The sequence below is a fragment of the Neospora caninum genome, chromosome VIII (assembly GCF_000208865.1).
Source record: "Neospora caninum Liverpool complete genome, chromosome VIII".
Classification (NCBI taxonomy): Eukaryota; Apicomplexa; class Conoidasida; order Eucoccidiorida; family Sarcocystidae; genus Neospora; species Neospora caninum.
In genome coordinates, this window is record NC_018395.1 from 4710042 (window position 1) to 4847618 (window position 137577).

The 137577-nt window shown below is 54.7% G+C and overlaps 16 protein-coding genes across 16 annotated transcripts; 6 read left to right on the forward strand and 10 right to left on the reverse strand.

The window, feature by feature from the left end:
• Nucleotides 1–145: 145 nt before the first annotated feature.
• NCLIV_035920 (Adenylate/guanylate cyclase with GAF sensor and FHA domain, related) lies at nt 146–16460 on the reverse strand (the record flags this gene model as incomplete). The annotated part of the gene is made up of 26 exons (XM_003883794.1): nt 146–555; nt 1105–1328; nt 1590–1645; nt 2150–3947; nt 4207–4615; nt 4891–4998; nt 5349–5425; nt 5912–6038; nt 6590–6722; nt 7305–7424; nt 7531–7589; nt 7909–8077; nt 8392–8509; nt 9246–9352; nt 9780–9898; nt 10456–10571; nt 11072–11247; nt 11703–11841; nt 12096–12202; nt 12630–12721; nt 12889–12988; nt 13216–13393; nt 13920–14305; nt 14601–14791; nt 15381–15600; nt 16005–16460. The coding sequence occupies 26 exons, from the start codon at nt 16458–16460 to the stop codon at nt 146–148; spliced, it is 6195 nt and encodes a 2064-aa protein (XP_003883843.1).
• Nucleotides 16461–19073: 2613 nt separating this feature from the next.
• On the reverse strand, nt 19074–20564 carry NCLIV_035930 (hypothetical protein; the record flags this gene model as incomplete). Its single annotated transcript, XM_003883795.1, has 1 exon — nt 19074–20564. One exon carries the CDS (start codon nt 20562–20564, stop codon nt 19074–19076), a length of 1491 nt encoding a protein of 496 aa, XP_003883844.1.
• Nucleotides 20565–24284: 3720 nt separating this feature from the next.
• Nucleotides 24285–38840, forward strand: NCLIV_035940 (hypothetical protein; the record flags this gene model as incomplete). Its single annotated transcript, XM_003883796.1, has 28 exons — nt 24285–24371; nt 24658–24796; nt 25416–25488; nt 25681–25816; nt 26186–26275; nt 26708–26872; nt 27324–27408; nt 28090–28105; nt 28428–28529; nt 28934–28978; nt 29286–29400; nt 29963–30085; nt 30613–30771; nt 31232–31328; nt 31882–32028; nt 32432–32510; nt 32719–32916; nt 33061–33122; nt 33452–33558; nt 34012–34067; nt 34266–34317; nt 34769–34852; nt 35103–35201; nt 36480–36581; nt 37532–37670; nt 37894–38030; nt 38125–38193; nt 38766–38840. 28 exons carry the CDS (start codon nt 24285–24287, stop codon nt 38838–38840), a joined length of 2838 nt encoding a protein of 945 aa, XP_003883845.1.
• A 1892-nt stretch (nt 38841–40732) lies between these two features.
• On the reverse strand, nt 40733–41597 carry NCLIV_035950 (hypothetical protein; the record flags this gene model as incomplete). The annotated part of the gene is made up of 2 exons (XM_003883797.1): nt 40733–40999; nt 41550–41597. The coding sequence occupies 2 exons, from the start codon at nt 41595–41597 to the stop codon at nt 40733–40735; spliced, it is 315 nt and encodes a 104-aa protein (XP_003883846.1).
• Nucleotides 41598–45474: 3877 nt separating this feature from the next.
• NCLIV_035960 (conserved hypothetical protein) lies at nt 45475–49877 on the forward strand (the record flags this gene model as incomplete). Its single annotated transcript, XM_003883798.1, has 8 exons — nt 45475–45553; nt 46309–46427; nt 46959–47126; nt 47641–47681; nt 48282–48350; nt 48619–48717; nt 49342–49482; nt 49718–49877. 8 exons carry the CDS (start codon nt 45475–45477, stop codon nt 49875–49877), a joined length of 876 nt encoding a protein of 291 aa, XP_003883847.1.
• Nucleotides 49878–51905: 2028 nt separating this feature from the next.
• Nucleotides 51906–54487, reverse strand: NCLIV_035970 (hypothetical protein; the record flags this gene model as incomplete). The annotated part of the gene is made up of 3 exons (XM_003883799.1): nt 51906–52031; nt 52418–52561; nt 53183–54487. The coding sequence occupies 3 exons, from the start codon at nt 54485–54487 to the stop codon at nt 51906–51908; spliced, it is 1575 nt and encodes a 524-aa protein (XP_003883848.1).
• A 5865-nt stretch (nt 54488–60352) lies between these two features.
• Nucleotides 60353–61783, forward strand: NCLIV_035980 (putative GAF domain-containing protein; the record flags this gene model as incomplete). Its single annotated transcript, XM_003883800.1, has 1 exon — nt 60353–61783. The coding sequence occupies one exon, from the start codon at nt 60353–60355 to the stop codon at nt 61781–61783; it is 1431 nt and encodes a 476-aa protein (XP_003883849.1).
• Nucleotides 61784–65739: 3956 nt separating this feature from the next.
• NCLIV_035990 (conserved hypothetical protein) lies at nt 65740–67833 on the reverse strand (the record flags this gene model as incomplete). Its single annotated transcript, XM_003883801.1, has 4 exons — nt 65740–65815; nt 65987–66611; nt 67171–67428; nt 67821–67833. 4 exons carry the CDS (start codon nt 67831–67833, stop codon nt 65740–65742), a joined length of 972 nt encoding a protein of 323 aa, XP_003883850.1.
• A 1052-nt stretch (nt 67834–68885) lies between these two features.
• On the forward strand, nt 68886–69759 carry NCLIV_036000 (Polymerase (RNA) II (DNA directed) polypeptide F,related; the record flags this gene model as incomplete). The annotated part of the gene is made up of 2 exons (XM_003883802.1): nt 68886–69065; nt 69499–69759. The coding sequence occupies 2 exons, from the start codon at nt 68886–68888 to the stop codon at nt 69757–69759; spliced, it is 441 nt and encodes a 146-aa protein (XP_003883851.1).
• Nucleotides 69760–71455: 1696 nt separating this feature from the next.
• On the reverse strand, nt 71456–80354 carry NCLIV_036010 (hypothetical protein; the record flags this gene model as incomplete). The annotated part of the gene is made up of 16 exons (XM_003883803.1): nt 71456–71704; nt 72208–72268; nt 72796–72992; nt 73303–73599; nt 73949–74085; nt 74517–74587; nt 75142–75207; nt 75895–75978; nt 76414–76695; nt 77166–77293; nt 77698–77805; nt 78198–78272; nt 78481–78633; nt 78940–79211; nt 79765–79819; nt 80247–80354. The coding sequence occupies 16 exons, from the start codon at nt 80352–80354 to the stop codon at nt 71456–71458; spliced, it is 2343 nt and encodes a 780-aa protein (XP_003883852.1).
• A 2944-nt stretch (nt 80355–83298) lies between these two features.
• On the reverse strand, nt 83299–89586 carry NCLIV_036020 (conserved hypothetical protein; the record flags this gene model as incomplete). The annotated part of the gene is made up of 4 exons (XM_003883804.1): nt 83299–83911; nt 84582–84723; nt 85064–85787; nt 86140–89586. The coding sequence occupies 4 exons, from the start codon at nt 89584–89586 to the stop codon at nt 83299–83301; spliced, it is 4926 nt and encodes a 1641-aa protein (XP_003883853.1).
• A 3964-nt stretch (nt 89587–93550) lies between these two features.
• NCLIV_036030 (conserved hypothetical protein) lies at nt 93551–97029 on the forward strand (the record flags this gene model as incomplete). The annotated part of the gene is made up of 2 exons (XM_003883805.1): nt 93551–94849; nt 95134–97029. The coding sequence occupies 2 exons, from the start codon at nt 93551–93553 to the stop codon at nt 97027–97029; spliced, it is 3195 nt and encodes a 1064-aa protein (XP_003883854.1).
• Nucleotides 97030–100646: 3617 nt separating this feature from the next.
• NCLIV_036040 (conserved hypothetical protein) lies at nt 100647–103660 on the reverse strand (the record flags this gene model as incomplete). The annotated part of the gene is made up of 6 exons (XM_003883806.1): nt 100647–100710; nt 101147–101307; nt 101854–102017; nt 102212–102231; nt 102810–102955; nt 103577–103660. The coding sequence occupies 6 exons, from the start codon at nt 103658–103660 to the stop codon at nt 100647–100649; spliced, it is 639 nt and encodes a 212-aa protein (XP_003883855.1).
• Nucleotides 103661–108577: 4917 nt separating this feature from the next.
• Nucleotides 108578–125147, forward strand: NCLIV_036050 (conserved hypothetical protein; the record flags this gene model as incomplete). Its single annotated transcript, XM_003883807.1, has 8 exons — nt 108578–110987; nt 111381–111817; nt 112331–113143; nt 113765–115950; nt 116559–120551; nt 120939–121407; nt 121969–124317; nt 125106–125147. 8 exons carry the CDS (start codon nt 108578–108580, stop codon nt 125145–125147), a joined length of 12699 nt encoding a protein of 4232 aa, XP_003883856.1.
• A 943-nt stretch (nt 125148–126090) lies between these two features.
• Nucleotides 126091–131232, reverse strand: NCLIV_036060 (hypothetical protein; the record flags this gene model as incomplete). The annotated part of the gene is made up of 8 exons (XM_003883808.1): nt 126091–126129; nt 126648–126921; nt 127568–127887; nt 128506–128701; nt 129046–129268; nt 129454–129522; nt 130078–130422; nt 131046–131232. 8 exons carry the CDS (start codon nt 131230–131232, stop codon nt 126091–126093), a joined length of 1653 nt encoding a protein of 550 aa, XP_003883857.1.
• A 3185-nt stretch (nt 131233–134417) lies between these two features.
• On the reverse strand, nt 134418–135982 carry NCLIV_036070 (conserved hypothetical protein; the record flags this gene model as incomplete). Its single annotated transcript, XM_003883809.1, has 3 exons — nt 134418–134458; nt 134718–134824; nt 135318–135982. 3 exons carry the CDS (start codon nt 135980–135982, stop codon nt 134418–134420), a joined length of 813 nt encoding a protein of 270 aa, XP_003883858.1.
• Between the last annotated feature and the right edge of the window lie 1595 nt (nt 135983–137577).

Consider the following 137577-nt stretch of genomic DNA (forward strand, 5'->3'; position numbering starts at 1 on the left):
GAGATGTGAAGAAAAGTAAGTTCTGCATGCAATCAATGACTGTAAAGCAGTCTGTGTTTGACTTGTGAAAACACCGTCCCTTTCAACACTCCGCAGTTCGGACGTCAACTTTGAAATATATGTGTATGTGCAGGTGTATATGTGCTCAAGCGTCTGCGGCTGGCTCACTCGTGTGGCCGTTCGTCGCTGTTTCCACGTGCTTTTCAGCCGACGCGGCTGCCCAGAGGTCGTGTCCTTCCATTTCCTCGTCACCCGCTACACGAAAAACGGGCTCAGGTTCGTCTGAGTTGATTGCCCCTCCGGAGGACGCGCTGGAGCGTCGGGCAAGCGAGGAGCCGAACGCGGCCGTCCCTTTCAGCGACAACTTCCGCCCCATATTGTGCCCGCTCCCGCCTCGAGACAGAACCGCCTTGGAGACAAGCCGCTCAATTTCTTCTTCGTGCTCTTTGGCTGCAATTTCTTTCTCCGCTTTTGCTGCCTGCTCGAGCGTCTCTCTCTCGGCCGCCAACGCCGTCTCCAGCAGAGACTGTGGAGGCGGCTGCTCCTTAGCCAGCTCTGTAGGCGCAGATCCCACGCACGAAACCCGTTTCCAGCTAGCGAAGCCGCCACGAGACGCGACGTTTGAACCAAATGGAAGGGATCGGCTCGGATCCAAGAGGGGCACGGGACAGAGAAACACGGACGCGCGCGCTTCGTGGAAAAACTTGGCATGACAACCGAGGTGCGACCCCGACGCGCATGCAGCCACAACTCCACCTTAGCACCGGCGTAGCTCACGGTGACACAGCCACGCAGTGGGAATCTTTGCGTAAAACGGCTGCCATCGTCCCTGACGGACAGGCGTTGACACCAACTGCCTCACCCCACGCGAATCAACACTTATGCATACGTACGAAAACCGCGGCCAGTAAAGGCCCTCCCGGGGTATGGCTCTACGGCGCACTTTTCATGTCGGGACGATCGCAGGCATGGTAGGCGTGACGATGAGTACGCCTATTGCTATGAATTGGCACGGAGGCGTAGTTGCCTCGACTCGGCTTCCGAGCACGGTACATGATTTCCGTAGACGCATCGAACCTGAAAAAACTGACCGATTACACTCACCAGCCTCAATGGCTTCGTCACGCTCCTCTGCTGCTTCGCCGGCTCCATCTTGAATGGGTTTTCCTTCGGCGACGAGCCGGGCTGAGCGCACGAGGTTCGAGAGATCTGAGACGTCTTGGGCCGGGGTTGAACCCGCCGCAGGTGCCGTGGTGCTTGCGGGAGGGCGCGGCTCTGAATCATTTGACGCGGCGGCGGACTCCGTGAATCTCAGGGCAATGATCCGTCTGAAGGTTTGAGCAGGCACCTCAACCACATCCAAAACCGCGTGCCTCGAAGCGAAAGGATCTACGTTCCACTCGAGTTTTTCCTCAGAACCGACACAAGGACACACACACCTACGGCAATAATGTGTCATTTCCCAAGGACTCTCGCCGAAGCTCCCGGATTATATACTACGATAGAGTGTAGGACGCTTTGAAGAGCGATCGTGACTCAGGAGTCTCAAACGTCGGAAAGGAAGAACAGAAAATTTGTTTTCTCCGCACCTGCACACCAGCGTCAGCCACTTTCGCTCGTCCGTCAAAAGGAGATCAGCGACGACCTGCGAGAAGCGACAGAAAATCCGGAACAGGAAAAGCTCTTCTTTGCCGAATGGCTACCACACATGTGGCGCAGCGTGACAAACTCTGGAACCTTTCCTGTTCACAGTTTGCTTCCACGCTGCTTCGCGACAGTCGTTGTAGGACTCACACGTGCGCCTCGAATCGGAGATATCTCCTGCGAAAAACTCGACCTTTGGCTGGACACCCATTTGGACACAACCAGATGAACGAGAGCGTACACGTTTATATACACATCTCGCTCTAAATATATGTATATATATATATATATATATATATGTATATGTATACATTTGTGAATACTTGTACATCCACGCATGACTCTACAGGAGGGAGACGACTCGACATGTGCACCTGTTTCAACTATGGGCTGTTGCAGGCGTCTCGGTCTTTCCACCTGTATGGCCGCATGGGGTTACACCTCGCAAGAACCCTGGCACGGCGCTGTGTCGAGCTTTGCACGCAGTTGCCAGCTTCGGCCCTACCCTTTGAAGCGCAATGCTGTTGAATCTGAGGAAGACGTCGGTTCCGTCTTCGTTCATGAGCACGGTTTCCCAGACCTCCCGAGTGACCACCGTTCCAGCTTTCGCCGTGGTGAGGCGGCCAGACCTCTCGGGATCTCTCGATTCGCCTGCGACACCCCGCGCGTTGCCCTCCACCGGCTGGGCGCGTTCGCCTCCGAGCGAGCCCTCGACGATGCGCTGGGGCGTCACGAGGCCTCCAGCCCTCATCACGGACGGGCGGCGTTCGTGGCCAGGGGCGAGCCCCGGGAACGGGACGTCTTCGAGGCTGGCGCTGTGCGCCCCGATGCCGCTGCCTCGTTTTCCATCGGGGCTTGAGTTCTGCTCGCCGCTCGCTCCCGTCGAAGCCCCGTCCTTGTCCGAGGGCGGAAGCAGAGAGGAGGCACTGGAGAATGCGCTGCCTCTTCTGTTTTGCGTCGCTGACGGAGCCCCTGGGGGAAACGGAGCGAGGTTGTTGGCCTTCCCGCTTTCTCCGTGGGCGCCTGCCGCGCCGCCTCCAGGAGCTGACGCCGCGTTGAGGAGGCACGAGAGCCGTTTGGAGGGGTTGTGGAGGCAGCCCTGGGAGAGGCGCATGGCCCGTTTGCTTGCCCCAGTCGCCCCCGAGGTCTTGGCACTGTCGGGCGCCGTCTCGCCATCAGCGCCTTCGCCCCCCTCGGGGGTCTGTGAGCCGTCTGGCCCGCCGAGACCGATGGACGCCGCGAGCGAGGTGAGGTCTTCGAGCGAAGGTGGCTCGCACACCTCCAGCACGTCTCGGATAATCAGCTGGTAGATGATTGCGCAGAATTCCTCCAAGGGTTTCCGCCTCGGATACGCCCGGCACAGCTCGACGGGGTTGAACGGACAGGGGAAGACTGACGCGACTTTCGCCACCATCTGCTCCTCAGGCTGGAGGCGCTCGACTGTGAACATGCAGTTCGCAATCAGTTCCGGGACGAAGGGTATCGACAGCAGGTCTTCTTTCACAACCATGCCTGTGTACAGCGTCCGGCGTCGCCGTTCGCCGTTCTGGCCTTCTGGAAGAAGAAAGGCAGGATGCCCTTCCAACGCCGCTCCCTCGTCGGCGGCTTCAACCGCACATTCTGCGTCGGAGTCCCAGTCGAGGTTCCGCGCTGCCGCCCACCGACGCTTCTTGTAGAGACTCAAACCCTTGAGGTCGGTGGCGTCCAAGTGGACCCACGGCGGGGCATTTTGCAGAAAAGCAAATTCCGCTCGGGTCAGTTTCCCCCTGCTGATTCGCGCGTCGTCTTCAATTCGCTGACGCTCCGCCACCCCCATTTTCCTTCGGCCCCCCCCGCCTTGTCCTCCATGCGCAGCTTTGGCGCTCTCAAAATGCACGTGGTGAGGCCAACTGCCCCGCTGCGCCGGCGGGCTGTCTCCACCTTCGTCCCTGTCGCCGGGCGCGGCGCCCGGAGCCCGCCCGACGCTATCGCAGCCTCGACCGCGCGATCCCCTGTGGGCGCCGTCGTCCCCCTCAGCTTGACCGACCGACGGCGAAGTCGCGGGAACGTCCACAGACAGACCGGCGTGGAGACGCTCGCGGTACTTGGACGCCAGATAGAGCTGCGAAGGACACACGTCGGAGCCTGCGCCTGATGCCATGTCGACTCCAGGGCCGTCGTAGCGGTGGGCGTGCTGCATCAGCTGCTCCTCCATCGCACCCAAATCGAAAGCAGAGAGCGGCGGAGCGTCCAGAGCCAGCGCAGCTGCGTCGGGCGCACGCACGTTTAGCGGGAGCCGGTCATAAATCGCAGAATGCGTCCACCTGATGCACAAAATCAGCGAGACGAAAAGGCAGAGGAACGGCGCAGAGATATCCAAGGCCCCTGTGCGAAGACGTGAGGGGGAGGAAAGAGGACGGCGTTCAAGAAGAAAAGAGAGAAATCACGCGAAAGACAGGGTACAGGAACAATGGAGAAGGGATGACAGACAAAGAACAAAGAAGATGCCTAAGGAACACAGAAGCGGAAGGAACGCGTGAGTGCAAAGCTGCCGGACATGAGAGACAGTTCGAAGGGACGCACCGGTCATTGGGCGCGGGGACAAGCTTTCCTTTGTCGCCTCGCCCTTGTTCTGTCTTTCCCTGAGACGTTGCCTGGGCCTTCGCCAACTCATCTCTCTGGAGCCGAACCTTCTCAATTAGTTCGCAAACGCATCTGGCGACTTCGTCATCCTCACGCCGTTCATCTTCTTCGTCCTGACTTTCCTCGTCCTCGTCGGCTCGATCCGCATCCTCCCTTCCCTCGCGACGGCTACCCGGCGGCACAGCCCCGTCATCCAGCCCTGGACCACTGTCTCCGCGCCGGCGTCCCGAATCCCGACGCCCTCGAGGAGACAGTCGAGGCTGTTTCTTCACGCCGCCCTCGGGGGTCAAAACGACTGCCTGCTCCGTCACCAACTTCTTCGCCGTCAGATACGCGTACTTCGGAACACCTACACAGACAGGAGAACGCGGCAAAAACGCCGGGTACCAAAAATTCACCTCTCGGCTTCTATACCGACGTCATTATAAACACATAAGAAGATATGCACTTCCACACACTTTCATTCATATATATATATATATATATACATATATATTTGTACAGGTGTCCACATCGGTGCGTAGACATCGATTTATGCCGGTGTCGAAATACACTTGCGCATCTGCAGTAGAGTGTTTTATATGTAATAATAAATAGGAGGAAGGTGTTCCTACAATCGCTCACCTGCTGAGGCGCGCTGGACATATTCGACAAAGCCTGGATCGAGCCCGCTCTTCCGGATGCTGAGGCAGTGGCTGAGATACTCGGCAGTCTCTTGAAGGCCGAGCTTCTCTGAAAGCAGCGGTGTCCCAAAACAGGAGAACGGACATGCAAGCGACTCTGTCAAAGAGTGAAACTACAGGCGGAAAGTTCTGGGTCCTTGCATGCATCGCCGCTGTGTTCGCTGTCTCGCCTCCCAAGACACTCCCCCACAGCACCCAACATCCGGGTTCGACTCGTCCACAAATCACATCAGTCTCCACACCTCCCCGTATCCCCAGATAAAAACGCATATATATATATATATATATATATATATATATATAAATATATATATATATAAATATATATATATATATAAATATATATATATATATGTTTTGGATGGCAAACGCTTTTGCTTCGGGGATATGTAGCCTCACTCAGTTCGATTAGGGCATTGTTGTCGCGGGCCATCTGGACGAGTTGCTGCTGTTCGGGGACATTGTCCGTCGTCTCGCTGAACAGAGAAAAAGGCGACAGGGCGACGCGAGGCGTTCCCGCACGAGAGACGCTACGGCAAGGAGTTTGAGAATACCGGAAGGTTTTTGCAGCCTTCGGTCCTCACTGGACCAGCCCACAAACACACGCTGGCGATCTGAGGCGGTCGCCTCGAGGGATCCCGTAACAAAGTGTGGATGTTCGTGCCGCAAAACGCCAGGACGCTCGGCAACACGAACAAGCACACACGGACAGGAGCGCAGCGAAGCTGGAGACGAAACAACTCGAGGCAAAGCGCGAGAAAACGTGGCAGAGGAAATGAGCCTGGCTCAGCGGCGAGATTTCGTGTGAAGAACGGTTTGGGTCTGTTTGCCTCTCCCAAGGCGCGCACGCCGCGTTCGTTCCCGCCACAGGCCGTCTCGTTTTTCGACAGGTTTCGCCGGTTCCTCCCTCCACCTGTCGCGCAGAAGGTTGTCTCCATTTTTTGCGAAATGAGGCAACCGACCTGCAGATGAGAACAAAGAGAAGAGGCTGGTAGAATTGAGAAGGGAGCGGTCGGCACAGCGACGTCGGCTGAACGAGGTGCTCCTTCCCCGAGCTGTCGACGACCGTGCGCGTGCGGTAGCCTTTGCCTAGGAAGAAAAACACATTTTGCGTTTCCGCGCGCACTTGAAGAGCGCCCGAGAAGAACGCAGGCCGGAAGCGGCGCGGCGTTGAAGGGTGCGTCTGGGTCTGAGACCCAAAGCGACGAGCGGGCGGGACGATTTCGAGGCCACACCAGAAAGCAACACAACAGCAAAACGCAGCGCGGGACACCGACCCAACACAGCCTTTTCCTTTTCTGGGGGCGCAAAGCAAAGACTCCGAGAAACGAGAGCTAGCCGACACGAGAGACGCGCACAACAGGCATAGACAGGCGCACCCGCGCCCTTCGACCTTTCTGTCTTTTGCACGGTTTGCCGTCTTTGCGAAAGAGATGACAGATCTCGGGAAGAGCGGAAAACCGGGAATAGGTCGGGTCGAAAGCGAGACAGCACGCGCGAAGGCACAAAGGAGAGAGACGAGGCGCGCCGGTGCTTCACCCAGAGTGAGGCCGCGGAAGGCTCCGCCGGGGTCTCTGCGGCGGAGAAGAGACAGACACTGGAGGGAGAAGGCGCAAGGACAGGAACAAGGAGAGACTCACACCACCAGCATTTTCGGGAGTGGAGACGCCGCCATTCTTTCAGATCTTTCATGTCGTTTTCGAGACGATGAGAGCGGCGGACGAGGGAGACGCGCGCAACCATGCGGGCGACCTTCCAGCTGTCGCGATCCATCTGGAGCCGAAACAGAGGCGAAGACACGAAGCGACAAAGAAGAGATAACAGACAATGGGGACACAGCCCACCTCACGGCGGTTGCCGAAAGCCGAGGCGCCAACAGATCGGCACCACAGGGACAACAGAATGCCTGCGGGGAGGCTTGGGGACACAGCGCGGCCAGGACGCGAGGTCGACATGCGCACATCGCAAACGTGTCAGACAAATCTGAGTTAGCTGTGAGACGCGTGTCTGCTGTGGAGCTCGCTGGATCTCGCAGACTGTGTACTGAGGCGCACTGGTCTCCGTAAAAAGGTAGGTTTTTGTATTATTCAGCAGCGGCGAGAAGGAAGGCCGGCGCAAACGGAGAGGGGGGTGGACATAGCGGAGAACAGAGAAACGGAAGGAAGGGAAGAAAGTCAGACGGCGGAGTGGGACAAGGCATAAAGTAGGAAAGCAGCCAGGAGACTTGGCCGCAGAAAAAGGACGGGGAGAAGGCACGGGCGGACGACGAGGCGGGGAAGAGCCACATCGAGGCAAGCGGTCGACATCGAGAGAGGAAGGGTGACCACGCGATATGGACATGATCTTCGCATTTACCTCGGCAAACACTGATGTCCCTGTGCGGACATGCAGGATGATAATTGAACTCTCGTACAGGGTGAAGCCGTTGACTAACGAGGCAATGATTGGCGCGATGGACTCGCCGCTGCCTCGGGCCTGGAGTTGGAAGGACGGGGAGCAAAGACGCACGAATCACAACAATTCACGAATCGCGTCTGCCGGGAAGAGAACAGAAAAAAGAAGGAAAACGATGAACACCTACCACATTGGCCAGGCCCAGTCGAGGGGGCCCCGCGCTGCTGTCATCGGAGTCGTCGGAATCTGAAAGCGAGGAAACACGAGGCGCAAAAGCGCGAAAAAAAATGAATAGCGAGAAGCAAGGCGCTCAGAAGACAGGACGGAGATGATGATCAGTAAGACCATCAGACACCCTCCTTTTATACATTCCGTTGAGACATGTCTCTTTTTCTCTCAGCCAACGGCGAACGCATACTAACTGTGTACACGAACAGATAGAGACACACTGAAGTTGCGTCGGAGACGGAGATATTTGCTGGTGTGTGCTCCCGTGGCTGGGTCCGATGATGACGCCTGCACAGAGACCCGCGTGTTTCGGGGACATCTGCGCGATTTGCTTTACCTGAGGTGTCGTCGTCTGCGGGCGTGGGGATTTTCGTCATCCAGTTGTTCACGGGAGTGATAACGCGAGCAGCAGAAGCCGCTGCCGCCGCTGCGTCCCCAACCCACTCTGCGGGTTTCAGGAGGAGATTGAAAGCTGGCGACATGATCAGGGGGTGACGCATGCCGCCCTGGAAATCAAGCACATCCGCGCGCAAACGCGAGAAACTCGTGAAACCCTACGGCCAAGCACCTTGGCTAAGTGCGCGGGCGAAGGTTCAAAGCCGGAGAGAGAGAGCGGCTCCACAGGATCAAACGAAAGAAAGAGAAAAGAGGTGAGAGGCAGAGATGGAAAGTGGAGACACGAGCCGGAAAGGGAGGACTTCCGTCGTTGGCTGTTCAGATTGCTCACACAGCGGGAAAGGCTGTTTGCACCCTGGCCTTTGGCATCTGAGACCGTGCAGTGCAAATGACGGTCTCTCGAGGCTCTCTGCTCGACACTTACGTGTCTTCGTTGATAGCTTTTCAGGTTTTTGAGGCGTTGCTTCAGCATCACCTGGTTCTCTGGCAGCTCGTAGGGCAGCACGAGGCCGTGAATCACGGGCTTCATGTCCTCCAGGCGCCTGCCACGAGAAGCAAACAGGAAGTTGCGGAACAGAAGGCAGAGAGCAGCGCAAGCAGAAAGGAAAAACGTGGATGCCGTGTACGCTTTCCAAGGCACCCCAACACATACAGAAATACAGAAACCCTTGAATTGTTGTGCACACACACGCTCTGTCTGTGTCTCCACAGCACACCTCTGTCTTTATCGCAGTGGGGTTTAGGTCAGGACACTGTCGGATATGAAGAAGGACGTGCCCAGAACGAGGACGGGTGAGCCAAGACCCAAGACAGAGGACACAGAACAGGCACTGGGGAGGGGGGAACCGATCCCTTCCTGGACACGCATGCGCATGTGCGAACGCGTGATTCGCAAGCACCGACGCAACGAAACCCACAAAGTTCCCGTAAATATCTACCAATATATGTGTATACATATATATACGAATAGATATGTATACGCACAGGCGTTTACAGCCATATATGTATGCAAATGCATTATATAGATATATATGGAAAATCGGTATGACGGCTGAGTGTCCGTGACAGTTCACAAATCCAAACCGGACGGGAGTGAACCGATACGGTACAGCGCGCATTGGGAGGTACCCAGGTGACACGAACAAGCTTCCGTGATGTAGAGAACCCCATGCAAAGCTGAAGAAACCACGCACAAGCGTCTCGGTTGTCGTCTCTCCTGTTGTCGTCTCCCCCTTGTCTGTTTCTGGATTACTGGGCCTCAAATCTGTTTTCGATTACCAGTGAAAGGAGGGGTGAATCAGCTCTTTGGTGAGGCCGTAGACAGAGTTATCGCGGTCAATCTTCGAGTAGCCTTTCTTCTCTCGGTTATCGCTGACACGCCATCGCTGGGCAGAGACACACGACGGGGCATGCAAAACGCGATACTTTTCGTTCTTCACAGCAACAACAGCGTGAAGAACGAGAACGACAAAACCAAGCGGGGAGTGAGGTGTTTTCCCTGTCTCCCTTCTTGTCACCGAATCATATCTTTTCTGAGAACTCTCCACAGCCTATAAAGGTCAACTCAATCCTTATAGTTGAAGGGATGTAAAGGTTCCAGGCGGAACAAAAAAAAACAGACTAAGATCCTTTGTCTCCTATGGGTCTCTGGTGTCTCTGTTCTTAAGCCGCTTCGCTGGCTGCCTCTTCAGAGACGCCACGCTCTTTCCCCTTTCCTCGCCCATGGGGTGTTCGTTCTCGCCTGCGGCGTCTGTTGCTGTTCTCGCCTCTCTTTTCCCGTTTCGTGCCTAGGGACTGGAGGCGGCTCCTCACCTCAACCATCTCTGTGCACAGTTTCCTCCACGCCAGCAAAGGCACGTTTCCGATGTTCATCTGAACGGAGTCCGGCATGTTGCTGATGAAAAACGTTTGCCGCTTTAGGTCTTTTCGCCCTAACAAGAGAAACCACAGGAGGCAACACAAGCACTTGACCTAAAGCCGCCCCAACACGACGGAACAGTCGACACACAAACCGGCGACTCAGCGTCGCCTCATACCCCTTGTGTACATGAAGAAATATGCATATATATATATATATATATGTACGCATGCATTTTTGTTCACACATATCCATATTTAGACAGGTACGTACACACGCATGTTCGCAGGCTTCCTGACTGAGGTGCCCATACACTACGACGCCGTCGCGATATCCCCATTCTCTCTGTGCCCATGTGAAGACGTCTACAAACCAGGGCATCCAATATATATATATATATATATATTGTGGCTGCATGTGGCGCAGAGCCCGGTTTTCGCCTTTCGCATCTTATTGTCTCATGGAGGCGATTGGAACGATCCCGTTGTTCAGTACGGAATTTCCTAGGAAGCCTGACGCGTCAGAGCCGAAACCAAAAGAGGCAGTGACTGCAGCAATCGTCTCCGGAAGGTCCGGGTCCGCGAGCCGAGCGATGAAGGAAGAGAGAAGAAGGAAGGAAAGAATCCTCACCAATCTGACCGAGGAGTTTCGCGAGTTCGTGGGTCCCCAAGCCCTCTTTCCCCTTGATCACCATGACGCCGCCTACAGCCGCAAAAGGCTGCAGCTCTGGCAAAAACGGCTCGTACCTAATCAAGGTACAGCGCACACACAAAATGGAAAACAAAATGAACAGGTGGAAATGCATGTATGGAAACTGCAGCGCGCCTGCGTACTTCCACATGCATATGCGTGTTGTGCGTAAGGACCGGCATTCGCGCCTGCCTGTGTCGAGCTGTCAACGGCACGGTCTTGCTTTTCGCCGTCCAGAGATATTCCATCTGCATGCGTCTCCATACACGGAAGTATGTATATATGTAGAGAAGAACATCCCCAATCGCGGCACCACACTCGATCCTACGCACGCGTTTGACAGCCTGCCTGGGGAAAGAGAGAAAAAGATAAGAGTCCAGAAGCAGTCTGCGCAGATCCCTCAAAAGAGCATGTCACCAAATGGCATTCACTTGCAGCTAGGCCCTCGCTCCTCTCTACACTTGCGGATCGATTTCAGAAACGTCGTTTGTCGAGAAGACCACAAAATCTGCCAACGTTTCTTGCATTCAAACGCGTTTTCAACTTCAGTTCCTACCATTCGTGAGCAAAGAGAGGTCCGGTCGGCACAGGGTAGTCGAGAGGAGGTCGGAACGCGTTGTACTTGCTGGCTTTGCCGAGAAGCGAACTCTGCTCCAAATACGGAGCAGGCGGCAGCATCACTTCTCTCAGCTGCTTCTTGCCACTCCACTGAGGCCACGAGAGCAAGGGATGCTGCAGACGCAAAGCACCACACTCACACGCATCCATCTGCATGCATATATGCACATACATACCTTACATATACCTATATATGTATATACATACAAATATTCATATATATATATACATATGGGTATATGCATATATATCTCTACATATGCATATACGTCTATTCATATATATATATATATATATATATATATATATATATGTGCATGTATAGGTGCTGGGATAGAAGTGAGATGTGTGGTAAGTCTGCCACGAAGTGTGTAAGAGTCTGCAGGTGCTGAGACTCATGGGAGGCAGGTTGCGAGGAGCCGCTACCTCACACTTTCTCTCAGCGTCTCGCGCCTGGCGGTCCTGATTGCGCGAGAGGCGACACCGTGTGGAGGCTAAAGGCGAGCGCGTTCACATCTCGTGTTTCAACGTGATTTTTGTGAATACCCGACAGCAAGGGGTGCTCTTACGTCTTCCATCACGTCTTTCCTCTGGTTGATCATTACCCCTGTCGGCATGAAAACCTGGACCGGATGCTCTTTGCCCTTTACAAGCATACTCGGAAGCTGCTTGAACTCGAGGGCGTGACGCGCCGCTTCAAACGTGTTGCTGAACGCGAAAGAAACGGGAAACGCGAAGCGAAAACGTGTAAACAGCAGGCCGCAAGGCTGCCGGCCGCTCGACGCAAAAGGCAGGACTGACGCTTGAGTTGGGAGCAACGGCAGGCCACACCTCCCACGGGGGAACTCCGCAGTAGCGCAGAAAAGACCAGGCGCGACTCCCAGGTGCGGAAAAGGTGGCGTTCTCATGGCATCAAAAAAAGTGGAAGGACAGGAAACCGATCCCGTGCCCGGACACCTTACACATCGACAAAGATCTCTCGAGGGCCCGCCTTCGCCATGAGCCGTGCAGCGAGGTTCACGTAGTCGCCCAGAGCCGTGTATTCCTTTCGAATTTCGTTTCCAACGGTCTGTTCACACGCGACACAATTTCGACAAAAAAGACCGCCGACACGTCAAAAAAGTCGCTGAGGTCAAGCTGTGGAGGCGCACGGCGATTGACGACAGATGCGCACCACCTACGCCCCGACGCCCCGACCACACACACTGCGACAAATCGTTTGATGCTGACATGCATTCCTCTCTCTACACGCACATAGGCATCACATATAGGCATATAGCCCCATGCATGCACCATGTATGCGTTTACCTCATCGGCAAAACACATAAGTCATTCAGTAAACAAATTGATGGCATGCGTCTACACAGAGTTTGGTACACATGGATATATTCGCATACGCACTATAGATGCGCCTTCTTAGCGCTTCTTCTCTGGGATGCACTAATGCATGTATGTACGAATATATAAGAGATGAAGCTTCAACTGGGAAAACCTACCCCACACCAGACTCGTCCACTGGTGATGCCGATACCGGCGTCAAGGCCAAAGACCTTCATTCCGTCGATAACGCGCAGCGCAGCCATGATCGCTGGAAAAAGAGAAAAAGGGAGGGGAGAAAGCAGGCCACCGGTCGCGAGAGGCGCGTCGTTTGCGAAGGAACGCCCTATCTCAGAAACGACCGCGCAGAGGCGCGAAACCATCGGATGACGAAGGAGACAAAGAATCGAAAAGATGCAGAACATCGCGTGCCCGTACCTCGTATCGGATCGTCCAAATGGTAGACAGGAGGCAGGCCGAACATGACGAGGAGGAGAACGCCTTTGTCATCGACGAGAAATTTGTTGACAGATCCTTCCTGTGAGATGCAAACAGGGAAGCCAAAGGAGGCAAACGATGAAGCCAATGAAAACGACGCACTTTGAAGCCGCGCAGAGAGCTCAGTCTCGTCGCCCTCCGCTTCGGGTCTCCTATCTGTCTTCGTTAGCTTTTTGTTTCTCTCCCTCTGTCCCTCTTTTTTCTCCCTTGTCTCTTTCTGCTTTGCCGCCTCGCGTCTTCCCCCTCTTCTCGTTTTTGCTGTCTCACCATCGTGTATGCGGCTTTTTGCGTCATTTTCATCAATTTGTGGGCGATAAGACTTCCGGTCCGGGTTGAGACGTCCAGGCCACGGACGCATATGAACACAACGGAGACGACGCGTAGCTCGTTCAAGAAAACGTTGCATCCCGTTGTGAGGCGTCGAAACACAGAAGGCGGAATGTAGCTGGAAAAACGAGGAAAGAAGACACTCGTCGCCACTTCAGGGCGACACGCGCAAAGCCTGCGGATCCCAAGTTCCAGTGCTCAATGTTTTTCCCAGGCCTGGCACACACCACGCGCCTTGCATCGACAAAGATACACACCTATCGTGAGTCGACACACACTTGGATATACACGCCTGTAAATACATAAATGTAAACGCACAGGCGGATAAGAAAGGAAAACTGGTGTATGTGCAAGGTCAGTCAACACACACGAAGACGCGGAAGCATTTTGATTAAGAACTTGCGACGAAATCGGCTGTCGCCCGTGCATGTAAGTATGTGGACTGGGCCATCCGTATGACACGCATACCACCACCGGTTCAGACGGAGGAGCAGACACGTACATATCGATACACAATCTCTTCTGGTCCCCGGTGTTCTTCTCTGTGAATACGTGTGTAGGTATTGGAACGTGGGATAGAAGGAACGAAGTCTCCTGCAGGCATTTTGGCCAGGAAGAGAACATGGAATGTGACTTGGGTTTACCGTCTGAGCAAGTCGATGTCGTCAGGCTCCACGTCGATGGGAGCAAGAGGCGGAGGCGGTTGGACGGGCAGCGTTTCCACGTCGTCTTCGGTTTGTCCTTTTCGCTTTTCACTTCCCCAGAGCGCACGCGTCGAAGACCTCGACAGACCCACGGCGATACTCTTGGCCTTCTCCGGCTCGGCTGCATGCAGCCCTTTCACTTTATAGAAGGTGCGCCCTGGAGGGGAGTTGGGCACTTCCTCCAAGTCCGCGGCGCCGGCTAAAGCCAGCGCCACCGAAGGCGAAACGACTGTCTCGCCCGACCCCGCAAGCGGCTCCGCGATGGAAATCTCCTCAAGAGGCGCGCCGGCAACGACGTATTCCCATCGATCCATGATGCCTCCGACCTACACAGGCGCACAGAACGTGACCCGACGCAGAGACGAAGAAAGCCTTTGACGAAATCAAACAGAGCGCACATCCACGGATCCTAGCAAAAGCACACACACCACTCCATATATATATATATATATATATATATTGAGTGGTGCACGTGCATACATAGGCATATATATATATATATATATATCGGTCTATGTATGACTATACGTTGGCGTCCCTGTTGTGGATTAGACAGAACTGGATGTACAGCAATACATTTCTTTGCGGCCGTCGTTTCGCTCCCGCGTTCCAAGCCGGTACCTGCAAAATGTGAACCTGACCGAATCCGACACCAATGTGGAGCGTCAAGACCTTGTCGTCGCAACCTGTCACGTAGCCATGCAAAGTCTGGTGGAGCGTCAGGCAGCACTGCACAGCCAGCCGGCACGCCACTTGGCTGTCGATTCTGTAGAAGTCGTCTCCTGCCTCATCGTCCCTCGCAGCTGTTCCATCTGGAAGCCAAACAAAGTGAAGAGCATCAATCGCGTATCCGCCAAACAAAAATCGCTTCGTTGCACCACTCCTCTGTTCCTGCAGTTGCGCAGTGCATATACGGGTATATGTGTATATGTCTAGATACGCATGCAGGTTTACAGGCACACGTTTTTTAACGACGCGCTCGCGTACAAACATGGGTGGCGAGGTGGACATATGAATAATAGGGGCAGTGGTTTACAGTCGTAGAGCCTCCATAGGTTTGCCCCTCGTCCTTTTCAGCCATCCACTGAAGGCGAAACCAAACTTGGAACCGTATAGTCACCTGCTCTCGGGGGACTACTCCACCGGAAGAACAACCCCGTTCCGCAGCTATGCGCACGCATTCACTTTTCAGCTACGCAAGTATTTAACGTATCTATAGGTGTACACAGATACGAACCCAAAGAGGCATAGATGAACAACATCCCGCGTGTCCGTTTCGTCACTTCCCTACGCACGCCCAAGCGGCTGCCAGTGGTCCACCCCGGAGAGGAGAACAAGGCGTTCACCCCTCTCGACACTTTCGCTTTGCTGACTCGAGAGCTGGTTTCGGCTTTTTCTTACTCTCAGAGTCGTCTCCGTCCGGCGGCGATTCGTCGTCAACTGGCCAGACGATTGTCATGGCGTCTCCGCTGAATTTGATCACGTCGCCGCCCCAGTAGTGGACAATTTTGATGATTTTGTCGAAAAACTGGTTGATGATATTCCCCAAACGTTCGGCTCCATTCGGCTTCGTATCCAGAGCTTCTGTCAGGGCTGTGAAGCCACTGGCGTCGCAAAATACCTGATGAAAAGGATAAAAAAGTGCGAGTGACAGCCCCGCGAAAACGCTGACTCATGCAGAATGAAACCTAGTGTACACACCTGCTGTTTCGCATCGAATACGTACACTACAATCGCTCTTCATCTGCACACGATTTACATGAAAAACTGGAGCTACATACACTCACAGATGAATAGGGAGAGGCGTGCATATTTATATGTATTTATATGTGAATATATAGATTGATATATGTAGATATAGGTGGACATAGGAGTAGATAGATATAAGTATGTACAAATATACTGATACATGAATAGGAATTCCAAGTCCGGCAGAGCGCGACACGTTGGGGAAAAAAGGCATTGATCTGGACCAGTTCAACGGACGAACGGGAGGAGTCGGTAATAGGTCGCTCAAGCACTCACGACGGCGGCGGTGAATTGCTCGATTTGGATGTCGAAATCGTCGGAGTGTCGAATGCGTCGATCTGCGATCGCCTCCAGAACTGTGCGAGGCATGAAGCAGGCGAACTGCCGGATGTCGAACGACGGGCCGAGTGTATCTGTCAGTTTCGCCGTCTTGGTCGTCCGCTGTTGCAGAACCGCATTGAGCCGTTGTTCGCAGCGCAGCGCTAGCCAGCGCCAGTCCTGTGAAACTGCGTCGCCGTGGTTCGCGAGAGTTTCCGGGGCCTCTTCGATCGGCGGCGGACGCTCGGGTGTCAGGTGGAGGCGCGCCTGAGCTGCTTTTCGGCTGCATCCTTCTTCGTCAGATCCACTGTTTGCGTTGATCGCATGCTGGACGCCGTGCCATCCAGCGTGGACGAGACCGCCCGCGCCGCTAACGACGTTGTGGAGAATGTTTCCGAAACGGCTATCCCCCATTCTGTCTGTATCGTCTGCCTTGAAGCGCACGGAACGAAAAACGAGAACAAAGTCCCCGCGCGTCACTCTCGCCCTGAGACTTAACAGAGCGGTGGATAGAAGCCGGCGCTTTTCAACGGCTCCAGACTACCCACGACGCGGTGTACCTACACCGGGCCGTACGGGTGGCGACCATACTCTCTCGGTCCATGCGCCTCGTCAGTTGGGAGCAAAGAGAAACTGGCTAAACTAGCTGACGGTCTGGCTGCGTTCGGCTAAAAGGTCTTTCTCGACGACGGAACGATTTGAACAAAACCTGCTAGGACAACGTGCTGTCCGGATGGGCAAGGTCGACAGCCGGAAACGGATGCTGGAGCAAGACATTCGACGGGTTCCGGGGAAAAAACAACGAGGTGAGAAAGAAAGCTTCAAGGATGGAAACTTGACGACGGGAAGAGGAGATCGAAGAGACGATACATAACCAAGCGTGTGCAACGGAATGTAAAAGACTAACATGGCAGTCCTCACGGCCCACGCCCTGTCGGATGGGTGTGACGGGCAAAACTCTGAAGATGTGCCTGGGATCCTGGCTTTCTACCCCCGTGCAGGAAGAAAAAAACCGGAGTGCAGAGAAAGGCAAAGGGTAAAGCGAACAAAAAGAGGGCCCACGTTTCTGTGACAATTATAACCGAATGCTAGATCAGTTCGTGTCTCCAGGTCGGCAACTAGGTGCCGGGCAAGAGATTCCACAAGGTCGGGCCCTGCGCAACGCAACTTTGTGTGGTACCCGGAAGGCAGATAAAGTGGAAGGAATGAAGTTTAACGGAAGATTGAAGGAAAAAGGACTCAAAAAAACGAAAAAGGACGCGAGACACCAAAGAGTTACGTGGCAACGGCAACCTTCTCTTGAAGAGACGAGGACGCGTTGGCGAGGAACGCCAGCCGCTGAACAAAAAATCGGAAGAGATGGCTGTGTCAAGTGACGCGTAAGAGGGGGACAAAAGGAAAAGGCTAACGCACAAGATGGATTCGTATCTATGAAAAAACCTAGCGGAGGAAAGAAACGGGCAGCGCAGAAGGAAAAGGATAGCCGCAAGTGTCGCCCGCGAAACAGCTCGAGGAGCTGCGACTCGATTCTCTCTTTTTCTCGTGCTCTCTGTAGGGCCTTCTCCTGGGTTCGCGTGTCAACTCGAGCACTGCAAAGATATTCGCATTTCCAAACACATGATGTATTGATTGGTTATAGTTGCTACACGCTCATTCGTCCAAACTTAGGCAGTTCTATTCACACTTTTCCGTACGCAATTCTGGTAAAAAACTCAGATCCTTTAAACAGCACTGGCGCATCTACGTTTCCTGCGAAAAAAGAGACCGAGCACATGTACTCTTCTGAGCTTCTACCTCCTTCTACTTTCTCATTCATCGGCTTCTTGAGTATCGTGCTCCTCTTTCTCCTTGTCTGCTCAGCGAATAACAGCTACGAGAGAATTTCTGGAACAAATGGATCGAGCTACCTGTAATGGGGCACCCGCCAGTGCGGGTTTTGTTTCCTCGCCTGCGTGTTTCTCTCGGGACTTCTCCATGCTTCCATCACGAGGGCGTCCTTCAAAACGAAAGGCGTAGGTTGCTCTTTTCGCAGTTCTAAAAAGAGTGAGGGTTCACGGCATCTCCATTTTTCGTCTTGTATTCAGAACCTTTTCTGTTTGTGCTGGTCTAGCTTGAGCACGGCGCTCCCGGTTACCGATTCACCGATACCAGGAAACAGCGCAGCCCGAGCCAAGTCTTTAAATAACGGGGCAGAGAGCTGTGTTCCTTTCTTGGGAGCAGCTTGGAAAAGATACGGATTTCCAATCTCCTTGTGCTTACACGGTGCCATCGCTGAAACTGGTTAACATGGTGATGCAGCCAAGCATTTGAGTTCAAGTTCTCTCACTTTAGACACGGTATTCAGGTGAAAAAAATTCAGTTTACCCAGTACTGAAGCCAGCGCGCTCAGTGACACAGACTTTTTGTAACGCACCCGTATGCGGCTTTTCGTGAGGTACGTATTAATGAGTCTGGCAGCGTAGAGAGCGCCAAAGGTTCATGGTGCCCCGTGCGCGTCATGCTGGTGTGATTTAAAGAAAGGGTCGTCGCAAACGTGGCGATGGATTAATTGCCTTTTTGGTCTGTTCTGAAAAAGGTGAGCGGGTCGGAAACATCGGCTGGGATGATGATAGGCTTGGTCAACACAGGGGTGACTGGGCCCCAGGAAACTGGCCCCCACCGACACTCAATATCTCTGCTGACCGTCGGGATAGGCACGCATATTCGATTGCATGCTTATTTTCACGGTACATCGATCGAGAGGAAAAGAGAGAGACTCACAAATCCCCCCACTCTGTGCCCATCGCCTCCAGGCTGTTGGATATAATGGTCTAGCTGGACTGCAAACAGATATTCACTCATCTTTCCCTGCCTTCCTACACGTTCGTCTCTCTCCAAAATTATCTGTGTAAAATTGAGTATGGAACGGAAGAAGGAGGGCGGAAGGCGGGCAACGCCCTCGGCAAGAAAAGGTCAAGACAAGCAGGTTCGAGATGGGAATGAACACCCACGGGACACCGTGGACGACAGAAAGTGAGGCGGTTTTGTTCAGAAGTCGTCGTCAAGTCTGCGAGCAGAGACGAGAGGCTGTCCATTGTCATCCTCGCTCTCGGTTTCTGTAGCATTTCCTGCGCCTCTCGGGAGAGGGATGTCGAGGAGGCCCGTGGGTGTGCCCCACTTGGGCAATCCATTCTCGTAGAAAAGACCAAAGTTGTTTTCGAACTTGTTTCCATGTTCAATTTCGAACTTGAACATTTCATCAAAAGCTTCAAAAAGGAAAATCGGGTAAGCGAGCCCTCGAGTGCGTATCGTATCTGCGGTCGCATTGTGCAGAGTCATGCCCTGCGCCCGCATAACGACATGCTTGAAGTAGTAATACGCATTCGTGAGAGTCGCTCGCGGACTCTCTGCCGAAGGCCACCCCGTTTCGCCGATCCACAGGTCTATATGCGTCACATTGTTCTTACACATGGCGACGCGCTGCATCTCCACTTGCATGTCAAAGTTGAAATAGTAGTGGTACGCGCCATCGAACGGGACGTGGCCGGAAGCAGGCGGGACACCGACGGAGATGTCTGGTGTGATGTGCCCTGCCATGGCGGCGAACCAGGAGTAAATGTTGACCATAAACGGCGCCCGAGGCGTTTGCTCCTCCAAGAATGTCCACACGCTCCGAAGAATGGGTTTCACGACATCGCGAAAGTCTGCCACACACGGCGTCCAGGGGTTCCTCGACATTTCCAAAATCCCTCCGTTGAAGGCTGTAGTCACAGGAATGTGCTCCAGCCCGACCTGAATGAGAGCCTTCTTGACATGCTTCATCGCCGGCAGCAGCTTGGCGGGGATGTTGAGGGAACCGCATTCTTGCTTGGCTGCCCATTCCGCGGTCTTGATGCAAATCAGGGGCTCGTTGCCGACGATCAGCAGACGGATCAGGTGAGCAAACGGCTGAATTTGTCTCTGGATGACACGCACGGCATACGCCGCGTTGCTGGCGAGATGGGTGACCATGCGATTCGGTAGAGCGACGTACACATGGACGTCGGAACCGTAGACGCGTTGCAGGGACGCGAGGCCGTCCGGTGAGAAGAGCTTTATGTGGGAGAAGCCATTGCGCTTCAGAATGCCAAACATTCGCTCGCGACTCATCTTCAGTTTCGAATATTTGTCGGACCAGTTGATCCCTATGAATGCGTTCTTCCTCGCCTCCTTTTTGTCGCACACCGGCGCACAGCAGCACGGGTGCGGCTCGCCGCATTCATAGGGGTCTTCAGCACCCCATGGATTTGGGCACACAAAGCCACATTTACGCTCCTTTGTTTCGTGCGGCGTTAGTGACAAGTCGTACGTGCACCACGGCTGAGCTTGCGAAGGCGACAGCACCCGAATGTGGAGAAGCGTGAAAACACCGAAGCCGACAGTCGCCACCAGCCAGGCGGCGAAGCGGCCTGCGGTCCGCCAGTGCGCTAAACAGCATTGCCCTCTGCGGCGGGACACAGGGAGCACCCCAGACGGAGACGGAGAATTCTTCCTGGACATCTCGGGAATCGGAAGACAAGTGACAGGCGGGGCCTGCATGCAAACTTCTCCCAGGGGCCTTTGGACAGTGCCTCTCCGCTGCTTCGCCAAGGAAGAACATGAAGCTTCCGACGTGTTCTCAAGAGAGGACACTGACGGCGATGAATCGCACCCCGATTGGCATTCCCATTCTCGAAGGAACGCATGCCCCGGGACGTGAGTGGCGGATGCCAGCTGCCCTGGACCGTCAGACTGCTGCAACCAAGGCAGAGCCTGCATTATGGGAATCGCCTCACACAGTTGTGTAACACGGCGCAAAACGGGTGCTGGCGTGTGGATCTACGCACGACCTTCGAGTGTGTGTTTCTCGGAGCAGAAGAGTGTGGTAGTGAAATGGGAGGAGGCGTCTCTTCGCTCCATTAAGGGACGACGCCGTTCCGAAACGGCTGATGGGAGGACGGAAAGGCACGATGCTCACAGTGTTCAGGATCGACGAAGGCAGTTGCCTCTTGCGGAGGGAGATTTTTTGACTGCACGTTGGGTGCATCTGAAATTCGCCAATAGGGAGTCACCTCTTGTTAGCGGGAGACCGTTTTTTACATCATGTCGAGAACTGGCGGAACAAACTTTCAGGGTAGTCACACTACCACGCTGTGTCGATCGGCGCCCTACGTTCGCGTACCGGGGTAGAGAAGCTGCACAAGAAATCACCACAGTTCTGAGGCGAAATGATGTTTAGGCGCGTGAGGGCTGGGCTAACAGAAAACGTCGATCGTTGCGTTTTTCCCAGAGGCCTTTGAAGCGGTCGGCGTGGAGAAAAGGGGGGTACCATCTTTTTTGGACCCGCAGCCCCCGCTTTTGAGGGTCACGTTTCGAAGGGATGTGCGGAGACACACTACAGCGGGGGAGACTGGGACGTTGCCCAGAGCAGACAAACAGGCCGCAAACGTGTGTTTTTTCTTATGGTTAACGCATGACTGCGCCTCTTCGGCATCGAGTGGCTTAATGATAAGCGAAGTTCTCCCACGCGAAACGAAGACAGAGTGGTTCCTGGTTCAGACATCCGCTAATCTCGCACCGTTGACAGCCTCCAACCCATCGGGTGTGTGCAGTTCACCGAAAATCCGAAGGGCTCTTCTTCTCTTTGACTGTTGAGCTGGCCAGCCGTGCACAGCAAATGCAAATTAATCTGATATGCGTTTCAGACACGCACCGTGTCACCACGCGAAAGCACAAGACGGTCGTTTTTGAAGCAATGGAGCGGCTGCGTCGTGCCTGCAGGCGTGAGATTAGTTCCGGGTTTCGATGACCCGCGTCAGGTGAATGCTCACTGGGAAATCACTGATTTTTGAGACGCTTCTGCTTGCTTTATAAACGGAGAACCACCCCTTACCTTCAACAGATCTACGTGCATTCTTCCATGGTTTGTCACGAGAGCCTTGAACAAACCCGTAGAAACTCTCAATTAAGAAACACCTCGTCAAAGCGTCTCGAACACGAACAAGCAGACTGGGATCTCCGCAGTCCATCGAACCCGTGTCTCTCTCACTTGGCTCTCTCTGCGGGGTTTTCTTTTAAGTGAACATCCAAGTCAGGCTCTCAATGCGATAGCGATCTTGCGCGTACACATCCGTTTTGGAGGGCTCTTCGGGAAGGCACCGAAACTGGAAAATGCCATCGCGTCTGTGTAGAGGCTCGCGTCAACAGTACAGCGCTTTCCCGTCGATAGGTGTCGCGGTTTTCACGAGTCGACCAGTCCCAAAACCATCTACGTTTCGGGGTTCAACGTTTGGACAACCCTTGAATTAGAGAGGTAAACCACCACGCCCTGATGACTGAAAACGACGATGTTCAGCGTCCCTATTGAGGCTGAAACCAGCCCATCGAAACGCGTCGTGTTCGCTGGCAAGTTCCGTCGATATTTTCGGAACTGTGCATAAGGTGCAGTGGGGGAATCAGGAAATGCACACCGTGCTTCTGGGGAAACAAAATTCTCTATTCATCGTTCCTTCAATCCCCACACTGCTCGAGTTGTCGCTGGAAGTGTGAGCGTCTCGAGTCGCAGTGTCGACCTGCGTTCGCCGCAGCACTGATTCTCGCGTCGGTAAACGAAAGCTGAACGGTTTCTGTTTCGCGAACAAACGCAGCAAGGGCCCGAGCTCCCAGTACGCTTCTCGTTCTGGCACCGGTTCGTTTCGAATTTGCACGAAACATGCGTTCGCGTCTCACCGAGAGACTCGGAGGCCATGCGCCGGTGGCGTGGACGATTCGTGTGCTTTTAAGTTTTCCGAGGAAAAAACGGGGCCCAGTGAAGACAGTGAACTGTATTCGCTAAGACTGATTCAATCTGAACTGGTACTCCCTTCTTTCTGCATTTGTTCTCTCAATCCGAACAGAAAAACGTGGTTTGGCTGCCAGTTGAAAAACATCGAACCAGTGTGCGTCGGCACGTACAGGAGCTGCATGCGCGTGCGCCGGTGCTGGAAATTGTCGATGTGAGAGACTGATCGATTTCTACGAAACGAGGAATACTCGGGCAGCCATGTTATTTTGGCTAAATGGAAGAATAGAAAAGCGTGAGGAAACACCTGAATTGCAGTGTGAGGTGAAAAAGAACAGTTGTGTGCAGTTCACTCGAGACATCGAGGCGCCTGTCTCCGTGCATGCTCCAGTTCCGCTGTTTTTCTGTCTGTTTCTATCCGTTTCCCTCCTAAAAACAAACCAGAGACGAAGCTTGTACCGTTGTTGCCTCAGTCAACGTAGATCCGCAAACTCTTCGTTCTGCACAGATCAGTTTTCCTTCTGTAGAGCCACCCTCCAGCGCCGTGTAGGACACACCCTCCTGGGGAGGGTTTGTTGGAGGGCTAGATCGGTTGTTTTCGACACGAGCAGCGGAGTTCCTTTTTTCCTTTCCGTTTTGTATCCCTTCTGCATAACTCTCTTCGTTCCCTTCGTCAACAATCTCGTGAAGAAACGGCCGTTCTCGCGGCCTTTCGCCGGAAAAAAAGTCGCTTCTTCTGGTCACAAGTCCGCTATATACCGTTTCTGCCAGCCCTGGACCTGATATATATAATCCGGTGTCTCCTCTACCCTTTCCGACAAGAACCGGACGGAATGCCTCTCTCGAACGCTCTCCCTCTTTGCGTCTTATCCCCCTCGACACGCATAACAAACTGAAATAGCTACCAATTCTGCGGAGTGTTTGTACGGGCGAATGAATGCAAATAACCATTTTCCCAGCCTTTCTTCTTTGTGGCCGTGCGTATATATATCTCGGCCCTGCCATAGGGGGGTTTCTGTCTTGTAGACTGTTCGTCTTTTGTTTCTTTATCGCTGCATGCACGCGTGTGCGGAGAGAGCGTGAGGAACGCGAAGGTTCCCCACAAACTTCCGTCTTCTGTTGAAAGTCTCCAGGGGAACGCCTCTCCACCTCCTCAAGTTTACTCTGGAGGACGGGAAACGAAGCGAACGAAGGAGCTCGAGAAGGCGCGACGAGGAAACAGGTTCACCCGCGAAAGCGAAGAGAGACGCCCCTGGATAGGAGAGTGCGCTGAACAGCGAGAGGAACGGAAAACGGAAGGACGGAGACTCCGATCGCACACAGGAACGCAGAGAGGCGAATTCGAGAAGCACACAAGCAAGGGCAGGGAGCGCCGCTGAATCGACGACAGAGACGGAGACACGAGGCGAATCGAAGGCGACAGAGAGAAGGAAATCGCGTGGAAAAGGGGGGGCGGAAACATGGCACCGAAAACATCAAAAAACCGTCCACCCATTCCAAATCCGTTCGGCGTGGATTATTCGCCAACCGATCGCGCAACGTGCAAGGTACGAGCTTCCTGCAACCGAGTTCTCCGTTCGTGAATGTGTTTCTTCTGCTTCGCTCTCGAGTCACTCTCGGCTTTGCGTTCCAGCGTCGTCCTTCCTTCTTCGCCTCTCAGTCGCAGGCTTCCGTTCCTTCCGGTGTCTCCGGAGCGGCTCATGCGCGTGCGTCGTGGCGAGGGCCCTCAGGAGACAGGGACGTCTGTGCAGGCTCTCCAGTCTCCGCGCCTCGTCTCTGGAGACACGTGAAGGACCATGCATGCGCAGGGCGTTCGTTGTGCTTGGCGCACAGGGCTGTCTAGGCCGCATTGGCGATGGGTCCATTCGGTTCCTTCGGAAAGTCTGGAGTCCGTGGCACGACGGCTTCGACGTGCAGAAATTTCACCTCCGATGCAGCGCCACCTACGACCCGCAACTCTCCGAAATCAAAGGTGCGAAACCAAACGCTTTCGGCGCCTTCCCGCGTGTCGCACACAAACACCATGAGGGAGGCACCACTTTTTCAACCGTTACGCATTTCAAACCTGTAAAAAGCGTTTTTAAACAGAAGTGTCTCGGAATATCAGGAGATGGCCCGACGGCTAGACTTGGGTTTCCTCCTTACATGCTTACAGTAGTTCTTTTTATTAAATTTTGCTGGTCTGTATAATACTAGTGATAAACAACTGAACGACGAGACGTTCAAGTTCATCTAGTGCTTGGGAAAACCACTTCCGAACCCTCAATGTAGATTTTGACAAACAAGTCACGGGGGATACAAGCGCTTCCCAAAATGGCTGGGCTGTTCCACAAGCGACTTCTACGGTAGATCTATATGCATGCATCTGAATCGGAGACATCCATAGACATACATATGTACACATGTATATATTTATATATGCAGGCTTTCATTTGCTTGTGACGTTGGCCTGGAACTGCACGCAGATGTAGAGAGATGGACTCGTATGTGACTGGAGGGTCCACATTTGATAGTGCATATCGGGTAGGGGACCGGTCGTTGGCGGCGAGAGAAGTGAGCTCCGAAAAGGAAACCTTGCCTTTCTTGCGTAGGCTGGCAAGCTCTGCGCTGGGACGATGTCATCAAGGTTGCGGCGAAATTCGGCGGCAGAGTGAAGGAAAACCAGTAAGGTCTCTCTCTCGTTCTCCCCATCTCTCGTTCTTGCTCATGTGTTTCTGTCTCCACTTTCGCCCCCGCACGTCTCGCCTCTCCTATTCGCGCTTTCGAGGCTCTCGAACCCTTGCCTGCCTCCGCCGCTCTGGCGGCTTCTCCGAAGGGCCCTAGACTGTCTCTCTGTTTTTGTCCCCACGCATGCAGTCCCCTGGTTCAGGAGCACAAGCGGCGCTCCGAGGGCGTCTGGCGACTCATCGATGCCCTGAAGGAGGTGCCGAAAAAGCAGTTGCTGGCCATTCTCGACGCGAACGAGATTTTCTACAATGAAAAGAAGATATCGGTGAGGGCGAGAAGGCACAGGCGCGCCGGCAGAACCCGCGGAAGACAGCGGAAGAAGGCCAAGCTTCAGAAACGACAGGGTTTCTCCTTGGCACTTTGGTTTTCCTTCTTGCTGGTCTCGCGCGTCAAGCTAACGCTCGACGGCCGCCCGTGTCCTCTGGACGTGTGTGACTGCTGCCGGTGTTTCACCTCGAAGTTTTCCGGTCGTCTCTTTTCCTTCAACAGCCTATTCGAGTGCGTGCGTTACACATTATAAAATGGGTTTCCTAGGTTTATACAAACTACCTTTTTTTGGGGACTATATACAACGAGTTGGCCTACTGGTTTGCCGCCGCTTATCTCCAGGTGTTTTTCTCCGCCTTTTTTGCAGGCGCTCGAGGCGGCGCAGATCATCGCCGACGGTGTGCTCTTCGGCCTTCTGCCCAAGTGTCCTCTCTGCAGCACGCGTGCGCTCATTCAGGTGACTTCACACAAAAGACAAACAGAAAAAAAAGACGTCACCTAAATCCCGTGTTGTGAGGGCACCCTTCTCTGCCTTCTCGTCACGATAAATCGGATCCGTCCCCGTCGTTGTCTATCCACATCGATCCAGATGCGTCCACGCGTACATACACGCATATATATATATATATTTATATATTCTGGACATTCCGTTCTTTTGACTGTCCTTTTGTGCCTTCTGTGTGGCTAGCGTCTGATCCACGCGTACACTACGAGCTTGGGAATCCTTTTTCTCTTCTGTGTGTCTCGGTGTTCGTTTCTCCGCTGGTTTTCTCTCTCGCGTCCGTGCATCTCCTCGTGGGCCCTACAGAGCCGCACCCAATATGAGAGAAGCCTTGCTGCCTCTGTGTCTGCGCGTTTTCTGCTGCGCGTTTGCCTGCCACATCGCCAGGATGGAACCGACATCCGGTGCCGGGGCTACATGCCAAATTCAGCGATGCGCTGCTCCTTCCGCTTCGCCCTCGCGGATCTTATAAAGCCCGAGACGCCCCCAGACAACAGCGCGACTGGTGTGGAGGAATCGGCTCTCAGTCGCACGGAACTGTTTGCGTTGCCTGTGAGTGTCTCCGAAAATGCCGAAGAAAATGCCTCGAGGGCCTTCCACTCAGCGAACCTGTGTGAAGCCCACCGTGAGCTGGGCTTCTCTCTGGACGCGCGCGCCTTCCCAGCATGCAAAGCTCGCGCACCTGGCGGCGCCCCAGTCGCCTTTCCCCCTTGATCGCTATTTAAACACGACGGTTACTGTAGCTGGAGTTGAATGCTAAATCTAGAGTCTCTTCCGTCCTCTTTCTCTGCGTTTTCCCCTTTGTCTTTCCCTTTCTTTCTCTCGTCTCCGCGTTTTGTGTGTGTCACCTCGGAAACCGCAGAACTTCTTTTAGGGTGGCGTCTTCGCGCTCCTCGTCCCGGACTGCCTCGTGCACCGTCTGGACTCCGTTTCTCGCCAGCGTTGAGAGGTTGCACGCTTCATCTGCTTTGTCTTCTCCCCGCTTTGTTTTCTTTTTTCGCAGATCGAGGCTCAGCGCATGCCTGTGTTCCGTCAGTGGAAACCGCCGAAGGATATTCCTGGCGCATTCAAGCTCGGCAACCCTGTCGGTGAGAAAGAACCTCTTTTTGGAATTCTGCACAGGCGCGGGGTCGTCGGGTGTCTCTCCTTCTTTTTCGTGCGCGTTTTTTCTTTTTGCTTTCGCTCTTGCTCGCCGCCCGATGTGTGCGCGGGTCTCTTTCGGCGCCTCTGGCCCGCCCCCCGTCACACACGCTCCTCTCCACCGCCGCTCTGAACTCCAGTCTGTCACTCGTGGCGAAAGGACGCGAGTCTCTTGGGAGGGAGAAGACGACCTTTTGACTTCGACGCGGATTCGAATACAACACACGGGTAGTGATTGTGAACCAAAATCTTTAAGCACCCCGTCGTGGCGTGCTGTGTTGCAGGCTCTCAGGTAGCCAGCCCGTTCAGCGTGGGAAGGAAGAGACAAGTGTTTTCCATTCTGTCCCTCTTGTCCCTTTTCACGCCCTAGGTATGCACATGTCTATTCACGTCCATATTGACCGAACAGGCATGTATACGTACATACAGACGCCTTTTGGAACACGTGCTTCTGGCCGTAGCTGGTTGCAGCTCTCACTCTCTAAAGGGTTCAATCGCCCGCGCCTTCTTTTCCCTTTTCCCCACCGCAAACCAGTCTCAAGATCGGTTTCCTTCTAGGAGGTCCGCTGCTTTTTTGCCGTGGGGCACTTGCTCTTGTCTTACGTGCTTTCTGTCTTGATTCCTCGCAGGCCAACCACCTAAGAAGTAAGCATCTGCCTGTCATTTCACCTGCCTCTCTTCCTATTTCTCTTTTCATCTCCCGTTCTATCTCCCTTTCGGTCTCTCGTTCAATCTCTCTGTCTTTGTCCCTTTCTCTTTCTTCCTCTCTGTCAGTCCGCTTTTTCATCTCTCGTTCTCTGTGTCGCCCTCTCCATTGCTGCATCTATCGATCTGTGTGTCTATCTGAAAAACCGTATGGCGAAGGTGAGAGGCTGATAGAGTCAAAGCTGGAAACGAGTTTTGCAGGTGTGGACAGCGAGCGTTTCGTGCACGTCCGGTCGCTGGAATTCGACTTCGCTTTTTCCAGGGGTCATGTAAAGTATGACAGTGAAGAGGAAGGCGACATTCCGAAGAAGGCGGAACTGACCGGATTGAAATTCACATGCATTGGATCTACAAACCCTCCTCGGTAGGCGCGCGGAATCCAGTGTATTCCTCTTTCACCGATCTCCGCTGTTCGCTGCGGGATCGCACACAGCGTTGCCTCTTCAACTGCCTCATGGTCTCGTGTTCTTTTCCATTTCGCTCCATCCTTCGTTCTGTCGCCTTCACGAATCTGGGCCATTCTGCCGTCTTCTCTGCGTCAACACTCCCTCCGCTTCGTTAGCGATTCTCTGTTTGGCCTTTTCTGTTTTATTTCTTTTCTGTTCGCGTCTTCTCGCCGTTATCTGCTGTCCCACGGTACCATCTTCCCATCTTTCTTCTTTCCTCTCTTTCTTTTTCTACGCCACTTTCTTCTCGTCTCGAAAAGGACGACAGCACACACGCAATCTGGACCTGGAATGAATGTCCAGCTGTCCTTTGTTCGCGCAGGCCTGCACTGGCGAAGTTGGTTGCGTCCCACGGCGGCGTCTTCCAGTGAGTTTGCTCGTGAAACACCGCGATCCACGCATGCCTTAGAGTTGGTTTATGTCCCATCAGCGAGCCCTCCCGTGTCTCATTTTGTCCGTTTTTCTTGTCATCCATGCGAGGAAATCTCTATCTTCTCTCTTTTTTTTTTCCACGCCACTTGCGTCGCTCGTGCTCGTCTGCAAACCCGCTCCTTTTCGCCCATCTCCAACTCCCCCTCATGCTGATCTCCGCTGTTCTCTGGAGCTCGCTGAAAAACACAAGCCTCATCATTCTTCTCCGCCTCTTTCCCGTCCCGGCCTGGCTGTTCCCCCAGAGAAAGCCTCGAAAAAGACACCGATCTCCTCCTCGTCAGCGACGACGACTGGGCTGCAGCCAAATCTTCGCAGCGTTACCGAGATGCGCAAGTTGCAGGCGTCGCCATTGTGCGGGTGAGACTGCCACTCAAACAGCACTTTGCTGCGTCAGAGACTGGAAAAGAAAGACCCGCGAGATATATCCAATCCTGGAAGATGAACCCATTCTCAATGTGGACCAGAGGGAGTGTCTGTTGGTGGAGACGCGTGTGCTGCGCGACTCGCTGGCGCTTCCGGCTCCCGTCGCCTGTCTCTCACGGCAGGCATCGCGTGACGTTCCCGCCTTGTTGCTTTTCACGCTTCTTCTCGAGTGTGAGAGGCAGTGCCATGTTCCGAAAGCGACTGGCGTTTAGATCTTGAAACTCTTGTTCACTCCCCAGAAACAACAGGGAGGGGTAAGCCATTCGCCGCGGCAATGCGACCAGCTTCCTCATCCAAAGAGAGTTCAAGGACGCCCCGCCTTTTCGTGGTGTACTGCGCCCTCATTATCGGATTGTTCGGCGTGTTCGATGTGTTCACTTTCTGATAGAAACCGCGTAACTGGAGTCTTCCTCGCCTTTCTAGAAGTGTATTCGCTCGCATGTTTCGCTTCTTTTTTGTGTCCTGACACACGCGCGTCCCTACTGCCCCTCGCCAGTGCAGCTTCGTGCCTGCGCTTCTCTCCCGGAAGAACGTGAAGCCGAAGGTGACGCTTTCCGAGGCCAAGAAGGTTCTGCGCAAAGCGGAGACGTTTGCGCAAGTCTCAGACATTATGCCCAAGGTACGGCACCTTCTAACTCGAAAAGAGGTGCACTCGCGTGTGCATCGATATATCTGGCGGCGTCTGTAGGTTTGAGGCGACACTCTGGAGAAGACGGTGGGGGTATTTAGCATCTGCATCTCCCGTGAACCGACCTATGTACAGGTTTGCAAGTGCATACAGGCGCAAAGGTATACGTGGACATATTTATTTTTCACACGTGTTTGTTTCTGCGTGAGTACTGATTTGTAAAGGCGGACCTGTGCGTGGAGGCAGCGGGGTGTGCATCGACACTATATACATCACCTGGTACACAAACGGCATGCGCAACACGTGCTCAACCTCGCGAACTCTGGGCCTTTTGAAAAGATGCAAAACGGTCCGCAAAAGCTCAGAGCGGTGCGTCAGCCGTCTCCACCTGTGAAATGAGGAGAACTAGGGCACATGCGCATACGCAGGTGTACACGCAGATGTTGCTGTTTTTCATCGGCGTGTGGGGTTTCGGTCGCTTCCTTCTTGCGCGCTCATAGGGTTTGCTTCTGCGTCAGCGAAAGTATGCCGCGTACTACCTCGTCGAGGGCGACCTTCTGAAGCCTTTCCCGAATGTGTCGGAGACTCTGAGGCTTCAGACCGAGGCCGAGGCGCTCACAAAGGCGAAAATGAATGTCAAGCGCCCTCCCATCAAGGCGGGCTCCGCTCTGTTGAAGGTCGGCGCATGCACATAATTCTCATCTGCATGCTTGCGGGCAGTGAATCTGGAGGCGGGGCGATTTTGCTCCAGGACGAACGCTCGCTCGGCGCTGCCCGTGTTGGGGCCGTTTTGCGTTTCACAGCTGAAGACGTCTGGGTCGTGTCACCATCTCCAGAGGTTCGAGTTGTGTCTCTGTGTATCCCTAGACCGCTCCATCTGTCTCTGTTTCGTTGCGGCTATCTGTATTTACCGCAGGTGGGACGCACCTGTTTTCCGGTGACACCGCGAGGCAGCAATGGATGGCGGCAATCCCGCAGATCTCTCCCTTGCGTCCAGTTGCCGTTTACAGTTTTTAAGCGTTTCTTCGCCTGCATGCGTCACAGATTTGCATGTCCCCGTTGTCTAGTTGTAAAGAGATGCATATATCTGCGCGCCTCTTTCTCGTTTTTCTTTTATCGCGCGGGTTCTCTGCTCAGGTTGACCCTCTCTTCAGCATGAAAGGCGGGAAGATCTACGTCGACAAGCAGCGCAACGCGTACAACGCGTCCACGCAATTCACCGACATCTCGACAGGTGATGGGCGCCTCTGACGACAGCGCACGGAAAAGCAGCTGATGAGAAAGAATGCTCGAAGGCAGGAACAGGAGGCACACCGGAAAGAACTCCCCGCGTCTGCATGCAGTGGAGTGACGGCGAGTGGCCTCCAGGCTCAGAGGTGTCGAAGCGTGAAATTCTTTGCATGCGTCGCGCGTGCACGGGAGGGGCGATCGCCAACAACTTCAGAGGGTTTCTGCGCCTCTTTCCCTCGGATGTCTCCTAGCGTCTAAGACCGTGCTTCGCTCTCTCGCGCATGGCCAAGAGCGAAGCCGCCTCCTCAACGCACGTGCATGCACCCTCCCTAGGGCCCTCAACGAAAGTCGGAACTGCGTTGACATATACATGCCTCTAAGGGATACCTCTGTATATACATTTGTATATACATGTATATGGAAGTATTCATATAGAAACGGGGAGAAAGATATGCGTGTTGGGCTAGATAGAGATGGACATATGGTCTCGCTTTTTGGGTTTGCAGTCTGAGGGTTCTTGAGTATGGCGCCTGGCGATTGCGCCGACATGCGTTCAGGAATCAACAAATACTACAACTTGCAGGTGATACAGACAAACACGACTTTTCACTTTTTTACGCGGTGGGGTCGGCTCGGAGCGGACGACAAAGTGACGAACGACTACCGACAATACAGCCACGGGCAGAGCCTCAAGAGCGCAATCCGTGAGAAGACGCGAAACCTCTCCTCCCCGGAGCAAAATTGTGTTTGTCTACATGTCCATGGACTCCTTCAACTCTTCTGTTACGCATGCAGATGAATGCATATCGACATGAGGGACTGTCAGTAGAAGTAAACGCTCTCACAGTCGCGCGCCTCCTTCTTTTTCCATCATCCCCTGTATATGCTTATTTGCATCACCCCTCCATATATGTATGCACGTATATATAAAAATATATCTATACATGCAGGGGTATGTATATATTTATATGTGATCTATAGACATGAATCTACGGGTTTACGTTTTCTGGAAGCACAGGAAGAACAGATGTGGCGTGTGGAGCCGCGTGAAAAATTTTGCGGTTCAGTGTCTGGTGTTGTCCGCGCGTTTGGTGTGCTGTTGCGCAGAAGCCTTCGAATCAAAGTTCTTCGGCCTGACAGGCATCGCGTTCGCCGATCGCTTTGACTCTCCGCAGCAGCCTGGGAGGTACGAGTTTTCGTTTTGCTTTCTTCCGGGTTTTTTCACAGAAACTGGAGCCGGCACAGATCTCGTGCGAATCCGTATGAAGGTTCAGCGCAGACCTGGTGCATGTCTGCATGTCCGTTTCCGTTCCTGCTTCTCTCTGTCCTTTTTTCTGTTTGTCTCGAAAGGTGCCTTGGTAAATGTCGCTTCTTATGTCCATTTTCCACTCCAGATATGCTATCGTGGAACTCGAAGGATATGCGCATGACGAGGCAGACTCTGCGACGAAGGAAGAGGTGAAGAAGGAGGAAGTTAAGGACGAGGGCGAATTCCCGGTGAAGCGGGAAAAGCGAGGGCAGGACGGAGAGCCAAGTGATGATGAGAGGAAGAAGAAGAAAGTGAAAAAGCAGCATTCGCCGAGCAGCGTCAAGTAAGCTGTCGTGTCTTTTTCTGCAGTTGTTTTCGCGACTGGTTCCGCTTCCTGTCGTCTTCTTTCCGCCGCGTTCCGCGGGAAAAAGGCTCTATCTCTCTTATATGCGTTCGCGTGTCTGGCTCTTTCTTCCTCTCGCGCCAGAGTCGAAACCGAGAGCGCTCTCCCGGCCGCCGTCCAGGATTTGGTTCAGCTCGTCTTCGACCGTACGTACACTCGACAGGTCGCATAGGGTCTCGAAAAAGCGACAGAGAGACAGAGCGCGACCGAAGAACCGCACGCAACGGAGACAGTTGCAGTAGTCGCAGCTCGAGGGATTGCCGTTTTGTGTTTTTTCACTAACCACAGATACCATTGCATACGCATCTACAAATATATATATATATATACATACATACATCTACCAACATATATATATATATATATGTATATACAGCGATAAATAGGTACCCATATGTATACAAATATATTTATATATAACGGTGTACGAAAGAATACCAAAGACGAATCTGCTGGACTTTGCTTTTCTGTTCAGGGGGAATGGCTGCTCGAGCGTTGACGGAGCAACATCTGAATCTGGAGAGAATGCCAATCGAAAGTATTTCTAAGCGGCAACTGAGTGAAGGCTACGCTATCCTTCAGGTCCGTCTGCTCTTTTTCTTTTTCTCTTCTTTTTGTCTTCTGTTTTCTTTCATAGTTTCTTTTCCCTCTCCTTTTCGGTTTTCCCTGCTGCTCTTCGACTTTCGAAAACTCGTCTCCCAGCCTTGCAAAATGCCTCCTGTGGCATCTCGTGTCTGTTCTGTGTATCGACTCTCTCCGCTGTCTGTCTTCCTCGTCCTCCTGTTCTTACCTTCCAGTCCAGCATATCCTCTCTGTCTCTTTCTCTCGTTGTCTATGTGTTTCGTTCTCTTCCTCTGTTCCTTTCTTTGTCGTTCCTGTCCTCTCTCTCTCTGTGTCTTCCTGTTCTTCTCGTGACTCTTTGCTGTTTTTCCCTTTCTCTGTCGGATCGCTTGTATGGTTGAGTCGCCTTTCTGCGAACCGCCCGTTTCTGCAACCGCCTCTCTCTCTTCTTTTTGCCTCGCACCCTGCGGCCAGGAGCTGCAAACCCTCCTGCAAGAAGCGGCGGAGAAGCGCACGACGCAGATTTTCACGTGAGTGGCTTATACCGGCTTTGGACGAATGCGTGCGGCGCACGCGCAAGCGTCGTTAGTTCAGCTCCACGTTTTGCCAGAGGCCAGCGAACCTTTTTGCGCGACAGGGCGCGCCTCGTGGAAAACGACGATGGCGCGCAAATCGAGGCGGATTCCACAGATTACAATTCAGAACCCTTCTTGTTTTCTTTTCTCCAGAGTTCGTCTCGCCGACGCAACCAATCGCTTCTACAACAAAATTCCTCATGTGGTACGAGATTCGCAACTCCATCAGGCCTACTGTCACGCATGCCTAGCCAAAAGCCCTCCAAACAAACGCACTCTACGCCTGTTCTCTCTACATAGACATGCACCTATGTGTTTATAATTGCTCGCACACGGATGGATGTACCTACGTATATGAATTTCTACATGCATGCGTGCGCATATATATATATATATATATATATATATATAACTGTACATGTAGATTTGTATTTGTCTGTTCATGTGGGGTTATGTTTATCGACATGCGTCTATGTGCATCTGTCGTACTGAGTGTTTTGTTCTGTGTAGTGTCTCACCGACCGCCACAGGTAGACCGCTTCGGACCGCAGTTTGAGTGATTCGAAATTTCCATGGAGGCGCGATCTTTTCCAGTTAAGGCCGACAGCGATATATTCAATATTTTAACTTGCTGGTTTTCTCTCCACGTGCCTCAGTTTGCGCGGAACGCCGTCCCTCCCGTTATCGACTCCCTGGCGAAACTCCGCGCCAAGGTCGAAATCATGGAGCAACTTCTCGACGTGAGTGCACGCAGGTTGCCCTGGAAGAGAGCCCGCAAAAATGCGCGCATGCAAGTAGCTCGCTGGGGCCGTGTCCCGGACCGAACTGCCAGCTTCGCGGCCTGGCGTGAGAAGAGGTGTGACCTGCCGTCTCGCCGAGAGGATGGAATTCTCGACTGCATGCGCTCCAAGACTGCATGCGCTTCAGGACTGCATGCGCTTCAGGACTGCATGGGTGTCTCTCCGTTCTTTCTGCTCGCTTCTCTGTCAGGTGTCTGTGGCGAATTCGCTGTTGGACGGCGCCATGAAGAACGCAAAGGACAAGCACCCCATCGATGCGCAGTACGACCAGCTGAAGTGCGACCTCGAGGTGAGGACGCACGCCATACACCTGTGCAGGAACGCATGCGCAGGTGACTCGGGCGGCAAAGGCCCCCGCCGGGAACCCGCGACGAGCCGCAGAAGAAAAAGGCTCGACAGCGATCCTGCGGGAGACGGCCAGGGTACTAGGAACGCGCCGAGAGGTTGCTATCCTCTCGCTGGTTTTTCCGGTGCTCTCCTGGCTCTCGCTTTCTGCTGAGCGTGGTTTTTGTCTCATCTGTGGTATCGTGTCTCCGTCTCTCTCTCCCCTGTCGCTTTCTGGCCTCTCCTGGGCTTTCTCCCGTTCTTCGCTTGACTTGTCTACCCTGTTTCCCCCACCTTTCTCATCCGCTCCCTTTGTTCTCGCCACCGTTCTTCTCTGCGCTTCCGTCCACGCTATCCGAAGATCTGTGGGCGTTGTTCTTTCGCTTCATTTTTCGTTCGGCCTGCCTCGTGTGCTGCGCCGCACTGTAGCCCGTCGAAGCCGCCAGCGAGGACTGGAAGCTCGTCGAAAAAATGCTAAAGCAGACGCATGCACCGACGCACAACACGTGGAGCCTGAAACTCACGCATCTCTTCAAATGCGACCGCCAAGGCGAGAGGCAAAGGTTCAACACAGCCATTAAAAACCGCATGCTGCTCTGGCATGGATCGCGACTGGTACAACGTGCACATCCCACCTGTCTACAGTCACCCATAAAAATACAGAACTATGTATATATATATATATTCACATTTCTGTACCTGTGTACATATATGTGAACACGCATCTGCGTACAAACATCTCTGCACACGTGTATATATATATATATATATATATATATATATATATATATATGGTATCTCGACAGTGTCGTCGCCGTGTGCCATGCGTAGATGTGTATCAATGTCTGTGGACAGTGATTCGCCGGTTTCGTTAGGCACGTAACGAAGCAGATACATTCATCTGTTTATGCGCATATGTCTTCATATAAAGCGTTTTCGGGCGTTTTTGTCTCTCCACTACGGCACGCCGTCGAGATCCCCCATTTGAACAGTTGGCGTCACAACGCCCTCCCCCTCCATATATATATATATATATATATATATATATATACATATATATGTATATTCCCGTGATTGGATGTAGTCTGTGTTGACTTTCATAGATGTGTATGCTTAACGTGTATGCAAATGCTGGTTTTTCAAATCTACGCTGGACACCACTATACATAATGCACTTAAAACATGATGGTCAGGTCTTGCAAAGCGCATACGTGTAGAGGGCGTGTGTCTTGTCTTTGTCTAGACCAACTGGGCCAGCATTTTGTCTCAAGGGCTCAAGATCGCTCCTGCGGAGGCTCCATCGTCAGGGTACATGTTCGACAAAGGTGTCTACTTTGCAGATCTCGTAAGTGGCGAAGGTGCTTGCAGTCGCTCGTCGAAAAGAAACACAAAAGAGGAGACTCGCGTGTTCGTTTCCTCTCCAAAATGCCTCTTCTGCCAGGCGCTCCGGATCTTGCTTCTGGTCGCCGTCACCCGCTTTCAGCAGACAGTGACCGTTCCCAAATATAACAGGGCAGTACGAGGAAACGCGTTGAAAGAGATTATGAAAAGAAAATACATGCAGTGAACGGGTTGTGCGTCGTAGTTTCGTTCCTGTGGAGGCTACCTCGCTCGGACTGAGAAGGCGGTAGATTGGCAGCGCCTGCTTTCTGGCCTTCCACCTGTGACCAGTGCCGAGACAGCTCTCAGAGTCGTGCTTCCCAAAGGTTAACTTGGCAGCTGTGTCGCTATCGATACCGGTAGTTTATTAGAGGCTCAGAACCCATCCGGTAGGACGGCGAAAGCTAAGCGCCGTTGTAAGAAGTAAGTTGCGTGTGGAATGTCGCGGCACTGGCACGTGTCCTGCGTTGATTTTTCTCTGCTTTGAAGAACTCATTCACTTTTTTTCGGCTGACGAATCCTGGCGTGTGTGAAGCACATTCAAGTCTGCATGTATTTGAGAGTTGCCATGTGCTTCGAAATATCTGCAAAACGCAGATATAAAATCACTATCAAGAAGTGCAACAAAATAGACAAGGAAACTTAGAGATAAATGCAAATACACAATAGGGCAAACTGGTGACATGCCCATGCAAAATACCCGGTAGCTCTTCTTCATATACGTTTACATATATATATATATATATATATGTATAGGTTCAGATGTGTGCATGTATATATATATATATATATATATATGGATGTCGATACTGGGAAGTAGACCAATCACCTATGTCTGCGGTCCCCGTTGGTCTCCAGTGTTTTTCCGTTTTTGGTAAGAGCGGCTGCTTCCCCTTCTCGCTTGTTTTTTCTCAGGCAAGCAAATCCTCTCAGTACTGTTTTGCGACATCCAAGAATCCCGAGGGCATTTTGCTTCTTTGTGAAGTCGCTCTGGGAAAGCCGTACGTCCGACTCGAGGCCGACTACGAAGCGGCGAAGCACTGCGAAGAAAAAGGTACAGGAAACGAGAAACGGGAAAAGAGAAGACGCTCGAGGACATTGATGCGCCACGACCCGTGTCGGGATTTAGAGTTTAGGGTGAAGCCGTTCGTTCGTCCTGTGTGATGTCTGTTGATTTTTCTAGCTTTTCTGTGCACACGCGCGTTACACTGGTTTTGGCGACGCCTGTCTCTCGCAAGTTTCCGGCCTGGGCCGAAGTGTGTTCTTGGTTTTCCCAGGACTGCAGAGCTTGTTTGGAGTTGGGAAATCCTGTCCTAACCCGAAAGACGAGGTTGAACTTCCTTCGGCTGTCGACGAGGAGAAAGTGAAAGCGCGCACAGGGCGATGCACCGCCAACAAGCAGGCGCTAGAAGAGGTAGGCTCGTCTCAAGGGCGTCCGCCGGATCCGTTCGGTCCTGTCACGATCGAAAAACGGTTGCTTTGATTTCCTTGCTCTTTTGACTTTCTAGGCAAAGAAGGACGAGGCTGCGGGCGCTGACGCCGCTCTCTTGTACAACGAATACGTCGTCTATAACCCGGTGTGTCTAGCAAATTCGCGTTTGAATCGACAAACAAACCCTTCGGACCACACAAAGGTCTTTCCTTCTTGACAGACTGAAACGATATAGGCATATGCATAAGTAGACATATAAGAGTACTAGATTGACAGATAGGAGTATATAGACACGTGTCTGTGTCTCCACCTTTATTTCCAAGTGTCTTTTTCGTCCGAATAAATTCATTTGCAGGTATGAGTTTACAGATAATATATGTACATACAGAGAGGTGTGTGCTCCTACATTAGCGTAAGCATATATGTATATCTATATCTGTATGTATATATATATATATATATAGACAGATATAGGATACAAATCTGTTTCCGTCGAGGTATGTGAGGAAAAAAAGCAACAAACTCGTGTCTCCCTTACACCGTTTCTGCTAGAATGAAGAAGACGTATGTATGTAGATAACTATAGCGATATAGACGTTCATAAGCAGAGAGAGAGATATAGATAGATATCGATATAGATACGTCTGGTCTTTTTCCCTTTCCAGCTCGTGTTGACTTGCATTTTGGTATTGACTTGCCTGTGTCTTTTCTTCGCAGAACCAAGTGATTATGCGTTATGTGCTGCGCGTCAAATTCGAATTTGCTTCGTTTGATTTGGACGACGAACTCTAGAGGCGACAACGCATGTAGCGAGAGGAAAACAGAGGCCTGGAAAGCGCAGAAAAAGGGTCGCGTGCGATTTGACGCTTTCGCATCGCGAGCTGTACAGACAGCGGCAAGGCGGAAACAGTCGCGGCGTTTCCGGCGGGGCCTAAAGAGTGCCGGGCAATGCGAGAAATTCAGTGCCGAATCGCTGCCACTGCATGCAGGATGGCCGACCGCGCGTGCACGCAAAAGGATAGGCCTACAAAACGTAGGTGTTTGTGTGCTTTGTGTTTCTGCTGGCGTCTCTGAGAGCCAGACCATGCTTCTTGGGGTTCTTGTGAGCGGCCGTCTGCGTCGTGTCCTTGACAGTTTGCGAGTTTTCTTCCGGCTCGCAAAACGCACCCTCAGGTCGCTCCTGTTTTTGGTCTCGGCTTCGCTGCGTGACTCGCAATGTGACCGACTCTAGAGGTTCCCGCTTCTCCGCTTGTTTTTGCGAAATCGCGTGTTCTCTTGTCAAATGTGGAGTAGCCACTGAGTCCCGGACCCGCGGGATCTCTGTCGCGGTAGCGTTTCGCCTTTTCGAATGCAACTCGAACAACGCAGGCTGAGGTGCAAACGAATGTGCCTGTGTCTCCTCCCTGATTCAAACGCGCGCGACTCTTGGTCTTTACTCCGCCGGAACTACCGCTTTTTCCGAGAAGATAAACTCGGGCGAGCGCTGTGTGCGACGGCCCCGCGAGACCTTTCGCAACAGCCCGCAGCTCGTGTCTGCTCTTTTCCAAATGATACACGTGTCGAGAGTTGAACAGACGAAAGCCTGCATCTGAACTGGTCCCCTTACAGTCATACCTATATAGAGACTGCATGTCGAGAGATCAGCACGGAGACGAAAAAAATGCCTGGAGGGGCGAAATTTAGTTACATATGCATACACATGTGCATGCATATATATATATATATATATATATATATATATAGGTAGAGCATTCAGTTGAAGCTCTGCCCGTGAGAGTACTGGATAGAGATAGCGTCGTGCATCGTCTCTGTTTTCCTGTTCCTCTCTGTGTAGAAGACAGTTTTTGCTGAGGCTGAGCGGGTTGAGTACAGACTTCTTGTCCTCAGTCTGTTCCTGTATCTGCTTCCCGGTATTTCGCTGGATAGACACCTCAAGAAATCGAGATTGAGACCAGAGTTTTCTTGAGTCTCGCAAGTCACCCTAAAGAGAAGACGGCACTCAGCGTGTGCCTGCGCGCACGGCTAGAAACAAACGAAAGCAAACAAAAGCGCACGCGGCACAGCCCGAAACAGAAGTGCAGTCAGGGGCAGAAGCAAACCCCGGCCTCTTCTCGCTGAAGAGACAAAAACGAGAGGCAAAAAGACATGCGAACGTGCAATCACCCACAAAAATACATATTACATAAATACATATACGTATATTAATGCATATACGTATATATATGTATGTGTATTCACGGATGTATATATATATACCCACACACACATACAGAAGAATATGTATATATATATATATATATATATATATAAGTATAGAAATGTACAAATATGTATGCATCCAAGGTGCACACACATGTGAATGTATCGTTGCGTGTGTGGGTTTGTGTGAGAGGAGAACAGCTTCGCGGAACAGAAGAAGGAAAGCAAAACACATCCACATCACAGAGCGCGCTGCACTGCCACTGTGCCTTCAGTCTTTCCCCCAGTCGGAGACAAGAAACATCCCTCCACGTAATCACGCGATCCTCCACTTCCCTTCTCGCGTATACACACACATATACACACATATACGTGCATGCACAAATGTGTGTGTGAATGCATATACACGTCCATGCTCTGTTTGACCGGGAATGAGCGCGTCCCGGTGTCGTGTGAAGCGTTAACAAGAGCGGAGGCGGTCGTTTTTATTTGGGGTTTCTGAGGATCAGGATGACAGCGTCTCCGCGGAGGAACAACTTGGAGATGAAGCGGTCTTTGTTCACCGTTCGGACTTTCTTCTTTCCGCCGCCCTTGGAAGTTTCCGTCCACATTTCACGTACGTCGGTCAGGACCAAGTTGCAGTGGCGATCGAAGGCCTTCACGCGCCCCAGCACTTTCCGGTTGTTTCTGCAGTTGATCAGAACTTGCGAGTTGTCCTTCACAGAGGCGGCCAAAACAGAGAGAGGGCCCTCCTGAGAGAAAGACAAGCAAAAACGCAGAAAACAGGTGAGGGAAAAGAATCACCTAACGGCAAGAAAATGCACCTGAAGGAGAGTGATCCGGGGCTCCGTGCGCAGGGTTAAGGCGGGGATAAGAAAGGAAAGACGCGGGCGACGGCCAAGAAAGCGTTGCCTTATCGTCGAAGCAAGTTGCGCACGGGAGAGAAGGAAGAGAGATGCGCAAACAGGAAGAGGCAAGGAAATGTCTTCGTGACGCACACGAGGGAAACAAAAGACCGGACAGACGGACGAGGGGGAAATGAAGACACAACTCGATTTCTGGACGGTAAGCGGAGGGGGAAGAGAGACTGATAGAGGAGAAGCGAATTCCACAAGGGGGCTCATCGGCGCAAGGCAATGCCATATAGTCGACCTTTGGATGCCTTGCCGAGAGGGCTCTCGCTAGAAAACAATGCGGAAGAATGTTAAAGTGTATCAAGAAACAGGGAGAGCATGGCCGTACCGTGCTCGCCGCGCAAGGAGATAGTTCTCACAGAATGCCGCGCAAACGCTCTGGACTTACGGGAGGGTGATCTCTGTTGGGATTCAGCGCGACAATCTTCTCATCCATGTTGACGCGAGGGATGCGAGGAAATTGTCTCTGCTCTGGAAACACGCATCAGTCCACACGGAGAGCAGAAAAGCGGGGCTGTGATGCGTGCTTAGTGTGGATGAAGACCCCTCGACTCAGTCGGCAAGAAGTAACTGAACGCCCTCAACAGAAGTGCGTGCAGTTAGACACATGTAGATTTATACATATGCGAAGACATATCCAGAAGACGTCTCCAAACACAGACGCATCGGAAAATAAGAATCTAAATCGAGCATGACGCAAATCTACACGAAGACATGTATGCGTGGAAATCGGAAGACAGGAGAAAACGAACATGTAGGTCCAGGACGTTATTAATCCGAAGTCAACACGTGGCTTCTAGATGCGTGCATTGTGGAGCTACGCGGCCTTCCTCTAAATGCTTGCTGCAAGATACGGTCAAATTCCCTGTGGCGTGTAAGACGGGCGTGTGCCGGAAAAAGTTAGGTAACGGGGACCAGGAAAATCACTGGAAGAACAGCGCCGTTTTGAACTAAGAAGCCGGAAAAGAAACGACAGACGAAAGGGAGGTACCGAAAATGCACGGAAAGGAAAACGTGCAAAAGGAGAAAGGTTCACCCGGAAAACAACCGGTTATCGTGTGCAGTCGAACGCGGGCACGAGACGCGCTATCCTCACAGAGGAAACAGTCTCCGGGGCGCGTAAAGATCCACAAAAACAGGTGGGGGAAACAGCAATCGAGGGATAGAGGGGTGGAGGAAAGCAAAGGACATGTAAAAGTGCAGAGAAGACAGGGAAAAAAAACAAGGACAGAGCAGAAACTGGCGACAGGGACGCGCTCCGAGGACGAACCGCGGGTCACGGTTCCACTTGAGATGGGGAGCGTGGCAATTCGTTCCCGGGCAAACGAGGAGGGGAAAAAACGAAGCACGGGACGCCATGTATTTGGTCGGCATAAAGGACAGAAAGGAAAGATTTCCTCCGGGTGCCTGAATTTCGTCGTGTGGTCCTGCACTGCTGAAATCTACGGAGAGGTGGAGACCCACTTACAGTGCAATTGGATCGACTCCTCCGTTCCTTGGTCCCAGAACGGGAAACGTGTGCTGGAAGACGAAATGGCGAAGAGGAAGCAGACTGTAACAGGAGAAAGAGACTGAGAATACAAGCAACGGGAGAAATCCAAGGAAGGGTGAAAATCGTGACGCATGCGGGGTTTCAAGGAACTGCACTGACACTCCTGTCCGAAGGCAGCAGGCTCCTCCTGAAACACGAAGCGAAGCAAGGGGACAGGAACCAGACAGAGTCGTCCGCTTTGGACCTCACACGTGGAAAAGGGAAAAAGAGTGAAAGGCTGTCACTCGCATGACCGTGTTTTTTCGAAGAAAACACGCGGATTTCGTGAGCATCTCCCCAATTGCATGCAACTCGGCGAATCCGGAGGTGGGGGTGCGATGCGAACGTCGGCGACGGTACGGAGTGAACGCTCGCGGAAAGAAACACATCGTGTGAGAGTAGATCCAAAAAATGTATGGATTTTCGCAGAAAACGATGAAATAGAAGCCTGGCTTACGCTCGTGGACACACACAAGACGAGGCGGGAAGGAAGACTTCGTAACCCGTTAAGCATACAGGAGGCTGAAACGGTGTATGTGTATCGTCAGCTGAACGGACTTGAGAATCCTTCCTGTACCCAGTTGCGTCCGTCGACGAGTGACGGGCAAACAACACAGGAGGCGACACATGCAAGAGGTTCGAAGCAGTTTCCACGAGTTGAAAAAGAAACATCGAGAACCGGCTCTTCTGGATTTGACAGCGGGAGAGCTCGAGTTGGGGTGTATTGAAAACAACTCCGGCACTGATTTGTCGCGTCAAAAAAGAGCATGATAAAAAACCAGTCGACCAGGCGTGGTGAAACAGAGCCCGACGTCAGCTTACATTCCTGGTTTGCGAGAAGTTTCGTGGCTTGGCTTCTACTAATCCGGTGGTGATTGCGCAGCATTATCGAAAACAGTTGGGGTTCTGCACGGTTCTCACTGACTCATTCAATCGCTACCGCGCTTGCTAACCGCTTAGTGGCTGATAAAAGGGGTGTATCGCTCCTGACCAGATACGATTCTTCGTAGAATGAGGTTGGGTAATCGATCAACGGGCCGACGGTGTAAGACCCCGTTGTTTCCCGCTGTGCAGACCCTCGTATCCGGCACCTCGACAGGAGGGATACCCAAAATGGTCAGGGAGGTCTGTGCCCCCTTTATAACTAGAAATGATGTGGAGAGTCGAGTTAATGAAACAGTTCTTTAGAGCGGTACGGCACAATCTTCAGGGCTAGAGCCCGTGGATTTCTAACTTCCGCGAAGAAGTGTTTTTTTCCCACGATATCAATGTACCAAGGGTCAGCAGAGAAGTCATCATAAAAAAAACAGAGAGTCGTCGTCAGGCCAATTGGCAAACAGCGACTGTCCTCGGTCTCCGAGCTATTGTTTTCCTTGTATCTAGTTAGCTCAGTGCGTACTTAGGCCAGCCCAAAAGGGTTTTTTGACTTCATGCACTGTAAAAGAGAGGAAGATGCTCCGAAAGTGCGCGACTGCTCAGGCGGTTACGGATCCAAATTCACGCCGCCTACCCTAGCCGCCCGAACGTGAGGCTCTCAGTTCGTATGAATCTACGACAGACAGCTAACACAGAGGCAATGGACTAAGCAACTGCTACTAATATTGCCTTACCCGTCATTTTCTATGCGTCAATGTGAGTGCCCGCTGTCTCAGGGCCGTTCGTTCTTCCCTCTGACACCCACAGGAGTGTCTAAGAGGAGCCTTCTTTTTCACTCTGAGAGGGCGGTCTAAAATTGGAAAGCACTCTCGAAACTGCCCGGTCAGAATCACAGAGGAACAGCACCGGCACACTGCGGCGAGCATCTCTAGCTCAGTCGGGCACGGTTTCCAGTCAAACGCTTAAAATAAAATAAGTGAAGTCCATTCGAGCATGGAAAAAGGTCGCGTTTGATACCATTCCTCGTGTGGGTAGGATGAAGTTACGCGTCTTCATAACCGACGTTGTCGGGCTTGGTAATGGATATGGGGCTGACGGAGGCGGATTCGCTCCCTGTTGTCAGTCCATTTCTAAGTATTTTTGCAGCGAATCAAACGTTTAGGGCCTGTGAGTTTGGTGTGAGATCTTGTGCATTGTTACGTGTTTATGCGCTGGTACTGGAAGTGTCTTCGTGTCGTTCAGAACTCGGTCAGCAATTTAGTACCGACTACGATTTCTTCATGAAATTCTCCATATTCAAGCAGCACTCTCACTCAAACGTGTTGTGCAAGTCTGACTGTGGGCTGGAGCTCACATCAGGTGAGCTAGAGTAAAAACGTCTCTTTTTTTGTTTTGCTGCGGTCTATGCTAACTAAGACCAGGCCACCGCCTCTCCGTTCACGTTGTCAGAACCAGCTTGTACTAATCCACTGGAAACCTACAAAAACGCTGATTGCTTTTTCCAATACAATTTGCTTCTTTTTAACTCCTGTTCCGCTTCTTGATGGAAGATAATCCAGAATTGCTGGTCTATGCTGTGAGTCACCCGCTCTGACTCCCACAAACGTTCACATCTGGGGCAGCCGGAGCCCCACACTGCCCTCGCGTTTGTCTTCGGTAGAGCGCGAACCAGTTTGTGGTGTGACTAGGATGGAATTTGGTGTGGCGGATTGCGCTGAGACGCGTCAAAGCAGGCGTTTGCGGGTCGCGGGACTGGCTGAGTTAAACTTACGGGGGATTCAAAAAGAAAGCACGAGACGGACATGCTATTCTCAGTGGAGACAGGACCCCTGACAGGCACACATCAGGGACGGAGACGGCTCCGAGGGATTCTGTGAACCTGCTGCACTCCAAAGTCTGTGAAACCATGGACAAGTACAGACTCACGAACCTTGATGTGGCGTGTCAGAACGCGCTGCAAGTTCTCGTGAAGCCGAGGTTCTACTGTAAGTTACAAAATGGTTCTCGACCTACACATTCTTGTGTGAAGGCACACATATGGCTCCCCTCCCCCTATTCCCGCCGCCCCCGGTTCTATTTTTGACTTGCTGCCATTTGGGACGATCACGTAAAACCCGATGAAGTGTACAGTGCCACAACTGGCGGGAGATGGGACGACGATCTGTTTTGCCTTTCGGAAAGAAGTAGGGTTTTCCTGTTCTGCAAGCGCCGCGAAAATACTCGTAGTAGGGCGGGCAGAGTAATGAAAACAGTGTGCGCGAAGTCCCGGCTCCACTTACGGCTTTCGAGGGGTAGTTCGTAGTGCTCTCTCTGGTGGGCTGTCTCGCCGTTCGAATTCACCGGTCGCACGAGGTTGTTCTCCAATCATAGTAATTTGAGAGGCACGGCTTCATGTAAACGATTCTCTTACTTTTAAGCCTCTTGGAGGTATGCGCCAGTCTTCTTGGGTGAACTCGTTTGTATGGGAATAAGTTTAAGCTTTCCAAACTCCACGTGAAGAGGACCACAGTCTTCCATTACGACTGATCAGTGTTCTAGGACGCCCTGAGCCGCCGTATCTTATATGCTCTGTTTAGTCCCTCCTGGCTGTCTGCGGTTGTTCCAGCATTCTGTGGGCGTCCGCGCTTTCGATATCGAGGGGGGCCTCAGTTGACCTCTCTCTGTCCTGAAAGAGTCAAAGTGTACGTGCCGATCTCATTACGCGACTGCTCGCCATTGTCTGTCACGATTGCTTTCACAGACCTTATCGAACCATGGCTGATGAATGCAAAAGAGCAACAGAAAAAGGCGTTGATCATGGCAGCAGATTACGTTGAAGGGAAGAGCTCGGGCACGCTACTGCCAGCTGTTCACAAAAACGTAAGCATCCCCAGGTGTCACGCTCCGGCTTCAGTCTGAGGAGAAGAATGTTTGATCTACCTTACAAAGCAAAACCGCATAACGAACTCAAACTAGATTTAACACCTGGGAGACGAGGGTTTGGTGCTCTCCCCACGATGAGTCGAGAACCGCTCAAATTCACGGGTGCCACCATTCCTTTGCCACCTACCGCTTCTCGTGTAACTAACATGTAGCGTGTTTTCAAATTAGAAAAGAGGTTAGGCGGATGTCAACGGTAACGTCACTGCCTCGTTCCACAAATTAAAGACGTGTAACTCAGGGGGTTATGTATGCATGGTGGAGTCGCCTGGAGATACCGGCCTAGTCAGTACAGAAATGGAGAGTGTAGCGCTTGTTGGATCGGCCGCGGAACCGTCACCCGCGTTTATGTCACCGTCGGATTCATTTGCAATAAAACGTCCTTATTTTGTGTTTCTCTCCTATTTTCTCCGCGGTTCGCCCCTTGAGGCCTCATCAGGCGCTGTAACACACTGCGTTCTTCACATGCAGCGCCACGGGCTCAGACGTCCCAAGGAAACTTGTTTTCGAAGTCTAGACCAGGTGCAACATGTGGAAGAAAGGCCAAATGTGCTGAAGCGGGAAGGAACGAAGAATCAAGTCCGACTCGCCAGCGAAGTTGCAGAACACAACAGCCTGACACTTCAGCCCGTCCAGCAAGTGAGATGTTCCCGGTATTTCAAGATTCTCCTCACCGCGTCGTCTTCGGAGAGTGACAACAAAAACTAGAAATCGATGTCGCCGTGCCGTGTGAAAACCGGGTGGAGTAAAGCAGCGAACCCCGGCAGTTCACGACAAAGAAGGCCCACGTTTCTGGCATGCTTATCACCGGTATAGACATTTTTGGACTTCATGGCAGGACGTGAAAAAAGTGGCCTTTTAGAACAGAATGGTACCGGCACGGTGCTGGCGGTCATAGAAGTATAGCTTGAAACTGACGCCTAGTCGTCGATTCAGTAACGAAAGTGAACTCATTACAGAACGAATCTTTTCACCAGCAAATCATATGCATGGTATCCCACAAAAGACAGACTCCTAGGACATCATGCGGGCCTTCACACGCAACTTTCCCTATAGGGCAGAGACTACGAGCATCTCGCCTACAGAAAGTCTGTAAAGAGAAGGGGCAACAGTGAGCGTCTTGTACAGCATAACCGTCATGTGCTGCCCTCAGCAAGAGTACGCCTTTCTGCTCCATCCGGTCGCCTCTGCTAAGTAAGAATGAGTTAAGCAATCAGGGAGTAACTTGCTGTTTCACTCGTTCCGCAACTGTTGAGAGAAAAACCCGTGCAAATGTGAGAGAATCCATTTAAAGTACGGATACGCCCTCCTGCAGTAGCGACCACTAAGTACGGAGACCTCATCGTTGACGGCCCCCGGTACGCGCGCGAGACAGCAGTGAAGCATCGAGCCAGTTATCAACGACCAGAAGCCAAGACCAGAGCTCCGATACTGGCATACAGATCACACGTGTTACAGATGAAACGATTAGGAACTAAACCTGTGCGAGCCGGACCACTAGTCCACCTTAGCGAAACGAAAGTGCTTCGCGTCGGAAGATTGTTCGCGCGAACTCTGGCAGGACATATCAGAGAAGGAGAACAGAAATCGAACGCTTCTATAGGCTCGCCAAAGCCCCAATGCGTCACAAGCATCGTTAGGCTCCCAGCCGCTGATCCGTTTGCTCGTGCCCAAACGACGACTATGTAGCGTGGGTTTCAGGGGTTCGTAGATACAAACGCGACAGGAGCGAGTTGGAGTTTCACTCACGGTCGAGAGGACGCCTTTCCTGGTATGTGGAATTGTGCGAACCAGAATCGAAGACTGGCAGGTTACCGAGGGAACGGCTGAAGACAAAGCTATGCTGGCTGAAGCTCTCAAAAGGTGAAGTTCTTCATGCAGCTGAAATATCGTTTTTCCCTGTGCGCTCGCTGTGCTTCGGCCTCGGGAGCATTTTGGCGTATGTGACTCTTTGTCCACGGAAAATGAGAAACCAGACTTACATTCTTTGGTGGTTTTTCTCTGGTCCTCTCCGACAGTTTCCGTTGTCCGCAGCCCTGGAGAGAGAGCCGGAGGTCACACCTGGGCTGGTAGCTGAAGTGTACACCTTCTTCTGCACGTTATCGCGGTGAATCATTTTTTGTGTGTTCAGTCTTATGCTTCTACGGGAGACGCTCCCTGGCTACGACGAGAAATCGATCCCGACTGGAATCGAACCAACTGACCGTCTTTACCTCGAGTCCTACTGCAGGTGCTGCTGTAAAACGAATACGTTGCGGCGGTGCTGTTTTCTGTCACCCGAAACACTAGGATGCGTCAGCGACTCAGAAGAGGAAATCGGTGTGTTAGCGGTAGATTCTCGTAGCGCAAGACTAGCTATCACAACTTCTGCTTTCGGGGAGAGGGGCCGATTTACATGAAAGTCCCGTCAACGGTTCGAGAAGGAACGGAACGAAAGCTTTTCGAACAAAGGATTGCCGTGGATCTCATCTTCGCGTCACCCATTCGATAGACGCTTTAGGGGATTTGCGTGAAACAGGGAGAAACAAGAAACAACTTCTTAGGCGAGGATCCAAGAACCAAACACCAGAACCAGCAAGAATATCTGGGATTGGCCCATTCAGAACGCTGGCTAACTGTCGACGGAAAATCGTTTTCATATGGCGTCCGTGGAGTCTAGTTTACATACAAACACAAGAAAGACGAACAAGTCACTTACTGGCAAACGTGCGATTGACACCACATGACAAGTCAACGCTGGCGTGTATCGTGATATCCCTCTCCTCTATATTTTCTGCTATATATATACATATATATCGTGGACCCCCTGCTGTCTGTGTCTGTTGTCAAAACGACTTTTTGTTTCTCTGAACAGACGGATTCGAGCGGAAGCCAGTTCGGGACATCTGCAGGCGCTTTCAGGAAGAGAAGCTCAGAACGGCCGAAAAGCACACCGGTTCGTCGGTCTCCGCACACCTCATTCCCACTACCTGGAAAGTCACCTCTACTTTCCTTTGTAAGTGGAACTGACCGAGTCCCGGAGATGTCTGAATTCCCCTTCTTTGTCGAATTGATTCCTGAGGCAGTTGGGCTGACAGAGGCGCCCAGGAGACTACGAACGTAGTATTCAGCGAAAAACTTCTTGCACGTGCTTCAGCTGATTTCCACTTGCCCTACCTAGAGCCTTGTTCCTGAAGGATAGCGCACGCGTCTAGCGGGAGCGGTTGGTGTTTTTAATATTTGCTTCGCAGTACAACCGTCGATTTCACGACGACAAACCAGCGGATGATGAAGCCGCCTCCTCCAGGCCATGGGTTAATTGATTCACCCCAGAAAGACAAGGAGATAGAGATGCTTAAATCAAGCCTTATTAGTCCGATCATTCTCTCGGAGAAATTGGCGATGCAGTAGAAAAAACCCGAAACACTCCATCAGAGCAGTTCGTGCAGTCCTTTCATGTGAACCTGTGTGGATTGCACCAGCGAACGATAATGGTTCATGCGGCAGCTTCAGCTGATCGGCTATCAGTGGGCACAGGTAGTCCCACAAGGGGTAACACGCACAGTTAAGTAGGAAAAGGATTTCGTTTTATTCCTGTTTTTCAAGAACTACCAGGAAATACTCGGCTGGACCAATCAGCATTCCGTGTAGTCATACGGTTCCTGCGTACAGAAGACAGGCTCTTGGCGAGTGTGACAGAGTAGATTTTAGAGAAGACAGTAGAATACAGTCCAAAGTACTTTAGTAGGCGCCTTTAGGACGCATATGTGGCGATACGTTGACAGATATACACGTGTTTGTTTACCAATAAACGAACACACACACGTCGTCAGCAACCGGTGAATGCCTTACAGGGTTTCAGATATTTTGATCCATCGCATGGCATCTCAGGGGCAGGGAATTCTGGTGTTTGCTTTCCTCCCTGTTGCGCCTTAAACTTGGGGTGCCTCTATTGCGTTATACAGTTGAACTGTATGCATAACTCTATCGCAGACATTTACGCGCCTGCAGAGGTTTTTTGTTGAGTGACATTTTTCGTTTTCCGTGCGACATGAGCACTCGAGACCTGTCAACATACTTGAGAAATCGATCGATCTCGTTTTCGGTTTTCCGTTGAACCCGCTGAGTCGAACGTTCCGCTCTTCCGATCTTTTGCTGTGCAAAGAAACGCAAACGCGTGCCCAGAGGCCTACTCGGAAAAAGAAATCTGTTTTTCCAGAATCATAAGATGAAAGGAAAACCATTTAAGAAAGAAGGCATACGGCCAGTGTGCTATAAACTAAGGAGCTAATATGTATCAGTTACCTATGGAAGTCCTTTAGTGTTCCACGTTTCGTTTATACGCACATACTCATATACACATCATTTGTATGCATGCGTGCCACTCCATGCCCATAGAGAGACCAATATACATTTATATTCAAAAAGTAGAAATGCATGACGGAGTTTCGTCCAGGCTTAGATACTCCATTCCTCTATGCATCTCTACTCGACTCCCCGTGCTGCTATGTTCCTATTTCGGTTCCCGGCTGGCCTGCATGTGGGCTAAGATTTTTCACCCCTTACCGTTGTGAACGCAAACGCCATACAGTAATCCATTTTTCAGACACGAGCATCTGAATGTTTATTATGGCGTTGGTTGAATCAACTGTTTCTGCCTTTTCGTCGTGTAACCTGCTTCATCAATCACCTACCTAGATCCACATGGCAGTGAAGATCGACTAAGGTAAACAACCGGCTCCCCAGTACTAACGTAGAGATGATCCCAAAAACTCGTGGTTTTTGCCAAGTAAACGCGTTCTCTGAAAGAGACTGCGCCATCGCCTTGGCCTTCGGTTGCTTGACAGAAAGAGGAGACAAGGTTCGAACTGCGAGTCTGGACAGCCTAGATGGCGCAGTCCCTCGCTGCTACCCCAGATTGAGGCGGTTGGTGAATCTCGGTATTTTTGAGGTCAAGTCCAAAAAAAGTCCTCTCTTTGACAAGGGGTGTACACTGTGCAGTGACCGAGAGGCCAAGAACGGAAGTCGCTGTTTGTACAGGAATCGCATGGGAAAGGAAGAAGCTGAAAAATGGGCTGCTTTTGACAAACAGGCAACTCCGGTGAACGGGAAACTCCTGGGCAATATGCGACGTGTTGGAGAGTTTAACCCGACGAACAGAGTAACAAATACAGGTGTTCCCGGAAATACGTTGTCCGACAAGCGTCCTATCCTTGGAAAAACTCACAGAAGACCAGATGCTCATCCATGTGTGTAGTTGCATCCTGAAGCAGCTGCGCCCGGCACACACCGCTTAACGTACGGCCATATTTGTATACACACACGCGCCCATACATGCACATAAACTTAGGTGTACACGTGTGCCGGTATTCACATTTGGACAGGAGCTGTGCACCCCGATGCACAGAGATATATCCAGCCTCTTTCGTCGGGAGCTCTTTAGATGGACGTCCTGTGCGACGGCGCCTCCCTCGGTTGCTCCTGCGATGCGCTTCCTTCGAACTGTCTCTCTTTCTCTTTCAGTTCTTCCCGTTCCTGACGCACCATTGCTCTCTCCTTGCGAGCCTGCATGCGGAAAAACAGAAACGACACACACGAAGGCCTGAAGAGAGCGGTCGACAGCTTTCGCGACAGTGGAAGGCGAAAGCGCAGAGCACCAGCACGCACAGCAGAATCTCCACTATCTTTCCCGAGAGAGAGCTATGCATGCTACACCGACATGAACCAATGGGGTCACTTTCGCCTTCTGAGCAAAACACCGATTGCGAACAAACATATGCATGCACATGTATATATGCTCTGTGTATGGCGAACCGTAACGGTTGCCCGTTTTCGCCGGAGCTAACGAAATAGACATCCACGTGACGCACCTCTCATCTCTTTCGTCTCTGCGTGGACGCGAAGGTTCACCCGTGCAAAACGCAGACTTTCCGCTGTTTACGTAGTCTCACCTTCTCGCAGAGAACCTTAAGTTTGCATTTCCTTGCCTCGCATGCACTGAGGCGACTCTGAAGGGCCCTCTCGAGGTCGTCCAGCCGAAGATTCTCGGCGAAGTGGCGCATCGAGGGCATGCTGAGAACCATGCAGAGACACGCCTAACGAACTGAGAAGGAAAATGTTTCGCAAGTGGAACCACCTATCGACAGCAAGATATGCATATATGAAAATGCGTGTCTTCTCAGGCGCCTATTTGTACTCAGACGCTTTCAGAGAGACGTAAGGTGAATGCGTCTATCGTAGAAATCGAAAAAGGCTTGCCTGTTGAGGGCTGCAGAGACGAATTCTTGGTCGACGTCTGCGAGCGAATTGTTTCGTTCGGAGCTTTCTCTTCCTCTGTGCGTCCCGGCCTCTGCCCCGGCTGTCTGTACACTTGAGCGAGAGCGGTCGCGTTCGTAGCGGGCGCGTTCGGACTCCAGTTCGGCCAGCAAGCGGTCGAAAGCATGCTGCATGCACAAACGCGTGAGCCGCACGACGGCATGTGTTTATCGCAAAGAACGGAAACGGAGGACACACAGAAGAGGACGAGCCGTCCCCTCCCTCCCCATTCGACGAGTTGTGCGGCAGCGGGTTTTCGATAGGGCGAGGAACCATGCAGAGAGGGGAACGGACCAAAGCCCCGCTGAAACACGAGGCAAGACTGGAGCACGACGTGTATCCGACGAAAACCCCGGAAAACAGAAGGAAAAGCCAACTGGGCAAGTGGATGCGGGCCTTACATTTCGGTCCGCGTGCTGCTGACCAAGAAATTCGAGAACTTCCTTTTCAAAAGGTCCGCCGGTTTGCTGCGTGAGCACGAGATCTCTTCCAAGTCTCTCCCCGCCTGTGCGAACTGCCCACAATTCGCGCTTTGTTCGACTTCTCTTGGGGTGCTTCGTCCCCCGGGCCCCGTCTCCCGCTCGCCACCGCGGGCGCTTTCTCTGCTCCGAGTCGAGCCGTGCGACATCCGCCTCTTCACTCGTCCCGTCTTCCTCCGCCTCTGTCGCGTCGCTCTCCTCGGAAAGCAACGAGGTCTCCGCTCCGAATCCGACCATGTGGGAAATCTCCTCATTCACGCTCGCGCGCTCGAACGGCGTCGTCCCTGGGGGCGGCTCCGCGTAGCACAAACATCTCCATCCTAGCCAGGCTTTCCGAAGCGGGTGATTCTCTTGAGGCGCGGGGGCGCCGTCGTCTTGTTCTCGACAAGCCCGAGCAGGCAGGAGCCTGTCCACCTCTCCTCCCGGCGCTGTGTGAAACGCTTCTTCTTCCCAGCCTGGTGCCCGGCGACGCGCCGGAACCTCTCCCGTGGTGTCGCCGTGGATGGGGACCGGAAGCACCGAGACACTGCCGACCGCGTTGGGCGCGAGGAGGGAAGCCTTGGCTGGGGGGGACGGGGCGAACGGGGCGTGCGAGAAGGCCAGAGACGCCGGAAGGGAAGGAAGGAAAGAGGGAGAGACAGAGGGAGAGGCGAACATAGCGGGGAAGGAAGCGACGGGAGGCGACGCCGACTGGGTGGCGGACGCAGCAGAGACTGGAGGCGCAGACGAGACGGTGGTGGGGACAGTGTGCGGGGTTGAGGCGACGGAGCCGGGTGGGGCTCGGGCAACGGTCTCCTCGGCCCTCGGCCCGAAAGCAGCTGGAGACACTCGAGCTCGAGCGAGACGAGGGGACGCAGCAGACAGAGTGAGGGGAGGCAGGTAGAGGCCGTGCTGAGAGGCACTGCCGTGCGAGAGAGCGCCGGTCTGAGGGACAGAGAGAATAACTGCAGGCGAGGGTGCGTCGTCTCCAACGCCGTAACGGTCGTTACTCTGAGCCGAAGACGCGGCAACTCTCAACGCGTTGCGCGAAGTGACAGGCGCCGAGGGTAGGAAAGAACCGAGGAAAGAGCCCACAGCCGCCGACTTGTATGGGGAACCTCCTCGAGAAGGTAGGGGAACCGCGGGCCGATGGGAGGCCGAGGCGAAGGAGGAACAAGAAGGGAGCGCAGAACCCGGCCCAAGTGGAGGGGGGACAGGACTGATCCTGACCCCCGAGGAGGCCTGCATGATGAGAAGAACAGCACCCGTAGTTTCTTCTCTTCAGAGCGCGCAGACACACACAGTCGACCAACGGAGAAAGAAGGCGCGCAGGGAGCCGCAGAGGGGGAGACCGAGTCACCCTGGACAAAAAGCGCTTGCAGGGAAAGAGTGGAGCCGAGGGATTCCCGGGCAACAGACGGAAAATCTTGCGAGGAAGGAAGCGAAGCAAGTTATACCGCTTGTGTCTCTGGCAACGCACATACGGCGCCTCGCGTTGGCTAGGAAAAACAGCAGCCGGCGTTCCCAAAAACGTGCGCTCGCTTCGCCGACACAAAGCGCTGGGCACAGGCTCTTGTCGGAGCGAAGGAGTGGACGAGGCCGCAAAGGGGGCCCTGGACACGAACTCGGAGAACGAGAACTTCCGCCACTTGGACCTCCCGCTGTGCTGCCGACTGCGGTCGCTCTTGCTCCCTTGCGCCGAAACAAGGGACCAAACCGCCTCGACAGGCCGGCAGTGCCACGCCTGGCTAGGGAAAAGTTTTGCTCTCGCGACACGAGCCCACCAAGACAGGGGCGTGGCTGCAGATGAAGGAAGGGACACTGAGGGCAAGCCGTGGAGTGCATTCGGGCTTCAGTATCTGGCAGAACAGAAACTTGAGGTTTGCGGCGGCGGCGCGATAGAGTGTCCCGTGCCCGTGTGTCTCTCCAGAGAGAGCCCGCGACACGGAAGATCCGATTTCCTGGGAGTCCGGAAAAGCGGAGAAAGGCAAGAAAGGCGGGGGACAAAACCAACGGGACACACACGGGAAGTTCCGCAGGTCGGGACACAAGCCAAGACAGACTGCGTGGCAACTGGAACTTGCCTAAACTGAGAGAACGAGGCGAGAAGCCGAGGGAATGAGAAAACTGCAGAAAGAAACGGTGCTTGGCACCTCCGAGACACGGCACAACTGGAGAGCTGGTCCGGTGGACGTTCTCAAAGTCGTCTGTCCGTGAACAAAACAAGGGCGCTCGGCCCTTTTTTCTCGATTTTCCCCGTGCATGCACGCTGAGTTGAGTGACGAAAGACTGATAGATACACCGCCAAACAGGCTTTCCGCTCTCTCCTCAACTTGCCGCACATCTGCTGTTGCCCCGTAAACCACCCCCGTCTGCTGACGAGCAGCGTGGCGGCTTGTCGTCGCCTGTAGGCACGGGGTCGCTGTATTCGGCGTATATTCGGTCACGCGCTTGGATTCGCACCGCCATCTGGCCTTTTTCCTCTTTCAGCGAATAAAATTGCGACAGATGTCGGAACCTGAATTTTTAATGTTCTGATTCGAAAGAGTGTGTGTTGGGTGCGGCTGGCGGGAGCGGGAGGAGGGGGGGGAGGTCAAGCTCGCCATTCGTCGTGGTTTCACGCACTGAGTTCTGGAGGCCCATGAAACAGGAAATCTGTTCTGACCACCAACTTCGTTTTACCCGAGTGTAGACGCCTACAAGAGTCTCATCTAAAGAAAAGCCGCATGCTGTTTTGTTGTGGGTTCGAACAACAGCGAACAAACACAAAGACATGAGGCATCGAAGCAGGAAAAAGCTGCCATGATGCGAACCGCTGAGGCAACGTTACCCACGGAAACACACAACCTTACTAACGAAGGCAGCCCCGGTAAAATCTGCTCTTCTTAGCACAAGATGACCCGATTCGGAGCTCAGCATGCCCCTCCCTACCGTCGTAATGGACAATCGATCCACAACTGCCGACGTCCGTCGCCAATTTCTGGCAGCAACGCCGCGCTTGCTTGCCACCAACGAACTCGGCGGTTTTCCGCGACCCCTGGAGGGGATTGTACACACGGGAACTGCGTTTGGAGCCATATGCTTAAGTGCTGGCACATTCATCCAAACGTATTCTTTTCCATACGAAACTGCACGTGCGGATCTAGCTACAAAAGACCGGCCACACCGTAGAGAATACGCGGGGAGCGCCGCTGGATGAAAAAATCAATAAATAACTGCGAAACGTGCGTCATATGCGGTGAGCCGACACCGGTTCTGTCCGTTTCAAGGGTACCCCGTTTTGAAAAGTTCTCCGGATCGGCCGGTTCCAATTTTCCCTGTCTCTCTGAAGCGGATGTAGGTTTGCTTGTGAGCTGCATTCTTAGATCGGGGTTCTCTGGCTGGGGGTCTACTGGCACACCGTGACTGCCTCAAGATGCCTTTCTTCGGCAGCCGCAACTGAGCACACCGGAGGAACAAATGTCCAAACTCTGTTTCTCTCAACCGAACGAAGAAAGGAGCAGCACGGCGCTCATCGCAGAAAGCAATCGCTGCTCCTGCCGAAACACAGCTTACGGTCATTTATGCGCCCTGCCGCCAGGGGAGTGACGCATTTGGATCGTTATACCCGACGGCATCGAGGTTCGTTTCCCACGGCAAGCAACAAAGTAGCTCTACTGAGTCCCCAGCCTGTACATGTCGTCCTGGCGAGGCCAAAAAGGCAAGACCATGCGCGAACACTTTGGATATATAAATCTTGCGTTGCCGGAAACGGGGCACGGGGTGACACCGTCAGGCCGTTGCTGCTGAACCCAGAGCTACCCCCAGGCGAGGCGTCTCTGGCCTTCGTCCGAGAGGCAACGGGATGCGATTTTGTGCTTGATCTTAATTCGAAGATCGCTTCTGATGAACCCATCTGTTTTGTTCTGGACAATTTTTTGTTTTTTGTGTGCCCGTGACAACATACGTCCTTCCTCGTTAATTTCCTCGCAAAGCCCTTCCATTTTCTGTTTTGTCACGCAGTGTGCTCCGTCTCTGTTCCGACTCATTTCCAACCAAAAAGTCGCGAGACTGGCTGGGACCAAAAAGTGTCAAAAGCTGGGTAAGTTCTCTGGTGGGTCCCCTTTGTAAAAATTCTTTTGTCGACGAACCCAATCGCACATGATGCTCGCAGTTTCGCATTGGTGTAGTTTGAGGTGCGCGTTTTCGATGTGAAGTCCGGCGGTGCTTGCCACTTCGTCTCTTTTTGTCCGAGTTTCGGCGCTTGGTCCCGCATTCTGTCGCTTTTCCCACGTTTTTTCGTGTTCCGTGTTTCTGTTGATGAACATTCCCTCGTTTGGTTTTCGGTGCGGCGTCTACGGAGCGTTTCAGTGGCAAACGAGTGAAAGACATGATGTTTTTTGCTAGGCGAGAGACGATGTTCGCAGTTAGCCATTTGACCCCGCCCGTGTGCCGTGCTGTATGTACACTGCTGGCGAGCATATGGCTGTACCCGTTGTTCGCGTTCTCTCATACCTTGCTATTTTAGAGTCTTTTTTGTCGAATCTCCCGTCTCTCTCACATTTCGCGACGACTACATCGTATTGTTGTTACTTATCGCATTTTCGAGCCAGTCTTTCCCCCAACGCCCTTCGCCGCTTTTTCTCGTGCTTCGCCTGGCTGTTGACAAGGCGACCAAAGGGAATGGAACGCGTGTCTCCTGTTCCTCCTGTTCTCACCCTCACTCCATTGCTGTTCGTTTTTCTCCCCCGCCGGTTCACGGGTTCCTTCTCTTTATTGCATGGATTGGACCCGCCCAAAGCTCCATGACAAGCATCTAGCTTCTTTAGCTTCGACGCGCTGTCACCACGCGCGTGCGCGTGCGCCCTTTTCCGTCTCGTTTTTCAGCCGTAAAGCGTTCCGACCGCCTGTCTCGAAACCAGATAATGCATGTCCTGGGGCCCAGAGCCGTCCCTTCTGTATTTCCTGTGTGCTTCGGTCGAACACAGGTAGCATGTGTCTCCGGACTGAGAGCCCGACGAGCATTACGTTTCTGGAGCAAACGAAGCAGAGACGACCTGCCGCACGGGGATATTTAACTTGCAGCGTTTTAGGTGCCAGGACGGCAAACTGAGAAACAACTTTTCAGAAGGCAGAAGTCACAACGACAATGGCTAACGCCCTTGCCATTCTACGCCCAAGGGTTGGTGAAGTTGCCTTCCTTCATCTGTACCGGTTTCACCAATTCCTTCCTTCTTCCTCCCCGTCTCTCTCACCTTCATCTTGCCCAGCGAAGCAAGGAACCACCGAGTCTCGTTACTGTTTTTCCCCTCTTCCCCCGGCAGTCGTTTCTGGAGCGCGTAGGGGCAGAACGACAATGAGTCCAGTTAATCCCTTCGTTCCGCAAAGAGACCAGATGTGTGCTGGACGGAGCGAAGCATATGCTGAAGAGTTGCTGAGCCGTCATCTGCGTAAAGTTGTTTCTTCGGACGTGTGCCTAGATCCCTCACTGTACTCTACTTTTGCTTCTTCGCCCCTCTGTTTCGTGCAAGAGCTTATGAGCGGTGTCTCTTGCTTTCCGGTGCTTTCCTTTCCCATTGTATCTGGCGTCTGTTCAGGCAGTTGAGTGGCAACTGGTGGCAATCTCTCCTTTCTCGTAGGCCTTTTTCGCTTTGCTCTACGTCTTCCAACTCTCTCTCGCGTCTTTGGGTCGATACTTCTTGGTTTCTGTCTTGTCATTCCCTGGCTCGTGAGATAGTCCGTCCGCCGAAATCCGACCGAATTCGTGACGCGGTCTCTCGCGTTAGTTCCCTACTGCGTAGCTCAGCCTCATGCGATGATCGCCAGTTCCTTTCGGCGTCTTTTTCCCCTGTCCTTTGCGTTGACGCTTCTTTCGAGGCTACACGCTCGCACCATCCTGAAGAAAGCTGTGGCAGCCTGAGGGTGTAGGTGTGTATCGTTGTCTTCCCGAAGAAAAGAGGCAAGAGGACCGCTTCCGTGCACTTTCTCCTCTGAGAGGGAAGACGACGCAAAGCCCTTCGCTGTCGGTTCAGTCTGCGTGTTTTCTTTCCTGGAGAGTCCAACGCGCGAAGAGTTCGGAAAACGCGACGCTTTTCGGCGTTCGGCTGCATGTCTCGTCAACTCCCAGCTCTCTCGCTCGCGCGTCGTTTTCCCGTCTTTTCTGCCGCCATGGCGATCCGAAACTTCGCATCGAGGGCGACGGCAGAGACAGCCCGTCTGGCGCGCGGCACCCACGTGGGGCGTCCTCTGCTTCGTTCTTCTCTGTCCTCCTCTTTGGCCTCTCGGCCCTCTCCTGCCTTGTCGTCTTGCGCTCCTCTCAGTCCCTGCGTCGTTTCCCCCTTCCTGTGTACTTCGATTTCCGCTTTTTCGTTTCCTTCGCCGTCTCCGCTTCCGTGCGCGCCTCCATGGACGTCGTCCGTTAGGGTGAGCCCCAGTTCGCGTCGTGGCCTTTGGACGCATACGAACCTTGCTGCTTCGTCGCTCTCGCCTCCTCTTGCCTCTTCACACGCGCGACCCTTGGACACCCGTTCTTGTCAACAGGCCTTGGCCACGTCGTTGCTCCGTCCGGGCGTCCGTGTGATCCCCAGATTGTGCTCGTTTCCTCGCGCAGCATCCTCGTTCGCCTCTCCGTTCAAACCTTCGCCTCCGTCGCCTCTCCTCCTCTCGCCTTCCTCTTCGCTTCTCCTCGCTTCCTCTTCGTGCCCGCTTCTCCCCTTCTCCTGTGGACCTCCTTCTGGGTCTCCTCGCTCTCCCTCCTCTCCTTCCACTTCTCCCGTCTCTCCATCTTCTCCTTCCACTTCTTCTCCCTCCTCTCCATCTTCTCCTTCCACTTCTTCTCCCTCCTCTCCATCTTCTCCTTCCACTTCTTCTCCCTCCTCTCCATCTTCTCCCTCTTCTTCTTCTCCCTACTCTCCATCTTCTCCCTCTTCTCCTTCTCCCTCCTCTCCATCTTCTCCCTCTTCTCCTTCTCCCTCCTCTCCATCTTCTCTTTCCACGTCTTCCTCTCCCTCTCCTTCTCCCTCTCCTTCTTCTTCTCCTTCTTCTTCTGCCAATACTTCTTCGGCCCGGGACGCGCGGTTTGAGCCGTTGACGTGGGAGGAATGGTGGCATGTGTTTGGTTTTTGTGCGTTGCCGATGGTGGCCTTTGGGCTGATGGATCAGTTCATCATGATTCGGCTCGGCGACTTTGTGGACGCGACGCTCGGAGTCACGTTCGGCCTCGCGACGCTGTCGGCGGCGGCGGTGGGCCAGCTGTGCAGCGACACCGCCGGCGTGGTGTTTGGCAACACGATCGAGTCCCTCGCGCAAAAGGTCGGATTCGCAACGCCGCCGTTTGAGATCTACAGCAAGCGCGCGCCGTCCTCGACGCACCTGGTGCGCACGCTCGGCGCCGCGTGCGGCGTTGCGTTTGGCTGTCTCCTCGGAATGAGTCAGCTGTTGTTCATGGATCTGGATCGGTCCGAGCGATTGAAGAAGCAACAGCGTCTCGACGCGATCTTCCAGATGGTTGTGACGGACTGTCCCCAGCTGTTTGGCTGCGAGCGCGCGACGCTGTTTGTCTACGACAAGAGTCGCAACGAGATCTGGTCCAAGGCGATCTTTGGCATCGAACACGCCACGCGCATCGAGAAGGGCCGAGATAAATCCCTCACAACCTGGATCCTCGAACACAAGCAACTGGTAAACGTCGGAGACGCTCAACACGACGTGCGCTTCAATCCACAGTTTGACGCGAAACACAAATCCTGTACGAGATCCGTTCTCGCCGCTCCCGTTCTCGGGAAAGATGGAGACGTCATCGCCGTCCTCATGTGCATCAACAAGCAACCAAGAAGGGACACGGCTCAGCGGAACCGGCAGACTGGAGACGCCCAGAGAGAGGCCGATGGTGGTCGTGACACGGAGGCGAGCCTGGCGTTCTCTGGTGAGGACGAAAGGGTGATTCGATTGCTGAGCAAAAACATCGCAATCTTCATGGAAACGTTCGACTATGGAGCCGCGGAAGACCAAAAAGTGATCGCGCTGCCTTTCGCTGAAGACCAAGGCGCACCGCTCCCAGAGTCTGCGGCGCCCGTTTTGCTGGCGGGCGTCGTGGACTCCGAAGAACCAATGGAGAAAAAGGCTTCGCGGGAACGCGAAAACGGGAGAGCAGCCGCGAGGGAGGGCACGGAGACGCATTCAAAGGAAGCGCATGCACAGGACCAACATGCAAAGAAACAACATGAAGAGAACCAGCAGGCACAGGAGGAAGAACGGAACAAAGAAGTGCAGAAAGAGCCCAACGAGAGGAAGAAGGATACAGGAAGACGAAGAGAGGCGGAGGCGCCGTGGGGGACGGCGCTCGCTGTCTGGTTCGACCAGGCAGCCGACAAGGCGCTGGAAGGCATAAAAGAACATGCAACAGAGAAATCCTCTCCAGGTAACCAAGAAGCCGTTCTGCTGTCGCGCTTTGACCTACCTCTCCTCGGCGCGCCTGTTCCCGACAAAGAGCCAGAGAAACCGAAAAGTTCGTTCTGGTTGTGGACAGGGAAAAGCGAGAAACAATCCCCTAAAGCGCAGTCCTAGGTCGGAGAAAATTCGGGAGTGCTTCTTTGTGACGCTCGTGTCTGCGTGCGTGTGTGTGTTTGGATCTTCGCGCGTTGCATCCGTTTTCACTTGGCTTTCTTGTGTGACGACTGCGAGGGAGGAGGGGGTGGTCTCGTTTCGTCGAGGGCATCCCGGCGTGGCGTCGGTTTTCTTCCCGCCGCAAAGAGCAGTCTCAAGGCGCCCAGGGCCGCTTCGCAGGAGCGACTCCGCGCCCCCGAACATCGCGAAAGTTTCAGAGAACAGAAAAGAAGGAAGGAAAAGGGGAAAAGGAAGAAGGAAGGGGACGACCAGAGCGAAGGAGAAAGGGAACCAAGAAAACGAAGGCAGAAGGAAGGGATCCAAGAGAACGAAGGGACAGTAAAGAGTGGATGATCTTGAGTAGCGAAGGAGGGCCAGACTGTTGTGGGTCTGCTGGGCCGTCGTTCCGCTGTCTCTCTCCTGTCTTCCGCGGTTTGCTCTTCCGCCATCCCGTGTGTCGCGACGATCCTCTCGTATATCTTCCTCCCTCGGATTCGCTGCCGGCTGCTCCGTTCCATTGTGTGTCTCGCCGAGGGTTACGGCAGGTGCCGAACTGTCGAGCCTTGATTCGTGGGTTTTTTGCATGCGCTCTCCCGCAAAACGCGAGTCTCCCTCGTCGGCTGGAGCCGCACGCCTTCTCTGAGGCCGGTCTCCGGTCCCCGCAGGAAACAGATCCGGGGCCGCGGCGTGGTTTTGTCTGTTAGCTCGCCCCGGTCAGTCGCCAGCTGCCGTTGACAGCGCGAGGGTCAGGAGTGCCGGGGGATTTGCTCAGAAGCCGCGGACGCACTCGCACACGACACCCGGTTTTGCCTGCATTCTCTCCATTGCACCAGCACCAGGACACTCGGTGCGGAACGCATCTATCGGACCGTCCTTCCAAAACAGAGAGGCTACTGACGTGCAGAGCGATGCATAGTTACTCAGACCCTGTGGATGCACAAAGCCACCGACGAGGACGTGCATGCTAAGCGTGGCTATATAGGCGCATCAGACATACATACATATTCAATTATATATACGTATAGGTATAGGCATACCTGAGGGCGCAAGTATGTACCTGTCAATCTGCATCGTTTTTACATATACGACAATATGGACTTGCATGCATCCATATTTATTCCCATACAAGCATGCCAACGTATATGTATATATATGTATATATAGGTGTATCCGTATACTCGTATATGTATCTGTATGTGTGTGCAAGCGTCGGGCATTGTTGTGTAGGAGGGTTGAGGAGTGTGTCTGTTGTCGAATGAGGTGTTGTTGTATGAGAGGTGCCAAGAACCTTCCTATTCTGTCTGGTCTTTCTGATCTCTTGAGTTTCTTCGGTGTCTTTTCTACAAGTCGTTCGGTCGAGAGACTCCTCTTTCCGTTCGCCTTGTGTGTAATCTTTTTTGCGAAAGTGCTTGCGTATATCTGCACGGGCGTTCACTTCTCGCAGCGGCAGATGCGCTCCTGATTCGGTCCGTCCATGCTCCTGCCAGTCTTGGAGGTTTTTGCTTCCTCCCCTCGGAGTAGAAGTTGCATGGGTGTCGCAAGCAGGAAAAAACAGCGCGCACACGCGCTTGCTCGTCGATCTGTCGCGTCCACTAAGCAATTGCAGAGAGAACCGGAAGCGACACGACCTTTCAAACCCGTGGGAGGTTTGGCATGCTTGTAGAAGTGCATGCGTGGAATCGTAAACAGGCTTTGCATGCGGTTGGATGTGTGGATAGGAGAGAGACTGCGATCCGCGTCGAGGGATGAGTATCCATCTGCGCCGACAAAACGGTTTCCAATTCTGCGGAACCAACTCTTGAGCTGGGAACCTGGTGGTGGTGGAGGCTTGTGTGGGCCGTCGCATGTGGGGTGTATGTACAGCTTGTGTGGAACTTCGGGGTCTGATAAAGACAGAGAAAACTGTTTCGCGAAACTCAAGGCAGTGTTGCGTTGTCGCACACCCGCACGTGTGCTCGAGTTTTGTTTTGCATCGCAAGAGACAGCATGTGTCACGGGCGCGGGGTCTCGTTGGCCCGTTGTTGTTTTTTCCATCAGCATCAGTTGTTTCCTGATTGTTCTTGTTCGCCTTTGTTTTTTGTGACGCCCTTGTCAGTCCGATTGTGGGGTTGTATACCGGAGACTTGTTGCCCTCGTTGTGAGAGAGCCTTGTTTCGCTGAAAGATGCGTTTTGTATTGTCCGCCGCGGTTGTCGTGTTTTGATGTCTTCTTGTTTTTCCGTACGGGAGTGGATTTCGTGAATGAAGGCGTAAAGCAGGTTGTTTTGTATCGCAGTGTCCCTCTTGTCCCGCGTTTCTTGTTTTCGTTGCTGCATGAAAAGGACCCTTTGTTTTCTCTCAACGTTTGTGTGATTGTCTTGTTGAAAGCGTGTGACACAACGTCAGCATCATTAGCTAGACATGGAGTGCGTCGACCGCGCCCGGTTTCCCAGGGATCTCTCTCGCGACAAAAGCCTTTCATTCCCTGAGACTTCGCGTCATTTCCTCGTACAAGAACAAAAGACACGCAGCCGCCAGGTGGACCCGTCAGGTGTCGGGTGTTGCCCCTCGTTCGAGACAAAAATACGAAAAGGACGCGAGGGACTGCAGAGATTGCAGATGCGACACAGAAAACACCAAACGCCTGCGCAGTCCTGAGAGACTCCACATGGGCACCTCAAAACGCCTTCAAAGGGACCGTACGCCTTCCCTGCTGCACGCTTCTCGAAACCGCGATGCAAAGGCACATACGTGTGAACGTGCACGAGTAGGCATGCTCGTCCACACAATGGGGGGCTAGGCGGCGCGCGTGTGAGGCTCTCCCAGTTTTCCGATCTCTCTCAGGGGAAATATCATTCCTCCCCTCTGTATACATATATATCTACGGCTATGTAGATCTATCAAGATCGAGCGTTTGCTCTTCTAATATATATATATATATATATATATATATATGCATGGAAGTATAGGTTGACTGATAACAGTAATCCATATATTACGCCTAGAACTTAACCGATGTGGAATAGTCTTAATGTAATATGATATTGAAATCCAACACTTTTAGCTGTCTCAAGCAATACAGGTGGGTGACGGTGTTCTCTTTTCCTCCTCATACATCTGTATCTATGTGGGTGAACACATATAAGCGTAGTCGTAACTTCCAAATATGTATATCTACTAAACATATATATATATATATATATATATATATATATATATATATATCGAGCTGCAGCTGAAAGAGGCAAAGCGCGAGGGCGCACATGGCGAAAAGTCGCAGGTCGTAGCGCTCAGGTGTCGTCCAGCGACAGTTTCCCAAGACCTCGCGCGTTTGGAGAAACACCCAAAGCCGCCCCGCCCCCCAGTGCACGTGCGACAACCCCACCGCGCAACTCTGACGCAGGCGAACTCGTCCACGCGACGGATTCGCCCGAAACAGAGCCGCATGCAACTTGCTTCCCCATCCACACCTATTCCACTTAAAACGATTTACATATATATATATATATATATATGCATGTATGTATATGTGTGTGCTTGGATGTACCTGTGCATGCACGTAACGCTACATTTACTTTGTGTTCTGTGTCAAGTGTGTATGCATTCGCCTGCATCTCTGCATTTATCCATCCGTAGCTCAACGCGCTGCCCTATATGTGTGTACACAAGCATGTATTTTTCAGATTGTGAAACGAGCGAGAAAGGCACAGAGAGAGCAGTCGCCGACCGGTTACAGGTGGGCGCGTGCCGAAAAAGAGAGGTCTTTCAAAAGCCCAAATACGTTTGGAAAACGCGGCTAGCCACAGCCGAGAGAGAAGAGAAAACATGCCTGCTCAGGCCTGCCAAACGGTGAAGAAGCGAAATAAAAAAACTTGCTCAATCACGCTTTCCCCCACCTAGTGCTGACACGAAAATCGCCAGTACCCCTCGTCCCACTTTTCAAATCACCGCCGTCCAGCTGCTGCGCCCTCGTGTCTCGACAACGCTTCCGCCTTTCTTCTGTGCCTCAATCTGACTGAAAAACCCAAAACACCCATATCTCAATCTCACACAAATCCCTACCCATGCATACCTATACAAACAGTACATAAATATATATAAATATGTATATATTTATATACATATATATGTATATATATATATATATACTTATAAAGATCGGTTGATACGTGCGCTGGAGGCCTACCACTCGTCGTCCTTTATCGAAACCATTCCGGGTCTCATCTTTTCAACGTGTTCGGCCTGTTCTGAAGTTTCTCTCTGGCTCTGCTCTGTGCGAGTCTCGCTTCCGGACTCGACACTTCCCTCTTCTTTCCTCCTTTTCGGAGGCTCTTGATCGAATTGTCTCTCTCCTGACTCCTCGGAATCTGCCGCTGGGGAAGCGGAAGAACGGGCTGCGCCGTTGCTGTGTGGAGAACGCGAGGCGCCAGCTGTAGCTCCGTCGCCGGCGGTATCGCGCGCTTCCTCTCTCGCTCGACTGCGCTTGCTTCGCACTCCGCTCTCGCCTTCTGTCTCTCCCTCGCTCTCGCCGTCTTCCTCTCCATCGCGGTTGGCCTCTTCCTCGAGTCCCTGCGGTCCCAGGCGTCGCTCGCCTCCCTTCGCGGCGCTCCGCAATTCCGCCTTCTTCAACTTCCTTTTCCTGCGTCTCTCGCGAGCCGCGCGGTTCTTCTCCTGTGCCTCGACGATCCGCCGGTGCCGCTGCAGCTGAAACTCCTCAGCCTCGACTTTCTTCCGCCAGTCGGCCTCCATTTCTTCCAGGCGCTTCAGCTCCACATTCCGCGTTTGCCGATACCGGTCGAAAAAGTCGCTGCCTGAGAGAAACAAAAGACGAAAGAAAACTAACGCGGATGAAAACAGGAGACCGCAGCGACACGCAAAGAAAGAAACACACCACCGCCGTCGTCATGCCCCAGTGTTCACGTATCCAGGAAAAAGATATACCTATACCTATATATATATATATTCTTAAGGAGATAAATAGGCATATGTATATACAAGTAAGTGTACGGAAGAAGCAGACAGACGAATGCTCGACACCACATGGCCACATGCAAAAAGTGGGGCTGCGAGAGGCTGCTTGGTGGTCTGTTCAGTCGTTTCTCTGGTGTATTTGATGCCTCTTCCTGCGCTCCAATCCAGCTTTCCGTCGACCGCGCTTCTCGCCCGAACTCCCGAAACTTCCTCGCCAGGTGGTGCTTTCTGAGAACACCCAAAAACCCTTCGACTCTCCGAGCTCTTTTTGTCGCTCTGCGGAGTTTCTCCTCCTCCTCCTTTTCTGTCCCATGCGTGCGTCTTCCGCGCGTGTGTCTCGTCCGCGCCTGCTGGAACCGCTTCCGCGTTTTCGCCTCTTTTGCTTTCCCGCAGTCTCACCCGCGCCTGCGGCGCTTCCCCAGGCGTTGACGACTTTCTCGATCTTCACCGGCGGGGGGAGTTTGTCGGCATTTTCGTCCTCGAGGAGAGAAGAGGTCGAGGGAGAAATCGAGAGCTTGATGCCGTCGGCGAGCTCAATCACTTCGGGCCGACTCGAATCCTTCTTCTCGCCCACCAGAGACTCGTCCAAACCCGCGAGCGTCGCGCGCGACTTCGCAAGGGCCTGCGTGGAGAGCGGCGAAGGAGACAGCGCCATGGCTGCCAGCAAACGGAGAAAGGAGAGAAACGGATGGACGCGAAAGAGACAGCGGGCGAGATTCAAGCATGGGGAGAAAGAATGAGAAAGAAATAGAGGAGAGAGAGAAGTTGAGGGAAGTAGCGCAGGACGATGAGCGACCAAGAGGAGAGCGGTGAGGCGCGGAAGAAGGAGGTGGAAAGAGAAAGAGAGGCAGCTTTGAGGAAAAGACGAAGTGAAGGGAGAAGAGAGAAGGCGACAAGAAAGCAGACGCTTGGATGCAGAAAAACGCCGTAAGAGACTCCGAGACTTGAAGCCTCAGGGGAAACAGCAACCTCACAATATGAGAGCGGAGAAGCGAGAAGATAAGATGCTTCGCCGCTCTCAACAACCGTAGAAAATGAGGTGTACGTACACCTCATCAGCATGGATTGTCTCTACTCCGAAGACGCCGGGGCTTGAGGTGTATGTACACTGGTTCTTTCGCGATTTTCTGGGACCGCTGTCTGGTTCTTGCACCGAACCGAGACTTGCGGCAGAAATCTGGAGCGGTTGGAGAAGAGGAAACGGAAGACAGAGAGCGCCTCTTCTCCACAGCGCCCGGGGATGCACAGAGTTCCGGCACATCTACTCCTCAGAAAAGAAGTCTCAGTTCACAGCGTGAAAAGCACAGAAACGCAGAATTCGCCTCGGGGAGTCGGCCGCCAATTTGCTCGACTCGCACGCGTCTGTCATTCGCATGCAGTTTTGCGACTCGTTTCCCTTTTTCTCTCCCCGCTCTCAGCTGTTGCTGGCGTTCTCCCTTGTGATACCGCTTTCTCATCCTTCACTTCCCATCGTTTCTGCTCTTTCTGTTTCTGCTCCTCTCTCCAAGTGCCTTCTCTTTTTTCTGCGCCCCCACAACGCTCGAAGTCGCCTCGTGTCGGTCCATTCTTTTTCACTTTCGCGGCAGCGTTTTGCAGAGAGCGGAACGGATCAGGGGTACAGGAAAGGGCCCGAACGGTGGGGAAATAAAGCTTTTCCAAAAGAATCTGTCGTTTCTTCTTCTCCGCGCGGCCTGTTCTTCCCACATCTTCCTTTCTGAGACAAGAGAAGCTGCCGACTTCTCGCGAAATTCGGACGGGACCGGGCTGTCGGCTCTCTGAAGTCCTCTTTCGCTTTTCCCCCGCTTGTCTTCCCCTGTTTCCTTCACCTTCTCTTCCCCCCTTTTCTCCTCCTCTTATCTCCGATAAAAGTATCTGGGCCATTTGCCTTCCGATTTGATTCCGTCCACCGCACCGTCTCTCTTCACCTGGTGTGCGGCTGTTCTCCGCGCAAAAATCAGCCCCGCCGCGTCCTAGCTCGACTCAGCCAAGACTCTTTCCCGACTTTCGTTACATTTCCTTTTCTCCTTGTTTTGCGATTCTCGTCTTCGCTTGTCCCTGTTTTCTCGCCTTCTCTTGTCCCTGTTTTCTCGCCTTTTTCTCTCGCCTTTCTCGCGATGGCAGACGACGAAATCGATCACATGTTCGCGGGCGAGCCTGGCGGGTTGGGCGACGATTTCGGCGAGGATTTCGGCGACGATGAATTGATAGATGACTTCGACGTCGAACGCGCCGCGGCTGCCGCCGGACACGAACCAGAAAGTGACATTCTCGATCCAAATGACCCCAGAGCTGGGGTAAACGAATGCGACGGGGGACCCACAGCACGCACGGACAGACAGACACGCATATATCCGCGTAAATATATACATTTATCTACGTATCTATATATCTACATGTATACATATACGTATGTACTTATATATATACAGACATATGTACTATATCTACGTATATACACATAAATACATACATATCTACGTATATATATATATATATATATACCTTCATATGGGCATCTCGATATGCTTGTACAGATTAGTGTCTGCATTGCAGCTTTCTGCAGTTACATGCATATATATATGTATATGTACATGCATTTTTTGAAGCCGTTTTTTCCCGGTGTTACCGCTTGTTCTCGCGTGTTTCCGGCTTTAGCTTTTTTCCGGTCATGTGTGTTTTTTTCCCGGGCTTTCACCCGTTTCACTGCCTGTTTCGCGTGCGTTTCAGCGGCCGCACGCCCGGCCCAGTGAGGGGCCGCGCATAACGAGTCCGTACATCACAAAGTTCGAGAAGGCGCGAGTGATTGGCACACGCGCTCTCCAGATCAGCATGAACGCCCCCATCACCATTCCTCTCGACGGCGAGACGGACCCGCTGATCATTGCAGAAAAGGAGCTCTACCAGAAAACCATTCCCTTCACCATTCGCAGATACCTGCCTGACGGCAGCTACGAAGACTGGAAGATCCAGGAACTCATTGTCGACTAGAAGCACCCGGCCACCCTCCTGCGCCGCGCGTTCACTAACCCAAGAGACAGGAGGAAAAGGACAGAAGGAGCGAGAAAGGGAGCGGGTCTAGTGTCGCTCGTCTTTCTTTTTTTTTGCTGGCTCTGGACCGCGCCGCTCCAGTTAAAGTCCGGGGGGGGGGGGGGGGGGGCGTTCCATTCCGTTTTTCAGCAACGAAGGGATTTTCTTGGGTCTCTCTTCGCGAACGCTGCGTTGTCTCCGACTGTTCAAGAAGGGTGTTTGTCTCTGGACAGGCGGAGAAGGCCGCCGCGCTCCGAGGGGTGTATGGCGACGGCACGACCTGGATCAAGGACAGCCGCGAACGACGCACAGGCTCAATCAAACGAGCCGAGCCTTCTCTCGCCTTCTTTTCTCGCTATCTCTCTCTACCGTTTTCTCTCTCTTCGTTCTCTCCCTGATGTACTGTCTGCCACAAGGCCGGGCGAGGCGCTCAAACAAAATCTTAGCCGGGGGAGGGTCCGCGCGCAAATCGAGCGGCGTCTATACACTCCACGGGCGGAACTGGGCCAGGGGCGTTGCTAGTTGCTTTCGATCCTGTCCCCCTGAGAAGCCGTTCTCGGGGCCTTGTATCGCGCTTTCTTTTTCTTCGATGCAGCCTCTGTAGTCGCGCTTTTGTTTTTGCTGTCTCCTCCGCTTTTCTCTTCTTCAACGCGTCTTAGTTTCTGCGTTACATGCGCGGGTCCACGTGTTTCGTCTCGCCTTTCTCTCCCTGGTGTGTTTTCCCCCTTTTTCTCTCTTTGCCTTCTCCTGGAGTCTTGTCTTTCTCTCGTGCACGTGACGTAGGGGCGACCTGTGGACAGAGGGTTCGTGCTTGTTTCTGTGTGGGATGTCGTTTGGGGTGTATAGAGACGCGACGAGCTTTGACTGCGAGGACGCGTGTCTATACACGGTTTTCGTGGCCAGTACGGCGACAGCTCCCGTGAAAAGGCCTTGTGTCTCCACAAGGCGCGAGCAACAGGAAAGGCCGCGCGAGAAACCGTCCCGAGGCGGCGAAAAATCGCGACGCGTCCGCGCTGCAGCACGTTTGAAAGGTTATACAATCTTGGAGAGAAGACGAAGCCAGAAAGCAGACACACACCGCGAACTGCCAAACGCAAAATCAAGTCTCAGCCTCCGAGACCCCAGCAAGACGCCGAGTCTCGTCTCTCCCACATATGCATATAAACATATATATATATATATATATGTATATATATATATATATATGTACGGTTGAATACGGCTGCAAGAAACCAGGATAGTCACGGGAAAGAGGGTCGGTTTCCCTGTGATTCGTTTGGTTTGGTTGGGACTTCGATGACCGAATGAGAGAAGGCGGAATTTTTCTGCTCCGGCGCAGGAAGCGACGCGCACCGCGCTCGCGTTTTGTACACAGAGGTCGTCTGGACAGGAACACGGTACAGAGTGTGTTGTGCTTTTTTCACGTGGAACGAAGAACGGTGAGGAAACGCACGAGGCGCTCGACCGTTATCTTCGCCACGCCCACGCGTTTTTCCCCGCAGAGAATGAAACGGTGACGTGTGCGGGCGGCCAAACCCCGTAAGCCTGCGCGCGTTTCTCCCAAAACAGCACACATGCCTCTACACTTGTTCCGCACTTCTCTCGTCCCTTGTGCTCCCCTTCTCCCTTGTTCTTTCGACGCCAGTGGGTTTCTCGTCTACTCGGCGCTTTCCTTCAACTTGAGCTGCTCGTATATGAGGAGTCGCCACATGTTCTTCACAAATCCTTCCGCTTCTTCGTCGAGAAACTTTGCAAGTTCACTGAGCAGTTCCTCGGCCTGCGGGCGATCGGAGACGCGCTTCACGATGTAGTCAATCACCTCGAGCACGAGGCTTTCTTCGGCGCCCATAAATTCACACACTTTCTTCCTTACCCAGGGTCGGAGCTTGACATCCAAAATGTTCTTCTGAAAACGCACACGCGAAACGGAAAAACGCTCTCCTGGTCCGAAACCGCCCGGGGGCTTCTCCCTCTGCGCACCGCACGTGTCGCAACACGCCTCCAATGACATAGATCTGTATGTCCACGACTACCGAGATGCATACATGCATGTAGACACGTATCCCTACTATGTTACATATATATATATATATATATATACATATATATATATATATATGTAGAGATATATGTAGAGATATCTACGCGTGCATAGACACGTTCAGAGGTAGTTTATATTTAGATAGCCTCATACATACACATGTCCCAGTTCCTGCACATATCTATCTATACAATCAGGTGTGTGTGTATGTGTTTGGAGGGGCACTGAACAATGCATACATTTATTTATTGGATGTCGAAGAAAAAAGGAACAACGGCGGGGCAAACGTGACAGAACTGAAAACGCATAGCGCGAGGAACGGGTTTTTGTCGAGGTTGCGACTGAGCTGAAGAAGGATTTGTTCGTACCGAAATGAGAAGAGACCAATCGATGTCGTAGACAAACAGTTTCTCCTTCTCCGTGGGGATGCTGCGAAGACCCGAAAAAGACAGCCAGTGAAGAGGCCCAGGAAAACGAAAAAAACCGCGACGAAGAAACTCTAAACCAGTCCCCTGCCATCTCTACGTATGCTAAAATAGACAGTTGATTCGTTTTATGGACACGATACACATCCCCAAACGCGCATCTATCCTGCGTTTGCCCCTGTACATGCATATCGACCTAAATGTATACATATATATATATATATATATATGTATATGAATATGTATATATACTTACATATCTGGTTCGAAGTCTGTGCACATCTGGGTAGGTAAATCTGTAATTATGTGAGCATTTTTACGTCCATTTCTCTCTCTCTCTCTCTCTCGATATCCCTAAGATCTATTTCTGTGTATCGGCCCATATCGATGCGCGCACGACTCATTCTCGATATCCATTTCCTTCTTTTTTACGCGTCGACAGGATTTCTGCCTGCACGTGGTTTGTATTTTTCGGAGAGGGCGTGCTGTCCTTTTGCGAAACCGCCCCCCGGCAATTCGATCTTCGCTTACGATGCGAGAAGCTTCTTTGAGTGTTCGATAACTTTCAGCGTCTCCTTCGCCTTTTGCATTTTGTTAGTGACGTCGCGGTGCTCGTCGAGTTTCGTGAGGGGTTTGTGGCGTCTCTGGCCGTCGAAAGTGTCTTCGTCGTCGCCGAAAAACGCGAGAAGTTCCTGAGACGAAGCGACTTGCGCCGCACTCGTCCTTAGCTACAGACGAAGTCAAATCAAAGACCAGAAACGGAGAAAGGCGGGTTTTCAGATGGAGAGATGGATGTCGAGACGCCTCGCTGTGTCCTAGGAAGCACACACGGTGCCGCTCTAACGCGAGCCACGTGTGTGTGTGTGTGTGTGTGTGTCTGGGCTTGCCTCGTTTCGTCTTTCAAAGGGGAAACGGTCCTCTCTCTTGCGATGACTCCGGGCAGAGAAAAAGCGGAAAAAAGGGTGCGTTGCCCGTCTGTGGGAGGCGAGGGAAGAGAAACAAAATACGCAACTGGACCTGAGCTTTTTGACGGCTTACCTCCGTTTTGATGCGGCGCGAATCCTTCTCGTGTCGGCCTTTCTCTTCTTTCCGTCCCTCGCGTTTGCTCTCGCCTGTACCCTCGCAACTCGGCGCCTTTTCGCCGGAAGACGAGGGCGAGTACGCTTTCTTTTTTCGATCGTGGTGGCGAAGCGAGGGCGAAGACGCGGCTGCGCCGCGGGGATCGGTTTCTCGCCCGCGTAGCTCTTTCTCCCGCGTTTCTCTCTCGCCGTAGTGCAGACTGGTCGGCCGGGCGTCGCCCTCGCCTTCTTGCCGAGAACAGTTTCGTTTCCGTTCCTGAAAAGCGAAAGACGCGAGAGGAGGCAGAGAAAAGGGAGAGGTGGGAAACGCGACACGCAAAAGACGGAGGTAACGCGGAGAACCGGGGAAAACCAGAGAAACACCGCTGACACCACCGCGGAACAAAGAACGGAAAGCGCTCCCATCTGGGAAAAAGAAACACAGAAAAAGCGAAGGACTGGAAAAGCGAACGATTGAAAACGCGCTGCTTGTCGGCTATACCCGAGTGAGGACGCACTGGTATGTCCGTTTTGATATTCTTCTACGTCTGTCTTCTCGTGTCGTTCGTCTTTTCTCTCCTCCTTTCTTCCGTGCCGTTCTCTCGTTCTCGTGCCTCGCCGCCTACCTCTCGCCTTCGTCGTTCTTCTTCGCGCAGCTCTTTTTCTTCTTCTTCACGGTCCTCCGCGTCGTCTTCTGTTTCGCGTCTTCGCCTGCGCTTCCGCTCTTGGCGGCGCTTCGGGTCTTGCAATCCGGCCCACCAAACTGCGACAAGAATTCACAGCGAAAAAGATTTGAAGTCAAGTTACCAAACACTTCACAATCAACAAAACACCTCTCCCCCTCAGCTCCCAAAACGAACTAAACACCCATCTAGCGAAACAGGCATGCATCTGCAAAATACATGTATATATATATATATATATATGCAGACACAGATGTGCATACAAAGGTGCACATTCACACATCTTTGCACGTGTTTTTCTTTCAGAGCCATATATACATGCGTGTCTAAATGGATCAATAGAGGTAGAAACGCGTGTCGGTTCGTTTCAGTTTTGGGCATATATGTTTGGACGTGGAGAAGCCTCGAAACGAATTGGAGGCGAGAGGAGGCAGGAGCGTGAGGCGGCGGGCTGCCGCTCGAGATTTGATTCAAAAATGCGCATCAACAGGCTCTGTCCACGGCGGCTCACCACCACGGAGGTCTTCGTTGATCAGTTGCTGGCGCTCGTTGTCGCGGATCTCCTGTTCCAGCGCAATTTCCCTGAAAAAAAACTCCAAAAAACTCCCGATTCGCTCGCTTTCAACATGTCGACACCATCGACGCACCTACCCCAAACAAAACGCTTCCACTGGATACACACACATTTCAGCGACGCCTATATATAGAGATATACATCTACCTCTCTATCTATCTATCTATCTACATATATATATATATATATATATCGAGAGGACGAACGCGGCGATGGTCTCCTGCGCAGAGGCATCCACGGATGCACAGTGGAAACAGAGCAGAGGGACTCTCAAGGGAAATCGACAGATACACATGTCTCACGTATATTAGAGACACATGTATACTAACCAACATTAAAAGAAAACAGAAATATATATATATATATATCTGCGTATACGTGGATGTCTCCACATCTATATCTCCCTCTACATATATATATATATATATATATATATATATATATATATATATATATATGGGTATGGAAACATAGAGCTCTAGGGGAGAGGCCTGGCAGGTGGTTAACGTTCTGCAGTTCCAAGAGCTGTCTTCGTGATTAAACAAAGACAAGAAAAAATTACTTTTCCTTGTTCTGTTTGAAGTCCTCTTCGCGAGTGATCCACTCCAACTCGCGGCGCCGGAACTCTCTGAGAGGAAAGAAAGGAAAATGAACAGTGATATGCACAGAGAGAGAGCGAAGTCGAGACGGTGCACGCATGCAGCGACGACGGCAACGGAGACATTGAGAGGCCAAGGGAAAGCGGGTGCGTGTGCTACGTTCTCGCACTCGAAGCAACTCCGGTGTATCGTCCCAACAGAAGTGACGAATCCCCACGATTTTTCAAGATGCACGCGTCTCAAGTTCTACAACAGGAGAGCGATAGAGATGCCGAGAGACAAAATGCATACGTGCACGCATGCACATGTTCACGACAAATTATATTTTGTGCCTCATGGACGCCTCCGTGGGTCACCAGACGAGTCGAGATGACCGCAGAAAAGAGTCAGCGAGGCATTGGCCAAGAAAGGCAGGGAAAATGGGCGAAGGGAGAAGAAGGAAGGAAGGAGACAAGGAACAGCGAAGAAGAAGAGAGAAGGAGAGGGAAGAAAGAAGAACAAACAATGAAATGAAAAAGACAAAAGGACGAAACAGCAACGGCGAAGAAGGGAGGAGACGGAGAAAGCGAGAAGAAGAAAAGGGAAGAACGAGAGAAGACAGGGACAAGGAAGGGAGAAGAAGAAAGAGAGGACAGCGGGAGAAAAAACGAACGGAAGACGAACGGGAGAAGAAGAAAAAGAGGAGGAAGTCGCAGCAAGTCGAGGCGCCGGCGTACTTTTCAAATTCGGAGTCGCGCCGCTCCAAGTGGTGAAGTCTCTCAAGTTCGCGGCGACATGGCCGGTAGTCTTCCGTGATGTATCTGCAGAATGGAGAACGCCAACAAAAGAGACACTGACCCACTTGTTCACGATCGCACAGATACGCAAAGACAACGTCGGGCGATTCTTGCAAAGAGAACGTAAAGGCGTCATGTATAAACATACATCCTAAACGCAAAACGTTATATCCATACACACACGTATCCAAAACCGCGAACCCTTTGCATCGAATTGTATGCATACGTTTATCTCCACATACACATAGATACATATCTCTAAGCATACTGATATATATATATATAAACGTGTATACATATATATATATATATATATACAAATGTTTCAACAACAGGGACACGTAATGCAGCTCTGGTCGACAAAAATCCGATGCATACGCATATCTGTCTATCATTTTCACAGATATATATATATATATATATATATGAGAAGAGCGCGTTGCTGTGGCGTGCACGCACCTTCTTCTGTCTACGCCGTCAGGTCCAACGCGGTAAACGGAGCAGGAGGATGCAGCCTCTGCGAGTTCTGGATCCATCGCCTTGAGTGCGCTCAAACCCGCAAAGGTGCCGAGGCCGCCCGCAGCCGCCACGACGCTCGCTGCAGACTGTGCTTCGTCTTTCGACGGCGGACCTGGGGGCGCGTTCGCAGGCAGCGGAGCTGGTGCTTCCGTCACCGAAGACGACTCTCTCGCGGACGAAGAGCGACGCGAAGCTGCGCGGGCGTCAGCGCGCGCACCGTCGCTGAAGCGCACACACAGGGAAAGACGGGGGGACGGATAACGTCAGACGGGAAATGAGAAAACAACAGAAAAGAACAAGAAATAACTGGGTTTCCGGGGAACCAATGAACTCCTTTCAATGACCCGCAATCACTAAGCGCACCCAGATTTTCACATACATATGTATATATATATATATATATAGGAGCGAGTATTTTTGAGCACAAAGAGGCAGGTGGTTTGTGGAGATAGATGGATCCACGGTGGGCACGACGCAAGAGACGAGCAGTTATTTGTGCACTTCTGCATATATATATATATATATATATATACACGCGCGAACGTTGATGCATATCTACGGCACTTCCTCTCTCTCCTTCAATCCATCTATTTACATGTGTGTGTACAGTTTCATGCATGTTTGCGTTTGAGAGCAAAAAAGGAGGGTGTGCCCGTGGGTCTCCCTGCTAGGGCGCGGCGCCTCAGGCTCACCTGGACGAGGCGCCTTTTCCACTGCCTTCTTTGTCCTCTTGATGCTTGTCTCCCCTGGCATTGCTCGCCTGTCTCTCCTCCTGGCGAGTCTTCTCCTTCGCCTTCCCTTCGTGTTCTCCATCGTCAGGCTGCAGCGCATGCAGAGAGGCAACACTGGGAGCGTAGAGAGTCGAGGGGGAGAGAAACCGTCCTCCTCTACACAGAGGCTGATCGCCGCCTCGCACGTGGCAAGTTCCCAACTCGCCCCCCCGAGCTGGCGGAGAGCGACCGAGGACAAACACGGACAAAGAAAGGAGAATGGTAAAGCGAAACCAAAGGCAAGAAAAGAGTGCGATTAAGAAAGTGGACGGAAGAAGAAAACACGAAGCGCCCCACAGGCCTGGGCGACAAAAAAGGCGGGTAAACCTGAGAGACGAAGAAGGCAGAAAAAGTGATTTCGAAAGGCGAGAACGAGGCAGCAAGAAAATGAGAGGAGGCAGCAGGACGACGCAGATGCAGACCTTTGGCCAGTGTCTCGCCGCTTTTCACCCACCGGAATTTGCGCCTCTTTTCGTTTCACCACTTCCAACACAGCGGTGCGCAGACGCGCCGTTTCCTCGTCGATCTCCTTCTCCACTTCTTCTCGCGTCTTTTCGCGAAACTGCACAGAGCCGCAGTGTGAGACGGAAGAGGAAAAGTAACGACACGAGAAGACCCGCCAAAAAAGAACGGGAAGACGGAGCCGTCTTTAAAACTTAAAACGCAAACGGGACGAAACAAAGAAGGGCTGGAGAAACCGAAATGCGAGATCGGCCAACCACCGCAGCGACGAGAGAAACGAACGACGTTTCGAACCGTGCGTCGATACCTTCCGGCCTCCTCTGCCACGCGCACAGACACTTTGAAGTGTCTGCAAGTCTCTCCTGGCAATTTTCACGAGTTGTTTGCACCTTTTCGCGGACGAAGTGGAACATTTTTTCAATTCCCCCGGAGACTTTTGCGGCAGCTCGGCAAGAAAGAGGCACCGGCCAGGACTCCTCTTTTCGTTCTCACCGTGTGCAAGGTGGAGAGAACGCGATCTTCTCGCACACGATTCACCTCAGCCCGAACTTTTTCGTTGCAGTTCACCTGCGGGAAATCGGACACGGTCCAGGCGGAGCGCCGACGATTGAAGGAAGCACAGGAGACGCGGAAGAAGGACCGCGAAGACGGCGCGGAGAGAGGAAAAAGAAAGAGGCGGAAGGGACGAGAGCTGCGACGAGGAAAGAGCGCTTGAGGGAGAGAACGAGACAAGGAAGGGGGAGCGCGAAGAGGCCAGAGGATCTGTGTTGCCTACCTTGAGAGCCTTTCCGCCAATGACTAGGTCAGGGAGGACTTCGAGTGCATTCAATGCTCCGACTGCGTCTTGGAAATCGCAGAATCCAAAGGCGGCAAGCTGTCCCGTCGTGGGATCGGCCTGCCGGTTCCACCTGATCACTCGGCCGCACTCCTGAAAAGAAGGAAACACGAATCGATCCGACAGACGCTGCAACCGATAACGAAAAGAGAAAACGACGAGACCGCGCTCATGCAACACCAGGAGCGCGGCGGTTTCGAAGTGAAGAGGGCTCCGCTGGACAAAGAGCGAGGCGGCAATTCGCGGCAGACGTTTCTCCTCCCCACAAAAAGAGCAAAACTGGAAGCAAAAGAACTGGACGTTGGCGAGGGGAGACGGAGCAAGAGACGCAGAGAGAAGACTCCCCCGACGCGGGTTGGAAGGACGTGAATCGAGGTTTGGAGTCGCGTGTCGACGCACCGCGAGAAGTAGCCGCATAAAGTCGTTGTCCACGTGGCGGTTGATGTTTCCGATGTACACGGTCACAGCTTTGCTAGCCTCCTCGGTCTTGTCCGAGGCCTTCGTGGAGACTCTGTCCTGTTGCGCGGCGCCCGCCAGTCCCCCCGACGCGCGCGAGTTCGAGCCGAGCGCGGAAGGGAAAAACGCAGCGGAGGCGCCAGAGGGAGAGACCAGAATCGAGGGGTTGGGAAGAAGGCCAGGGTGGCCTGGACGAAACGCCGCGGGGGTGGAGCCTGGAGCAAAAGGAAGGAAGGCGCGAGAAGGAAAGAGAAAGAGATGGAAGCAATGGACGGGCGAGAAGGAGAAGAAAGGAAGGAAAGAGAGGAGAGAAGGAGAAGAAAGAGGTGGAAGCAATGGACGGGCGAGAAGGAGAGGAAAGGAAGGAAAGAAAGAGAGGAGAGAAGGAGAAGAAAGAAAGGGAGGAGAGAAGGAGAAGAAACAGGTGGAAGCAATGGACGGGCGAGAAGGAGAGGAAAGGAAGGGAAGAAAGAGAGGAGAGAAGAAAGAAAGGGAGGAGAGAAGAAAGAAAGGGAGGAGAGAAGGAGAAAGGAGCGGCAGCAAGCATAAAGAGTCTCCGGGAAGGCGCGGGGTTGCAGAACATGTGGCAGTCATGTGGTTCTCGAAATGGGAAAAGATCAACGACAAAAAAGTCATAAAGGATCGAAATTTTCCGCAGTGAGAAACGGGACAGGGAAACACGGAAACAGACGAAGCGGGCTTTCTCGTGTCTGGGCATTCAGATATAGATGGCGAGAGAGATTTTCTAGTTTTTGTTTTGTGGCGTACCTGGGGGTGGGAGGTGAGGCACGCCGAAAAGGTGCATGAGAGGCGGAGCTCCGGGCTGCGAAAACGTGAAGAGAGACAAAAAAGAAGTGAAAGGACGAAAGGCGAAGACGCGGGAACCAAAAAAAACGAGTGCAGAGAGACGAAAATCATGAGAGATGCAGAGAGAAGAAAGGACGAGAGAGAAACAGGCAAGCTGAGAGCCAGAGGGGGAAAACGAGAAAAGGCCATCGTTGGTACGTAGAGACAGCGGGGGATAGACCAGAGCATGTATTCTCACGTAGACTGGCACAGAGAGAGATGTATCGATGCAATAGGTAAACAGATTTAGGAATGAACAGAGAGACATTGAGTGCAAGGCTGAAGGGTAGAGACAGGAAGGAGAGACAGGAAGTTGAGACAGAAAGAACAGGCAGGAAGAAGGGGCAGGAGAGAGGCGGTGAAGAGAGAAGATTGACAAGGTAGACAAAAAACTCTTTTTTTACCATTGCAGGCCGTGGAAAGTTTCCAACTCCCGGAGCGCCGATGCCTGCCATCCCCGCAGCAGGCTGCGCGGCGCCTCCTGGCACGAAGGGAAGAGCCCCGGGATGCATGACGGAGACCCGAAAAGCGATGATGGAAAGGAGGGAAGGAGAGCGGCAAGAGCAAACGAGCAGACAGATGCAGAAAGAGATGCGAGGGGAATTCGACAAAGAAACGGCAGAGAATGGCGCGCGCGGGAGAGAAGAACGGCGCCTCGGAGACTCTGTCTCGGTCTCTCACAAAGATGTACAAGAAAGGAGAGGCGAGGTAAGAAAGAAGAAACGAGGGAAAAGTGAAGAAGGACGAAGCAGATAGAGAAGAAATTGATTCCGGAGTTTTTAGGCGGGGCAGGGTTATAGCGGCAGGCACATACACAGAGCCGCGAAGATCCCCAAGAGAAACCGAAACGCGTCCGTCTGTTTTCCTCAGCGGCTCTCAGACCCTCGGAAAACGGAGGCAGTAAAATCGAGAAGAGAGAAAGAAGGTGAAGAAAAGGCCAGGTGTTTCCTTTTCTTCTCTCCCCCCTCTCGCTCTCTTCTCCAAGACGTTTTTTTGCAGCGCTGTCTTGGCCTGCGTGTATACGTCCTTTTTCCCCCCGTGTCTTTCTTCAGATCGGCCTCTCTAAGATCCCCTAGAGAAGCGCAAAGTGCGGTAGAAAGAGGAAACCGATTTTTCTTCGACTTGTCTGTGCTCCTCTTCCTGCGTCCCTCGCCCTCCAGGGCGCTGTTTCTTTTTCCGGTGCCGCAGGCGGAGAGGCGGGCAACGTGTGCGAAAGCTCCGCGCGAGAGAAGAAGCATACCGAGAGAGACACCGCGGAGCAAGGGCGTTCTTGAGAAAAAAGAAAAAGAGTTTTGGAGAAATCTTCGGCGAGGCTGTGACGCCTCAGAGGCCGCAGGGAGAGAGGCGGCAAATCGAACAGGGGGACACGGACGCGCGCAAGGCAGCGTGTGCATGTCCTCGAATGGGAAAGGCCGTTGAAACAGACATGCGTTGTCGAAGAAACGAAAGAATCTGTCCCGATTTTATGTGGCTGGCAAAGGCGACAGAGTCTCCGTGCGAAAGGGCGAGCAACGCTGGCGCAAAAACCCTCCTCGCCGCATGCGTCTGGCCACAAAATTCGAAGGCACGAGTCGCAAAAGCAGTGAAAGCGGAGAGAGGCCCAATCTCCGAGGTCGGAAGCCAAGATGTTCATGAGAGGGAGGGACCGGAGAGACAGAAAAAAGACACGGGAGACCGGAAGGGGAGCGTTGTGATGTTTAAAGGCATTAAAGACGATTCGCGCTTCCTCTCCACCTCCCCGATGGAATTTCCTCTGAGCAGCCAAGCGGGACAACACTTGTGAAAAGGACACTCACGGAGGGAAAACGCGAAATGCCGCGGACGGTGCGGTGTATGTACACCGTCCGAACCGAGGCAGACGAGCACGAAGTTATGTTTTGTCTTTTCGCTCGGCGAAAAAAGAAAGCGAGGCAGAAACGGAACAGGAGCAGTCTCGGTCGCCCTTTTCCCTCGTCGTTTGTGACACATCTTGTGTGCGTCAACTTGACTGAGCTTTTAGGCGCTACCACGAAACTGCATGTTTCAGGCTGTATAGACACGTGGCCTTCACCCCACATTTCTTCCAAGGTTTGGACTGTTTCCCAGAAAGCCGAGAGAATCAGTGTCGTGTTCTTGGGGCTGGGTGTGGACGAAAACGGCGTTTCATAGATTACGCCTGGAACAAAGCCGATGTGGAATAGCCTTATCACTTTTTAGTGTCTTGTCATCCGTAACAACTCTATGTGCATAGGCCCCGTGAACGGAACTGAAGAAAATGTAGGAAAAAGGCCAACGGTAGTTTTTTGTTCCGGCTGCGATGACCGCTCCACGTGTTTGTCTGTAGGCTAAAGAGAAATCTCTTTCACAAGCATCGAACGTTGCGTTCGTCTCTCTTTATGCGTAGGCGCAATTTCTCGTGCGCGGTGAGAACGAGGTGTGGAGCCGGCGAAATTTAATTCATTCGTTGTCGCGGTCGTAGTGGAAGAACCACGTGTGAACCAACCCCATGTGTGTGTATGTCTAGACAGGGAGATCTTCGTGTAACGAAAACAGAACTCGAATGAAATCTCGTCTGTCGCTCTCGAGCTCCTCGTTCTGTGCATTCCTGCCACTAGAAAAGAAAAAGGTGCGATGGCGCTCCAGATTCCTGCCTTCCGCCCCGTCACGTGTTATATATATATATATATATATAGAGAGAGAGAGAGAGAGAAAGAGAGACAGAGAGAAATGTACCAGTATAGCGAGGCGGTCAAGACGCAAATTCGTTTAATGCGCGAAGCAGCGACCTCGAGAAGTCCGATCGCCAAAACGCATTTTCATCCAAACACTAGGATTCACATATATGCATGCAATGCACGTATACAGATATATACGAACGTACGGATGCACAGCTGCATCTATGTGTATAATCACGCAGCGATCGACACGTATACACACTAGTATCTATCTATAGCTATATATATGTATATATGCAGAGCAGGAACAGGAATAGAGTCGAGCCAATACACGGACGTTCTTCTGCAGTTCGCTGTCATTTACGGTTCATTTGAGTCTTTGCACCTACCATTTAACATCTATGTGTGGATGTATTTACGTTTGTATCTGTATTTTTTCGCTTTGTGATTGTCGAGGAGCGTGAAGCAACGGAAGACTGCCTGATGCTTCTCGTTCAGCCGAAAGGGGAGCAGAGAGGAAGAATAGCGAGAACATGGGGGGGTGTCTATGGAATGTCCGCGTAGGACGTTTCGTAGGTGAGTTAAAAAACCCGAGACATGTTTTGGGAACCAAACGTATCTGACAAGGATAGAGATGTATACGCATGACAATCCAGTTGCAGGCACATACATATATATATATATATATATGTATCACTATATACTGATATCTGTATATATACCAACGACTCTGCAGTTGAAGGTGTAAGGCTTTAGTAGTTCCGTAGTCGAGGGTGCATGTTTGTCTTTCCGCTCGGATTTCCTATTCTTTTGGCGTTTCTCTGAAAAGCGCTGTCCCCTTTGCCTGTCGATTGGATAAGGCACATCTGCGATTCGAGAGCTGAGCAGCGCGCGTCCCGAATTGAATAGCCCGTTTCTTCGTGAACGCTGCGAACCGCATCTCCTCGTGCAGGGCGCAGATCCGCAGGACCCACTTGTTCGTTCGCCACGCTGGATCCGCCGCCAGCTGCGACAGCACCGCATGCCCCAGAGCCCGAGAAACTGACGACAGACTACCGGAAGAAGAGAGAGGAGACGAAGAAGGAGGTGAGGCAGGAGAGTCTGGGGAGGAGTTCGACGACGAGGCGGACTGCGAGGCAGAGAGCGGAGAAGGCGATGGAGACGGCGAAGCAGGGAAGGGTGTCCGCGTCGTGGTGCCGTCATCGTGCAGCCTTTCCAGCGGCGCGGTTTCTTGGACGCGAGGCGCGTCGGCGAGAGAGGCCGGAGGCGGCGAGAGGATCGATTCGAAGGGAATTGCGGAGTTGACGAAATCGAGGAAAGCGACGTCGAGAAAGGGCAAGCGAGGCACGCGCGAGAAGTGCGAAAAGACGCGCCCGTCTCGGCCGAGGTTGCGGCTCCACAGACGGCGCAAGTCGCTGAGGGAGAAGCAGAGAGAGGGCCGAAAGCGCCGATCGCGCGGGGAAACCGAGTGAAGAGCCGAGGCGAATGGACGCGGCGGCGCGAGAAAGGAAGGAAAACGCGAACGGAGATGACGGGGACGGCGCGCGCAGGCGACGAGACAGAGAAGGAAACAGAGAGAGAAAGGGATGAAAGAAGGAAACACAGAGAGAGGAAAGGATGAAAGAGGGAAACACAGAGAGAGAAGAGGAGGAAAGGGTAGGAGAAAAGAGAGACGGAGCAAAAGAAGACGAACGGCGAGGAAGAGAACGAGAGAGGCTCTACGGGAAGCGAAAGACAGAGAACCAGAAAGAGCAGAGCTGCCTGAGAGGACGCGTGGTATACAAAGGGTCTGGGAATCCAGGGGAAGGCATGCAGACGCGTAGGAAGAGAGAAAAAGCGAAAAAGGGGAAGATGCTGGCACCTGTCGAAAGGCAGTCAAAGCACCATCTCTCGCAGCGATCTCCAGAGCGGTTGCCGCGTCCCCGGTCGCTCGTGCACACGCTGTTCTCTCGCCTCGGAAACAGAGAGGGAAACAGAGTCGTTTTTCTCTCCGCCTGGCGACCGCCCCTCCGTCGCTGACTGAGTGTCTCGGCGCTCGAGCCGTATTGCCACAAGACGCCAAAAACCGTATTTGTTCGCACTTACAGAAGCATCTCCGCCCGCACAGCCTCGGTCCCGCGTTTCAGACGCGCCGTTTTGTGCCGGCCGTACCCGCCGAAAAGTTCATCTGCGCCGCTGCCAAGGAGCACGACGCGACTCTGAACCGCGTAGGCTGTTCGCGGCGAGTCTGAAGAGGCCATACACACGAGCCGTCTAAACCGTGAGGGCGGCGGAAAACGGAATCCGTCCCAGAAGCCAGAGGCAACCGCGGCCATGCAGACACGCGTGCGGGTTTGTACGTGTCAACGGCAAAGCGAGGAGAGGCGCAAACGGGATAAAACTTCAGAGGGCTGTATAGGGCAAACGCGACCTGCGAGGAGCCTTCCTGGTTCCTCCACACATCCGGTTCGTTTTGTCAAGGCGACTCCATCTTCCAGCGCACACCGCCTGTGACGACCCACCTAGCTGGGTCAGTTTACACACTTGTGCTCAATACTCAGCAACAGGAGTCCAGCGGACGCGCTTACCGTGGGGGAACACCCTGGCGATCCTGCCGTCGCCTGAGGAAGCCGCGTACCAGGGCAGGGGGCCTTCTGACGGCGACGGAGAAGGTGCGCGCTTCGTGCCCGCCTTGGCGCAGGTCGAGGACTGTGCGTCAGAGCCAGAGGGCTGCAGTTCGTTACACGCTGTCCCTCCTTCGTCGTTGCGGTCGCACTCGGTCTCCTCGACGGTGTCGCGCTGGAGCCGCGTGCGTGGAAGATCGCGCTCGGAGGCGGTCTGGGCGTCTCCGCCAATCTCCGTCGCCTCGCCGTTCCTGAACCTGTCCCGGTGGACGCCACACTCGGTGTAGAGGATGGTCGCGGGCGGCAACACAATCCAGCCTCTCTGCCCGAGATACAGCTTTCGTCTCGCCTCAGTGTCGCGTTCGCTCACTTCCCCGTTTTCGGCCTTTGGCTTCGCCGTAAGCTCCCCCCGCGCGACCTTGAGAAGCTTCAGACAGCACAGGCGACAGGCGTTGTGGGCGCACCCCGCCTTCGCCTTCATGTGGCAGAACGGACAGGCGACGACGCTGCAGCCTCCAGGGGAAGAGCCGGGAGGCGAAAGCGCGGCAGACGCCGACGCGGGAGGCTCGGGAGAAGGCCCCGTTGGACCTGAGCCTCGCCCGCTCGACCGTTTCGGCAACGGGCTACACCGCAGTTGGAGATCCTCCCACACGGCCGACGCAAGGAGCCTCTCCCACTCCGGGTGCGCCTGGAAAGAAGGCGAAACGAGGTAGCCGCGACCTCTGGAAAAACACAGCGGGGTCACAAGATATGCGTGCCAAAAGAGGCAAAGTGCGGACCTCTCCCACATGGGTGATAATGTGTAGCCGTGCCAGTGTGCTCCTCGAGAGAAAGTTCTACACTCACAGGTGAAGAGATGCACAGCACTGCGTTCCCGTTTCCTTTAAGGGACGTCTCGAGGTGTTTTCCTTTCCTCGTATATCTCGTTGTGAACTTTCGCGTCCTTGGCATGCTCGCCTATACACCCGATATACATTCATATATATATATATATATACATATACATATCTATATATATCCATGCATGCATATCCGCCGACATGGTGCCCAAGTGCGCTCTGTTTGTTTGCCTGCCTCTCCCTCTCGCCTTGTTCAGGTTTTTTGGCCACTTGCCTGGCGGCAAAGTAGAGAGCCGAGGCGATGTTCACGTCCATGTGCGTCGCGTGTGGGGCGACTAGGCGCAGCACTGTTTTCTCGGCCTCCACCGCGTCCTGCTCGGCGACGTCCACACAGACGAAGCGAAGATCGATTTCGAATTTCTCTCTCCCCTCGCCAACGGCTGCCTCGCAGCTGCGCAGACGCTCCAACTTTCTGAGAAGATCCGCGAAACTGGCGAGGCCCGTCAGCCGGTCTGGCGCCGTGGGGGTGAAGGCGACGTTCACCAGCTCCACAACGAATTTCTTTCCGCCGCCGGCGACTCTTCCCGTGTCTTTCGTTTCTTCTGTTCCTTCTACCCTTTCTCCTTCCTCTCTTTCTTCTTCCTCCCTTTCTTCTTCCTCCCTTTCTTCTCTTTCGCCTTCTCGCTGTGTCGCGTTTCCTTGTAGGCGTCCTTCCTCGTTTCTTTTCGCGCGGCGTTCTCCCTCTTTTCTCGGCGTTTCGCAACCCTTCTTCTGAGAAAGGCGAGGCGCGATTCTCCCCTCCGCGACGAGGCGGAGGACGAGAGCGGCTAAGAGGGAGGAGTCGACGCCGCCCGAGAAGAGAATAGCGACGCCGTCTCCGTCTGGCCAGTGCTCCGCTTCTCTCTCCTGTCCCGTCTCTGCCTTCTCTGTTTCCGGCTCTCCTCCCTCATCCAGCGCCTGCCTCCAACCGGCGTGCGGCTCTCCGCCGACTCGACTGCGGTCCTTCCCAGACATGTTCCTGAGATTCCCTGCTGGCGCGTCTCTTTCCCGGCCGCAACCCGCCGCTCCCGCGAACGCTTCTTCTTCCTGAAGATTGCCGTGCACCTTGCGGGTCCGCGCCTTCCTCTTCTCTTCCTCGCCGTTTCGGGGACATCGTTCTCGCCACGCCCAGTCGCCGTGGGGCTGACTGGTGTGTGTCGTTCCCCGCTCCGGATCCACGTCTCGGCCTCTGGCCAGCCTTCCGAGAGGCGCACAACTCCTCAACACCGCCTCCGCCAATTCGTCGAGGAGCGCGTCCGCCACGGCGCGCGCCTCTCTGGAGAGGATCCGGTTCGCGGGCACTCCGGAGGCCTCGTCTGGGCCTTCCGCGCGATCGCTTTTCCCCTCGTGCCGACTGCCTCCGCGCCTCCCTGCTCGCGAAACCGAGCCCCGCCGGCACACGGCGCAGTCGGGAATCCGACACCAGAAATGCGCAGAAGCGAGCGGCGGCGCCTGGGACCAAGGCCGGTACGAGAGCGACGACGCCAAGCCTGACCGAGAGAGACACGCGAGAAAAGGTTCGGACTCGTCCTCGGGTTCCGCCTCGTCGTCACGTCGAGGAGACGAACAAGCCGCTGGAAACGCGGAACTAATTGTTGACAAAGAAGAACAGGAAGACGAGGAAGAAGAGGAAGACGAGGGAGAAGAGGAGGAAGAACGCGCTTCAGCGCCTGCCGCGACGTCGCACAGATTCAGTGCTTGGCGGCCGTCCTGCGCGGCTGCGCGCCGTCCTCCTTCCTCTCCTTGTTTGGTTCCAAAACCGTGAAGGAGAGAAAAGAAGAGATCGACAGACAATTCGCGCAGCCCGTCAACCGGCACCTCCTCGCATCGCGTGAAGTAGCGCGAAGAGGGAGAGGCTTCTGACGGGGCCGTCAGATCCTCAGAGGCACAACCAAGCGAGGCAGAGACAGGCGAGGACCAATCCAGAGACGCAGTCCCTCGCCCCGAAGAGAGACACTGTGAAGAAGACGAGGGCGAAGAAGACACATGTGAAGGAGAGGAAGCACGTCCAGGAGGCAGCGCCAATCCTGACGCCTGTGCAGGGCGTTCGAGAGACCGTTCCACTCTCGCCCCAACTCCCGCTGCTCCTTCCACATCTTCACCTTCGTCCTTCCACAGATGACACGCGTCACAAGTCGAACTGGAAAGCGAGAGAAGAATGGCGACAGGTTCCTCGATCCGTCGTGAGGGACAAGAACCGCGCACTTCCACGCCCCTCCCTCCGCTTTCCTCCCTTCCGGACCGAAGAGAACGAGCGTTCGGGTGCAAGGAAAAAGACGAAGAAGGTGAGGACGAAGATGAGGAAGAAGATGAAGAAGAAAGAGGAGACATGAAGAGGGAAGCAGAAAGAGACGTGCAGCAGATAAGGGAACGGGTGCCGATTTTATCTCGGCAAAAATAGAGCTTGCGGAGAGATGCCGAGAAGAACACCAGCGCAAAGCGAGCTTGGAACGCGCCTCTTGTGTTGTTCCACAGCGGGACCTGCCGATGGTCTGTGTCGTCTCTCCCCTTGTCTGTCTTGTCTGTTGCGTCTCCGTGTCCTGCGTTCCCCGCTTCTTCGCGTTCGCGGTTCTCCGCTCCACGTGTGGAGCACGCGGTGAGGCTCTCGAGAGTCCTCAGGACGTCCTCGTCGCGTGTGCACTTGGTGTGGAGCGCGAAGAGGAGGCTGGTGAAAATTGCTTCCCCGTCCAGACTTGCGTGATCTGCGTCCGCGCCGTCGACCGCCTCCTCTGGAATTCCGCCCTGGACCGCCAGCTGAGCCATGTGATTCGGTCTCTGCTCTGGAGTTGCCTTTCGTCTCGCGAAAGAAAACCCGAAAACGTCTCCGTCCCACACGAGGACACTGGGAACATCCGAGTCGCCGGCTCCTTCGTGTCCCTCTGTGTCTCTGACGTTCTGTCCGTCTTCTCTCAAGATCTGGGCCCTATCTGCGTCCACATTTTTCCATGCGCTGTCGTGGTCTTCGCCGAGGTCTTGTCCCCTTGGGGCGACGCCGGGGCGCACGCTTCCCTCTTTTCCCCCGAACGGCGTCTGTGCATCCGTTCGCTCCACCTTCTGTCTTTGCGGCCTCGCCGCCCCGCAGACGTCGTCCCCGCTTGCGGACGCGGCGGGGCGAGCGAGGTTAAGAACAAGCGAGGAAGACGGCGCACGCCGAACCGTGCATGTGGCGGAACGCGAGTCAGGCAGTTCCTCCTCTTTTTCTTCACGCCTCTCTCCGCGACTTTCTCCCTCTCGGCGCGCTGCTCCTCGCACCTCTCCTCGCCGTCTCCGAGAGGAGTCCTCCGCCTGAACCGCCCGTTCTCCACAACACGAAGGCGACGACGGCGAGCTTTGGGGCCCGCATATCCAGATAGAGTCAGAGTGAAAATGAAGGGAAAGGGAACTCGGCAAACAGGCGGCGGAGGCGAGAGCGCCCGCGTGCCGCACTTGTCGTTTCACATCACAGCCAGAAGAAGAAGGAGAAGGAGAAGAAGGAGGAGGAGAAGAGGGAGAAGGAGAAGAAAGAGAAGGAGAAGAAGGAGAAGAAGGAGAAGAAGGAGGAGGAGAAGAGCACACCCAATCAGATCTCGATCCACGGGCTCGGAGCGTCACGACGAACGGGGCTGCCATCGCTCCGTTGGCGTCTGTTCGAAGAAAGGGAAGCGTCTCGGGAAAAGTGTCGAAGACGTTTCAACGCTACAGGTCCCCCGTGAGTAGGGAAAACGGTCGGAGCACAGCATGGCGTTCAGTTCACATCTGCACTTGCATGCATGCACTGCAAAACACAAAGCTACAGATTTTTGGGAGTCCAGTCTATCGACTTGCGCGTGCGCCTACAGATGATGCGCGGGGGAGGTCGGGTCCGTCGTTGTATGCGAGAAAGTGCAATTTCTCAGAGTGGGTTTGGGCTTCGGAGTGCGCGTCGTGGCCCAGCAGGAGGAAACGAGAGAAACACCGCAGATTTGCCTGCTGGCCTTCAAAAGGCGTTTTCGCAGAGGACGCAGAGGGAGGAAATGAGACTCGACAGAGAAGCGCAGAGAGACGCGGCTGAAATTGCGGTTCCCTTCCGGGATGACGGCGGTCGAGTTGTCAGGGGACGGAGAGAGCCTCAGTCTGTGGGGAATCCGTTTTCTCAAAAACACAGCAAAGAGATGCAGAAAAGCTCGTGTCCCTCAAGAAAGATAGGGGACGAACAGTCAAGACTGCGGGGCCCTCTTTCGAGGGTCGGCACCGCGTCGCTCTTACTTGGCGCAAAATAATTGAGAGGAAAAGGCGCGCGATCAAGAACCTACGGTGATGGGCGATGCGAGGTGGACATACACTGCAACGGGGACTGTCTCTGAAGTAAAGCAGCCTGTGTGCTTATGAAAAATCGCGTGGAAAGGAGATTTCTGACGCTCCGCTCGCGCAGCCCGCGCTCGTCGTGCCGGCGGGAGAATTTTCAGGGGAGGAAAAGTACGGAGAAGGCCGAAAACGGAAACGTCGATTCGTTTACGGGAAGGCGTGCGTGGAGGGAAGCTCGGAAGCGACGAAACCAGCCAAGACAAAGCCCATTTTCTGTTTTCCTTCGAACACAGTCGTAGGTAGATGCACCCGCAAAAGCGTTTTCTTTCTTCGCCCCAGGGAGAGAAATATTCGCGTTCGCTTTGCGTGTTGGGTCTTTCGCAGAAGCTGAAAAAGAGACCCAAAGAGAAAAAACCGGAAAGTCGAGAACGTTCCGTTCTCTGTGCGACGCGACAGCAAGAACAAGTCTCTTTTCCTGGTGGCTCGGAAAAACGAGAAACGGGCAAGTGCGCCGCAGCCGCTGCTTTGTGTCTCCGGATCTGCCTTCGCCTTTTTCTGCTTCGAGCGACATCTGTCCCGCGATCTCGCGGTTCTTCGCGCTCCAAAAGCGCGCGTCGTCGTATTCGCTCCGGTCCATCTCTTTCCTTTCTTTCCTCTCCCTTCGCGACTCCTCTCTGCCTTCAAGCGACAGTCATCTCGCCACCCGCTTCCTTGCACAAATCTTTCTCTCTCTCTTCCTGTCTCGTCCTGCCTCTTCCCGTCTTTTCCTCTGTCTTCCTGTCTCTTCCTGTCTCTTCCTGTCTCTTCCTGTCTGTGCGGAAAGGGGTTACCCACGCCTTCTGCCTGTGCGGTCTAAAGTGTGATTCCTCCTCGAGCAAGAGCCTCTTTTTTCCCCGCTCAATGCGAGAGAAATTCTTTTTCAACAGATTCGCTGCCGAATCGACGAGAAGTCGGAGTTTAAAAAACCAGCTGCTCGGCGGGATCGCCTCGCACACCGTAGAACTCAGTCTTGATCGGCACAGCCAGAGACGGGAAAAAGCGGTCCTAGCGCTCGCCCCACTGTCTCTCGCTGATTCACGCGCGAGAGCGTCTCTCTGTTCTTCCCTCTCCGCATCCCGAGAGTCTGCGCTCTGCCGCGCGCATGCTTTTCACACTGCGCGGCGTCTCTCTCCTCTCTCTTCAGGGGGAAAATGTCGATAGTGACCCAAACGGCGACGCAGTCCATGGCCCCCGCTGCTCAAAAGGCGCGGAAATACATATGTGCAAAAATATGCACTTTTGTGTGCATATATGTCTGTGCTCATGAACCTGATTGTGCTTGGTTGTGTGTCCCGTGGCGTGGCTTTCTCTCGGGAGATTGAAGTGCGGCCGCGAATGCCGAGAAATGGGTTTCCGTGAACAACGAGCGAGAGCGACAGAGAGACTCCGGCTCTGGCCGCCTTTGCGCAACCGCGAGAAAACGGTGGAAGGCCTGCGGCGCGTGTTGTTGAATGCGGTTCTGCGCACAGAACTCGGATCGGTCAAAACGGCCGCTCTCTCTTGACAGGAGACGAAAAGAGGAGAACGGGTTTCGCGTCAGAGCGGTGCGAGAGACGGGGAGACTCTTTTTCGCGCACATTTTTTTTCGCGGGAAAAAAGCCGTGTGAACACGCGCGTCGACTTCAACTCCCCCCCGCAGCGACAGCGACGGCTGCACCAAGAGGCCGAGGGAGACAGTTTGAGTTTTCACTTTTGTGTTTGAACCGGCGGCACGGCCAGAAGTTTGTGTGCTTTGAAAAGTCGGGCGAGAAAAGCGCGAAAAAGGCGACAAAGCAAGCGAGCGTCTCGGGAGAAAAAGAGAGACACACACCGTGCGTGGTGCGCGCCACCGCGGGCCAGAGCTCGTACCGGGTTTTTTTTGCCGAAGCGCCTTTCACTACTTTTTTTTCTCAACTGCCTTCTTCCCTTTCTGTAGCGCGAGAACCGTTCGAAGTGGAGAGAAGCGCCGCCTGAACACGCCGGCATTTCTTCCTCTCGAGCAGGCGCCTCCGCTCCCCCGCGACGGAGTCGCCACTCAAAAAAAGACAAGCAAAGGGAAGCGCATTTTCGGAATCGGCGGCGCTTTGCCCTTTTTCTTCTCTCTCGGAAGCGAAGTCGCAAAACCGGGGGAGTGAACGAACATGGGCAAAATCCCCTGGAACCTCTTCTGCAGAAACCTTGAACGCGCGCTCCCTCCCCTGGAATCCGCGCCGCGGCTTCCGCCGCGTTCTCCAAGCTCTTCGACCTCCGCTTCTGTGTCTCTCTGCTTCTCTCTCTTTCTCTCCTTCCCTCTCTTTCTCTCTCTCTTTCTCTCGTTCCCTCTCTTTCTCTCTCTCTTTCTCTCCTTCCCTCTCTTTCTCTCTCTCCCTCTCTCTCCGAGGTTCATGTTTGAGGCGAGCCTCACGAGGGACTAGGTGCGCGTTTTTGTGTGCTCTTCTAGGGGAATGATTCTGCAAGAACATTTTCTCTCCCCTCCGGCAGTGTCCCCTCGACCTCAGTAGCGCTCCGCGTATATTTCCTCTCCCTTTCCTCTGAAAGGGATCGAGAAAGCTCTGTAGCGTTGTAGCTCTATGCATACGTTTCGCGCTCGCCTCTTTTCAAAAATCGAGGTTATATCGCCTTGTCTCAACTGTTCTCGCGCCGAGGCGAAAGCAACAGACGGCCGTGGCAGCCTCTCGGCGTTTTTCGGAACATTTCGAGGGCGTGCGAACTTTTTTCTCTGCAGAACGTTTTTTGGTTTCGGCGTCCGCAGTCCCGCCCGATTTGAGCCTTCTGTGCATCGCCGTCTTCCGTCCTTCTTTTCTCCTTTTCCGCTGCTTCAGTTTTTTCTCTTCGTGGCCTTGTCGAGACGCACATTCGCACACGCATCGCCAGGCTCATATCGACGCCGCACAGTGTCGAAACCGCCGAGAGGCGCGCTCGCCGCCATGAGGCCTTCTTCTCGACGCTCTGCGCTCTGTGCCGTGATCGCTAGAGACGCCGGTGGCTGTTCTATCAAGCAAAGTAGCCTCAATCGACAACCTCGTAGACCCCTACTCCTTACTCTTTCTCTATAAATATATATATATATATATGTCTGCATGTCTATTTGGATCTGGCTGTTTGACATCAACTCTTTTGGCGATCTGTTTCTGTGAAACGTGGCATTTCCCCTCTGCTTGGAATCGTTTCTGTGAAACTTGGCATTTCCCCTCTCCTTGGAATCCGTTTAACGAGTTTTCTCTGCAGAGTGGGCTGCGCCCACCTCGCGCGCTCTGCCAGGCTCGCCCTCGCCTCTTCACACCTTCGCAGAATGGGCCCTGGACTGGCTCAGGTGTCTCTTTCCACGCTCCTGGCGACGCCGCGGCCGGCGCGTCTCCGCTCGGCTCCAGGCGAGGTGCATGCGCCGTGCGAGTGCGGAGACAGTGTCTCTCCGCCGCTCGCCGTGCTGTCTCCTTCTTCTTCGCACCAGCGACGCCAGCTGCTCTCGACCTTTGCGGCAGTCTTCCCGGCCGAATGTACACCGCGGAACAGCGCCACGGCGCATTCAGTTTTGAAGCGCGCGTCTTCTCCGCTCCGACGCGCCTCGTGCTCCTCCAAGCCGCGCTTTCTCGATGCCGCAACTCCGTCCCCACTACGCCCTGTCCCGCTGTGCAGACCGGAGCGCCTCGAGGCCCAGCGCCTCGCTCTCTTGACCCCGCCGCGGTCGCCTCTCTCCGCGCCCGCCGCCGAGACCGGCGCGCCCGACAGTCGAGCTGCGGAGGTCGCCGCGGCGCTCGAGGCGACCCCACATGTCTCCGGAACGGAGACACCTCGCGGCCACAAGGAGGGAAGTTCGTGCCTCTCGCCGCTGCTCGCCTCGCCCGCTGCTCCGAAAATCAAGCGCCGGCGCCTAGTTCTCGCAGAGACGCAGTCCGGCGCCGCTTCGTCTGCAAGGCTTGACGACGCCTCCTCGGGCGGCGGCACGCCTCTCCGGTCTCCATCGCCTGCGACCGCGGTCGTAGGGCTCCACGCAGGCCTCTTCCTGCACCTGCACCAGTGGCGCTCGCTCCCCGGGGCGCCGCTTCGCGAACGGCCCGCGCTGTCCCCCGCGAGACAGGCGAGTGAAGGGCGGCGAGGGGACCGGGACGCGCGCGAGGCGAGGCTGACTTCTAGCGCTGCGGCGAGCCTCGCGGGCGCCCGGAGCTCGGGCGGCGCCTGGCGACGCTGGGGACGCATGCAGGCCGGGCGCCTGGAGAGAGAAGAGACGCTTGAGGACCGAGGGGAACTGGACGGCGGAGGCTGGGAAACGCTGGGGGATGAGGCGACCGCGAAGCGGGGCGAGCCATCGTGTCTAGGTCGAAGACGCGTTAGAGACGACGCCAGCGACGCGGGCCGGAGAACGGCAGAGACCAAGGAGACACCAAGGAGACGGCTGGGGGCGGGGAGCGAAGGCCGCGCGCGCGTGGCCAAGGAGGAACCCGGGGCGCCGGCGCCAGCCCAAGTTGAAAGGACGGAAACGAAGCTCGGAGCCGAAGGCATCAAGGTGACTCTTCTTCTCTCCGTGCCCCGTTGGTATTCTCTCGCAAACACCATCTGCAGCTACGGCTTCTTCTGCATGCATCCGAATCGGGTGAGGAACAGACGCGGCGGAAACGAGCATCCTGAGATTCGCGCGCAGGGGAGGCAAACGAAGGATTGGTCATCTCGGTTGCTTTCGTGAGGTATAATGACACGCAGCGTTCTTGCCCCCCCCCCCCCCCTGGTTTTTCTGGTTCTTGCCCGTGGCACTTTTGAGGCCACTCTCCTCATTTTAGTCTGAGTCTCCAGGAGCTCGCGCCTTTCTTTTGTCGTCGAGCTGCGTATGGGGCCCTTTCACATGCCTCTCGCACCTCGTTTCTTGGTGTGTGTCTTCAGTGGACGCTGGAGCCGTCGTCTGTCGCCAACTCCCGTTCGTTCTCCACCCCGTCTCCCGCGTCTCCAGGGCTCCTGTCTCCTCTTGGCGACGCAGGAGCTCCCGACCCTACGGACGCGCTCAAGCCAAGAGTCTCTCAGCCTTCTGCTCTCTCCACCGAGCGACGAATCACGCGATCTTTCGCGAAACACGACCCGTCCCTCGGAGCTTCCACAGCGCTCGCCGACGGGCCAAGCGACCCGGCGACCTCCGGAGACTCCGCAGACGTCCCAGGCGACGACACGCGCCCTGGAGCCCAACGCGGTCGGAGGCGCGGGGAGACACCGCTGGCCGCGTCGCGCCGCGTGCAGGGGTCCGCGCCTACCGCGGGTTCGCGGGCGGTGCGTCTCGACGGCTCCTTCTCTCGGCCTCTGCGCTTTGGCCCTGAGATGGCCAAGTGCTGCGAGGTCTCGTTGAGCATGCAAGCTGTCGGCAAGTTGCGTCTGGACATCAGCGCAGGTGCACCTTTTTCGCGTGCGGAGGAAGAGGAGATTGTGCACCAGGTCAAACGAATGTGCCGTTTGCGCGTCGAGGACTGGGAGCATGTCCAGGCTTTCTGGAAGAAGCACGAGGCAGCCGCTGCGCGTGGCTTCGGCCTGCTCTTTCGGAGTCCGACCTTGTGGGAAGACATCGTGAAAACAGTGACCCTCTGCAACGTTCGGTGGCGGCAAAGTTGCGTGATGAACGATCTCTTTTGTCGGCGCATCAGTTCGATCCCCGGCAGTTTTCCTTCGCCTCTCGACTTCCTCCGCTTCAACGCCGAGGACCTCTCTCGCCTCGCAGGAGTCGGCTACCGAGCCGACCGCCTTTTGCGGCTGGCGCACCGCGTCGTCGACGGGAGTCTCGACCTCGCAGTCCTCGACCAGGGACCGCCAGGTCCTGTCTCCGACGCGTGTCCCCTTCTCGGCCTGTCTCCGTCTCGCCCTTCGCCCTCGGCTGCGCCGGAACCAGCCGTCGCGTCTTCGCTTGCCGGCGCGTCGTCTCCTCTGGGCGCGGCCGCGCTGAACGGCGCAGGCCTCGCGACGGGGGCCAGGCGGCGAAAACCCAATAAGAACCTCCCAGAGAGACAGGAGAGACAGGAGGCGCTTTCCGGTGAGCAGGCGGAGCGCCTCAGGCGGAAGGAAGCGACGCAACGGACGCTGCTGGGGATCCACGGGATCGGCCCGTTCGCGGCTGAAAACATTCTCCAGCTCGTCGGCTTCACAGAAGTCGACGCCTTCGACTCCGAGACGGTGCGCCACATGGGCGAGGTCCATGGAGTGAACAGCAAGAACGTCAAGGAGGTCCTCGAGAAGGCTCGCGAGCGCTTCGCCCGCTACAGCCCGTACCAGTTTATCGCGTATTGGCACGAGCTGTGGGAGTACTACGAGCGGAAAGTCGGGGACCGGTCAGACGTGTGGACGACGCAGAACTCCGTCTTCCTGCTGCAAGACAACCGACACCTGCAGCCGCCGGCAGTGACGGCCGACGGCACGATCCCCGCGTACGTTCTTCTGCCCGAAAACGCCCCAGCCCACTTGCTGAAGCGCATTCGCGAGGGCGGCCTATCCTTCATGGCAGAGCCGCCGACGAAACGGTCGACGCCAGCGGCCTCAGGCGCCGAGACGCCTGACGAACTGCAGACGAGGCCAAGACGCCGCGGCGCCGTCGGGCGGGCGACGAAAACAGAGACGGCCAAGCAGGCGCCGGGAAACACCCTGAACGGCGCGCGCGGCCGACGAGGCCGGCAGGAGTCGCAGGTTGCGGACTCGCCGCGAGGACGACTCGCGAAACGGTCAGACGCGTGGAAGACAGAGCCCGGACGAAGTGGGCGTTCGCGAAGCGCCGGCCCAGCGACGAGTCGCCCGCAGACCCGCTAGTAGGCAGGGGTTGTCGAGTTTGGCAAGCAACTCGAATAGCTGCACAGCGCGTCCCACGAATGGCCTGAAGAGGGGAGCGTGTGGAGGGGGGAGTGCGACGGACCACCGTCGTGCGTGGGTGCGGGGAGATACCTGTGGATGCTTGCGTTTCGCTCGCAAGACGTTTGACAGTGGAGAGCATCTACGGCGCCCGGCGCGAAGCTGGAGAGGAGACGCGAGGTGCGAATGCCACATGGTCACAAAGAAGGCAGAGAATGCGGAGACAAAACGCACAGCACGCCGCATAGCTCTGAAAAGGGCGAGAGTGGCGAGTTTCGGCGATTCTCCGCTGCAGGCAACCCCGCCGGAAGGCGGGAGTTGTCGCGCTGTGTCGAACGGGGCTCTCCTGACAAGGCGCGGGAGGCGATTGTGCGGTCCGTGCGCCGCATGTATATAACCACTCTATGGAACCACACGTTTGCACAGAAAGCAAAGAAGTCGGGTAACATAGGTAGTCCGGAAAACAAGCACCTGCCAGGTCGTTTTTGCTGGCGTGTTTTTGTGCCTTGACACGGCGGGGCATGTACAGAACGAACGGGCGACTTGCGTCTCGACACACAGACAATGGAGGCGCGCCGTCCGCAGCCCTCACTGGGATGAAGAGAGGGGAAAGTGTTTCGGTGTATCGTGCAGGTCGTGGAGCCGCGAAGAGAGGCAAATGCGTTTCCGCGTTTCTCCGGTCGGCAGGTTGAGAAGGGCGCGCGCCTCAGTGGACGGGAGTCTCGCCTTGGCACGAGACAGTGCGCGAAGTCTCGAGCGTGAGAGTCGAACCACCCCGTTATTGTTGAAACCCGTGATGGAACAGGGAACGGAAGACGAACGCTTGACTGTTTTTCTTGGCGAGTTTACCAGCTGGCCGTGTTTGTCGCGTGACGTGAGTGTCGCCCAGTTTCGGGCGAGTGGTCTTTCGAACGTTAGATTTTTTAAAAGACGAGGCGGAGACGGAGGTTCCCCGTGCTGCGTCTCTCTCTGCGCATCCTTGACGAAGTCATCGGTTTCGCGTGTCTGCAAAAATGCTCGTTTCTTAGTCCCTTTTTGTAGGACTGTCTGCTTGCTAGTCGCACATTAAGAATTTTGACATACACCCCGGGTGACCCCCGCCGCCCTCCTGGTTTTTTAGACGGTTGCATCCGCGTCTAGCCTATCCCGGTCCGGCGCGTTCTCTCGCTAGAGTCGCCTCCACGGAACGTGTACTGGTGCTGACGGAAAAAACCCGCGGCACAGCTCTAGTGGCGGAAAAGCGCCAGTGGAACAGATAAAAAGCAAATAGAAGCGACTTCCTCAGCAGATGATCTGTGGAACTCCATCGGAGGCCCCGGAACGGACAAACCTCACGCAGCACATTCAGAGCATTCCCTGTGTACCTAGGCGTGCCCGAGACGCGTGGCATGGCCTTCGAGACCACGCGGCATGAGCACGATTCCTACGTTTATACAAACTACCTTTTTCACACACGCGCGCGCGGCGTCGAGAGATCGTTTTTCTGTGTTTCTCAGTGGGGGGATGATGTAAACCCAATCCCTGGGTACACGCGAACTTTTCGCCTTCCGCCGTTCTCCTTTCGATGCGCCCTCGCGGGAGTTTAATGAATGACGCTCGGTGGCCGAAAAGTTTCTGGTCTTCGGATAGGGGCGCAAAGGAAGGAGTTGCGTTGCTGAATGACTTTGCGCCCCATGGTTGCCACTCAGAGAAGCTTGGGAAACGGAAGCAAATGCGAGTCTCGTGGCAGGGCCAAACGACAGCAAACCTGCGACTGTACACGGTGAGTTCCTGAGCTCCACACAAGCTGTCCCTGTGACTTCCCAGAGCCCCGCCAGCGCTCTCTCAAACCCGACAGACCGAAACGCAGACCAGGTACCCTGACTGAGGCAAAAGACCCAGCACAATCCCCTCCGGCTGAAGAACCGTCAGCCTTTCTGTGGGCTGATCTGGGAAAGTTGCCCTCGGAGTCCGCATGTGACGCCACGCGGGAGTGCTTGTCGCCATCTTGCTGGCTCTGGGGGGATCCCCGGTGAATTTCCAGTTCTTCACTTCATGCACAGACGGCGCAGGCGGTCGAGTCAGAGGCGGAGTGGTGTGTGCGCCGCGTTCTCTTCCCCATCGTTTCTCCCCCGTCACTGACCAATGGCAAGGAGCGAGTTCTGAACAACCTCTCGATGCGTTTTTTTTGAGCTCGTGATGAGCGTCCTCGGGTCGTGTTCGTCAATCGCCGAGGTCGGAAATCGCGCGGAACAGCGGCCAGCTACTGATCTTCTACTCTAGACTGTCAACAAAACGTATCGGCACGTGTACGAGTCTGCTATCGACACCGCGGTTGTACGGAAGGGACTCGCTTTTCCTCCCTAAGATATCAGATTTGCATATGTATATAAATATATATATATATATATATATATATATATATATAGCTGCGACCCCCGCGGAAAATGTTGCGGGTACGTGTTCGGAATCTTGTTCCACGTCGGTGGGTGTTGAGGGCAAACGGGCGCCGTAATAACCGTGTTGCCGCACCGCGGAAGAACATGAGACAAACAGCGCCGCTCGGAGCTCACGCAACTGTGCAATTTTTAACTTCCCAAGTGCAAGGGACCATTCGAACCTCGGAGCACGGCACCGTGCCGCGAAAGGCAGGCGTTGAGAGAGGCGATGAATAGGCGGGGAGCGTTCCAAAGTGAGGAAAGTGTGTAGGGGTTATGACAGCCGAGAAATCACACAAAACCCCGGCGCTTGGATCCTCTCGAAGAGGGAAAGTGACCAACCGTGCCATGTCCAGCAAGTTTAAGTTCGCAATCGAGAGTGGCTCTGCGGCTGGCCGCGAGGCAACCTATCCAATCTCCTGATCCTTAACTGTAACAGAGGATATTTAATGACGATACGCAAATCGATACGTTCTATATTTGTAGCGCTTCAGTGCGTGTGTTGCTTTCACCCCTTTGCGTCCCTCGCAAAATGCGCTTTTCGCGGCGCATCCGCGCGGCGCGCTTGGAGACCGAAGTGTGTCTCTTCAGAAACGTTGCGCGTCGCGCAACACAGCTCGACACCCCACGGCTTCTGGAGATAAAAACTCTCCGAAACGGCACCAGACCTACAGCTTTTTCGGTTGACCTTTAGAAAAGAGACCTCTCCTTTTAACCACGAAGAACCGTGAACGCTTCCCAAACACCCAAAAGGCGTACATGGCACATCAGAGCAACCCGAGAGACGACACAACATGCAGAAACCCTCTCATTGAACGGACGTGGATACACTCGCAGAGTCTAGAGAGGTGGTAAAATGGAGATGTGGAGAGCCAGGCGAATACCGAGAGGACGCGGTGCAATACCAGACCGAGGCAGAGACACTGCGGCCTCGAAAAGGAGACACATCCGCAAGAAATCCACAGCCGGTTTGAGGAACGCGCCGCGCAATGCGAGACGAGAAAACTGAAGTTCCTCTGCTCTCCTTTGAAAAAACAAATGCACATAAGGGTGGTGAGACCAAGGCTCTGAATATCCGGCTCCGAAGGAAACGGTTGCTTTGCGTGGAGTCACCCCGCATCGGTCTAATGATTCCGTTGCGCTTGTGAGAACCTTTGTCGTCTACCAGATGTATTTGCTCAAGAACTTCTTGTGGAATTCGCTTCGGACAGGGTCATTGACGAATCTGCGAAACACGTGTTCCAGCACGCACGCGCACGAGAGAGAGAAACGAACTGCATCCAAGTAAGCGTTCTTTCCATTTCTCCGCCTGTGGGTCGGTGCGTCTGATTCGCTAGGTCCGCCCCCCTCTGGCGAAGGTCGATCTCGTGTGGAAACGCCTCCTCTTTCCAGCGGCTCCTACGCCTCCTCCTCTTTCTCGATCTTTCAACGCCGTGAGGATGACGCTCCTCGTTACCTCCGAGTTCTGAATTACGTAACGGTCGTGTCTTTCTGGTAGTATCTGCCGTGTATCGTCTCTCTTCTTCCGACACCCACCCCGCCGAGGCTGCAAAGCTCTCGAGTTTCCGCTCTCGTGTCGTGCGGCTCGGGTCTTCCCCTGCTCTCCGCTCGTCGCTTCGCGCGCTCCCTCGACAGCTTCACCTCTTTCTCGTTCGACTTACTGGCGTTTTGCCTTCGGTTCGTTTTTCGCCTGGTTGCGGAACACGACCTCGTCGTCCCACCGCCGCTTAACGGCGCCGCCTCGCTCCGCCATCAGCAAAGGATTCGCTCGCAGCATGCGCTCTTGCTGTTCCGCCTGTCGCTTCTTCTCTTCGGCAGCTTGCTGACAACGGCAGAGACGCCACAGCGATCGAGAGACGAACAGATGAAACGGCCAACGGAAAACCACCCACAGGAGACCGGGCCCCTCCGTCTCCATGCAAAACTGCCTGCGGAAGGCGGCTGCGCAGACAGGGTTGTTCGGCTGCAAACAGAGTCGCCACCTGCGTTGCAAACCGAACGGCCAGTTGACACGCACGTTTATCGCGTTCTTTTGGAAACACGACACGCCGTGTCTTACCCGCTCTAGCCGAGCACGTGTGAACCGCCATGTGGAGCATCGACGCACTCCCTCCACAGACAGCTGCGGGGACGCCGCCGATCGCTTCCATTTCTCCGTTTCGGATTCTTTCCGCGTCTCATGACGCTTTCACACCAAATTGACCCATGCATCTCACGACTGCGCGCGACACGTCTACACGTATACTCGAGGGGAGTCGTGTTCACATTCACAAATCAGTGTACCTACATGAATGTACCCACATAAAAGTGTACTGTACCTGCATATACGCATACACGCGATTATGTCCGCAGACACCTCCACGCTTACCTTGGCCTGTTCTTCCTCCATTCGCTCTTTTTTGATTTTTTCCAGTTCCCTCAGCAACGCCTCTTCCTCGTCGCTATCCTCATCTTCGTCGGACGAGGCCTCGGACGGCGGGGCTGGGGCGTCAACGTCATCCGCATCCTCAGGAAATGGATTGTCGTAATCCGCTGCAAAGAAGACGCAGAAAAGCGAGTGTGAACCCCACACGAAAAAACTTCTAAAGCTCTCGACGCAAGTCGGCCTTCTCTGCATCTTTCACTCCTACGCTGGACGCTGCGGCAAGTAAGCGTGCTGGACTGCAATGTCCTCGACGGGTTATTCCACATCGTTTCACCGGGCGGCCGGGAAGGAAGCGTCTTACCTGGTAGAGCAGTCAGGGACCTGAGGATAAGGAAGTCAGCGCATTCGGAAAAAAGGAGAAGACGGGGATGAAAGCGAGGCAGGCGAGGACGTGTTCTGTGACGGAAATGCGAAAACGACGAAGGCAGTGACGGGCGAAAAGAAAATCGAACAAATCACCGACTTCGCAACCAGCCGCGGAAGCTAAGTGAAAGCCGCACGCGAGACACCGACGCAACGCACTGTCTCTATGACGTGCATCTCGCTTTTTAATCCGCGCGCGCCTTCGCGCTCTCTCCTCCTGCATCTTTCTTCTCCTCCTTGTCGCTGACTAAGGCACCGTCCAGAATGTGTAACTCCTTCGCCAGTCTCCTGCGTATGTCGCCTTCGTTGGCGGTCTTTTCCTTTTGCTCCTCCACAGACTGCGCTGCCTAGAAATGGTGGGACTTCCTCCAACGCCAGGCGATAGGCCACCCTTGTTTTCCCGACAGCCCAGTCTCTCGCGTGTCCTGGGTCTGTATCTTCTCTATCTACGAAACGAACTGCCAGGCACCTGCCTGAATCCAACTCCTCCCCCTTTTTTTCAGCTTTCTGTGTAGCCTGCTCTGCTAAAAACGTACGCTTCTGCTTTCTTCCGGTCGGCGAGCGCCTTCTTCTCCTTCGCTTCCAGCTGCGCGCGAAACTCGCCGCGGTCCGAAGTTTGCGGGCCCTGGGCAGGTTTCCTCGTCTTCAGAGTCAAGTTCCCCGGTTGATCTTTTGCCGACACCTGCAGCACGTCGAGGCGGAGAAAAGGAAAAGAAAAACGAGACACAGGCTCAAAACGAGTCGCAGGGGTGCTGCCGATCCTGTCGTAAGCATCTCGGCGTTTGGCCACCTATATATATATATATATATATATATATATATATATATGTTCATATGCAGATATGAATATCCATGTATCTTTATGTAGGTGAATATATGTACAGTTGCCTGCATCTACAATATATATATATATATATATATATATATATATATATACATACATATATATATATGCATGTGTATAAAGATGCATGCTGTTATTTGTATGTACAACTACTTAAACACATATGTCAACATAAAGATGCCGGATGTACCTAGATATAGCGTTATTCGGAGAGTAGTTTGCACTTGTTTTTCTAAGGAAGTCAACCAGACTGTAACAGTAACCTGAAACTCGCTGTCGGGGGAGTGGACAGAGATCGCTGTTTTTGTGAAATGCGGCGCCACGAGGCAGATTCATCGCGGGACTTCGCGGCATCGACAAAAACGCATGCACATGAAAGGGAAAAAAGCTAGCGAAGGGACAAATCCTTCCGGCGGGATACTCAGACAGGAAGCGAATGCTAAAAAGAACAGGAATTACCTTCTGCGTGGCGACGAGGCGATTGCCTCCCTGGTGTTCGCCTCCGAGAGCTTGGTGCCAAGTCGGTCTATGAGCAGTTGTCATTTTGATGAGGAAAAAAGACGAGACACAGACCAGAAGGCGGCCGGAAAAGGAGACGCGCAAACGACGACGTGACGAAACAGAGAGGAGCGAACCACGAGACTCGAAGGGAAGAAAGGGAAGAAAGATCCCCCGGGATGGCCAGGTCGATATCGACGCGCCCTTTGGCGAAAGCCAGGAAGAATTCGATGAAGACCAAAAGCAGAAAAGACAAAGACGGGAGTTGGACAACCAAAGGGGGAGGAGAGGGACCAGAGGCCGAGCAAGAGAACAGGGTTCTTCAAATCCCAGACGCGTTGCCAGCGTTGCAATATGGGGTGGCGGCGCCCGTGCCAAGACGAGAAGGACTATCGACGGACAAAGACGAAAGACAAGGAAACAAAAAAGGCACGGCGAGGACCGGATGAGGAATGGAAACGCGTGTTTCAGTCGAAGCAAGGAAGGAGAAACGGAGGAAAGTGGCCGGTAGACGCAGGAACGCAGATGTTGCATGCACCCTGGGGTCAGAAGACAGCGAGAAAGAACGAGGCAGGTCCGAAGGGGAGGTGAAGACGGAGGCGAAACAACGCAGACCACAAAGGAGAGAAGCAACATGCAGAAGCAAAGAAGCGAAAAAAGAAACGGAAGGATGGCGAGCGCCGTGTGCTCGCTCAGGCAGGGAACTGCGTAGACACCTGCGAGGGGCGAGTCAAACGGTTTTCGAAGGGAAAAAACGGTCGAGAACAGAAGCCAGACACAGTAGACGATGTGAAGAAAAGAAACGGTGTTCTCAAATTCGTAGAAAAGGGGAAACGAAGGTGAAACCGCGCAAACGACATGAACGCTGCGCGCATGCAGCCTTTTTCCCTCTGACTGAACCGGGTACGTTGTCGCTTCTGTCAGCGGCGACCGGGGGATCACGCCGAAACAGAGAAAGAAAAGGCACGAAACCTGCAGGCAGCATCGATGCTACTTGAGAGTCTTCTTTTCGGCGCAATGAGTATAGCGCTGGAATGTGTCTAATTGCCTACCGGCCGATACCTTTTGTTGCCGAGAGACAGGGGCCGAACTCACAGTTGCTTGTTCGTCGAACGTCAGGTCTGTGCGTTGCAGAGAGGGACTGACGACGCTTACCACAGCTTTTGGGGGTGAACATGTCACTCTGAGAGACGCGAATCTTGCTTCGAGACACGAGTTATAGAAAGTCTTTTCTCGCCCGCTCATGGCAAGAAGCTAGGAAGCATACCTTATAATAGAGAGCCTTGGACCTCAGTTTCGAGCTCATCCGGTTGCGTCACACAGCCCCAAGGGAATCGCAGAAAGGATCACAGTGGGCAAAGGCGACACCAGACGACGCACGCGATAGTCTTGCAGGATCATGGCCTATGCTCCCACACGAACAAATAACGTCTGCCGCAAATATGCTGATCGGGAACTTTGGAGAATGCTTTACCGAGCCTAGTTTTCGGGAGGTTGCTGGTGGCATTGCCTTGCTGAAGCAGGTGAGCGATCCATTCCTCGGCACGAGTGCAAAGGATTCCTCCGCAAACGTCTACAAACTTTTGTCGCCAGGGACGGTTGGACTCAACGCCTACACAAAACCTTCGCGACGGGGTGACGGCAAAGCCATGTCAAGCTCTCACCAGAAAGGCAGAACCTGTCCTGTTGGAAGGATGAGATGTTTCTGCCAAACAAAGAGCAAGGTAAGTAGACTGTACAGGCGTCTCTCATGATTGCTGCTGGGAAGCCAGCGAGAAAGACGCTCGTCTCTCGCTCAGTTAGCAAGCGTCGCCGTTTCTATAGAGCCCGAGTAGAAACGCGAATCCATTAGTGCGAAGGCGTTTACGCCAACGTCGAGACCATTTCGTGCAGCGTTCGCCGTTCTCACTTGGACAAAAGTCTTCGAACCACGAATGCTAGAAGCTGAGTAACTCTCTCGACAGCAGCCAGTCATCGACACCAGTAAAACGCCTCCGTAAAGAGAATCAGTCCAGTTCGTACCGGGCAGCACACCTCAACAAGCAGCCGCTAAGCACGCCCATGTTCAGGACATAGCCGTTCAGATACAAAGTTCGGCTCAGAGAGCGCTCGCAAACGACAATCACTGATGTTGCGCATGTGCTCAGCGGAAGGCCACGCAGATTGCGGCAGAATGGTCTCTTTTGGAAAGGAGGTTTCAACAGGGAAAAGGGGGGGGGGGGAGTGTAAACACCTTGGGCTGCCGATGAAACGGCTGTGATGAAGGAAGTTATTCCTCTATTCTTTCGCTCGAAGCATCCACGAGCCGCCGCCGCCGCCGCATCATGTTGGCCAGATCTGACCGTGTGCTTTACTTTGTTAGGCGAGCAAGAGGAGCCTCCCCCCCGTACACCCGGGAAAGGCACACTGCGCCCTCATATGTGAAAACGCCTACGTTTTTCGATGTGTTGCTGATTCTCTCGGCACACACCAGGAATCATGTTTAGATCCGTTCCACCTCTGCGAGAAGCCGCACTGGTTTCAGCCATTTTCGCTCCTTTGTCGGTGCGTTCAGGACGTCGCTGGCTCAAGTCTTTGATTTTGTTGAAACGCGCGGCAAGCACGAGCCTTCAACAACTCAACGGCAAGACGTTGAGTCTCAGCACTGAGATCCTGCGTCTGATGCGCCTGCTCGACGCCTTAAAGACCTTGCGCTGCCACGTGCTACTCTGTCAGCGTGGACGTGGTCTCTATTCCCAACCCATCCCACGCATGTTCTCCACTTGCGGCTTTTCATTCGAGAAACCGGAACTCCTCAAGTGACGCCAGCTTTATCCTGGCAGATCCAGTTCACCAGTTGCAAGGCGTGCCGTAGCACTTGTGTGTTTTGCGTGGCTGTCTAAAACGGATGAAGAAACCGTCGTATGCGCTGGAACTCGCCGCCTTCTTTGTCTCCCGTGCAAGCAACCGCACGACTACACGGTTAGAGTCCTGTGCAGCTGTGAACCAGAAAGTGCGTGAAGTAAATACTGCCAAAAAGAAGATTTTTGTGACGCACGCGTGTGCCGTTCTGCCCCGCCGTACACATCGTCCAAGACCTTTATTGCGGGATGAGCCTGTTCGTTTGAAGGCGACTGGTACCTTTGTTTCACTACCATTAACGACGATTCGTAGCAACCGCATTAATGTGACAAACGTTTCATCCGCAAATTGGCAACTCTCCTTGGAGTCATATATCCAACCCCCCCTCCCACCAGAAAAAGCGTACCGCCGTTACGCCCCCCTGCATGCAACCCTCCAAAAAGAGGTAAAATACAAGACGCCTACGCGTGTACGATGTCCTGTGGCCAAGTGTGAGGTTCGATGCAATTTCTACGGGAGCAGGTTCTCTTACTTTCAGGAAAATCATGTTTTATCTAGCGACGACTCGATTGCTTTTCTCCGTCCCTGCCTTGTTTCTCTTTGCGCTTCTCCTCCCTGCCGGTGTGTAGAACACACCAGGTAGTTTTGCATATCCGGTGGCATCCTGCCTCCCGTGTGCGGCGGTGAGTTGATTGGCATTCTCTCTCTCTCTGTTTCTGTGTAAAGCCGCTCAGCCTCTGAAACAGAGCGGCGCATTGTCAATAAAAACACCTATTTTCCCTGCAACCGATTAGCTCTCGTCCCCTTTCTTAATGAAGAGCCGGCATACTCGACCTCGGCTGGCCGATCGATAACCGTCGTGCCCAGTTGTCATCGCCCCCCTGCACGCGGGTTCTCTCTGTACACACCTCAAAATAGTTTCCGTGTTTCTTGCGCTCTTGTCTTTGCTGCGTCTCCGCCGTTGTGCATTCTCCTCCAAGGAGCGGGGAAAACGCCCTCAGACGTGTCGGCCACCAACCCCTGGGCATGTCAGTGTGCTGTGAGCGCGTACGCAGGACGATCGTAGTCCGGACGAGTGCTTGTCGTCTGGAGAGCCAGCGCAACTGCCCCGTAACATCGCGACAGTCCCGATCTTGACCTTCAGTTGGCCCTTCCACCTGTTTTCTTCTCATTTATGACGCGTGCCGTTTCGCAATAATGTCACTTCTTGTTTCCTGGAGATCTTGCTCGGGAAAATAAGCCTTCCACGACCGACGCATCTCCATCTCCCCAGACCTCGCCTTCCCGAGTACACTGGGAACGCCCAGACGCTCCATACGGAACCTGCTTCAGTTACGTGTGGTGAGGATTGACGGGCGGCGAAGAGAAGATCGCCGTTTCGTACCTCGAACCGCTACCGAGCTCGTCCTCTTCCCTCCATACCCACATGGTATACTGGTTGCCCTCGAGTTGGCTGTGCTCTGAATTCGTTCTCTTTGCTTCAGCGAGGTGGAACGTTTACCCGAGAGAGAACACCCTCGGCGGTGGTTCCGCGGTGTCTCACAACGCGGACCTCTGGGAAAGTAACTTGACGCACTAGGTCTAGGCCACATATGAATCACCTCGTATCGGTTCTTGTACACGAATGTCGATATAACTGCGGTACCTGTAATCTGTGTATCAAGTACGCATTCGGCGTACGTGTATAGGGAATGATCTTTTTGTCTGTCATAATCCACTTCTCGTCCGTTTTGTCTTTCGCGCCTTGGCATTCGGAAGTTTTCTGCCTGACATTCCGCGACTTTGTTGGTTTCCGAAGGACAGAGGAATTCACTTTGTGTTTGCCGGCAGAAACGCCTGACGACAAGAAGAACGCTTTTCGGTTCACGTGGGATTATTTAGCTGTATGTGGTAGTCAAATGTCATTACACGTCATGCCCGAGCTCGCACGACAGAAGCCTTCCCAGTAGCTTTTGGGAGTTCTCGTCTCCAGCGCCCTTTGCATGTTTTCTTTCCGAGATCTCTACCAGAAACATGTGACGCGAATCACGTCACGCAGCTGGCTTTCTCGTGCTCCCTTCTGCGTCGTCTTTTTGTTGCCCCGGCAGCTTTTTGGTCTTTCCTGCTCCTTCTCCCTCCTTCATGGAGGAACATACCCGCTCGGCCTCTCATCCCGCCCCTGTGTCTTCTCCGTTCCGGCGCTCTCCTGGTCTTGTTCCTCCACGGCGATTCTGCACGGTGGGGGGGATCGTGGCGTCTCCGTGTCGGTCCCTAAAGGTGTTTTCTTCGAAACTCGCCGCCACGCGAACCCGGCACCTTGCCGGGGCTGCGCCGGAGGCCAATGCAGAGGCGCGCGAGGACGGAGTGTACTCTTCGCTTGGGTTCGAGGGCAAAGAAAACACAGAAAACCAGTCAGAGAGGCTCGCGGCACCGCGAGAAAACGCACTCAACGTGAGCCCCAGTTTCCCACCCAGTCTAGACTCCTCCCCTCCCAACCGAGAGGTGACCCAACTTCAGCGAGATGTGCTGGTAGGCACAACGTCTTTGAATCCGTCTCCACTTCGCCAGTCTCTACCTGCTTCGTTTTCTTCTCGCGCGTCACGGGCCCCGGCTGGGGAGAGCCTGGAGCCGCGAACTGTGTCTCCGCCCTTCGATGGCGAGGAGAGAGACACTCTGGAGACCAGTGAGGAGGAGACAGGCGCGTGCGGCGCCGAGCCGAGCGAAGGAAACGCGCCAAGTCGGCCTGCTGTAGGCGGAGAGAAAGGCGACACACAGGAAGGCCCGCAGGCTGGTGGGAAGGTCTCTGGGCACCCGCACGCATGCAGTGGAGCCGATGCCTCGGGGCGTGGAGCCGAGAGCAACGAGCAGAGAGGAGCGAAGACGCCTGAAGGTCGCGGGAGAGATGCAGGGGCGACAAGGGTCGAGGGAGGCGTGCCGACGGGACATCAGGCCTCCGACCTCGCAGGTGACGAATCTGGAAATCTCGAAAAGCGAGAAGCGATCGAGGCGTCGAGTGTCCCTTGCACAACCCGGTCGTGCCCACAAGATGCCATGAAGGGGAGAAAGAAGACTTCATGCAAACGCGAGGCAGCGCGTGCCTCTATGGGTCTAAGGGCGTCTCCGTCGTCTCGGGCCAAGGGGGGCAAAGCAAACCCTCTGGAGCAGGTGCTCAGACAGCATGCGGCGTATCGTCGCGCGGTAGGAGGCGATCTAGCCGCAGGCGCGGCGGGGCGCCAGGGAAACGAGGAAGACATCCTGAGGGCCGTTTTGGAGAAGCGCGACTTCGCAGGGGCTGCGTTGCTTCTGACGGCGCCGCTCGCGCAAACGGCCTCGTTCTCGGCTTCTGAGCCCCTTGGCGCCTGCACTGGAAACGCCGGAGGCGTGAATCGAACTCAGAAGAAAGGCGAAACAGACGAAAGTGGAAAGCCGACGGCGGGACGCGACAGCCACAGCTGCTCGTCTTCCTTTTCCTCTTCGGCTCTCTGCAATGACACTGCCCCGGAAGGGGGCGACGGCTCTGGGCTGCCTTCGGCTTCGGAAAGCGCCCGTTCGCCGACGGGAATCGAAGTGGAAGACGAGACGGACGAGACGCTGAGTCTCAGTCGACAAGCTGCACACCTCGCGCGCGACTGGACCGATCTCGTGCGAGACGACGGAGGCGAAGCTCGTGCCGCCCGCCTTCTGCGCCTTTCTCTGCAAGCAGCGAAAGCCTTCTCAGCCCTTCGGAGTTCCCTCGAACGCCAACCGCCGGAGACAGGTGTCTCCTCACCGGGGGCCGGCGGCGAGCAGGAAGCGGCTCTTCGCGGGGCGACAAGCGCGAGCTCGAGGACCGAGGAGGAAGAAACGGAGGAGACAGAGAAGGCGAAGACAGAGAAGGCGCAGAGACGACAGGCGAGTCTCGCGGTGCTGCGGGAAACTCTTTTGAGCGCCACGCGGGTCGGAGATGCCCCACTTCGCCCGATGACAGAAATTACGCTTCGACGAATCGCAGATGAACTGCACAGCTTGCCAGGCTCAGAGCCTCGTTCCTTTTCGCTTCCGCCGCGCACCGCGAACCGCCGGCAGAAGAAGCCGAGGGCCGGGGCAGAGCGGCGAGACGCGAACAAGAAGCGTCAGCTGCGCGGAAGCGAGAGAAAGAACACGGCGAAAGGCGGGGACGAAGTGACAACCCAAGACGAAGATGAAACAGATGGAGACAACTGTGAGGCATGGCTTTCTGAGCGCGTGACGACTTTGTGCTCCTCCTTCGCTGTAAGCATTTTTCTTCTCCACACCGTCGCTCTTCTCCGTGCCCTCCCACCGCTGCCCGTCCCAGACGATGGCGCCCCCACCCTTTCTTCTTCTTCTTCTCCTTCGGCTCAGGGCGGCGCGCCGCCGAGGGACCAGTCTCTTGAGAGAGGCGAGAACGGAGACCGAAAGGAGACAGCGGAGAGCGGACGGGGCGCAGTCGAGGACGCGACGAGGGGAGCACGTGCGTCGTGGCGTCTTTGCCTCGCCCACGGCCTCAAGCGCCAGTGCAAGGAAACCGTCGCCATCCTCTTCCTGCTCTCAGGTAGACTAAAGGCATGCATACTCTAGTCTACTTTTGTGCTCGTTCCTCCTAGGTGCCGCTAGGCTGCACGAGGGTTTTCCTGGGCCGCGCTCGGCTCGTCATTCCGGGACGGCTTTTTTTCTGGTTCCTCTCACTCTCCACCGTCTGTCCTCTGGCGCTGTGAACGGACGATTCACCCCTGCGCCCTCAAGAAGGTTCCGACTGTGTGTAGGCCCAGACTCAGTTCTTGTTTCCGCTCTTTCGCGTCCACAAAGAGAGAACGAGTGTTGAGTGTCTCGAGCGCGTCTCGCGGTCGTTTCTGAGAGTCGATTCCAGCTTCGATGCAGACACAACGATTGGCAGGATGCGCCGTTGACTGCCGCGGCTTCCGTGTCTGTCCTTGTCCTTCTGTAGGCCCCGCCAAGGAGTTGAGTGGGGATGTGCCCATGCTGCGGCTCCACCGGGTGCTTTCTTCTGCTGCAAGGTCCAACCTCCTCACTTTGTTTGCATGCATTTGCCGGCTTCTTCGGAGAAATCTGCTCCTCGTTTCGTCGTCTGCTGGGGCCTCTGGGTCTGTGTCCGGAACTGCGCTGAGGGCAGAGACACTCGCACGCGGGGGCGTTTTGGCGCCTCCAGTCGCGCTTTCCCCTCCGGCTCTGCCTGCGCCGACCTCGCTCGCCTTTGCCCCTGTCTCTGCTGCCTTTTCCTCTGGCCTGTCGGCTTCGTTCAACACGGAGGAACTTCACCTCGTTGTCGCTGGGCTCGCGGCGCTCGTCGCCCAGCAGGGCTGCGCGAGTCTCCCTGTGCGAGACTCCGAGGCGCTGCAGGAAGTCGCGGATCTTCTAACGACGGTAAGAGACTCCCGCTGGGAAGAATCGGAAAGGGCAAGGGAGACGTGGAGCGGGGCGGGGGAAGAAAGGAAGCGCGAAAGGGAGACAGGGAAGAACAGCAGAGCGACTGCCCGCAGATAGAGAGAAGACGGATTCTTGAGGAATCTAGTGCAAGCGGGTGACTGAACAAGGTAGGCAGACGGCGTGGAGAAGACGACGCACCGGAAAGTGGGGAGTGAGGAGAGATACACTGCGGAGCAGCGAAGTGAGGGGTACGAACACGCGATGTAAGTCGGGGCTGAAAAGTAGCCGAGTGACCGGATGCGAGGGCAAGGAAGCATACAACGGAGGCTCCGGAGAAAAAGGGCGAACAAGGAGCCGGGATAAACGCAAGGACGCGCGGCTGACGCAGCGAAAGAGAGGTGAATTTGGTTATCGTCCGACATCACAATAGGTCGACGAGAGCCCACGAAGCAACCGGTAGATATATAGACCCAAAAAAGTGTGAGCCCCCGCGCGTTTCTCTTTTTTCAGTATTTCGTCGAGATCCCTTCTTTGCGGCCTTCCCTCCTCATCGCTCTGGTGACCTCCTTGCCGCTCTCTTCCCGTCTCGCCGCTTCTCGAGCGTCACGCTCCGGAGCTGGGCCGTCGGCGGGTCCGCATGCATCGCATGCTCCGCGGGTCTCGCAGTTTTCGTCCTCTGCTTCGCCCTTTCCGCCTCTGCGCGCTGTGACGCCTCACCTGCTTCCCGTCGCCCTCCTCCTCCCGCGTCTCCTCCAGTGTCTCTTTCTTCCCAAACTGCGGCAGCGCACAGGATTTGCCCTCGCCTGGGCAATTCGCTCGGGCGCCGGCGCGGCTGCGAGGCAGAATGCGACGGCGAGAGAGAAGCGCAACTGCCCCTCTGGGCGCGACTGTCTATCCGTGAACGACCGGGCTGGAGAGACAGGGGGCGAGGAGACACCTGCCAGACAGAGCCTGGCGCGCGCTCTGCTGCGGGGCGAGCACGTGGCGCTCTTGGTTTCGCGTTTGCTCCTCACTCGCGCATTCCCGGAAGGCATGAAACAAATCGAAAACCTTCGAGGACGAGGCGGCTGGAGCAGCCGCGGCGGATGCTTGGAGCTTTGTCTCGCTGGCAAGCGCCGAGGCAGGAGCAGCCACGAGAGAAGACACGGCGAGCCTGCGGACGAGACCGATGGAGGCGAGTGCGAAACGGACGAGGTCTTGCTCGAGTTCCAGGAAAGCTTTGAACGGGCCTTCCTGCTGACCGGAGATCGGCCAGAAGGGACCGACGGCGCGGCGTCGGCAAGTCGGGCGGTGGTGAGGAGACTCATCGAAGAGTGGGGCGTGGTAAGTTTTTCACGAGGCGTGGGAGCTTGCTCGCCTTTCTCATCTCACAGCCGGGGCTGGTTTGCCTGAGTTTAGCATCCTCTGATCCCACGCCGAGGATGACAGGCGAGATAATCTTGGGAGTTCGAATCCTCGGATTGTAGCCGCATCTCCCTGTCGGCTCGAGCCTCCCGAGCGAGCTGTCTCCGCGTCTCCGTTGCTCTGTCGGAGCCGTGCAGTCTAGGGCTCGGCGGCCGTGGCGCCCGCGCTGCCGACCAACCTTTTGCACATGTGCACGTCGGGGTTGACTATCTCTCTCAACAACTGCCTTTTCCCCCTCCCCTCGCCCTTTCGTGGCCTCGACTGCGCCGTCAGTTCGCGGCCTTCTCGGGCGCTGCGTTTGTTCTCGAAAGCGACAACCGACAACCCACACAGCCACAAAACGCTCTGGACACCCACATGCATGTGTACATATATATATATATATATATATATATATATGTATCGGCATATATCTATCTAGATCCATCTGTGCCTTGCTCCCTATATATATATATATATATCTGCCTTTGGAGGGACGAGCGGCATCCTGGTTTTTCGCGTGACTGTGGATTGTTCCTTGCCACTTCCGTTTCTTCTCAGATGAGTTTCTATCCGTCTCTTCCAGGCGCGCTTCTCCTCTTTCGGACGCTCGTGGCGTCTCTTTTGCACCTGCTGCTCTGCATCCTCCCCGTCAGCCCCCAGCTGGCGGCGCAGCTGCGGCAGAACCGCGAAGACGAGCACCTGCCGCTGCTGGCGAGTGTCCTTCTCAGTCAGAGTTACTCTCCACCTCTTGCCGGCCTCCAGTCTCGAGGGTCTCTGTCTTCTGCGGGCTCGGCTCCGTTGCTTCCTTCCTCGCTTGGCGCCCTCTTTTCTCTGGCTGAGAACGGGCTGTACCTTCTCTCGGCGGCTGCCCCGTTTCTCTTTCGGCGCTTCGACGCTCCTTCCTCAGGGCCTTCTCGGCCCGTCCCCGTTCGGCCGCTTGTGGGCTGCCAAGGAATCCACGGGACAAGCGGAGAGACCGCCGACGCACGGGCGCTGCAGCCGGCCAACAGCGCCTGCGAAGCGCGCCCAAACGAGACGGAACGGACCTCCAGAGACTCTGAGACACACTCTGCTCGCTGCGCGATAGCGTCCTCTCGCTCTTCTTCTCAGGAGGCGGGTTCGCGTTCGGGACCAGACGCGCAGTGCTGTGTCTGCAGCGCCTCTGTGCTTCCCAGCCGGTTCGCTTCAGAGGCCGCAGCAAATGACGAGAGCCAACCCCGGCCTCGACCCCGAGAAGAATCAAAGTTTCCTTCTGCCACTCTGACTGCTCTGGTGAAGTGTCCCGATTGCGGGGCGTTCGCGCATGCGTCGTGCGCGGGCGTAGGCGACCAGGGAGTCTCCGCAGTGCCTAGCGCGGCCTCAGAAACGGGGCCCGCCCCGCCACTCAACGCTGGAGAAGCGGAAAGAACTTTGGACCCAACGGTTCTTCTCGCCGACACCTGGTGGCTCTGCGAAGGCTGTGCGCTTCGCCGGATAGTGGCGTACGGTGTGAAGGTGTCGGCGGAGCGTTGCGAGCCTTCGCTTCTCGCGTTCTTGTCGACATCGCCTGGGGGCGCAGTCGGCACAGAGCCGACTGAGGGACGGTTCCTAGGGGCCCGGAAAACGCCGAGAGAAGCAGCTGATGCCGCTGGAGAGAGCCTTGGATCCGGGGCAACGAAGGGCGAGCCTTCGAGGCAAACGCGGTCGAGGCGGGGCCCGTGGCTTCACGCGGCAGAAAGCGAAGAAGATCTCCTTCCCTTCCTGCCTCACCACCTCGTGTATGCGTGTCTCCTGCTGGCCCATCTGAACGGTCCGGGCGGCCGAGCCTCGTGCATGCGTTTCGGCGGACCCCAAGAGTATCTATCCGCGTGCGCGGTGCCGCCGCGGCGAGCCGGCACCCGAGGAGCCAGAAGCCGAGGGGACAGCTGCCCTGTGCTCGAACTCGCACTCGAGGCCTTGGCGCCCGTGGAACCGGCCGACACAGCCACTTCGCTGGGACACGTCGATCAAGTGTCTGCTCGTATGGTTGCACTGTCCCTTCTGGACGCGGCGGGGAGACGTGTCTCCTTTACGGGCCCGTCTCTGGAGCCCAAAGCCTCACGCGGAGACGGAGACATGCCCGTCGCGCCGGAGCCGCGCGGGCGACAGAAGCGAGGCGCTGCGTCTCGGAAGCTTCGGCAGCAAAGAGACGGCGCGGAGGCAGGCACAGAGAGAAAGCCTTCGCACGCGGAGCCTGTCCGCGTTAACGGCAGAGGTGAAGAAGCGGGGCCAGATGCGGCTGAGGGACGACGACAGCCGCCGTTGCATGCGGCCCCGTCCGCGTCCTCCCTCGTCAAGGAAGGCGCAGTGTGGGACGTTGTATGCGCTCTGGAGTGGAGCGCAGGGGTCAGGATGACCCGCGGGTTTGGGCTGTCGAAGCGTCTTCGCCTCCAGAGGAAGCAGGCCGAAGAAGGCAGGCCCGACTCCGAGAAGGACACACCAGAGGAGACAGTCGAGGGACGACTGTGGAGCGACGCAGGACTGTGTGGCGAGCTAGAGACACCTTCGGAAACGCGCAGGAAGAACGGCGTGCATATCGGCTGTGGAGGTCGTCTTAACCGAATGAAGGAAGCACTAGAAGAAGAGGAGTCGGCTGGTTTCGATGATGGCCAAGCAATGAGCGTTTGGGAGACGGAGGTCGTCAGTGTGTTCTTCAAGGACCTCTGCGTGCTTTCCATGTTTGCAGTTCAGGCGTCTCTCCCTCGACGATACAGCGTCGGCGTCAAGTAAGCAGTTTCGATGCCAGCGCTGTTCAGTTGCCCTTGTGTCGGGAGTACAGAGAAAAGACGGGCGCGAACGCTGAGCATTGCAGTCCGGTCGAGGTTCATGGCGCGTCCTCTAGATTTTTTTCCGAGACGCTCAAGTGGCGAATGTGCAAGAGGGAGGCGAAAACCGAACACGGCGAGACTTGCCAAGCAGCCTTTTCCTCTTTTCCTCGCTGCTGAGGACTCTGGTCTTTCCCCCCTCTTTCCCCACACGCTCCGATGGCGTCTTTCTCTCGTTCGTCCTCGTTTGTTTCGTTCCTCTCTTCACTTCTTCGCTCTGGGTCGTCTCCTCAGCCTCTCGGCGAGACCCGGCACTTTCCGCTGTCGTTATTGGGTTTCCTTTTCTCCGTCTTGCGTGTCTCCGATGCTCCGATGCCTCCGTCTCTCTCTTCTCTCGGTGTGGCGTCTAACCGTCTCGCCCCTTGTCGTGCAACATACGCTGTGCGCTTTTTCTGCTCTTTTCTCGCTTCGCTGCGTTCGCTCTGCCGTTCGTCTCTCGCTGCACGCCTTTCCGCCACGTCGCTCGACCCCCCTCGCCCGCGACCGGTCTTTGCGCTTTTGTCTGTCAGACGCGCGGCTCTCACCGCTCTGGCCAGCTGTCTCCAGCACAGACCCACGGCGCTCGAGACCTCCAATCTTCAGCAGGCCTTGTGGGACTCACTGCGAGACTCTGCGCCGGCGATTCGCGATCGGGCGCTCGCCGTCATCGAAAAGGTTTTCTTTTCGCCTTTCTCCCGTCGCCCGGCGTCTTTGTCGGGGACAGCAGAGACAGCCAACGAGGGCGACGCCGCGGGCGGGAGCGGCGACAGCGCACGGCCAAGCGCGGACCTCTTTGCCGCCTTCCTCGCGTCTTCTCTCATTCACGACCCTTCGCCCGCCGTTCGCCTCCAGGCGGTCCGCATGCTAAAGAACTACTATTTGAATGCCCCGAGCGCGCACGCAGGCCTGCTGTTCGAGCCCTCCCCGTCGCGCGCTTCTGTTTCGCTTTCTCCCGAGCGCTTTCAGGCAACCTGCGACGCCTTTCTCTCGCTCGCCCGCCGGCTGTATGCGCCTGGAGTGGAGAGTCGCCACCTGCGCGCGTGCATCGCCGACCTTTTCGCTCAGTTCTTCTTTGTTCTGCCCTTCGCATCTGCCAGGCACGAAGCCTCTGCTCCGCCTTTGTCCCCTCCGAAAGACAAACGCCTGTCCTCCTTTCCGTCCTCTCTCTCTTCTGCTCTCTCTTCTCCTCTTTCTTCTCCTCTCTCTTCTCCTCTTTCGTCGCTGTCTTCGTCTTCTCTGCCTTGGAGGCCTCCGGCGGCTCTCGTGTTGCTGCTTTCGCACGTGGCGGCTTCAGTGCGCGGCAGACCCTGGCCGAGCGAAGGTCGGAACGGAGAGGCGGAAACTTCTACGCGGCCAGACGACGCGGTTCGCGACTACGAACCTCTTCCCGACAAGGACGCTCCCTTTCTGCAGCGCCTGCTGGTGCGCGTCGTGGACCTTTTCAACCGCGATGAAGCGGCTGCAGACGCTCTCGTGTTGGACCCTGTCGACGCGACGGCGACGCCGCGCTGCAAGCGACAGGCGGCCGGAGACGTCTCCCGGACGCGCTCGCCTCTTGCTTCGCTGCGCCCACCCTCTCCACCCTTTGTCTCCCGCGCTCTCGGCTCACCGGGATTCACGAAAATGCGCCACGCCCAGACCGACCAGACGCCGGCCGACCGCGTCCGCCAGATTGTTCACTGCTGGCTGGAAGCAGTCCTGCGGCTCTTTCTGCGTTGCGACCTCTCTCCACAGCAGTCGGCGCCTCCAGGGGCGTTTTTGGCGCGCCTCTCGTGGGTTGCCCCGGATGTGTTTGCGGCTTTCCGCCTCCTGGATTTGTCTCGCGACTTTCTCGGTGCGGGAGATCCGTTCTGCGCGCGCGCGCTTCTCGTGCGGTCGGGGCTGCCGCTGGTACTTCCCCTTTTCAAGGCCTCGCCGCCGTTCCCGCCCCACACCACCACGCTCCTCGGCAAGGCCCTCAGCTTCATCGCGACGCTCTGCGCAGTCGTGGGGGCGAGCGAGCGGGGACGGCGACAGGAGCGACTCGAGGAGGCGCGCGACGAGGCAGAGGAAGAGGCGAGGTGGAGAGACAGATGTGGACGCGAGGGCGCTGGCGAGGTCCGGGAGAACTCGCTTCTTTTCAGCTGCCTGAAAAGGGAACTGCAGGGCGCTCTGGAGGAGATCCGCCGGCTGGTTGAGCTCGAGCCCCTCGTCGTGAAGGACGGCGTGCGGTGTCTGTACACCGCCGCGACCTGCGTCACGGGCGACTTGGAGATCCACGTGGGGAAGCTCGTCGCATGCAGTTTGGCGCCGCTGTACGACGCGCGAGCGCAGCTCGGAGCCCTGGCTATGGAGAGGTCGGACAGCGCCTTCGGAACGAGGCCCCAGGCAAGCGAGCGCCTCCGAGAGAAGACCGAGGACACGGGGAACGGGACAGGAGAGGGAGGAGCGGAAGAGCACAAGCGACTGCAAGGAGGGACAAAGCGCGAGAACGACGAGGGCAGCGAGAGGCCGACCATCACCAGCGGAGACAGTGGAGACAACGAGAAGGCTCGACGGGAAGGAAGCCTCGAGGCGAGCGCGGCGAAGGTCGAACCTACGCCGACACGAGCTTCGTCTTCTGTCTCTGCTTTCGCGCCCTTCTCTGTCGTCGCGTCGCTCTCGCGAGATGCCGACCGCCCTGCGACTCTCGCGGAAGGACTCCACCACGCCCAGTACGCGTCCTGGGTCGCGGCGCGTCTCTTCTGCGAGCTCGATTTCGCTCGCGACTTCGTCAATGACCTGCCGGCCTCGGGCGAGGGGGAGGACGAAGTAACTGTCGGGGGAGAAGAGGGAGCAACGCAGCGGGCGTGTCGTGGCGCGTGTGCAGGCGAGGCGGGAGAGGATTTCCCAGGCGGCCGACGAGCGGAGGGGAAAGTCGAAGAGTGTTCACACACACCGTCTCGCGATGACGGAAGCACCCGGAAGTCTGTGCTCGGAAAACCCAAGTCGTCGCATGGCGACGCCTCAGTGCGTCGAGCGGTGAATGTGCCTCCCAGCGGTCTTCGCCAGTTCACTCCTTCGTGCCAAATCCGTTTGAGTCTTCTGCGTCAAGCTATTCGCGCTCTGACGCCGCACCTTCCTTCTGTCGCGCCCTTCGCTCCGCCCCGCTCCGTTCTCTCCTTCTCCGCCTTCCCGACTGCGGTAGCGTCTCCGCGCCTGCACGCCCGGTCGGCGTCGCCCGCTGGAAACTGGCGAGAATCCGAAGACGCGGAAGACACCGACGAGGGGAGTGACGGGGAGTTTGCGCGCGGTGGCCGCGACGGCTTCCACGAGTGCAGCCGCGAGATCTGGGGCGGCAGCTGGGACCTCCCTGCGGCGCTCTTTGGGCTTCTTGTCGACTTGCTGTTTCTCCTCGAGGTCCTCAGGCTCCCCGGTTCTGTCGTCTGGCGGTCGTTTTCACACTTCCTCGGCAGCCAGCCGGCGTTCGTTTGCCACCGGAGTGTACATACACTCTTTGCGGCCGTCCTCGCGCGCGGGGCGTCTGGGCGACGCCTGACAATTTGCAAAAGACGCGACTCCTTTCTGCCCGACGAAGCGCTGGGACCGCTCGCGACGGCGACGCCTCAGCTCGCAGCAGCCGGCGTCGTCGCGGGGTCGGATTCTTTCTCGTCTTGGCGCTCTCCCGAGGGCGCACCCCAGTGTGCCGCCTTGCCGTGGAGAGTTGGCAGCGCCGCGGACCCGTTGCCTCACGCCAAGGAAGAACAAGACGCACAAGGATGGGAACTGTCTTCTGAGGTCGTGGGGTGTCGCGACTCGCCGGAGCTCCAAGCTGCGCTCCAGGGTCTGGGGTCCCTCCTCTTGGCGTTTGAAGCGCATGCGGCGTCGAGGCAAACGCGCGCGGGATCGCAAGCCTCTCGCCAGGTCGCGCCGCCCACTCCGCATTCGGGCACCAGACCCCGGGGTGCTGAGACGTCCTGCAGGGAACCACCCTTCCTTTCTGCCCCGAGCAACAGCCGTTTCGCGAGGCTTCACCTCCCGAGTCTCTCGGCAGGTAGCGCGACGCCTCCTCGTCCCCAGACAGTGGCTGCAACTGCGGACGTGTCCAGTCTTCCTCTGTCTTCGTGCTGTCGCGAGGCCTGTGGGCCTTGCGCGTGCGCTTCCCCTTCCTCTGAGATCGCACGCAGAGGGAGAAAAAGCGTGTCCGGGAGAAGAGGCAACAGGGAAGCGAAGGACATGCTGAGCTGCGCGTCGCTCTGCAGGGGCGACGCTTCGCTGGCCCGAGGGGAAACGCGTTCCACCGCGGAGAAACAGGCAGGAGGCGCAGCGATCTCTGCATGCGAAGCAGCGCAGTCGCTCACGGTGCATCTCCCCGCCCTCCTCGAGATTCTCCTACCCTCCCACCAGATGCTTCTCCATGCAAGGCAGCACTACCTCCGATCTTTGTCGCCAAGGGCGCAGACTGCGCGCCTGCCTTGTCTGTCTCCGCCTGAGACAGCCGACCAGAGTCGGTTGAGCGAGCGCAGTGCGCGGCTCTGTCTCCAAGTCCTCCGTGTGTTTCAAAGGTAAGAGGCGCGGGCCGGGGGCGAGGCAGGCTGCGGCCTCTGGGAATAACGGGAAAGAAGCGAAGACGGCAGAAGATCGCATGGAGGCCATGCAAGCAGCGGCGTGACGGGAAGAGGGGTAAAGCGCAACGAAAAGCCCGAGCAGCTTCACGGAGACGCGTTGAGGCAGCCGACGAGCTTCGTTTCAACGGGACCCGAGACAGCGAACAACAAACGCAGACCCGAAACCGCACAGCGTGAAGTGTGCCGCAAACCGATCACCTTGGCACTCGTCGATCCGCTGTCATAGCGTGTGTGGCGGTCGCCTTGCGTCTCTCTGAACGCAGACAACCGGTCCTCTTCTCTGCATTGTCTGTTTTCCTGTCTCCTGCCCTTTTCTCCCCTCAGGCAAGGCCTCGTCCACTCCGGCGACTTGTTCGGGCACGCCTTTGCGTGCCTCTGTGCAGCGTCGGCAGCTGTGCGCCAAGCTGCCGGGGACCTCCTGCATGCGCTGTCTCGCGCTGTGTCACCGCATGGCCCTTCTGCATCGCCGCGAGAAGGCTCCGCAAAACCCGCTCGGCGTTCCGCGTGTCTCCTCTCTTCTCGGCTTCAAGAGGCGCTCTTCCTGGCTGTGCGGTTCACCCTCACCTACCTCCCTGCATGCGCAGCAGACGCGCAGGAGAACGACAAGCAGGGATCGCAGTGCGTCGCGCATCCGAGGCGAGAAGGCGAAAGACGCGACCGCACAACGCGCCCCGAAGACGAGACTGGCGCGTGGCTGACGGCCGTGGCGCCCGATCCCTTCGCGCTGCTTCCCGCCTGGACGACCGCCGCCCCCTTCTCGCAGCTCTATCTTCATTTGAGTCGCGACTCTCACGTGAGTCAGGCCGCATGCAGTGGCGCGAAGGGACCGCAGAATCCGCTGGTGACCCCCGCCAGAGAGAGACACACTCTCCAGAGCCACGAATACTTGGGAATCAAGCGCCCTCAAATTCTGGACAGGTTGCGTGGTCCGAAGAGGCGCCATGAATCTCCGTTCCTGGCCGTGTCTGTCTTGTGTCCTCGCGGTAGACGTTTTCTTGTGCCTGCACAGCCTTATTGACCGAGCGGTGTGTGACTGGTGTCTCGACCTGCCGGCGGTGTCGGAAGACGCCTTTCCGTGTCTCTTCGTCGCCACTCTCAAGTGAAGACCGGCAAATTCGCGCTTCTCGACTGCATGCAGGGAACGGGGAGCGTCCATCCGCCTCGATCTGGGGATGCAAACACAGATTTCTCGACCTCGCTATAGCAGTCTGCAGAGTGTCTCTATGTTTAAACATGCACGCGCACGCATATATATATATATATATTATATATAGCATGCATGAGCAGTTCCAGGTGGTTGTCTCCTTCGTCTTTGAAAGTGTTTGTCTTGTTTCTGCTTGTCTTTTCTGTTCAGGCTGTGAAGGAAGAGCTTTTGTGTTCCTTGGCCGGGCAACTGGATCGTCTCGCGGAGCCGACTCGCCTCGCGCTCCTCTTGACGCTTTTGCCTTCGGATGCGTCTTCGATCGCTGCTTGTTTCTTGCCTTCTCCTTCTGCGCCTGCGTGCCTGGTTGCGCCCGTTCCTGTGCAAGGCGGCCGCGAGGCAAACCCGGACGAAAGACGGTCGTCTGGTTCGGCTTTCTCGTCTTCGAACGTGAATTCGCCTCTCTCTGCCGCGCTCCTCAGATGGATTCTCCATCCGGCGATGCGCTGGCTAGGCTCTCTCATTTACCTCGCCCTCGGGCGAGCTGACGCCGTTTCGTCTCTTGCGTGCGCGACGCCTGATAGTGCCGCTTCCGGCGGTCTCAGCTTTTCGGCGTCTTCGGCGGCCCTGCCCTCGGCTCTTCCGGCGTTCTCTCTGAATCTCCTCTGTCTCCCTGTTCTCGTTCTGCTGTACATACAGCAGACCGTCTCCCTGCTTCTGTCCGTGCCTCTCGCGAGCGAAGGCGACGCGTTGCTGCTCGCGACTCGCCTCGCTGACCTCGTGCACGAGCGGACGCGCCAGCTCCACGAAGTCCTCCAAGAACAAGAAGAAGCGCTGTTCTTCTCAAACGCGTGTCAAGCGGTGAGGGCGGAAGAGGCGACTGAGACGTCAAGGGGAAGACGTGACGAAGACGGAAACGGCCTCGAGGCTGGGGGGAAGGCAGCGCGGCAACGCTTCCAGTCCCCGGAGCTTCAGCACGCTCCCAAACCGGAAGACGGAACGATCGAGAGCGACAGCGAAGATGGCGGGGAGAGCTTTGAGGGGAGCGTCGTTCTTCTGTGTCAGGTTCTTTGCGTTGGGTTTGCGGTCCTTTGTCGGCGAGCAGTGCTCCGCGTCGCGCGTCTCGACGAGGCGAAGTGTCTCCTGTATCGCGAACTCGCGCCAGCGGGCCGCGCGGATTGCGCAGGAAAGGGGGCGAGAGAGAGACGCGCAGAGAGCAGGCAGCGCAAGAACGCCGGCAGCTGGGAACGCCCCGCCGTGGCGAGCGGGTCGGACCGCGAGCCGGATGCGAGGACCGAGACCGAAGGGGAATCCGCCAGCGAGGACAGACGCGGCGGAGGAGCCCGAGAGAGCGAAAGGAGAGACAAGCGTAGACACACTGGCCGTGCGGCACAGGCTACCAAGAGAAGGAAGGTGGGAAGGAGAGGAACGAGAGCGAAAGCGCCCGCCGAGGAAGACACGTGCTCTGAGTCGTCTTCACGTTCTCCGTCGGCCTCGAGGCGACCGAGTTTGCGAAGGCATGCACGGCGGCCCGTAAGCAAACCGAAGCACGCCTTCGGCGCAACTCCGGCGGGCGTTTTGTCGGGTGCGTCTGAAGACGAAGAAGCGAGTTCTGATGGAGGCGCGAAACCGCACAACGCGCCGCGGAGTTCGAGGATCGATGTGCGATGTGGGTTGAGGCAGGCCGGGGTGTCGGAGACGCACAGACAGGCAGATCTAAAGCGCTTCGACGAGGCCGCGTTGCCGCCGGAGACGCGACCTGCGGCGGGCTTTTCCCCTCGCGAAAGTGCGGCGCTCGTTGCTCGGATCGGCGACGCGTGGCGGCAGCGGCTCGAGAGGCTGTGGGGGATGCATGCGGACGCGGGGGCGCCGGAGCAGCGGCGCGGAGAGACACTCGCGCAGCTGGTTGACGCGCTCGATCGAGAGGTGGAGGCCTGCGAGGGAATTCACGGAACGCGAGAGCCCGAGAACCGCACAGGACAGAAACCGCAAAGTGCAAAACCCAAAAAGCGAAAGAGAGAAGTGTCCGAAGACGAAGAAGAAGATGAAGAAGAAGATGATGAGGAAGAAGACGAAGAAGAAGATGAGGAAGAAGACGAAGAAGAAGATGAGGAAGAAGACGAAGAAGAAGATGAGGAAGAAGATGAGGCAGATGAGGGAGAAGAAGATGAGGGAGAAGATGAGGAAGATGAGGGAGAAGAAGAGGAAGACGACGACGAGGACGAGCCCGGGGAAGTTTGTCGTCGCAAGCAGTCCGCCGCGACAAGTCGCCCATTGCATGCGCTGTCGGCAAAGTCTGTTCAGAGAGAAAGACAGAAATCCAGGGCGTGTGCGGGCCGACGTCCGAGGAGTGCGGTCCGCGCGCCTCGCCCAGACGTGCGGAAAGTGCCTGTCTCTCGGAGGGGAGCGCAAGCTGCCAAGTTTTCCAAGCAGCCATCGACGGGGCGACGGGAGGATCTTGCCTCGTCGGAAGTCGGAAAGAGCATGACGACAGCGTGTGTTTCAGAGGAAAGGCGAGGCGGGCGGTCAGCCAAGCGGGGAGAACGCGAAACCGCACGAAGCGTAAGAGAGAGAGCAGAGAGAGAGAAGCGAGTCAAAGCAACCGCCAAAGGGAAAGGAAAGACAGGAGAGAGCTCGACAAACACTGGAGGAAGAGGGAAAGAATCAAAAAAGGAGACACGCAAGAGCAAAGCGCGACGAACAGAGAAGAAGCGAGCGTAGAAGGGCTATGACGTTTTTTTTCAGAATACATGGCACAGCGAAAGAGAGTACTTTTCTTGTGAAGTCGAGATATATATCGAGAGAGGGGAAGAGGAGTGGAAAGGAGGGGAATGAAGGGAAACTAGGGAAGCGCGGGGGGAGAGAACAATGGAAACTCGACGCGGTACATGGGGGCTGAGACGCTACCCGAGGTCTGTGCTCTTCCAGGGTCTCGATGGCCACGTCAACTTTTTCGCGTTTGTCTTGGGTTTCTCATACTGGTCGATTTTCTGCCTGGACGTCCTAGTTTCACTGCATGCGCAGCACGGTTCGTTTTAGCGGCCTGTGCATGCATGTGTTTCGCCCTGTTCTGAGGTTTGCCTTGCTCGCTTTCAGCAGAACAAAGTCGAAAGGGTGTGTTTCCAAAGCACGCACGCACGGGTAACGCTATATGCAGACTATATATATATATATATATATATATATATATATATGTATACGCATATCAGCATGTATGTACTCGTACATGTGCATCTATGTATCTGTATGTACAGTTTATTTGCAGCACAAAAGCAGGTACATGCGTGGGATCTCTTGGCACTGTTGTGAACTGTGGTCGGCTCCCGTTGTTTTGTTTGTGTTTTCTAAAGAGACAGGAAGTTCTTGTGAAGTCGTGTCGCGGCCTTCTCTGAAAACCCCGCGAGTTCGGGAGGCGGCAGCTCCGCGAGAGACGCGCGCGCCTCTGTTCTTCGAGGCTCTCCTTTGCTGTGAGCACCTGATCCTTCTTCTCTTCCTCGGGCTGTCCATCTTTCTGAGACACGTTTTTTCACTGAAAGGCGCGAACCGTCTTCCCCCCCGCAGTTGGCTGCGACCGCTTGAGTGCTGAGAGCGCCTGCCTGCCACGAGGCGAGTCGCCCGAAGGAGCCAGCTCTGAGAACTACGGGAAAGACGCCCTTCGCAGGCCCGCTTCGTGGAGAGCCTTCGCTGCATGCGCAGTTCTCGCCTAGACTCTTTGCTAGGCAGGGTCAGAACATTTCCTATGTATCTCTCGTGAACGGATCTGGAATGCGAGATCAAGGAAAACCGAAAGTGACGGTGATTATCTCTGTAACACAGTCTCGTATTTTGGAGACACAGTCTCGTATTTCGGAGACACAGTCTCGTATTTTGGAGACACAGTCTCGTATTTAAAGACACAGTCTCGTATTTAAAGACACAGTCTCGTATTTAAAGACACAGTCTCGTATTTTGGAGACACAGTCTCGTAGTTTGGAGACACAGTCTCGTATTTTGGAGACACAATCCCGCGTTTCGGAGACACAGCTTCTCCTAGGACAGAGCCTCTTTCGACCCTCGGTTCAGAACCTCCCCAGCCTCCAACACTGCCAGAGTTCCTCTGCTCAGCTGGCTGAGACGCATGCGCCCCTTGCGCTTCGCAGTCCGTGGCAGACCAGGTCCCGCGTGTGTGCCGAAAATGTCCTCTCCATGACCCGCTGCGAAGGCCTGTCAGGCTGTTCAGCCTCGCTCTGGAGGATCCTGACGACGCTGGGCGTTGCCAAAAACAGAGGCTTGGTCTTGTTCGAGTTTCCGGCGAAACCTGCAGAGAAGATGCATCGGGTCTGCTCGGACTGTCCATCACGTCTCTCCGACTTCGCGCAGGAAATCGTTGAAGAGCTGAAAAGGGGACAGCACAAAGCGATAACAGAGAAAAAGACGTTTCCTGGAGGCCGTACGAGAGAAACAAAGCAAAGACGCGAGGCAGCCGCCGAGTGTGAACGGGAGACAAAGACGCAAACTTTGATCGCCACTCTGGCATTAAAAAAACAACGCAAACCCAACCACGTCCTAGAAGTCACCTCCAAAGGTGTGACTCTCTCCGCGACGACTGGATCCTAACGGACGAACAACAAAGCTATATACGCCTATGCATGAAACATTATATAGATACATGTAGAAAATGCCTATATCTTTACGGATGCGTTTGTGTGACTCAAATTTACATACATATATATGTATATATATACATATATATTCATATATATATACATATATATTCATATATATATATATATATATATATATATATATATATTCATATATATATATATATATATATATATATATACATATATGCATATGTATGTATATATGTACATATTGAATGATATGATGAGGCCCGCTTCTTTTCTTACGTCATCGAGGTTTTTGGAGGCATCGACGCCGGCGTTTCCAGCCTGTCCCTGGCCCTTCCCTCGTGAGTCTGTTCCGAGAGAGGTTGGTCCAGCAGCGGGTTTTTTCGCGAAGAAGCTTGCGACGCTTCCAGGCTTTGCGTGGGAAGATCCTGTCTCTTCGGCCTTCGCTCCAACCCAGCGGCTCTGGTGCGCGTTTCCCAGGCCTGTAGAGTAAGCCGAAACTTGTTGCAGCGACAGGCGCGGAGGCGCAGTAGGAGACGGTTTGTTCTTTGTTCTGAGAGAGAGCAGGATTCAAAACACAGAGAACAGAGACAAACAAAAAGTGTCACGCAAAAAGCGAGACTGACAAGGCATTGCAAGCATCAAAAGGATCGGCCATCCGCGGTGGAGCCGCTGACGGGCTGTCAGAAAGCGCCCAGCGAAACCCTGCCGATCCGCGGGCCCAGAACCTCGCGGGGTTTCTCCGGGGCTGAGAGTGATAGCAGGCGAGAATCCTCTCAGAAAAAGGCAAGTGCTCACATCGCTCCACGTATCTTGAATTGGCAGCAAAAGGCTTTCCTCCCAGACAGTCTCTTCTCCATTCAACGAGGTCGAGTTCAAACCCTTTCTACACGTCTTTGCACGTGTCTTCCACGGGTCTTAATAATCTCCTGTTTCCTAGTACCATTAGCGAACCGCGATTTATGCCACTGCATGCACCACGCGAGAACGCGTCAATCCACAGCCGAACGTACAAACCTTCGCGCTTGTCCACACACAGTGCCCCGCCAGTGCCCCGGGTAGCTAGACAAATACCGTAAAACCCAATAGGCGGCGCCAGGTATTTCACGGACCCATGCTTTTCATCACCCGGCCCGAATCCTAACCTAAACGCAGACCTCTGTGTCTCTTTTCTTCTCTCTCCCCGCTCTCTTCCTCACCTCAACTGCGTGGGGACAAAAGCGACGGCGGCCTTCGGCAAGGCAGGCTTTGTCTCTGGAGGCGTGTACGGACTTGCCCGGACTTCTCGCGTGCTCGGCTGATTCGTTACTTTCCAGATAGCAGGCGAAGAGGAAGACGCCGACGGCGGAGCTGGCCTCGCTCCCGGAGAGACCGACGAGTTTTGACCAGAAAAGGGAGAAGGAGGCGCAGCGGGGCCGGACGCGCTCGGCGCCTGCTGAGAGTCAGGCGATGCGTCCGGCTGGCGAGGGCGCGGCATGAAGGGAATGGGGGGAGGAGGAAACATGAACGGCGGCGGAGGCTGAAGCGAGAAAGAAGAGAAACAAACAGCAGTAACGAGATACACACCTGGGGAGAAGAAAACAGGGGAAAGACAGAGGGGAAGCACAGGTTGCCGTTAAGACACGAACGGAGCTAAACCGGAAAGGCGACAGCGGCGTGGGCCCTGTGGGCCGAAACGGCGTAGACGAAGAACTCAAGTCGATGAGGTGTCAAACAGAATTTATGAAACGCAAAGGGAAGCGATAATTTCAGAAAACACAGTCCTCCGAAAGACTGGAGTGGAGAGACGACGTCCTGGTACCCGTCCCGTGCGGCACGGAAAAAACAAACAACATGCAACAAAAATCCTGCAGTCCGTTGGAACGTCTATATATATATATATATATATATATATCTGCATATATATATATATATATATATATATATATATATGCATGGAAATGTGTTTGCATGCAGCCGTTAGGTACCTGCGATGCGAAGCCCGTTCTTGGAAGGCCAAGTCTGCGTTTTGGCCTCGTTTGTGAGAAACGGACGGGCGCCGCATATGTGAAGAGTAATGAGAGGAAAATCATTTCTTGGCAAAACGTCGGTTCTCTCCACGTGTGCGATGCATGCACCGCGTCGTATTTCTGCTCACCGGGGGAGGGAAAGGGAAAACGAAAGGCAATGCGCCGCCGGTGGGGGCTGTGCCGTTTCCTTGCGCAGGTGCGCCTGACGCGTTGTCCGAGAACGGCGTCGGAAAGATGAAAGGGGAGACTGTCGATGTCTCCTGAGGCCCAGTCCCCTGACACCCGACTGGAGAAGTCTGCGCCGCGCCTGCAGACGCCGCGGCTCTGTGGCAGAGCGAGAAAGACAGGCGAGAAGGCAGTTAGCCGGCGACGTAGAGGGATTGGAACGAGAGAAACCAGAGTCGAAGATCAAAACTCCACAGGACACTGCAGCCGACAAAAGGCGCGAACGGTGCAAAATGTGGTCGGTCCAACGTGAGTTGAAAACACCGCAAACGACGCAGCACGCAGCGACAGTCGAGCATGGACCCGAGAAAACCTGACGAAGGAAGGGCCACGGGGCACACGCCGGGACAGTGTGACGGGAGGCGCGAGAGACACAAAAACGCGAAGAAGGCGAAACACAAGAACGGCGCAGCTCTTGGCAAGACAAGACAATCGAGCCTTACTCAGGCACGCTAGCTGGCTCTGCAGATAACCCTGGGGGGAGTTCGTCAGGGAGAGGAATGGATGCGAGGAGATCGTCTTCTTCCTCTCCGTCCTCCCCTGAAGCTGTTCCCCCCTCTTTTGCCTTTTCACTGTCTGGCACGTCGCTCCAGTCCTCGCTGTCTTCCTCGCTGGAACTCGAGGCGCCGTCCTTCTTGCGCTGCTCGTTCTCCAAACTCTCAAAGTCTGCCAGGCACATGCAAAAGCAGTCAAACGGTCTACGGCCGGAGAGTCAGCAGCCAGCCGCGAGAAAAGTTCCGTTTCTGTTCTCCCGGACGAGTTTGTGAGGTTTGACAGGGTTTCTCCGTCCGGAACCCAGAGTCGAGCAACCCCCAAATCTGCCTTCATCAGACCTCCCCTTTTTCGCTTACACTGTCGCCGCATGTCGAAGGCGCCCTGGCGAACGGTGGGCGGATAACCTCGGAGACTGCCGTCGGGGTCTGCCGAGAGTCAACACAGTCGTGTGGAGACAAAACTTTAGACAGCGAGGCGAGAATGACCGGGATCGGTTCCTAGAGCGAAACGAACGGGAACGGCTTCGCGTGCCGCCGACTTCCGTTTTCCTGTGTCCAGGGAAAGATCTCCGCGCCGTGGGAAGGCGAGAACACAACTAGGGAAATCAGGCAGAGATGAGGCAAAGAGTGACCGCAGCAGGGGGGTGTCTGGTCCTTGTGGCCTTTCTTCGCCGCACTATTGTCGCGCGTCAAAGCAGACAAATAAGCATTTTCTCAACTCTGCACACACCGGCGCTTCAACTGGCAAAAGCACGCATGCAAGACAAGAGTTAAACAAAAGGCAAACGAGGCCTCGAAAAGGCTGCGCATCCCGAAAAACCTTTGAGCTCGATTTGACTTCATGATTTAGAAAAAACAAGTATATGCAAACGATATGTACGCACGTGTGTGTGTGTGTGTGTATGTACATACATGTGAAAATACCTGTCTATAGAGGTGTGCATCTATGTGTGCATGTGTCTCCAGGATACGTGCGCCTACGTCTGAAGATGCCGGCGTTGCAAAGAGCAGGGTTGTAGTATCGCCGTTGTTCTTGGTCGAGTTTGAGGATGAATTCGTCATCAAAGCGCTGTTCTACAGGCACCCCTCTTCGTCGGGGATCGCGATGTGCCCCGATGTTTATCAGATTTCGCTGTTCACGCGACGAGAGCGGCTTCTCTTCCTCCTCCTTCTCTTGTTCCGCTTCCTCGCCAAAGGGTTCCTCCATCTGGAGCTCGGCCTTCCTCGCGCGCCTCTCCGCCTCGACGGACTGAACGGCGATATCCCACAGCTGCTGAAGTTTCTGTTTCCGCTTCTTCTGGCTGTCGCGCAGGACGTTTGTCTTCTCTGAAGGAGAGGAGGGAAAAAAACAAACGGGCGGAGCGAACGTCGAAGTCAAACATCGATTGCACGTGGCGCAGGCAAAAGGCCCGCGGGTGAGCTCTGCGCGGCGCACTGTTTCTTGACAGGATGTCAAGCGAAAGAAACAAAACAGTTTCCTCAGCACGCAGCGGCGAGAGAAGAGAAACCCGCCCATCGCACTCGCTGTCTACAAGAGGCGCAAGAGTCCTAGGCGGGCTACGCGCGGCGCGATACTTCTCCAAGATCGATGCGTAATAAAAACTGCTCAAGAGAGTGTGGAGTTGAAAAAAGGCATGCAAGGACCCGGCCAAAGAATCCTGCTCCATCTCTAGACAGTGGTGCTTCCCGCGTGGAACGAGCAGGGTCGGGATGCGGGAGACGATCTGCAAACTCGAGATCCAGAAAGAGAAAAACGGAAACAGGGGAGAGGGAAGCACATGACGATAGACGAGAGAAAGGGCGCGAGAAAGCGACCAGGGAGGAATAAACGGCGGAATAGGACGGGTGCGACAAAGGAAAGGAGTTTCTCTTGCGTCTGTGTTGTGGTCCTATGGAGCGGAGCGCGCTGAAACAAAAAGATCTCCCTCAGAAAGAAGAGTTGAACTGACCCAGTTCACAGAGTTTGTCGAGTTCTTCCTTGATCACGCGCGGATTTCTCTTCAGTATGGACAGCTCGCGGTTGTGGCGCCTGTCCATTTTGTTCTTCCGCTTCTCCTTGTCGCGCTGACTCTTGCGGTAGATGTCTGACGGGTTCACCGCCTTCAATGCCCCCGACTTCACCTTCAGCTTCTTCATCGTGGCTCGGTTGCTGCGAGAGAGTTAACGGCCCCGAGAGGGATCTGGAGAGGCGGGAAAGGATCCGAAACCGAGGAATGGGTTAACGAGGATTAGGGTGACCGATCCCAGCGGCGCAGGCGGAGCTGTGCGGGTTCCCGTGGCCAGAGAGGGTTTGCAGGTAAAAAGGGAGACACCGAAACGGTCCCAGGACAGACGGGCACTGCCGCCGGTGTTCACAGCCGGTCTCCCTCAGGCGTCGCCGGAAAAGAGTGGCTCCGTGAGAGGCCTGCCTGTTCGAGGTATTGATCGCTCTTCGGAATCGAAAGGGAACGGAGGACGCAACCGACAGCTGAGATGCGCAGATGCTTGTGCACTGCATGCAGTAGTTGACGACGGAAACAGAGCGAACCCCCCGGACTGGTCCCAGTGTGACTCGCGGAACTCAGCCGCGCACAAAAAAGACCTTTCGTTGAAGACAGGCAGTCGCAGCATCAAACAGCAAACCATCAAAGGTTTCTTCACCGAAGAAGACGCCAACGCGACGCCCTGAAGAACCGGGCAAAAGATACCGCGTGGAAGCGTATCGGCCGAGACAGCGAGTCCAGAATTCAGTAACACGGGAAGGGATTTGTTTCAGGGACAGAGGAGGAAGAAAACAGGCCATCCGAAACGGAAGAGCAAGAAAAGGGTTCCAGGAAAAGACGCTCGGCGGTGTGCGTGTGTTGTCGACGGTGTCACCGCGAGGGATTGGGACAATGGAAGCAATTCGACCGGAAATGAAGGGATTCGGACCTTTCTTCTGGTCGTCCTCTCTCGCGAGGGTCAGACTGGGAAAGGCCCCGCCACATCTTAAGGGAAAACTGCTCGGAAATAAGAAATAAACAAGGTGGATTCCTTAATTTGTTGCAAGTCGACCGCTGGAGACGCGCATGCATACAGCCGGAAGATCGGATGTACGTCTACGCATGTGGTGGTCTTTTCCCCAAAGAAAGAAAACGGCATGTTGACCATTCAGTCTTGAGAACTCTGTCTGCTTTCTCACGTAAGGCAAAACCGTCTGAGATGCTACTTCATTCTGCCGCCTATTCATCCGCAGAAACGAAAATCCGACCTCTCTCAGACTCGAGTTGCCTATCCCGGTACAGCGCAGGATCCAAAAGAATGTGTCGGGATCATCTGCACGAGAAGCTCCTGTTCACTGGCAGTTTCACATGCAAAGATTCTTGCCGCTCAGCAGTCTTTGCTGAGCAAAAAGCCAGGTGCCGTGCCTGGTTTTCCCGGGATTGTCCACTCCGGGCCGGAAGTTTCTTAGAGCCGGAGAAGCCTGCGTTTCTCGTGCAACCATCGTATCTTTTAAGCACGAATTAGACAAGAGGCTGGTCTGTGAAATACACATGGCTAGCCTTGCCAGTACGCTGTTCTGTGGCTTCGGTTCAACGTCGGGTCATAAAAGACAAGTGTCCGTCGAGGGTCCGGGCAGGTGCGTATGTACCACAGCTGCTACCCGTGCAAAGCTAGCGTTAGCGACATCACACTATCGCCTCCCTCCGATCACGCCTGCCATGAATCCACTGTCCGTATTCATCTTCGTACATCCTGTCCTCGAGCGAATGTACGTTTTGAAGTCGGTCCCTCATTGGCGCGTGGCACTAAACAACAGCTGGCCAACCAGAGCCTCACGAAATATGCCCACATGGTAGTATTCTTGGGATGCCTCTGTCGAGGCTCACGTACCAGGTCTGGTCCCAACACGGCATGCGGTCAAAAATGGAGAGAGGGTTTCTGCGGATGACAGTCATAGCACTACGCGATGTTGCCTGACGGAAATCGTCGCCTCCGCAGTATGCGATGGCACTCACTACGGAACACAGTGGGGTCAGTAAATGCGCGTCTCCAACTTCTCAGTTCCACATAAAAAACAAAACCTGGGCCACTCAATGACATGCCGCTTACGTCGCCCTCGATCCCATTAGCCATTGGTGAGAGCGTCACATCTGCTGAAGCTGCGGGCTTTTAGCAGACTCTGCATCGCCATGATCCGCCTTGCCTCACCGAATTTTCCGCGTCGGGACCACGCCCTCGTTCCCTCCGCCCGGTTTACGCCTGCTGCCTCCTGATAGCCACGCGCAAGGGCAGTGTGTGTCCTCTGGGGTCTACGACAGTTGAGCATCACCCCAAGGTGCACGACGACGACGCATTTCTGCCTCTCACTTTGCTACTGCTCATGATCGTGCGACAGGCTGTTCTAACGAAGTCCTCACACTGATCCTCGCTTCGGTGTGTTTTGTAATGGGCGACCTCTCTTTCCAGCATCAGACACACGTGAGACGCCATAACTGGCGCGCACTGCCGGAGATGGTCTTGGGAGACGTTCAATAAACTTCGCTAATGGCTACAGAAATCTTTTAGCATTTTGTCTTTGACAGGGAAAGACAATTTAGGTAGGCGCGTTTGTGGCTACAGATTCAAGCCACTCCAGTTAGCTCCCGGAAAGCCCCAGGGAAGCCCACGCGAATAGCATGTTCGCTTCTTCACTACCGGTTCTCTCGTGGGCACTGCATTTGGCACTGACTGGTTCCGCCTGAAGGAGAAATTGCCTATCTCGAAAGACGGGGGCCAAAACACGTCACACTCGTGCGGCAAACGACTCTTGGTGCACACAGTTGGTAACCGACAACGGAAATCGCCATGAAGCTGAGCTATCGGCGCAGCAGATGGGCGTACACGCGCTAGACATGAGGCAATGCTTCTCTGATGCTTCAAGCCCCCCCGAACCGAAACAGCCAAAACTTGGTCACACTCTCGGCTGAGTACGCCTCAACTTTGCTTTGTACACTGACATCCTGCCAATTAATCGCACGAGCGCCGTGCCACAGCGGTTCCACACCAGGAAAAGAAGTGATGCGCGGAAAGGGTAACTTTTTCGGGGACGTTTCCCTGTTATGCCGGACGCCATTCACGGCCGCCTGCACCACCGGTAGAGAGCTCCCTCTGAAGCGGTTTCGCCTTCCGACTCCACGAAAACCATCCATGATACAGTTTCGAGGTGAAAAAGGATTCGTCTTCTGTTGCTCACCAAGTCTCAAGGACGGTTGCCTCTGAGCTTTAAAAAGTGAAAAAAGGGCGTCCAGGCTCGCTAGCTTTGTGGCGACGACGCGCGGCAGCTAAGGCATACAGGATGCTCCAGTATAAGACGTAACTTCCTAACCGTCCTCGTAGGTGTAGTACGCGTCCCTGGATTCATCTGCGTATGTACGCACCCCATAACAAAGTAGAGACGTCGGATCATGGGTAGAGATGCCCACCGCAAACGCCTGCGAACGGTGAAATGGGCCGGCCAGCTTGTCCGGCCCGTAAACGCAGAACGGCAACAAATGAGGGAATCAGTCATCGGCAGCACACATTCTACGTCTGTATTGCGCCTTCCCGTGTGTTTTCTCTCTTCGTATGCCGGTACATCGCACGTTACAAGGAAAGGCAAGGCACCCATGCGTTCCACTTACTGCTCATCCCGTGCCGAATAATGGCGTAGAGCATAAAGGCCATCCAGCCGTAGCCAATGCCACGCAAAACCTTGCTGGTTGTTGTTTCGTCATCCAGATAGTACCAGCTGGAAAAATAATAAACATCGCAAAATGCAAGGGTGACCCGACGCTAGAAGCAGGACGCTCATCGAGCATTAAATTCTCAATGCTGTTCACATATACTGTCGTAAGGGTGTCCGAAAGGCAATCATGGCATCACTATGTTTGCCCGCCAACAACTCAATGTCCCGTGTTCACGCACATTGCACCTACTGTCTTATTCCAGTGCCTTTACCCGTGTCTGGTACTAGTATCACAGGCTTACAGCTCCAGCACAAACTGTGAAAACACTTCCTGTGAAACATCTCATTTAAACTATCCGTTGATACGCATGCTCTAAGGGTGCTTTGCGGAAGAAGCGAGACGTCGCAGTGACTGGACCTCCTGCAGAAATGTGAGGCCTATAACTCTGGGTTGTATGGACGTTTGTTCTAGTACACAAATCTGCTGATCAATGTCGGCAGCATTGAACGGGAAGAAGTAACTCTTGTGCCGGTTTGCGTCAAGTGCATAACCCACTCTGATGCTAGTCTCCTTCGCGCGATAACCCCCGACTTCTTCTGCATGCCGCTCTCCTCTTCAACTACATCTGCATGGTCTCTGTGGTACGGGCAGTTCCCTCTCGGGCATGGTGCCGCCTGCTCTTCCGGCTGCCTTCGATGGTAGCCAACACCCGCACCGACTACAGATGCCTGGGGAGATACACCTTGCTTTGGCGATTGATCTGCCGGCGCAGACGTCTCTGAAGGTTCGGCGTTGCTTCGTGCGTTCGGTGATGATTGCGGTACAGTCGCTCCTATCTGTTCAGCTTGCTGGTCCGTATCTACAAAACCGTCTGCATCCTGATCTGCCATAATGACAGCGTGCTCCACCCCGTCGACGTCAGCGTGCTCCACCCCGTCGACGTCCGGCACACCATTTGCACTCGCTAAATAAAACCCAGCAACCTCTCCCTCCCGAGCCCACGCGGCCATGCACCACAGAAAACAAAGTATTGATCCATTCCAGCTGATACAGAAAGGCTTAGCCCGACTACCTCTTCTTCGTCCCATGCACCACGTACTGCCGGAAACGAGGAGGAGCTGGCCAGCAGAAACAAACTGCATCGACACAGCGAAACGCTCCGTAAATGATATCATCTCTCTTTTTCTTGCGGGACGCGGCTTCACGACATAGCCTGCCATGCAATAAAAGCACGTGCAGGCCACCGAAAAACGGGACAAAACAGAACCAACTCGTTTGTCGGCGGTCCTTGACGATACATCCTCCTCCCCTTCTCTAACCGACTGGCACACGAACCCTCAAGCGCGCCACTCTCGCCGATACGAGAAAAAGGTGAACGCTGAGAAAGTACACGTAGAAACCGTGAGGCTGCATTTACCGTGCGAAATGACCCATTCCAATGAACGTCTCTGATCCCCAATCTGTGAAACGGTGGCGTATACGCTCGGACTCTTTAGATACAGCTAGCGACGGACTGTAAGTCTTCCTCTCCACCCAAAGCACAGAAAAAATCCCAGTGGAACTCCGTCGGAAACGCGACACCACCACCGCAGAAGACCTTCTCAGAAAGGTGACGTTCCCTGTAATTTTTAAAGGAGACACCAACAGGCACCGCTGTCTCAACTGATGCCTCGTCTCTACCGGACGCAACGGGACTGCCCCAAACGCTGGCTCCCCGACTACGCCATTTACACGTGAAGATACCCCGAGGATACCCGTGGCAAAAAAAAACCAATGCCAAAGATGTAGTCGGCAAACACGCGTACGCGTATGAGCCGTTGGGGGCGGCTGCCTGGGGGGATTTTTACCCGCAGCTCACCAGCCCCCCAACCCGTGATGCTCGCGCCGGGGTGAGAGTGTAGAAAAACCTACGAGAGGGGCGACGACGACTGATTGAGACGAGCTCATTTAGCGGTCCGATGTTCGCACATTTGCCCTCAGGGGCCATGCCAATACATGACTACGTCATGTGAAAACCAGTAAGCCACGTGGGACACTCCCACCGCAAGGAGAGTTCGCCGTTTGACACCCTACAGCAGCCAACCAGAGTTGCCCCGGCGAATTTTGGAAGCTTCATCGGTCGCCATGAGACGGCAAGGAGTTGCCTGTCCGATGCATCCTTGCATTCTGTAGACTTCCTGACTTCAGCCCGCTGGTGGGCGAGCCTTTCCAGGTCGAGTTGGCCCCGCCTGCCGTCTACGCTGTACGCATTTGACGGTGCTCGCGTGTCAGCTCTCGTGTGTCGCTACCACCGGCATTTAGAAGATGCACCGAGGAGGAACGTGATTTGCAAGGCCGGGATATCAGACCTGCCGATGGTGTCGTGACTAAATCTGTGTGCGGGGCTGGCGGACTTTCTGCGGCGTCCAAAACTGTGCATGTAGCGCTGTTTTACGTAGAAAAGCTCTGGGGATACGCTCTCACGCGCACAACTCGAGCGATGTTTGGTTCCCCCGCGACAAGTCCTGCCCAAAAACGCTCTGGATGTTCTCTTCAGATGGTGTGTGTTTTCCTCGCCTGTACCCGCACGTGCACACCGTGTTTAGGTCTCTCCAGCATCTGGCTCCCAAAGACTACCTTTTTCTACGGACCCGACGAAAGGACACCGCTATCCCCTGTATGAACAGTACTCTCTGTTGTGCGGGCTCTATGGACCACGGGGGGCGGACATGACCGTCCGAGCCACGGCAACTGTCGCGCGCATGGACTCTGTGGAGTTGCCCCGTGGAAACGCTTGCGCTCGTGCCTTTTAGAGGTGTACGCGTTTTCTGTAACA